Raw genomic sequence first — 143,775 nt, 5'->3', positions numbered from 1 at the left:
CTACATCTCCCCATGTCCTCTGTGTTATTCCTTATGCTCCACAAATAAGTGAAACCATGTGATAATTGACTCTCTCTGCTTGAGTTATTTCACTCAGCATAATCTCTTTCAGTCCCTTCCATGTTGATACAAAAGTTGGGTATTCATCCTTTCTGATGGAGGCTTAATACTCCATAGTATGTATGGACCACATCTTCTTTATCCATTTGTCTGTTGAAGGGCATCTTGGTTCTTTCCAGAGTTTGGCGACTATGGCTATTGCTGCTATAAATATTGGGGTACAGGTGGACCTTTTTTTCAATACATCTGTATCCTTGGGGTAAATACCCTGTAGTGCTATTGCCAGGTCAGAGGGAAGCTCTATTTTTAATTTCTTAAGGAATCTCCACTCTATTTTCCAAAGTGGCTTCACCAACTTATATTCCCACCAAATGTGTAAGAGGGTTCCCTTTTTTCCACATCCTCTGCAGCACACGTTGTTTATTGTCTTGTGAATTTTGGCCATTCTAACTGGTGTAAGGTGGTATCTCAATGTGGTTTTGATTTGAATCTTCCTAATGGCTAGTGATGGTGAACATTTTTTCATGTGTCTGTTATACATTTGCATGTCTTCGTTGGAGAAGTCTGTTCATGTCTTCTGCCCATTTTTTAAAATTAATTAATTTATTTTCAGCATAACAGTATTCATTATTTTTGCACCACACCCAGTGCTCCATGCCCTCTATAATACCCACCACCTGGTACCCCAACCTCCCATACCTCCCCGCCACTTCAACCCCCTCATGATTCACTTCCCCCTTCCAATTTCCCCCAACTCCCTTCTCTCTAACTCCCCATGTCCTCCATGTTATTTGTTATGCGCCACAAATAAGTGAAACCATATGATAATTGACTCTCTCTGCTTGACTTATTTCACTCAGCATAATCTCTTCCATTCCCGTCCATGTTGCTACACAAGTTGGGTATTCATCCTTTCTGATGGAGGCATAATACTCCATAGTGTATATGCACCACATTTTCCTTATTCATTCGTTCATTGACGGGCATCTTGGTTCTTTCCACAGTTTGGTGACCGTGGCCATTGCTGCTATAAACATTGGGGTACAGGTGGCCCTTCTTTTCACTCTATCTGTATCTTTGGGGTAAATACCCAGGAGTGCAATTGCAGGGTCATAGGGAAGTTCTATTTTTAATTTCTTGAGGAATCTCCACACTGTTCTCCAAAGAAGCTGTACCAACTTGCATTCCCACCAACAGTGTAAGAGGGTTCCCCTTTCTCCACATCCCCTCCAACACATGTTGTTTCCTGTCTTGTTAATTTTGGCCATTCTAACTGGTATAAGGTGGTATCTCAATGTGGTTTTAATTTGAATCTCCCTGAGGGCTAGTGATGACGAACATTTTTTCATGTGTCTGATAGCTATTTGTATGTCTTCATTGGAGAAGTGTCTGTTCATATCTTCTGCCCATTTTTTGATATGATTGCCTGTTTTGTGTGTGTTGAGTTTGAGGAGTTCATTATAGATCCTGGATATCAGCCTTTTGTCTGTACTGTCATTTGCAAATATCTTCTCCCATTCTGTGGGTTGCCTCTTTGTTTTTTTGACTGTTTCCTTTGCTGTGCAGAAGCTTTTGATTTTGATGAAGTCCCAAAAGTTTATTTTCACTTTTGTTTCCTTTGCCTTTGGAGACATATCTTGAAAGAAGTTGCTGTGGCTGATATCGAAGAGATTATTGCCTATGTTCTCCTCTAGGATTCTGATGGATTCCTGTCTCACGTTGAGGTCTTTTATCCATTTTGAGTTTATTTTTGTGTACGGTGTAAGAGAATGGTCGAGTTTCATTCTTCTATATAGCTGTCCAGTTTTCCCAGCACCATTTATTGAAGAGACTGTCTTTTTTCCACTGTATATTTTTTTCCTGTTTTGTCGAAGAGTAATTGACCATAGAGTTGAGGGTCCATATCTGTTCTGCCCATTTTTTGACATGATTATCTGTTTTGTGTGTGTTGAGTTTGAGGAGTTCTTTATAGATCTTGGATATCAGCCCTTTGTCTGTACTGTCATTTGCGAATATCTTCTCCCATTCTGTAGGTTGCCTCTTTGTTTTGTCGACTGTTTCCTTTGCTCTGCAGAAGGTTTTGAGCTGAGGAAGTCACAAAAGTTCATTTTTGCTTTTGTTTCCTTTGCCTTTGGAGATATATTGAAAAAAGTTGCTGTAGCCTATGTCAAAGAGGTACTGCCTATGTTCTCCTCTAGGATTCTGATGGTTTCCTGCTTCACGTTGAGGTCTTTTATCCATTTCGAGTTTATCTTTGTGTATGGTGTGAGAGAATAGTCGAGTTTCATTCTTCTACACAAAGCTGTCCAATTTTTCCAGCAGCATTTATTGAAAAAACTTTTTTCCCCCCACTGTATATTTTTCCTGCTTTGTTGAAGATTAGTTGACCATAAAGTTGAGGGTCCATATCTGGGCTCTCTAGTTGGTTCCACTGGTCTATGTATCTGTTTATGTGCCAGTACCATGCTGTCTTGGTGATCACAGCTTTGTAGTAAAGCTTGAAATCAGGCTATGTGATGCCCCCAGTTTTTTCTTTTTCAACATTTCCTTAGCAATCCGGGGTCTCTTCTGATGCCATACAAATTTTAGGATTGTTTTTTCCAGATCTTTGAAAAATGCCAGTGAGATTTTGATCGGAATGGCATTGAAAGTATAGATTGCTCTAGGGAATATAGACATTTTAAGAATGTTTATTCTTGGGCACCTGGGTGGCTCAGTGGGCTAAAGCCTCTGCCTTTGGCTCGGGTCGTGATCTTGGGGTCCTGGGATTGGGCTCTCTGCTCAGAGGGGAGCCTGCTTCTCTCTCTGCCTGCCTCTCGGCCTACTTGTGATTTCTGTCTGTCAAATAAATAAATAAAATCTTTAAAAAAAAAAAAAGAATGTTTATTCTTCCAATCCATGAGAATGGAATAGTCTTCCATCTTTTTGGTCTTCTTCAATTTCTTTCACGAGTGTTCTTTAGTTCCTTGAGTAGAGATCCTTTACCTCTTCGGTTAGGTTTATTCCCAGGCATCTTATGGCTCTTGGTGCTATAGTAAGTGGAATCAATTCTCTAACCTCCATTTTTGTATTTTCCTTGTTAGTTTATGAGAAAGCAACTGATTTCTGTACATTTATTTTGTATTCTGCCACATTACTGAATTGCTTTATGAGTTCTATTCGTTTGGGAGTGGAGCCTTTTGGATTTTCCATATAAATTATCGTGTCATCTGTGAAGAGAGAGAGTTTGACTTCTTCATTGTCAATTTGAATACCTTCTATTTCTCTTTGGTGTCTGATTGCTGTTGCTAGGACTTCTAACACTATTGTGGGACAGGAGTGGTGAGAGTGGCCATCCTTGTCAGGTTCCTGATCTCAAAGGGAAGGCTGTCAGCTTTTTCCCATTGAGGATGATATTTGCCGTGGGTTTTTCATAGGTAGATTTTATGAAGTTCGGGAATGTTCCCTCTATCCCTATACTTTGAAGTGTTTTAATCAGGAATGGATGCTGTATCTTGTCAAATGCTTTTTCTGCATCAATTGAGAGGACCATGTAGTTCTTCTCTCTTTTCTTATTGATTTGTTCTATCACATTGATTGATTTGTGAATGTTGAACCAACCTTGCCACCCATGAATAAATCCCACCTGGTCATGGTGGATAATCTTTTTAATGCACTATTGGATCTTATTAGCTAGTATCTTCTTGAGAATCTTAGCATCCATATTCATCAGGGATATTGGTCTAAAATTCTCCTTTTTGGTGGGGTGTTTGCCTGATTTGGGGATCAGGACAATGCTGGCTTCATAAAAAGAGTCTGAAAGTTTTCCTTCTGCTTCAATTTTTTGAAACAGCTTCGGGAGAATAGGTATTATTTTTTTTCTTTGAAAGTTTGGTAGAATTCCCCAGGGAATCTGTCAGATCCTGGGCTCTTGTTTTTTGGGAGGTTTTTGATCACTGCTTCAATCCATTCCTAGATATTGGTCTATTCAGGTTATCACTTTCTTCCTGATTCAGTTTTGGAAGTTTATAGGTTCCAGGAATGCATCCATTTCATCTAGGTTGCTTAACTTACTGACATATAACTGTTGGTAATAATTTCTGATGATTGTTTCTACTTCCTTGGTGTTAGTTGTGATCTCTCCCTTTTCATTCATAATTTCATTAATTTGGGTCTTATCTCTTTTCTTTTGTATTAGTTTAGCCAGTGGTTTATCGATCTTATTGATTCTTTCAAAAAACCAGCTTCTAGTTTCATTGATGTGTTCTACTGTATCTCTAGTTTCTATCCCATTGATCTCTGCTCTAATCTTGATTATTTCCCTTCTTGTGTGGGGGGTTGGCTTAACTTTTGTTGATTCTCCAGTTCTTTAAGGTTTAAAGACAGATGGTATATTCTGGATTTTTCATTTTTTTTGAGGGAGGCTTGGATGGCTCTGTATTTCCCCCTTAGGACTGCCTTTGCTGTATCCCATAGGTTTTGGACTGAAGTGTCTTCATTCTCATTGGTTTCCATGAATTGCTGAAGTTCTTCTTTGATTTCCTGGTTGATCCAAGCATTCTTAAGCAAGGTGGTCTTTATCTTCCAGGTGTTTTAATTCCTTCCAAACTTTTTCTTGTGGTTGGGTTCCAGTTTCAAAGCATTGTGATCTGAGAATACGTAGGGAATAATCTCAATCTTTTGGTATCAGTTGAGTCCTGATTTGTGACCCAGTATGTGGTCTATTCTGGAGAAAGTTCCATGTGCACTCGAAAAGAATGAGTATTCAGTTGGTTTAGGGTGGAATGTTCTGTTTATATCTATGAGATATAAAGTCCAAAGTATCATTCAATGCTCTTCTTTCTTTATTGATTTTCTGCTTGGATGATCTGTCTATTGTTGAGAGTAGTGTGTTAAGATCCCCCACTATTAGTGTATTCATATCAATATGACTCTAGATTAACAGTTGTCTTATGTAGTTGGCTACTCCCATATTGAAGGCATAAATATTTACCATTGTTAGATCATCTTGGTGAATAGATATTTTAAAAATGATGTAGTATCCTTCTGTATCTCTGACTAAAGTCTTTAGTTTAAAATATAATTTATCTGATATGAGAATCACTACCCCAGCCTTCTTTTGAGGCCCATTGGCATGAAAGATGCTTCTCCATCCCTTCACTTTCAGTCTGGATGTATCCTTCAGTTCAAAATGGGTCTCTTATCGACAACAAATGGATGGGTCCTGTCGTTTTATCCAATCTGCAACCCTGCACCGTTTTATGGGAGTGTTTAGGCCATTCACATTGAGAGTGATTATTGAGAGATATGATTTTATTGACATCATGTTTCCTGTGAAGTCATTGTTTCTATAGATTGTCTCCATATATTTCTGTTCAGTGACACTCTTAGGTTCTTTCTTCTTTTATAGAACCCCGCTTAATATTTCTTGCAGTGCCGGCTTGGTGCTCACATACTCTTTTAAGCCTTGCCAGTCTTGGAAGCTCTTTATCTCGCCATCCATTTTGAATGTCAGTCTTGCTGGATAAAGTATTCTTGGCTGCATATTCTTCTCATTTAGTGCCCTGAATACGTCTTGCCAGCCCTTTCTGGCTTGCCAGGTTTCTGTGGACAGGTCTGACGTTATTCTGATGGGCTTTCCTATATATGTAAGGAATTTCTTCACCCTAGCTGCTTTCAAGAGCTCCTGTCTACAATTATGATTCATCATTTTCATAATCAGGTGTCTCAAGGTCTTTCTAGATTCTATGTTCTTGAGGGGAGACTTTTCTGCCTCTAGGACACGAAGGCTGGTTCCATTCCCCAAACTGGGAAAAATTTCATAGAGAATTTGTTCAACTATATCTTCTAGTCTTCTTTCTTTTTCCTCCCCCTCAGGGATTCCAATAATTCTGACGTTGGAACGTTTCATGGCATCATTTATTTCCCTAATTCTGTTTTCATGGCTCCTAAGTTGTTGTCCCAGGCCTCCTCCTGATCTTTTTTCTCTATCAGTTTGTACTCTAGATCACTAATTCTATCTTCTGCCTCAGTTACCCTAGCTGCTAGAGAACTTAAATTAGATTGGAACTCATTGAGAGCATTGCTAACATCTTCCCTGGTGGCTTTCACTTCTGCCCTAATCAATTCCATTTTGTCATCAAAGGCTTTCTCCAACCTAGCCATTGCCTGGATAACTGTTAGCCTGAATTCCCTTCTCCACATACTGTTTATGTCCATATCCAATAGCTCTGATGGCGAGGGCACAGTTTCTGAATTTTTCCTTTGTTGGGCATTCCTCCTCCTAGTCATTTTGGTGAGAGATGGCTGAACCGATGTGTAGCTGAATGTATCAACCATGATCCAGGCAAAGTGCACCCTGGAACACTTCTGAGCAATCGAGAGTCCCTACTAAAAAGAAAGAAAAAGAAAAAAAGAGAGAGAGAGAGAGAGACGGGGAAAAAAAGGATAAAAGAGAAGGCCCAGCCCAAATGGGCCCCAAAGGTATACTTTATGAAGTATACAAATAAAAACAGACAGAAAGACTGAAAAGTAGATGACAAGAGAAAAAATAAATAAATAAATAAAGAACCCCATCAAAATGAACCCCAAATAGAAGATTTATATACTACCAGAACAAAAACAAATACACAGAAACACTGACAGAAGAAAAAGATGGGAAAGTGGTTACAAATTCTCAGTGTGGGCAAGGAAGGTTATTTTGATTCTTCCTGAATGTATCTTGATGTCTTTGTGAAAGGACTCAACTTTCCTGAGATAAAGGGGGTTTAAAACTGGTTTACCTATAGGGGTAGCATTGATTGGGGAAAGGGGATTACCTTGAAGCTTATCTCTATATGAATATTAAATAAAATAAAATAAAAATAGAAAAGCAAAAGAAAAACATGGGTATATGTATCACAAAAGTTCAGGTTAAAAGGTTATTATGGGGGGCGCCTGGGTGGCTCAGTGGGTTAAGCCGCTGCCTTCAGCTCGGGTCATGATCTCAGGGTCCTGGGATTGAGTCCCGCATCGGGCTCTCTGCTCAGCAGGGAGCCTGCTTCCCTCTCTCTCTCTCTGCCTGCCTCTCCATCTACTTGTGATTTCTCTCTGTCAAATAAATAAATAAAATCTTTTAAAAAAAAGTTATTATGGAATTTGGTGTACTGAACATCTCATTGTGATGGTAAATAGGTTAAAAAGTTATATTAAAAATGAAAAGAACCAGAATAGTGAGAACGAATTAGAAATAAAAGTTGTATCTATGAAGTAGTGATGGTTGTCGTCTTGGTTTTTTTTGTTTGTTTGTTTGTTTGTTTGTTTTGGTTTTTTTTGGGGGGGGGTACTGGCTTTCTGGGGTAGGGGCCTGCCACGTGGTTTTTGAGGTAGTGTTGCTAGAGTTAAGTCCTCCTGCCTCTATCAAGGGGCTGGGCTCTGAGGAAACCGGTTTTTCAGGCTTTTGTTCTGTGGAAGTTTTTTGTTTCTTCATTTGTTTTCTCTCCTCTTGGCTGCTTTTGGCGGTTTTTGGAGGTTTAGAGGAAAGGAAACTGCACCCAGACCTCCCTCTCTGAGAGAAGCCTCAGTTTCTTCCCCTCTGGGTGCTCCAGAGTACATAAATTCCCCTCTGCTGCTGGCAGAGCACATCCCCAGTCGTGGTCTCTGGGGTCACAGAACTCCCGCTTGTGCCCAAAACCACAAGAAATACTAGCTGCGGCTGTCCGGGCAGGCCCAGACCGCCAGTGAGGTCCTAAGCAGAGAGAGCGCACTGAGATTTTCATGCTGGCCCGGGCTGGGAGTGCTCAGACTCACCTGCACGCACCTCTCTCAAGAGAGGGTGTAGGGCCTGACTCGGACTCTGGTGGTGTGGCGCATGTGTGGAGAGTGCAAAAGGCTGTGGTTCTGCCAGCTGGTGAGGCTCCCTCACCTTTACTGGCACCACCACCCAGATGCTCTCCAGGCATGCCGGCGGCTCAGAGACCAAGACCTGGCTTCTTTGCTGCACTTTCTCTGGCTCAGCACCAGTGGTGTCTGTCCTGGGTTGGTAGCCCTTGTCCCTAACGGCCTGATTCCCCCAATTTCCCCCTACGATCCTTTGCTCTTTTTGAGTGCTTTCAACCAGACTCCAAATTAATGCTGGTCCCCAATTACAAGGCACTCTTGTATTGGGCTATTACTTTCCAATGGGTCGCTTCTGGTACCTCCCTCCCCCTTTTGTTTATCTTCTGATATCAGTCTGATCGACGTTCCCACTCCGCTTTACCTACCCACTGGTGTCTTCCGTCCCCATAGAGATCCAGAAGTATATAATTCTAATCTCAGGCTGATTTCATGGGTGATCAGAGTTCTTTGGTAGGTAATTAGCTCACTTTAGGGGACCGGTTGAAACGGCGCCTCCTCCTACTTCTCTGCCATCTTGTCTCCCTCACACCAAAAGTTTTAGACATGAAGTCTGGAGTTTTCATTGTAGGAAGGCTTTTAATAATGGATTTAACTTAATAGATATAAGGTTATTAAGATTTTGATTCTATCAGTTTTGGCGAGTTTAATTTTTTTTTTTTTTAGCAGCAATTTGTTCATTTCATCCAAATTGTCAGATTTATTGGCATAAAATTATTAATAGATTCTCTTGTTGCTATTTTAATGTTTGTAAGAACTGTAATTTCAGGGGTGCCTGGGTGGCTCAGTTAAAAGTCTGTCTTTGGCTCAAGTCATGATCCCAGGGTCCTAGGATCGAGTCCCACATGGGGCTCCTTGCTCAATGGGGAAACTGCTTCTCCCTCTGTGGGCTGCTCCCTCTGCTTGTGTCCTCTACCTCTCTCTCTCTCCCCCTTTCTCTCTGACAAATAAATAAAATCTTTAAAAAAAAATGAATTGTGGGGTGCTTGGGTGGCTCAGTGGGTTAAAGCCTCTGCCTTCGGCTCAGGTTATGATGCCAGGGTCCTGGGAGTGAGCACTGCATTGGGCTCTCTGCTCGGAAGGGAGCCTGCTTCCTCCTCTCTCTCTCTGCCTGCCTCTCAGCCTACTTGTGATCTCTGTCTGTCAAATAAATAAATAAAATCTTTAAAAAAAAAGAATTGTAATTGCATACACTTTTTCATTCCTAATATTGTTTAATATCTTTATTCTCTTTTTTTCCCTTGAAAAGTCTTCCAAAGAGTTTATCAATTTTATTTACCTTTTGAAAACCAGCTTTGGCTTCACTGCTATTCTCAGTTGTGTTGGTTTCCATTCCACTGGCGCACACTCTCCCTTCCTCCAACTTTCCTTTGATTTGATTTCCTTTGATTTCTTTTTTTAGCTATTTGATATGGAAGCTTTTGGGCCTGCCTTCTTTTATAATGTATGCATTTAAAAATATAGGGCGCCTGGGTGACTCAGTGGGTTAAGCCGCTGCCTTCGGCTCAGGTCATGATCTCTGAGTCCTGGGATCGAGTCCTGCATTGGGCTCTCTGCTCAGCGGGGAGCCTGCTTCCCCCTTCTCTCTCTCTCTGCCTGCTTGTGATTTCTCTCTCTGTCTAATAAATAAATAAATAAAATCTTTAAAAAATATATAAATTTCCCACTAAGTATTCCTTTTAGGTACATTGTAAAAATTTTGATATGTCGTATTTTATTAACATTCTGTTGAAAAAATTTTCTATTTGCCTTATGACCCTTCTCTGATTGATAGATTATATAGAAGCATATTAGTTAGTTTCCACATACTTGGGTGATGGGTCTCTCGTTGCCTTGTTGTTAATGATTTCTAGCTTAATTCCACTGGGGTCGGAAAACATACCCTATTTTAAAATTTTGAGATTTTTTTGAGGTTGGTAAATGTTCCATATGAAATGAAAAAGATTGTACATTATATCATTATTAGGCAAAATGTTTTATCTATGTCAATTAGGATATAAATTTTATTAGTCTATCATATCCCATCATTAATTTATGAAAACATTGAATTTCAACTTATATTTCATTGTAAATAAGACTGAGGCTATTTTTCTTTTCTTGTTTTTTTTTTTGTGTGTGTGTGTGTGTGTGTGTGTGTGTGTGTGTGTGTGTAGGCCATAAGCTCTTACCTTTTTTTTTTTTTTTAAGATTTTATTTATTTATTTGAGAGAGACAAGAACATGAGCCTGGGGGAGAGGCAGAGAGAGAGGGAGAATCGGACTCCCTGCTGTACAGGAAGCCTGACGTGGGACTCCATCCCAAGACCCTGAGATCACCACCGGAACTGAAGGCAGACACTTAGCAACCCAGGCACCTCTCTCATGTGTTTTGATATTCAGAAAGAATCATTTCATTTTGAATACTTAAAGTAATTGATCTACCTTTCTAACTTTCCTTCTTCAAAGAATATTTTAGTTTGAGTAGCTCTGTAGGCTTTTATTTATTTAAATCAACTATGTTGTTGTATAATTTGCATAGAATGAAATGCATACATTTTCAATGTAAACCTGGAGTTTTAGAACATTTCTGTCACCCCAGAAGTTTCCTTTTGTTCTTTCCTGGTCAGTCCCTACCCACCCAACTCTGAGCCCATACTGTTCTGCTGATACTGGAGATTATATTTCTCTTTCCTAAGGTCTCAAAAAAATAGAATAATACACGATGCACCCTTTTGTGTCTGATTTCTTTGATTCAGCATTATTGTTTTTATTGTCCCTGCTGCCTTGTGCATTAGTTGTTCATCCTTTTTATTGCTAAGTTAAATACTAAGCATTTTATCTTTTGGAACTACATCACAATTTCCTTTGGCTTCAAACATTACCACATAAAAATTTAAATTTCAACCCCAAGTTTAGAAGGTGTTTCTATCTTCTGGGAAAAGAACTTTATCTGAATTTCACATTATCAGATTAATCCTCAACACAAAAATCCATCAATGCTTAAGCAATACCTCCTTCAAGTTGTGAGAGTTAGGGTCTAAAATACTGCCTGAGTTCTGAGCAACAAATGTTTTCTATCTTGATAAGAAGCTTTATCATCATTTTTAAAACTCCTACAGTAACATTACATATTCTTCTTCCCTTATATAAGCAGTGCATAACATAACTAGTCACTACACTTCCTTAATGTTCTGTAATCAGTTGTGGGAGGATTGTGTCATAACACTATTTTTTCATAAATATGAATACTTATACATGACTATACATCTATATTAATCTTATCTTATCCCAGTGAGGGAATAATATATATAATCGTATCTTATATAATATATTAAATTATTAAGTTATATTTAGTATATAATTATATTAAATTACTATAATGTAATATAATGATATATATGTCTTATCTTATATAATATATATAATTTTATCTTATTCCTTTACTTTTTGGTTCCAATCATACAGGACAAATGTGGTGGGATCAGGTTTGCACATATGTGGGAAAAAATTGCTGGAAGAATATACACCAAATAATTATCAGTGTTGACCTTCAGGTAGCGAAAATGTGATGAGATATTTGAGGACATTTTTCTATTTATAACAGATTTTTCTGTTTCATAAGATTCTGTACTGCCTGAACTTTTACTCTGAACATGCTTTGGAAATTAATTTTAAAAAATCTTTTAAAAAAGAATGCTTGTTAGAGAAAGCTTAGGGAAAATAAGAAAGCTTACATAAACAACAAAATGAAAGTTGGCTATAAATATTTAAAACCAGGGTGCCTGTGTGGCTCAGTTGGTTAATTGTCTGCCTTCAACTCAGGTCATGATCTCAGGTTCCTGGGATTGAGTCCCACATCAGGCTCTCTGCTCAGTGGGAGTCTGTATCTCCCTCTCATTCTCGCTCTGTGTTCTCTCTCTCTCAAATAAATAAAATATTTCAAAAATATTTAATACCATGTACATAAGTTTGTATATGTATGTCTTCTTCACCATTATATTCTTTGGTCTAAGAGTAGTGCTTAACAGATAATGGGAATTTAGTAAATATATATTGAATGAATGAATGGATACTACTGTATACATTTGGATTACAATGTAAATACAGTTTTGCTTTTTAAGATTAATATTGTATTATGAAATTTTTATTCCAAAATAATTTCTGGAAGTCTTGGGATGGTTTTATCATATTCCATCATATAGAAATAATGGTTTGGTAGATGCCAAATAGTTGGATCCTGTTTTCTTTTTTTAAATCCATTCTGCCAATTTAAGTCATTTGATTGGGAATTTAATGCACTTACATTTAAAATAATTACTGATGAGGAAGGACTTACTATTGTTAATTGTTTTCTTGCTATCATAGCTTTTGGTCTCTTATTTCCTCTCTTACTGTCTTTCTTTGTTATTTTATAGTGATATGTTTTGATTCCCTTCTCATTTCCCTTTGTGTTTATTCTGTAGGAAATTTCATATAACATCTTAAAGTTATAACAATCCATTTTAAACTAATAGCAACTTCATTTGCATACAAAACCCCTAATCTTTTCTGGCTCCCTCTTTCCTCCCCATGTTATGTTACCGATGTCACAAATTTATGTGTTTATATATTGTACACTTGTTAACATAGAATTATAATTCATTTTTAGGCTTTTATCTTTTAAATACTGCATAAGAATAAGAGCTGAAGTCCCAAACTAAAATTACAGTGATACTGGTTTTTATATTTGTCCATATTTTTATATTTGTTCAGGTATTTATTATTTATATTTTTGTATTCAAGCTACTCTGTAACATCCCTTTATTTCAACTTGAACTCCTTTCAGCATTTCTTTTTTTCTTAAGATTTTATTTATTTGAGAAAGAGAGAGAGCGCACATGAGTGGGGGGAGGGGCAGAGAAAGAGGGACAAGTAGACTCCTTGCTGACTGAGGAGCCCAATGCAGGCTGATCCCAGAACACTGAGATCATGACCTGAGCCAAAGTCAGACACTTAACCAACTGAGCCACCCAAGTGCTCCTTTTAACATTTCTTATAGAGAATGAATTTATAGACCCTCAATTTTTTTTTAATGAATTCCCTCAATTTTTGTTTATCTGAGACTGGCCTAATTTTCCCCTCGTTTTTGAAGGACAATTTTGCTGAATATAGAATTTCTTGATTGACAGGTTTTCCCCCATCATTTTAAATATACAATTGCACTGTCTTCTGGTCTGTTACCCACTAATAATCTTATCAAGGATTTATACATGATGGGTCACTTTTCTCTTGTTCTTTGAAGAGTCTGTCTTTGGCTTTTGTAGTTTGATTACAGTGTGTCTGTGTGTGGGTCTCTTTGGACTTTCTTATTTGAAATTCATTGAGCCTTTTGTATTTGTATATCCATATACTGAATGAATGAGTGAATTAATGAATGGATGGATGAATGAGTACTACTGTATAAATTAGTGTTTTTTTAAAAAACGTTATTGTGTTATGTTAGTCACCTTACACTACATCATTATTTTTTGACATAGTGTTCCAAGATTCATTGTTTACATGTAACACCCAGTGCTCTATGCAATAAATGCCTTTCTTAATACCCATCACAGGGCCAACCCTAGCCCCCTCCCCTCTAAAACCCTTATTTTGTTTCTCAGAGTCCATAGTCTCTCATTGTTTGTCTCTTCACTTTTCCCTTCCTTCTCCTAATGTCCTCCATGTTATTCCTTATATTCCACAAGTAAGTGAAACCATATGATAATTGACTCTCTCTGCTTGACTTATTTCCCTCAGCATAATCTCCTCCAGTCCCAACCATGCTGATGAAAAGTTGAGTATTCATCCTTTCTAATGGCTGAGTAATATTCCATTGTATATATGGACCACATCTTCTTTATCCATTTGTCTGTTGAAGGTAACCTCAGCTCTTTCCATAGTTTGGTGATTGTGGACATTGCAGCTATGAACATTGGGGTACATATGGCCTTTCTTTTCACTACATCTGTAGCTTTGGGGGTAAATACCCAGTAGTGCAATTGCCAGGTCAGAGGGTAGCTCTATTTTTAATATTTTAAGGAATCTCTACACTGTTTTCCAAAGTGGCTGCACCAACTTGCATTCCCACCAAATACTTAGAAAGGTTCCCTTTTCTCCACATCCTCTTGAACATATGTTCTTTCCTGCCTTGTGAATTTTGGCATTCTAACTGGTGTAAGGTGGTTTCTCAATATGGTTTGGATTTGAATTTCCCTGATGGCTATTTTCCTGATTCCCTGATTGTTGCTAGTTATTTGTATGTCTTCCTTGGAGAAGTGTCTATTCCTGTCTTCTGCCCATTTTTTTGACATGATTATATGTTTTCTAGATGTCGAGTTGGAGAAGTTCTTTATAGATCTTGGGTATCAGCCCTTTGCCTGTACTGTCATTTGCAAATATCTTCTCCCATTCTTTGGGTTGCTTCTTTGTTTTTTTGGCTGTTTCCTCTGCTCTGCAGAAGGTTTTTATCTTGATGAAGTCCCAAAAGTTTATTTTTGCATTTTTTCCCTTGCCTTTGGAGATATGTCTTGAAAGAAGTTTCTGTGGCCTATGTCAAAGAGGTTACTGTCTATGCTCTCCTCTAGGATTTTGATGAATTCCTGTCTCACATTGAGTTCTTTCATCCATATTGAGTTTTCATACCACTTGGTGTAAGTGAATGATTGAATTCCATTCTTCTAAACATAGCTGTCTAATATTCCCAGCACCATATATTGAAGAGACTGTCTTTTTCTCACTGGATATTTTTTCCTGTTTTGTAGAAGTAAATTTGTGTTTAATGCAAATATGGTTTTGCTTTTCCTCAGCCATTATTTCTTCAAATAAGCTTGTCACTCCTTTTTCTCTCTTCTTCTTCTAGGACTCCCATAATGTATATATTGCTCTGATTGTTTGTATACTATGTCCTTTGGATTCTATTCACTTTTCTTCATTATTTTTATCCCTTTGCCCTTCAGACTCCATAATTTAAAATGACTTCTGTTCAAGTTCACTGATTCTTTCTTCTGTCTGACTGAGTCTGTTGTTGAACCCCCCTGGTAAAGTTTTCAGTTCAGTTAATGTATTTTCAAATCTAGAATTTCTGTTTGGTTCTCATTTTGTTCATATATATTTTTTTCTGGTTTGCTTTAGTTCTTTGTTTATTTTCCTTTAGCTTTTCCAACATGTTTAAGACAATCATTTTATTTTTTTAAAGATTTTTATTTATTTATTTGACAGAGATCATAAGTAGCAGAGAGGCAGACAGAGAGAGAGGAGGAAGCAGGCTCCCTGCCGAGCAAAGAGCCCTATGTGGGGCTCGATCCCAGGACCCTGGGATCATGACCTGAGCCAAAGGCAGAAGCTTTAACCCACTGAGCCACCCAGGCTCCCCTAACACAATCATTTTAAAGTTTCTGTCTAATAACTGAAACTTATGTCTCTTTAGAGTCAGCTTCTGGAGCTTTTTTTTTTTTTTTTTTTCCTTCAAATGGGCAACATGGCCTTGTGATCTGTTGTTGAAAATTGGATTATTTGGAAAAAGCAACCAGCCTCTGTTTTTGTAGCTGGTTCCTTGTAGAGAATTGCCTTCAGTAATCTAATCATATGAAAATGTAAGGTCTCAGACACGTGTCTTTTCTAGGCCTATCATGCATGTGCTTTTTTTTTTCTTCTCAATTTTGCCAAATAACATTGTTGCTTTTTCATGTTTTAATTTCCTTCAGACTCTCATACCTGCTTCTTCGTGGGGCCCTAGAAGTTTTATTGCCTTCATCTGTCTTTATTCCCCACCTCCTGCCCTCCCCAACCCCAAGTGGCCAATCTGCAGTTTTCACTCATTGTGGCATCTGCCACTGTTTTCGACACCTCCAACCTGATATTCAAACTATGTCGCCATTCGTATCTGAGCTCCAGGTTGAGTGAGGCAGAAACTAGTCCTGACAACCCAGAATACTGAAAAAAATTCTAGTCTTTTTTTCTGTCCCAAGGGAGGGGTTGGGAATTAGGTGGCTTCCTCCTAACCATATTTCACAACACCAGAGAGGGGATGAGGCAAAGGTAAGCAAAAATAACATAATATTTCTTACCATTTTCATTGTGAATTTCTGTTGTTTGGACATTTGTTGGTTGCTGCATATCTTTGACTGTTTCTAGAGTTCCTACAAACCTATGTTAGTCTGTTGGTTACTTGATGTTTCTGTGAGGGGAAAAGGGTTACCTGGGTGCTTCCAGGTTTGCCTTCTTGCTTATTTCACCTCTAGAAGTAACTTTTAATTTTAATTTTTTAATTTTAAAAATAAATTCTGCCAAATATTCATTAATTAAATTAATCTCCAGGTCTATTGTGATAATAATGATAGTAATTTTATGAGCACTTACTATGTGCCAGGCACTGTCATATACACTTTACCTCTTTAAATAACTAATTTAAACTTTACTACCTTCTGGGAAGTATTGTACCCATTTCATAGATGATAATACTGAGGCACAGAGGAGAACCTACTGTCCATATGTAACTAAGACAGACACATGGGGGAATGAAATTTTAAGGTTTTAACAGGTGACATGAAGGCTATTCATGGTTTTATGTGACTCGGAGGTGGAGACAGTAGACCAGAAGAAGCTGGTTGGATCACACCCTATACCCAACTTTTCATCATTCTATAAATTCTTTAACATTGGATCTCAGTCCTTGAGCAACATTTTCACTTTAATGTGTCTATGGTAATAGATTGGCCAAATGAGTTCCTTTAAAGTTCCTTTAAAGTAGGAAGTAACACATGGTGTATGATCTTTACCAGGAGGGCAAGAGAGGTCCAAACCCAGCCCTGTGGTGGGTGAATAACAAAGGGGATGAACTGAAGTGGAGTTTCAGCGAGTTGACAGACTTAACCCGCCGTACAGCCAATGTCTTCACCCAGATCTGTGGCTTGCAGCAGGGAGACCGTTTGGCCGTGGTCCTGCCTCGAGTGCCTGAGTGGTGGCTGGTGGCCATAGGCTGCATGCGAACAGGTCAGTGACCCAAAGAGACACCAACAGACTTTAGATCTAGCCCAGAGCCAACTGGTCCTGAAATATTAATATTCCCCTATCTTTTTTCATATTCTGCATAGACTTTTTCTTTCTCAAACTCCCTCAAATATTTTTTTTCCTCCTTCTCACTCACTGTCTCTCTCATACTTACACACCCTCAAATACAGTGTCATAACTCTTTAAGTCATCCATGCACACACTTTCCCCTGCACAATCTCATTTTTTGGTTTTAAAGATCTATCAGGTAATGAGCACTGGGTGTTATATAAGACTGACAAATCACTGAATTATACCTCTGTAACTAATAATACACTATATGTCAATTAACTGAATTTAAATTTAAAAAAAAAAAGAAAAAAGAAAAAGAAAAGATCCATCAGTTCTTAACATTTTGCACTCCTCCTACACTGAGTCATTTAAGTATCAGTTGCAGACATTGTGACAACCATAAACACCAGATAAACACCCATAAGCAAGCACTGGAGTATTCATCTGCTATGATCCGAGACATTCTCCACACCTCAGTACAGCAGAGTTATCACACAAGACTCTAACACTGATACACCCATAGCCGAAATTCTTTTTTAGTCCCAATAGTGTCTTCTGTAGTAATTTTTTTTGGTTTGAATCCAAAATCCAATAGAGGATCATGCATCGCATTCAGTTGTCACATCTCAATATCCCTCAAGCTGGGCTTTTCTATATGACCACATTTTGGAAATGTCTAAACCAGTTGTTTTTGGAAGGTCCCACAAAATTTGTGTTTCTGACTCTTTCCTCAGGACTACATTCAGTTAAACATTTTTACCAGGAGTACTACAAAGACAATTTGCCTATCTCAGTGCTTTAATAAGGGGATACATCAAGTTGGTTTGTCTTATCATCAGTGTTATTTACAAACACCTTTGCAAGGCATCTTTTCCCTTTATAATTAGTGGTCTATGTAAGTAATTAGTAATCTATGTTGTAATATTTATGAGACTGGTTGTCTGAATAACCTGTTCTCCAGTTGTCTTTATGTGAATAAAGTGTCTTTATGTTCTGCACTTGCCTTTCACCCTAGGATTTGAGAATCCATTAATGATTCTTGATTGAATTGAATATTATTATGGTCGTTTTATAGAAGAATTTTTTACTTTATACTATTCTCCCTACATTTATTAGTTATCATTCTTTTGTGGAGATTTCCCTTTCCTTTTTAATTGCCTATCTATTTGCCTATATAATTTAGAATTCATGTGGGACTCATGGATTCTCTTTTGATGTGCTTTATAATGCATGTTCATATATTCCCTCACCAGTAAAATACTGGATTAATCCATCCAAGTCATGTGGAATGAAGAATTAATAGCAATGGCAGAGAGAGTATAGAGAAGCCATGTCATCTGTAGACCTAAGAGATGGCCCATGGGAAGTCCAAGATATGAGCTGAGCCCTCTGGTATAAGCAGAATTAAAGAGGGAGAGAAGCAAAGAAAGAGAATACTAAGGATGGGCAAGAGTCAGGAGAAGCCTGTGTGAAGAACAGCCATATTGAAATAGAGAATAAATTTGCAAGAAAGAAAAGTGGTGGGTGGGTAGTGTCTTCAGTGTTGGGTGGAGAGTATGTTGGTTTCCTGGAGAGAGGGTACAGGTGCTGGTGAAGAGAAGAAGAGTGGAGTGGGAAGAATCAGTGTTCTATAGAACCTGAAGTAGGAAGACTCAAGACAAGGCACCTGGTGGAGAGATTAGAACCCAACTCATGAAGACACGAACTAATTGTTGGTGATAGAAGATGGAAGGGAAAGCAGGGAAGTTCAAAGGATAATGTAGTTAAATTTAGATATGCAGAGTGAGTGAGAGGAGATACAAGATGACACAAGGGACTGACAGAGGAGGAGATGAGAGAGGAAAAATCTAGGTAGTGATGCAGCTAATTCTGATGTAAGGGATACTGTCCTACTTACATTCATAGCCCCAGATCCTATGTAAAGTAGGATCCACCGTCTACTGGCTAGATCCATCTAGAGCAGAAGAGGTTAGGGAAGGCTTTTCAACTTTCATTGTGCATAGGAGTCCCTTGGAGATCTTATTAAAGTGAAGATTCCGATTCAGTAGGTTTGGGATGGGGCATGAGATTTTGTGTCTTAGGTGGTGTGGTTGGTGCTGGTCCATGGACCATACTTTGCCCAGCAAGACGCTGGTGGATTTCTATGCAGGTAACCCAAGACTGAAACCCCAAATTTCCTTTATCATTCCCAGGAATAGTCTTCATGCCAGGAACCATGCAACTGACGAGCAAGGACCTTCTCTACCGATTACAAGTTTCTAAAGCCAAGGGCATCATCACCACAGATACCTTTGCCCCAGAGGTGGATTCTTTAGCTTCCAAGTGTCCTACTCTGAAAACAAAGCTCCTGGTGTCTGACCATAGCTGTCAAGGGTGGTTGGACTTACGATCATCAATTAAGTGAGTTTCTGTTCTAATGAATGTGCTATCTAAGGAAGGACAGGAGAAGGCCATTCACTCCCAACCAGTATGGGGAGACTTACCAGGTCTGATGGCCGAAACCTTCTCTTCCTAGTTTTGCTATGGATTTGCTGTGTGACCCCGGACTGGTTCCTTCCCTCCCTTTTTTAAAAAATTAACATATAATATATTATTTATCTCATATAATAATATATTACTATATATATATTAACATATGATGTATTATTTGTGCTTCATCAGTGAAGCACAATGCACAGTATTCACCATAGCACATACCCTCCCCAATCCTTCCCCTTTCTTGGATGCAATTGCTTTATCTGTAAAATAAGGATATTGAACTTCCATGCCTCTATCACTAAAGTATTAGCATCCCTGTGATGTATAAAGTCAGAGGGTTGTTGTGTTACATCTTCCCTGTAGGTAAGGAATCTGAAATATTATGTTTATATTAAAAATATATATATATATGAAGAGGTTGAGTGAAAGATTAAGGGATGAATTTTTTTTTAAAGATTTTATTTATCTATTTGACAGAGAAATTACAAGTACACTGAGAGGCAGGCAGAGAGAGAGAGAAGGAAGCAGGCTCCCTGCCGAGCAGAGAGCCCGATGCAGGACTCGATCCCAGGACCCTGAGATCATGACCTGAGCCAAAGGCAGCGGCTTAACCCACTGAGCCACCCAGGCGCCCCTAAGGGATGAATTTTTAAGGGAAAGCTCGAGATTGCAAGAAAAATTGAGGCTATGGCTGTCAGGTGGCTAAAGGAGCAAACACTTTCCATTTTTTAGGGGTTGCATACCTTTAGGGACACTTTGCAGGAAAAGTTAGGGAAGTGTTTGAGGTAAGTAAGACCACTTCCGCTTCCAAACCTCTGATTCTGTAAACCTTCAGGCATTTTTTTTTGTGTCACCCACACACCATGCTGGGTTTGTTTTCTTGAAGTAACCCCTCAGTTTTTAAAGTCCTTTCCTTTGGCCTCAAAAGACAAATATCACACTGAAGTCACATCTTACACTGGATTTTAAAGTCACACAATTAAACGAAAATGGTGTGAATAAATATTCTCTAAAATGCCCTTAAATGGCCAAAAGTCAATATGGTATCATATTGCACCAAGAGTCAGAGTGTCCTGGGATCATTTGCAGTTTCTCTGATCAAACACCATAGAGAACTTGCATTTATGAGCCCAAGAGACTCTCAGTCTAGGAGAAACCTCCAAGAATCAAGGCACACTGGGGCACCCTAGAGATTGTACTTTCCATCTCAAGCTTACACCAGGGCGAATGTACATGGTTATGGGGTAAAAGTCCTATTAACTTGGTTCATATAAAAAACAAGCTTAGCAGTGTGACTAAGAACACAGTTTGGGGTGTATTTGAATCCTGGCTGGACCACTTGCTGGCTACCGGTCTTCAGGCAAGTTATGAAAGCCTTTCTGAGCCCCAGTTTTCTAATCCACAGAATGGGCACAATAATAACAGTACTTGCCTTTTAGGTTTGGTCTGAAGATTAAATGAGTTGTTACTTGTAAATCACTTAGAGCATTGCCTGGAAGGGCTGTTTCAGTGTTTGTTACATGCTAAACAATCCATTTTGTTTCCCCTCTTTTTAAAATGAAGAAATGTCAGTCAGCTTACTCAACTCACTCTCAAGCTCCATTTGGTTCCTAATACCAGGAGAACTGGTTTCCCCTCCAGTGTTAGATACCTCCATTTTTCTGACTCCAAGCCTCATATTGTTCCTTTTGCTTCTCTGGATGGAAAGAGTAAATATGACTTCTCCCCTTTTGTACTGAATCTCTTTGCAGATCAGCATCCCCAGATCATACCTGTATTAAGTCAAAGACCCTGGACCCAATGGCCATCTTCTTCACCAGTGGGACCACAGGCTTCCCCAAGATGGCAAAACACAGCCATGGATTTGCCTTGCGATCCTCTTTCCCTTCAAGGTAGGAAAGAAGTCATTGACTTATGAGCTGGGCCGCAGATCTGGGGTGGTGTGTGTGTGTGTATGCGTGCATGTGTGGGTTGGGAAAAGAGCTCTAAGCAGAATTGACCTTATCCTGCTTCTCCCTTCTGTGCTCTTTGGTTCAGACTGATGAAAATCTGAGAGGTAAACATTGAGAATCCTAACTATTTGCTGACAGAGGCCTCTGATGACAAAGGAGGCACATTATGTCCTGCCTAAGCACCTTGACAGGAGGTGTGTAGGAGAGCCAGTTTGTCTCTGTCAGTTAACTCAGGGTTTGGTAGGAAAATACAGAATGAACTCACAATGTCACCTAAACAACAGGTCCTTCCTTCTCCCCATTTATGGACAAATGAAACTTGAAATTACCCAGTTATGAGCTGTTAGGAAAAATAATACCTGGGACCAGGCCACATCATGACCCTGTCCCTGATCTAGAACAGTCATAGAGGCTGAAGCTGTAGCCTTGGGTTAACCATTTAATCAATTTATTTTTTGTTAAGATTATTTATTTATTTATTTATTTAACAGAGAGAGGGAACACAAGCAGGGGAAGTGGGGGGGGGCGAGAAGCAGGCCTCCTGCTGAGCAGGGAGCCGGATGCCAGACACTAGGATCCTGACCCAAGTCGAAGGCATACCCTTAATGACTGAGCCACCCAGGCAGCCCCATTTAATCAGTTTTTAAACAGCTTCTTCTCCTTTCCGCCCTTTCTCTAGCTAATAATATTCAGACCAGAACAGATGCTGTATATTTTCTAAATTATTAACCAGATCAGAGGGCACCAAAAGTTTTTTGGTAGGCTGTGGCTAGCTGTGCTGATGAAAAGTTATACAATGATAACTGAATAGCAAAACCCTGGAGTAATGGGGGTGGGAAGAAGGGAAGGGCTTTCTGTGCACTCTGAATAACAGGAGCAAAGGCACAAAGATATAAAAAGTAATGTTTATAAACTACTGAGATTTGAGGGTGGCTGGTGCTCAGAGTGTGGGGTAAGGTATAGTTGGGAGGAGTGAGAAAGTAAGCAGGGCCCAGATCCCATAGGATCTCATGGGCCTTGGTGTAGAGTTTAAAGAGTTTTTTGTTTGTTTACTTGCTTGTTTATTTGTTTTTGTTTTGTTTTGTTTTGAGAGGAAGGGGAGGTGTTGGAGCCATGGGACATATTTTAGCAAGGGAAAGACCTGATCAGGTTTGTGTTTTGAAAAGATCACATGGCAGCACTTGGGTGGCTCAGTCTGTGAAGCATCTGGCTCTTGATTTTGGCTCAGGTCATGTCCCAGGGTCACGAGATTGAGCCCCACATTGGGCGCTGTGCTGAACGTGTAGTCTGTTTGAGATTCTCTCTCTCCCCCTCCCTCTGCTTCTCCCCTCTTACTTCCTATTTCTGCATGTGCACACTCTCTCTCTCAAGAAGAAAGAAAGAAAGAAATAGAGAGAGAAAGGGAAAGAAAGAGAGAGAGAGAGAAGAAAAAAGAAAAGGAAAAAAGATAAAAGATCACTAGCTGCAATATGGAGAATATGTTGGAAAAAATCAGAATAGAGTTAGATCGACTAGCTGGAGGGTCTTAGAATAATCCAAGATGGCAGTGGCTTGGCAAAGGTGTCAGAGACGTGAAGGAAGTTAACATATATGAGATATTAGGAGGTAAAATGGATGGGATCTACTGTCTGTGGGAGTGACGTGGGAGACAAGAGAGGAGCCAGTCAAGTGACTCGGATTTGGGGCTTGGACAGTTGCATGGATAGTAATGACATTCACTGAAATACAGAGAATACTGGAAGAGAAAGAATTAGTTGAAGGGAGTCAGGAGAAATTAGGATCTGGTGGATTTGAGGTGCCTGAGAGACACCCCAGAAGAGATGTTCAGTGGGTAGGGAGTCCGACGCTGAAAAGACAGATTCTCCTAGCTAGTAAATTCTTGCGGGTGAGCCAACCTCCACTCCACCTTTCAGTTATTGCCTATTGTCTGATTGTTTCCAGTCCTTTGCCAAGATAGAATATTAAAAATTAAATCTCTCTCTCTCCCTTTCCTCTCTCTCTCTCCCTTTCTCTTTCTTCATCACAAATGACAGAAAGACCAATCTAAATATCTTTAAGCCAAAAAATGAGTACAGGAATTTAATGGATCCTGAGACAGAGCACTCCAGAGTTTGGCTTCAGACAAAAATAGTTTCCGGATTAGGTTTTCATCTCTCCATCTGTCAGCCCTGTTTCTGCTGAGTTTTGATGGTATTCTCAGAAACACTTATTATTCCTTGTTATCCCCAAATGGCTGCCAGCATTACCTGGGACTGTATCAGTAACAGAGTCAAATCCAAGAAAAGAGCTATAGATTTGTCCCATATTCCCAGTCTTACGGATCATTATAACTAAACCAGTTGAAGGCACACACGACCAGAAAATGGGCTTTGGCATACTCTACGGACGTGCTATGGATGTGTGTCTTGAGCCCCATTTAAAAACATGCACTGAGAATGAGTGGTGGGTCGCCACCTGAAAATCTGAGTCCCCAGCCCTTGATCACATTCTCTCATGGTCAGTCACATAGCTGAGGTCACTGTATTTTGGAGTTAGCAGGAAATTTCTGCAACTGAAGACATCTGATATCTTCTGGTGCCATTCGGACACGGGCTGGATTCTGGCAGTCTTCGGGTGCATTTTGGAACCATGGACAGCAGGGGCTACACTCTTCATCCATCATATGCCCCAGTTTGACCCCAAGGTCGCTGAACAGGTAAGAACACTAACCTTCCAGTACTGAGAAACTCCTAGAAGAAACTAACGTTTCCAACTCAAAAACCGGACCCTGCTGAAAAAAATGTGATTTAGTTGAGGGTCCCCTATGCTGCTTTCCTAATGGCACATGGGAGAAGAATGAGGCACAAACAAGTCAGCTGTTAAGAGAATGGGAGCAGAGGACCACAGCTGGAAGGACTGTCACCCCAAACAGTTCCTCAATCCTGAATTTATTAGATACCTGATAACAAAGGAGAAGAAAAGAAGATTATACATTAGCCATCTGTCTAATAGGTAAACAAGAAAGAGTGTGAGTCACATGTTGGTCACAAGCTTTAGAGGTAAACGAAGTAGACAAGAAGAGAAGTAGGGTGTGTCTGGGCCAGCAGCATGAGATTTGTAATTTTGCAAATGCACTTAAATGGATTACCTTAATATGTGGCTCTCTCTGAGGTAGGGGAGACAAAAAGGGAAGTAGGGCAGTGTTCCATGCTGAGCCGGCCAAGGTTCCTAGCTGTTGGGCTTCAAGGATGTGTATCACCCCCTCCGCCAGAGGCCTGCTGCTTGTACATGTTTTTCTCAAGGTCATCTTTAAGCATGCTTGCAGGACAAGCATAACTTCTCATTAGTTCAAGTTATAGTTTAAGCAATGTATTATCCTTACTCTTCTTGCTTTCACTCAGCAGTGCCTAATGCATGCCATGTACAAAATTTATGCTCAATATAAGGATAGTGAAAGAATTAAATAAATAATGGGCTCTCATTAGAGGGGAGATCAGAATTAAAATGCTAATAATTAACTGATATTTTAAGTCTTTACTATAAAAATGCAATTTCTTCTCTCCCCCTTTTCTAGATGTTGTTCAAATACCCCATCACCCAGTGCCTTGCTGCGTCAAGTATATATCGAATGATTCTACAGCACACTTCTACCAGGTATATTAGAAGTGGTGGTGGCTGGTCATAACAATCTTTGGGAAGGAATTAAAGGGATCCAGTGTACCATGGTCTATTTTTAACTGTGGTTCTTTGACATGTGTGTGCGTGTGTGTGTGTGTGTGTGTGTGTGTGTGTTAGGTAAGTGTTGGTGGTGATAATTAGTTCATTAAAGCAAGACTCCAAGATCCAAATGAAAAACACTCAGTAAGCCTTCCATCATTGTGAGTTTATTCTTTTTTAAACTTTTATCTTATAAAAGGTCAAACATACAGAGTAAGACATAAATGAGTAGAGGCACCTGGGTGTCTCAGTGGGTTAAGCCTCTGCCTTCGGCTCAGGTCATATCTCAGGGTACTGGGATCAAGCCCCACATTGGGCTCTCTGCTTAGTAGGGAGCCTGCTTCCCCCTTTCTCTCTGCCTGCCTCTCTGCCTACTTGTGATTTCTCTCTCTGTCAAGTAAATAAAATCTTTTTAAAAAGACATAAATGTATAAATTAATGAACTGTTGAAAAACACCTGTGTCACCACTCACCTGACTCACAAAAATAGAATATTGCCCATACCCCTGAGATCTCTACATAGCTCTCTTTCTCCTTTAAAGAAATTTACTATCTCAACTTTTATGGTGTTCATTTCCTGTTTTCTCTGATAGTTTATCTCCTAAGGAAATATCCCTAAACAAATTATTATATTTTACTTGCCTTTGATCTTTATGTGTGTAATAATATATTATTCTGTAATACCTGGCTTCTTTTTTCAGCATTAGGTTTTAAGATGTGTCTATGTTGCTACAGGTTGCTATAGTTAATTTTCATTGCTATATAATATCCCATAGTATGAAAACATCATGATTTTTTTTAAAGATTTTATTTATTTATTTGACAGAGAGAGATCACAAGTAGGCAGAGAGGCAGGCAGAGAGAGAGGAGGAAGCAGGCTCCCTGCCGAGCAGAGAGCCTGATGTGGGACTCGATCCCAGGACCTGAGATCATGACCTGAGCTGAAGGCAGCGGTTAACCCACTGAGCCACCCAGGCACCCAACATCATGATTTTTTTAATCTGTTTTACCATTAATGGACAACTTGGATAGTTTTCATTTGGGGACTATTAGTGATTAATGCTGCATTGAATTCTTGTACATGTATGCTGGTACATATAAGCATGCATTTCCGTAGTATTTTTCTGGAAGAGGAATTGCTAGTTTACACTTAATATGACATTTTACCATGTGATTTTCCAAAGATTGAACCAATTTATGCTCCTGCTAGCAAGATAGGAGAATTCCCATTGTTTCATAACATTGGCAATATTTGTTATTGTCAGAATTTTAAAAAATTCTGTCAGTCTGACAGATGCATCATGTTCTCTTACCGTAGACATTTATTTTTTCATTTCCCCATGTTTGCCGGTTAATTTTAGCTAAACTGAAATATGCTCTTTGAAATGTATGGGCATTTATTTATCTTTTAAAGAGTGTGAGATAAAAATGGCTATTCAAAAGTCAGAGTAACATGTCTTAAATATAGAATTAAAAAATTTAAGTGTTCTACGACTACCCTTATGAAACTAACTCTGAAACACAGTTTTGATTTTATTCATGAAGCCTCAAACTAAAACAGAATCCTCAAACAGAATCCAACGATTCTGTTTCCATCTGTATTTAAAAGCTCATATTAAGCTACTTTTTGAAACATTCCTCAGATGATGATCTTTGTCCAAACCCAGTAAAAATATAACCAAAACATAGCTAATCAGAGCATCAGAGAATCTGCTTGTTTTATCTACTTTGGATAAAGCTGCAGAAGGATGAAGAAGACGCCCTCAGTGAACTCAACCCTCCTGCCCTTGACTTGGACGCTGGTGTACCAGGACAAGGGATGAAGATAAGAAGGTGAACCAGATGTCTGCTACCTCTCTCATCCCCAAGAGATTACCTGGCTCAGCCCAGGCCACCCGGTACTCAGACCTCAATCATGTCTCCCTACCTCCTTCAGGGAATCCATCATTATTTTGTGGGTTTTTTTTATTAGCAGAAAATTTTATGGGGAAGAATGAAAAAGAGGATTTACGTCATGCAGTGTACCTACTACTGATGTTCACAGCTGACTTTAATGCTCTCTCTGAAATTCTTTCTCTCACGGCTGCTACTGCAACACTGTTTTCTTTTCTTGAACTCGCCCCAGTCTTTCTCGATGTCCTGGGCAATTCATTTCTACCCTCTAACTTGCATCCTCTGCTCACAAATAAAGCCCTTCAATTCGCATGACCCTACTCTTCAGAGAAGGCAATGCAGTTCTGTTAGCCTCCTAACATGCTCTTAGGATCTTATCCCCCACCACATTATGGTTTATGAAATACCCCCTTATAGCCATAGTGAATGTGAAGACAATGTCTGATCAATACATCTTTGCCACCTTTTTATGTCAGCTTCCAAAGTTGATCCAAACCTTTGATCCAAACCCATTAGCCTCACCACCATCACCTACCCCTTGCCAGGAAATGAGTGACCTCCACTTGGCTTTGACCAAATTGCCCAAACGACAAGTAAGAACATGAGGAAGCAAAAGCATGAGTGATCCAGATGAAGAGACTCTGAGCTCTTAACACTCTGGGCCTGGGGCAGAGCTTCCAAGGCCTGACTGCAAGTTCTCTTGTCACTCTGTCTTCCCTGAAGTCTCAGGTTCCCCACCCTGGAACACTGCACTACTGGCGGGGAGGCTCTGCTGCCGGAGGAGCAAGAGGAGTGGAGAAGAAAGACAGGCCTGCTGCTCCATGAGGCCTATGGACAGTCAGAAACAGTAGGTAGATGTCCTTTCTGGGTCAGTCAGGATGTGCTGAACTGCTGAGCCCAGCAGAAGAGCTGAACAATGAATGTGCGGAGGCCCCATTCTGCTCATAGCATTGCCTGAGGCCAATGGGTGGCTTCAGATTTCTAGGCTAGTTTGCCCCAAATCAATTTGCAAAAAGACAATTCACAACTCATCAGTCTGTCAGGAGGCCAATGTACTGAAAAGTATTGGACGAAACCTTAAAAGGGGTCTAAGGATGTGGTGCCACCGTCCCTGTGATCATGCGCTCTAGGGAGCCCAGAAGGGGTGGCGGGTTGGGAGGTTCTCTCCAGTAACACAGAGGCCCCCATCTGTAAGTCCTGCCCACTTCACCATCGCTTCCTAGGGTGAAAATCACAGGGAGCTAGGAACTGGCCCCAGCAGTTCCTTTCTGGGTGTTTATATGGACAACATACAGGTTTGACTGTGGGACACTAACTGGTGTTGTGGAGGGAGCAGAGACTTTCTGTACGTACCAAACACACACACACACACACACACACACACACACACACACACAGTGTATGACTCCCAAAGGCATCACTGAGCAGCCAGGTGGCAGGGCATTCAGAGTATCATGCATGTCTTGAACCACAAAAACTTTATCAATGATAGTAGGGGAAGGGACAGGTATCTTTCCTCCAACACAATTCTGAAGCCATTTCTGTCATTGGGTAGAAGCACTTTCCCCGACCTCCTTGTTTTCCCTGTATCTGGGAGAGGGATGACTACCATTTCAGGATCTGGAGGCAAATGACTATTTTAGCCTCAATTAACTTACTTTTCTGACTTCTTTGCAAAAAAAAAAAAAAAAAAACATATATGCTTTTAAGTCATCAGTTAATTGATCTTCTTTGAGGCCTAAGAAATACTAAGACTCTAGTTTTGTCCTTGGATGATTCATGTTTCTATTTGGACAAGGAGGAAGGTGGGTTGAGAACTACACTATGCCCACGACCCAGGTCCATTGGCAACAACAGAATACTTCCTAATACCTGGACGGTGCTTAATTTCTGAAAGTGTTTTCATAGCTACTGACTCACTTGTGGAACATTTCCCACACGCCTGCACCATGAGCAGCAGCTTAGCAAAGGGGAAAAGAGCTTTCCTTCTCAGGAATTCAGTCGCTGGTTCAAATCTCAGCTTGCCAATTACAGGCTTCAAGACTACAGGCTGAGCATTGAACCTTCCAGAGTCTCTGCTTCTCTGCCTCCAAATTCGAAATATAACCCAATCTTGCTGAGTTGTGATAAGGGAAATGAAAGGAAGTGTAGAAAACTCTGGGTACAATGTTCAACCCCTTGTAAATGCTGACCTTGTAATTACTCTTGTTTACACTGGATGCTGGGATAGTAGAGATGTTTGGGGCAATCGTGGGAACACCACAATCTGAATATTCTTGACACAGCTCTGAGTCATTGAGACAGGGTTCCTGTCACTGTTTAACAGCCTGAGTCTGTTAAATGATTTTATGGTCTTCCTCTAGCCATCAGACACACGTCTGACATACAGTGGGCATATAACACCTCATATTACATGGCCACAACACCAGGATCTTCACTTGCTTCTTTTTTGGCTCCTCTCACTGGACCTGGTAGCCCCAGGAGCTAGCACAGGCCCAGTCCATGTCAGATGTGGTTAATATCTGCTGACTGGAGTTGGGCCAATGCCTTATGCCTAGAATCTGGGCTTTCTAGCTTCCCTGTAAAGGCTCCACACCAAATGACATGAGTGGGTGGGGATGCTGTGTGTGGTTCTTGATGCTTTATAATGAGCCTGGATCTCTGACCAACCCCATTTTCTTTCTTTTGTGAATAGGGAATATGTTGTAGCACTCTCCGGGGAATGAGGATCAAGCCGGGTTCCATGGGGAAAAGCATGCCCCCCTTCGATGTCCAGGTCTGGTCCTAAAGGCATTTGCTGGGAGCAGTTAGAGCTCAGCTGGAATTGGACAATTGTGTGACACCAGACGACCGAACCAGCTGTGCCCTCTCCACCCCACCCCCAAACCAGTTGCTGTCCTCTCCGCTAGAAGCCTCACACATAACAGATGGCACCAGAGCACCTGAAGAGAGCACTGGCAGCTCTCTCCATCAGCTGGTGCTTCTAGTTTTTCCTGATCTGTGTTTTCTAGCCTGAAGACATATTTGCCGTGTCTGCATATCCATGAGACCAATAGACCCATAACTTGGGTTTCATCATTTCCTGATTTCAAAGAGTCCTGACAGTTGTCATCTATTTTCTGGCGGGGCTCCTCTCCCCATTTATTCTCAGTGGTGTCACACAAATGGGCAAGTACTGTGCGGGTGGGGCAGGCATGCTGGCATGGCCCAGCAGTGTGGGATTCACGACTTCTTTTTCCAGATCATTGATGACAAGGGCAACAGCCTGCCGTTCAACACTGAAGGCAACATTGGCATCAGGATAAAGCCCACCAAGCCCATTGGCATCTTCATGGGCTATGAAGTAAGTGGCGATCCTCACCTGCCCCCTTCCAGGCCCTCAGAATCCCTTCAGGGAGCTGTGTGGGTGCTAAGGTGGTAGATTCAACTCTGCACCATGAAGCTTCTTCATAGCTCCCTTCAGTCACTCCAACTCAATAAAGCCTGTTCTAATTAATCTCTAAGCTCCTAGGGTGTTCTCACATCCCTTCCTGTCCCAGCCAGCTGGCACTTAAGTGCCGAAGGGTAGAAAGTAGCACCCCAGACTTGGGTTCCAATGATCTCTTGAGGAGGCTGAGTATGCAAGAAGCCTTGATTGGCTTCAAATCCTACAGTCCCACTTCCTAACAGGGTGTGCACAAATCTATTATCCTTGCTGAGCCTCCGGAGAGGACAGTGGTGGTCGCATTTCACAGAGGAAGAAACTGCAGATTACAAGCTTTGTATGTCTTCCCTATGTCAAGTAAATGGCAGGTCTAGGAATCAAATCAGCATCTTTTTGGTTCTCAAACCCTACATACGAAATCCAGGGATTACATAAAACTATAATAGGCTCTAAGGAACCCTGAACCTCTTGACCACAGAAATGCTGAGCTTCCAAAACTGGTCAGGGGAGAGTGAACAGACCTTGAAATTGACTTTAGGCCCATCTCCTTTCTCCATAGGAACAGTCACTGGTGTCACTGTTGGCCTCATTCTGTGGCCTCCGGGGGTGGGTGGTGCTGCTCCTTTTATGATGTTATTGCCCCAAAGCAAATATGCAGGCCCTAGGTTTATTTCACAGTAGCACAATTTTAGGCTTGGATAAAAGAAAAAATAAATGGAGTAACATGTATATGGATCAGTAGCTCTCAACGCTGCTTGTATGCTAGAATCAGTTGAGGAGATTTAAAAAAAAAATCAATTCTTGGATCCAACCACAGAGAGTCTGGTTAAATTAAACTGGGATGGTCCAAAGCAACAGCATTTTTTTTTAAATTGGAAAGAACGTATTTTATTTTACACAGACGTCCTCTCCTGGGCCCACACCTATGTACATCTATACCCCGTTCCACTATGATATGTTGCCACTCCTCCACTGAGAGTTGTTTGTTTTCTTTCTTTTCTTTTCCTGAGCTAAAATATAAAGTTTACCCTTTTCACCATTTTTAAGTGTAGAATTCAGTGGCCCTGAGTAAATCCACAACACTGTACAGCAGTTACCACCATGCATCTGCAGAAATTTTTTTCATTCCAAATGGAGACTCTGTTCCCATTAAACAGTAACTCCCCCCTCCTCCTCATATCCCCAGGATTTTAAACTTTAATATACTTTTTGGCTTTAAGAATTTTCCTATTTTAGGTACCTCTACCAAGTGGAATTATACCTTTGCCCTTATACGTCTGGCTTATCTCACCTAGCACATGTTTTCAACGTTCATCCATGTTGTAGAATGTGACCAAATGTCATTTTTTTCAGGCTGAATGGTATTGTCTGGGTATACCATATTTTGTATATCCATCAATTTCTTAATAGATATTGAGGTTATTTCCACCTTTTGGCTACTGTGAATAATGCTCCAATGAGCCCTGGTGTGCAACTATCTGTTTGAGTTCCTGCTTTCACTTCTTTTGGGTGTATACCTGAAAATGGAATTGCTGCATCATACGGTAATTCTATATTTACCTTTTTGAGGAACTGCCAAAATGTTTTCCACAGTGGCTGCACCATTTTATATTTCTATCAGCAGTGCACAAGTGCTCCAATTTCTCCATATTTTGCTAATCCTTGTTATTTTCAGGTTTGTTGTTTATGTGTATAATAGTCATTCTAGTATGAGAGAAGTGGTATCTCATTGTGGTTCTGATTTGTGTCTCTTTAATGACTTAATGTTGAGCATCTTTTCATGTGCTTATTGGCCATTCGTGTACCTTCTCTGGAGAATTGTATATTCAAGTCCTTTGCCTATTTTTAAAATTGGGGTTTTTTTTGGTGGGGGAGGGGGGTTGTTTGTTTTGTTATTGATTTGTAAGAGCTCTTTATATATTCTGGATATGAGGTATATTATAAGGTATATGCTTTGCAAATATTTTCTCCCATTCAGTGCATTGTCTCTTCACTCTTTTGATAGTGTCCTTTCACGTAAAATTTTTAAAATTGACATTTTATCTATCTTTTTCTTTTGTTTCCTGTGCTTTTGGTGTCATAGTCAATAAATAATTGTCAAATCCAAAATCATGAAGACTGCCCCCTATGTTTTCTTCTAAGAGTTTCAGAATTTTAACTTTTATGTCTAGGTTTTTGATCCATTTTGAGTTAATTTGTGTATATTGTATATAAGGTAACTGTATTCATTTGTATCTGAACATCCCAGTTTCTCAGTGCCATTTGTTGAAAAGATTGACTTTTCCCACTGAATGGTCTCAACATTCTTGCCTAAAATTCATGGACAATATATGTGAAGGTTTCTTCCTGGGTTCTCTGTTCTATTCTGATCATTATGCATCTTTTTTATTAATGCCAATATCACACTGTTTTGATTACTGTAGTTTTGCAGTAAATTTAAAAATCCGAAGTGTAAGCCTTCAACTTTCTTCTCCCTTTAAAAGGTTGTCTTGGCTATTTGGGATCCCTCAAGATTTCTTATGAATTTTAGGTTATTTCTATACCACTGAGATTTTGATAGGGAGTGCATTGAATCTGTAGATGGCTTTGGGTAGTACTGTCATCTTAATATTAAGTCTCCAAATAATACAGTATGTCTTCCCATTTATTAATACCTTCTTTCATTTCTTTTGCTAATAATTTTTATTTTTCTTTGACTTCCTTGACTAAATTTATTCTTAGTATTATATTCTTTTTGATGCTATTCTAAATAGAATGGTTTTCTGAATTTCTTTTGTCCATATATAATTTTTTCTGTCTTTTAGTTCTTTGTCCATTTTTTTCTTAGTTTTTTATCACATTTAACAGATTTGACTCATTTTTATTTCTTCCAAGTTTTTACTTAAATCCAGCTAGTCAACCTATAGTACAATATTAGTCTCAGGTATAAAATTTAGTGATTCATCGCTTACATACACAACCCCAGTGCTCATCATAACAAGTACACTCTTTAATCCCCATCACCTATTTCACCCATCCCCCTGTCCCTCCTCTCTGGTAACCATCACTTTGTTGTCTACAGTTAAGAATGCGTTTCTTAGTTTTCCTCTCATTCCCTCCGCCCAACGTTCATTTGTTCTGGTTCTTAAATTCCACATATGAGTGAACTCTAGAAATCAGATTCTCCCACTTCCCTAGAGGTTGAGGTTTTTGGGGTTTCATTGTTTTGTTTTTGATTTTGGACTGTTGAAGGCTATAGTAGTCTTTTGTTGTGGTACTTTTGCAAATTCTTTAAAGTCTGTTGTTTATCATGTGTGATCACTGAGGTCTCTGATCCTTTAGCTCATGTTTAGTTAATGTTTTGACAGAGATTTCCTTGAGTGGCAGGAACTCAAATGAACAAAGAAAAATGTCACCAACCAAAAAAGAGAGAGGACAACCACTGTGCAGATGGGTTCTGTGCTGGGACACGCCTTCACCGCTTAGCTGAACTTGCTCTGAGCCTAAGGATCAGCCAGAGATGAAAGCTTAAAGTCTTCTCAGGACTTTGCTGAGCATGGGTCTTGCTGGGGGAATGTTCATGGCTATCTTAATTTCCCCATGTACATACCTGTCTTGAACATCTGAAATTCAAAAAAACAAACAAGAACAAAAAACATACAAAACTCACCCAGCATCTCCCCCAGACCTTGATGGTCTATTGTATATCTCCACCCATAATCTCTTACCTCGGGTGTCTTCACTTTTGTAGTTTGCCTGGTAACTTCTATGACCAGTGCCTGCTGCTTTTTTTTTCTGAGTTACATAAAATCAGTACCTTGCACCTGTCCTTCAGGCAGCCCCCCAGATAAGTTAGAACAAATGCATGCAATAACCAATATTTTACTTCAAAATATCCATTTTTTGAAAAGTTGATTTAGTATCACAAATGGAAAACAGTAGTATTAGCCAAAAAACAGAAGGCAATTATAACCATAACTGTAATGCAAACAAAGCAATTTTTTTTTCATTCTAGATAAACCCTGTTCCCACTAAAAGCTCTAATCCTGAAACTCACTCTTGGTGGTTCCAGAGATTTTAAAAACATGTCAGAGCATCTCGTTAATACAATCAGAACAATGGGAAGGGAACCTAAAACGGGATGTCATTCAGTGTTTTTTAATTTTTTTTTCCCCTGGAACCTGTTAAAATCATTTTATGTTTCATGACAGGGATGATCTCAACACATTGCTTAGTGGTCGAGTGCATAGGCTGTGGAGCAAGAATTAAATTCAAATACCGACCCTACCTCTGACCAGCTCAGTGACTTTGAAGAAGATATTGGGCTTCTCTAAGCACTCATTTCTTCTATTATGAGTTATGAAAATCTAGCCTCACATAAAACCTGCACATAAATGTTGAGGGCAGCTTTATTCACAATGGCCCAAGCTGGAAACAACCCAGAGGCCCTTCAATGGGTTAACACCCAAACTGTGGTTCATCCATAACATAAACTACCATTTAGTAATAAATAGGATCAAAGTATTGATGAACATAAGATAACTGGATGAATTTCCAGGAAATTATACTGAGTGAAAAAAATAAAAACAAAGCTAGTCCCAAAAAGTAACATACTATAGAATTCCATTTATGTAACATTCTTAAAGTGATAAAATTATAAAACTAGGGAATAGATCAGTCCACTGCCAAGGGCTTAGGGGTTTGGAGGGAGGTGGGAGGGAAAAGAGGAGGGAGATGGGTGTGGATACAAACGAACAAGACAGGAGATCCTCAGGATGAAAGGACTCTTCTGTATCTTCACTCTGGTGGTGGATATACAAACCTGCACATTTGATTCAATTGCATAGTACTAAACACACACAAACACACACAAAAAAGCACAGGTAAACTGCTGGGAGATCTGAGTGAGACTGGTCAATATCCTGGTTGTGATACTGAGCTGTAGTTTTGCAGGATGCTACCATTGAGGAAAACTAAGTAAATGGCCCAAGAATCTCTCTGTGCTATTTCTTTTAACTGCATGCAAATATATATTTATCTTTTTAAAAAAGATTAATTTATTTGAGAGAGAGAGAACATGCATGCATGAGTATGTGCATCAGTTGGGGAAGGGGCTGAGGGAGACAGAGAATCTCAAGCAGGCTTCACGCTGAGTGTAGAGCCCTATGCAGGGCTCAGTCTCAGGACCCTGAGATTATGACCCTGAGCCAAAATCAAGAGTCATCTGCCCAGGGGCGCCTGGGTGGCACAGTGAGTTAAAGCCTTTGCCTTCGGCTCAGGTCATGGTCCCAGGGTCCTGGGATCGAGCCCCACATCGGGCTCTCTGCTCAGCAGGAAGCCTGCTTCCTCCCCTCTCTGCCTGCCTCTCTGGCTACTTATGGTCTCTGTCTGTCAAATAAATAAAAATAAAATCTTAAAAAAGAAAAAGACTCATCTGCCCAGCCAACTGAGCCACGCAGGTGCCCTGCAAATATATAACAATCTTAAAATAAACCATTTAATTGGAAAAATAAAAGCCGAAATCAAGAGTCATCTGCCCAGCCAACTGAGCCACGCAGGTACCCTGCAAATATATAATGATCTTAAAATAAACCATTTAATTGGAAAAATAGAAGCCCAATAGGTTTTCTGGGAGGAACAGATGAGGTAGTATTTTGGGAAGGAATTTCATTTAACAAAAGTTTATTGACACTTGCTCATTTGTCCAGGCACTGTGTGAGTGCTAAGCTGAGACCAATAAATAAAACACAGCATCCATGTTCTAGTGGGAAATTTTTTCTGAGAGTGCCACACAAAAGAGAATTGTTACTTTTTAAAATTAGCCTTAAAATTGGTTCAGTGCTATCCTCTACTTGAGAAGTAGTGTTCATTCAGTACTTGGATATAATGAAAGTAGACTCAGGGAGATTACAAAACTTGCCCAGGTGACAGGTAGAGCAAGGAGCAGGATCCAGACTCAGATCTGAGCAGCAGGTTGTGGCTCATCATCTCTAAACTCATTGCCTTCAACAAAGGAGTTTTGTGGTCTTTGCAGGACAACCCAGAAAAGACAGCTGAAGTGGAGTGTGGGGACTTTTACAACACTGGAGACAGAGCAACTATGGATGAAGAGGGCTACATCTGGTTCCTGGGTAGGAACGATGACATCATCAATGCCTCTGGGTAGGTATGACTGACCTGAGCCAGAGACATCGCCTTCACATGCCTCATGGTTTCTAGCTTGTTTGACATTTATCCAAACTTGGTGACAGGACCCTCAGGCTAACTCTGAACAGAGCTTTGTCTATGGGACCCTTTTCTGGGGATATTAGTACACCTCCCTCAAGCCCTGCATCCAGAAAAGTCAAAATGTAGTTCAGGAAGGTCTGCAAAGGGGAACCATAATAAGACACTATGCAATTTAAAGGATTTAGAAGGAAGACTTTACTTAAGCCTTTATGGGTTGAGGAAGCTTCCTCTATGTCTGACTCCTCTAATGGGACATAACATGTCACTGAAAATTTTAATAATAAATGACAATGAAAACCTTTTTGGAGCACTTACTATGAGGAATCACACTCTATAGTGCCTCATATAACCCATCTCTCAATGCTAGAAGGTAGGTGCAATTGTGCTTATTTTACAGATGAGGCAACTGAGTCACTGCCTAGTCAAGAAAGTTCCTCAAAGAGGGCTATATACAACCCAGACTTACCAAAGTTGTCTGCCTCCAGGTCATTTGTCCCTAACCTAAGTGATTTGGAAAGAAAGAAAAAAAAATGACACATTATGCCAGAATAACAAGTTCTCTTAGATATTTCAGGGAATATTTCAGGGAAATTGAGGAAATTGTTTACTTTTTAAATTTCTGAAACCTGCTAATCTAATGGGGAAGAGTATGCAGAATTTGCGTGAATACTTAAGATAAAGGTTGAGAGTTCCATTACGTTTCAGGCCAAGGGAAGCTGCTAGAGCCAAGGCCCAGAGCTCGGGGAGGGCTAAATATTCACCCTCCTCCCTGAGCAGAGGCAGTGAGGTGAGAAACTCTGGGGAGCGTGCGAGTGTTGTATCTCTCAGCACAGAGTGTGCATTATTCATGTTTGGGGCCCATGACAGAGCCAGGTTCCAGGTATCTGGCTCCCTGTGACAGTTTTCCTGCAGAGCAGAGGTAGATGTGACCCTCCAAAACATGAGCCCTGAGGACCTGGGTCTCCTGACCTGGGCAGCTGCTCAGAAACCAAACAAGAGCCATTGATCCTGCAGGAACCGCATCGGGCCCTCAGAGGTGGAGAACGCCCTGTGCGAACATCCGGCGGTGGCTGAATCAGCTGTGGTCAGCAGCCCGGACCCGATTCGAAGGGAGGTAAGGAGGAAACAGAGGTTGTTGTGTCTGTGTGTGGCCATTAAGGCAGGTGCAGGGGAAGGTTCCTGTCTCCCCTGCCTGGGACCTAGGGTGGAGGGAGGCCCAGGGAACGTGTATGTGCATTTACACTGTGTGGTCAGCAGAGGGCAGTGTGGCCCCCCTCGTGTGTGAGGGATAATGATGCTTGTGAATGTGGCTTGCGGCTGGGTTGCCTCTTTGTTTTGTTGACTGTTTCCTTTGCTGTGCAGAAGCTTTTGATCTTGATGAAGTCCCAAAAGTTCATTTTTGCTTTTGTTTCCTTTGTCTTTGGAGACATATCTTGAAAGAAGTTGCTGTGGCTGATATAGAAGAGGTTTCTGCCTATGCCTCACGTTGAGGCCTTTTATCCGTTTTGAGTTTATCTTTGTGTACGGTGTAAGAGAATGGTTGAGTTTCATTCTTCTACATATAACTGTCCAGTTTTCCCAACACCATTTATTGAAGAGACTGTCTTTTTTCTACTGCATATTTTTTCCTGTTTGGGCTGCTGCTGCCCATGTCCTAGTTACTGTGTCCTTCCTGCCTGCTGGCTTATTTCCCACTCACTGCAACCCCATTAATTAAGGACTCTGAGACCCTCTTTTACAGAGACAGAAACAAGCATAAGGAGATTAAATAAGCTGCCTGGTCACAAAGCTCTAAAGTGGTGGAGCCAGAATGGGAACCTGAGCAGCCTACTCCAGAGCACGCATTCATTGATTCACTGTGTGCTGAGCGCCTATTGTGTACAAGGCCCTGTGCCCTGTAGTAGCGACATAAATAATATCAACAGAGTTCATCACCACCATTTATTTAATGCCCACAGAACTCTATCTACAGTAATAGTGAAAATGGTGATGATAGGAGTACCTGGGTGGCTCCGTCAGTTAAGCATCTGCCTTTAACTCACATCATGATCTCAGGATGCTGGGATCCAGCCCCGAATCGGACTCCCTGCTCAGTGGGGAGCCTGCTTCTCCCTTTCCCCCTGCCTCTGCCCAGGAGTTGTGCTCACTCTCTCTCGAATAAATAAATAAAATCTCCTTTTAAAAATAAATATAAACTTTATTTAGCATAATGTTTAGAAAAATAAGTTCAGTCTTTAAGAAAAAATGCTGATGATAATGATAGGAATAAAAATCAGTTTAACCTAGCTTCATGGTTTATATGACTGATCTTGATGAGTCTTGGCATCCATAGCCTGAGGAATGAAGCTGTGCCTTCCCCACATCACAGAGAAGGACATGGTGGGTAAGAGAGGTGAAGTAATTTTCCAGGCAAAGAGTAGAAATTGGAAGTGTGGAAACTGTCCCTATTCTCTTCCAGAGGCTCAACTGTCAACTTGTTTTTCCATTTCCTTAATAAACATTTACTTTTTAGACTATACATTTAGTTGCCACCCACCCTGAGCCTCCACTCTGGTTCTGCACTGCAGGTGGTGAAGGCGTTTATTGTCCTGACCCCAGAATTCCTTTCCTATGACCGGGATCAGCTCATCAAGGAGCTTCAACAGCATGTGAAGTCAATTACAGCCCCGTATAAGTATCCCAGGAAGGTGAGTCAGGACAAAGGGATAGGATCTGGTCCCCTCCAGTGGGCCCAGGGCTTTGCTGCCCCAAATCTTCTCAGGTGAGCCTTATGTAGCCCATGGAATGAGCATTTTTCTCTACCAAAGAAGCATTCAACTTAAGGGTTTGGGGGAGATCAGAGAAATCTGTATCCTGTGTCACAAAACAAAAAGGCTGACAAGTCAACCCACAGAAGAAAAATCAGACAAGAGCCTAGAAATATCCAAGAAGGTTATTTGTAATCTTTCACAATTTGAAAAAGACATTCAAGTCAACATTGCCACATTTTTAAAAAACATTATTTGTGGTAAGAAATGTATTCTAAATTGAAGCCCAATACATATATAGATACACAACAAACCAAAGTTAGCAAAATAATATTTATTGTAGCATAAAATACATTGAGAGTTTTTACTCTGTTTTGTTTTCAGTGCAATGTGCAAACTATGAAAATGTCCAACAAGAGAAATGATTAAATTATTCGTGGTATTTAATGCTGTCCTGTAATTTAAAAAGATGACACAGATTTTTTATTTGTAATATAAAACATCACAAAAATATCTTAAGAGAAAAAAGCAGGCTGTGAATAAATACCCTTGTTATCTGACTTGTTGAAAAACGTTTGAAAGGACACCTGGGCCAAAAATTTAACATGTCCTTCTTTTGTACTAATATGTTGCTGTGTTTTCTGGATGTTTACCTTCCAAACATAAAGGTAGATAGGTAATATTTATTGAACTCTTAACGTGTGTGCCAGGCTCTGGACTCAAACTTTACATGTATTATTTCATTTAATTCCCCCAAACCTGAGATGGTATAACCATCCACCTTATAGAGTGGAGATGGAGGCTCACAGACTCGCAGTAAATTGCCTGAGGTTGGAGTGAAGAAATGGGCAGAGCTGGAAGTCACACCCATGTGTCTCAGACAACAGAGTTCATGCTTCACCTGTAAGGCTGTGTTGCCTCAGAGAGAGGAGACAGGAGAATGCATGCCAGTTAGGAAGGGGCAGATGTCACTGTGAGTAACCCAAAGCCATGCGTCTTCGCGGCTTCTACTAGGGAAGTATGTTTCTAGCACCTGCCACATGTCCACATGGTCTTCGTGGGGCCAGGATAAAAGAGCGCCCACCATAGGGAACTGCCAGGTGCTATAGGAGATGGACGGAGGGGGAGCCAGACTCAGTCCCAGGTGTTCTGTTCGAGGCAGCACGTCTCACTCCCTGCACATCTCACTGGTCGGAGCTCATTACAGGACTACATCCAACTTCCTGAGTCAGAGGACAGCCTGACATTCTTGGTGGAGCCTCTTGGGGTCACAACATGGTACCAGTCCATCTGGGGGACTGTGCAGGGTCAGAGGAGGGGTGTGGGATATTGGTAGGAAATGACAGCAGGACTAACTCAGGGTGGGTTTGCTTTATCCCTGACCAGGTGGAATTTGTCTCAGAGCTGCCCAAAACCATCAATGGCAAGATTAAAAGAAGTGAACTTCGGAAAAAGGAGTATGGTCAGATGTAATCAGCAAAACCCTCAGAAACCACTGAGCCGTCTTCACCAAATCCCTGGTGCCTCAGTTTCCCCACTGTGGGGAGGATAAGGAAGGGAGTGATTGAGATTGATTTGTAAGAGCATCAGGGGTGCCCACATTCCAGAATTTTTGCTCTTTTATATTAGTTTCAGTCTCTTGTTTCCAAGTCCACCAGTGAGCACTCAGAATGTGGCCAGGGTAATAAACTGACATTAGCATCCAAGGGGGACTTGTGTTGTGCTTTTACTTTGTAAATGAACTGGTGCTAAATTCTGTCCCTCCAGGATTCTCCCCAGACCCCATCAGAGAGGAATCTAGGACCAGATTCTCCCTCCTTGTTCCAGGGACCTGGGTGACTCCTTCTGTCTGTTCAACAGCCAGGACACAGAGGACTGGGGAGGGACCCTTCCTTGGCATCAGGTGTCCACCTCTGCCTGGCTTGCCCACGCCCTGCTGGAGGGTGAGGTCAGGGTCAGAGGTAGTGAGGTGGCTGGGGAAGGAGGAAGAGGCTGAGGGCAGCCCAGCCTGGTGATTCCACTTACCTGCCAGACCATTCTTCCCAGCTCCATCCAGCATCCCATTGATCTGCTGCTGCTGTTGCTGCTGCTGCTTCTAGACCCCCACCAGCTCCAGCAGAGGTGTGGGAGGGATCTGCCCTGTGGGCGCCCAGGAATCCTGTAAGATGCCTCCAGCTCTCTCCACAGTTGCCCAAACCCCAATCTTCCAAGGAGCCCCAGAGCTCTGTTCCCCAGCCCTGTAGGATCCCTCACTCACTCACCTTTCCCAGGGTCAAGGAATCTCTCGGTCTCGCCAGGGGCCCAGGGCTCTCCCCACAGTTCATGGGGTCCTCCTGCCATCTGGAGCCCAAGAAGTGATGTGGGCAAAGGGCAGGGCATATCACAGGCTTGAAACAGGAGGGACCTGTGGTAGTCACCTGGGCTGCCTTTAATAACTGACATGTGAGGCACTGGATCTGGGAAGACTCTTGGCCCATCTGTATGTGCTCAACATGTGGCTTCCTCTCATCTTTTACACAGTTATGGACACTCCCCATTCACTGAAGGAAAATAGCTCAGGGTCACACACCTGGTAAGCAGGACGGTAATCAAACTCTAGATTCCTGGTTTGTCTCCAGGGGCTACAAAGGGTTTCATCGACGGGAGGCTGACACTGGCTTTGGGGACACATCCTCAACTCCATGACTGATCTTACCTGTTTGAGGCCCCCAAACTCTGTTCCCTGCTTCTTCTTTCCCTGCTCCCAGTTCCAGTTCTAGTCAAGGTGACTCAGGCCATCGTTCATGGAATCCCCTGGTCCGCCTTATAGGCTGGGCCTCTCTTCCGTTCACTTTTGGGCTAGTCTGATGCACCCCTTCCATAGCTGCTCTCTCCTTCTACAACAAGGACAGCCCAACTCTGGGGCTCTTGAGGTGGACAGCAGCATCTAAACAGAATTTAACACTATTGTTTTGTTATACTTGTTGGCTTGTTTTTTATGGTTTCTTCATCTTTATGTTAAAGATGTTCTCCTAAGTGAGGGTGGTTGGAGTGGAGGCAGGGTGGGAGGTATGGATTGTCTGGGGGATGGACATTGGGTGGGGGGTATGTGCTATGGTGAGTGCTTGAATTGTGTAAGGCTGATGAATCACAGACCTCTATCCCTGAAACAAAAAATATATATGTTAATAAGAGAAAAAAGCTATTGTTTTATTTTAGCAGTGCTAGAATGGTTCCTGTTTTAAAGAAATTTACATAACAATAAAGTGGTGGTGTGTAGAGCACTGATTTTCAGCTGCCTTAGGCCTTAAGGAGTTGAGGAAACACTGTGTGAGTCCTAGGGAGACACTGTTCAAGAAGTTCAGCTCAGGACAGGGCCCAGGAGAGAGGATAACATGGGGTTTGTCTAGTCTCCTGGGTCCCTGGCGCTGCCAACATGCTTGGCTGTCCCCATCCAGCACATCTGGAGCTCCCAACTCTCTGGGTGTTGTCCTGCATCCCCCAGGGGAGAAGCTGGTGAAAGTCTTCTCTTAAAATGCTCTCATTCCTGGAGGTCCCAGGAGATGACATGAGAGTCCGATTGGATTGTTTCCCTCTGAGCTTCATCATATAAAGCCGAAGCTAGTGGGTAGGAGGGTCACAAAAGAGAAGTGACAGATCTACTTTGTTCAAATGTCTCAGCCAATTAGGGATGATTTTGAGACCATACAGTCTTCTCACACTAATACTGGAGGATATTCCAGCCCAGAAGACATATTTGATTACAACTGTGTCATGCTCGTATCATTCAGTTCCAATGTTGCTCTTTTTCTTTTCTTTTTCTTTACTTCTGTTTCATTGATAGAGGTACTTCTCAGTTTCTAAACATACGTAAATTTCTAGTTAGCTTTTAATCAGTGATTTCTAGCACGTTATGTTACCACAAAATGCTCTATTGTCTGTGATTTCATGCGTCTGAAAAAAATTGAAATTTCCCTTATGGCCAAAGCAAATCAGGAGCATTTTTGTAACGGTCTCCTATGTGCCCAAAATCTGTGTGTCCTCCACAGTGGATATGGATATGGACAGATGTATGGAGACAGCTGTGGGATTCAGATGGTTTGCCATCAAGATCGATATCTTGTGGATGTTCTGTCTGCGTTGAGTTGCTGGGAGAGGGCTGGAACCTCCTACTCTGGTTGTGTATTTGATTGTTGTTGCAGTTTGGTCCTCCTTTGCTTTCTCTGTTGTTCAGCCAGAGGCTCTCAGACGGTAGTTTGGAAAGGGAGAGCGCACCCAGAAGAGGGAAGAGGGACCTGGGTTGGAGGGAGCAAACAAGGAGAGCCAAAGTTCCAGAGAGGACCTGTCGTTGCGATGGCACGTGGTGGGGTATCAGGTGGGAAGGGGCTTTGTACCAATGAGGTCACCTGTTGCATCCATGTTGAGCTACTAGGGGCAAAGGCAGCTGGTTGGTGGAGAAATTAGAAAGGTTCTAGGTTGCTAAGGAAACGTTCAAACCTGGGAAGGCTTGGTGGAAGATGGATTCTCCACACCAACTGCTCCTGAGAGTTCACTTTACCTGCTAATGTGTCCTGCTGACCTTGTACTTTACTAACCTGCTGACCTCCTAACCTTTCTGAACCATGCTCCTTCCCTTCAAGTACTTATTCTCACTCTGACACTGTCCCTGACTCCTTCTTCTCCTGACCAACACTTCCCCATCCTACCCTCTATTTCCTCCCTATTCCCATCCCTAATTACCACCCTGTCCCCTCCCCAACCTCCCCTAACCCCCCCACCCTTCCCTCTCCTGCCCCCCCAACCATCTCCACCTCCTCCCTGGGGCCACAGTGCGCCTTAAAAGGATGAGGACATGATGCTGCAAAGGCTTCTCTCCTGGTTCCTCCTGCTCCCATGTCCCAGTTCCTCAAACCCAAATGTGAGTAAACAGGACACTTCAGTGGTGTCTTCCTCCTAATTTTTTTTTGGATATTATTTATTTGAGCAATGGAGAAAAGGGTCACAGGTGTAGGGGGAAGAGCAGAGAGGGTGGGAAAGAGAGAATCCCAAACCAGCTGTGCAGTGAGCCCAGAGCCCAAAGAGGGGCTCTATCTCAGGACCATGAGATCATGATTTGATCCAAACCAAGACTTGGTCACTTAACTGATTGAACTACTTGGGTGCCCATGAAAAAGTAAAACCTGTACTCCCAGAGAGAGAGAGTCAGACAACAGTTAGGGAACACCCCTGGAAATAAGTAGACTTCTTTAGATCTGCTTGTACCAGATTATGAAAGAGGGTTCTGGAAGTGTGAGTAGTCAGGAAGGACCCTTGTATTGAGTCAGACTCATCCCACATGATGACCTCTAATCAAAATAGACTTCATTCTGTTTCATTTGAGTCTTCAGAAGAGGGAGTTTCTTGGTCATCTGGATTGGAATTATACCTCTCTACCTAGGCTGCATCTCATGGATCAGTTCACCTTTCTCATTCTACCCCATCTCTGAACTCTTGCCTAAACGAACTGGTCTTGCGTTTCCCACCTCCACCTGCTCATGGCCACTATCGGAGAATCGAGTGTTTTTGGCCCCACTGGCTGTCATCTAGTGCAGAGTCAGCTACTCGTTTCAGCATCCAGACAGCTGCCAGATGTCTTGAGTGCCCACGACTGGGCGTGTTTGATATTTATGACAAGGTGGCCTTATTTCTTTTGTACATTTGATACCCATGATCAACCATTGTGCTGACAGCTACTGCTCTCTTTCAGACAGTGGCTATTCGAAGACAGTGTACTTTTCCCGCTAGCACACATTTTCCTGACTTCAGCTGTGAGGGATGAAGAGGAAAATGTTATAGATTTCAGGAGCTCCTTTCTAGAGAGGTGTGTTTGCACAAAATTCAACCCTGATGTGAATTAGTATGAATTGCATTGTGTCTTTTCCTGAAATACTTCTAAATGTAGTTTTTGTTAAATGATGTGTTCCTTACCTTGGTGTTCATATCTAGGAATTCTGTATTCTTTTAGAATTCCTGGGCACCTGGGTGGTTCAGGCAGTTAAGTGTGTGCCTTAGGCTTGGGCCATGATCCTAGGGTCCTGGGATTGAGCCCTGGTTGGGCTCCCTGCTCTGCTGGCAATCTGCTGCTCAGTCTCCCTCTGCCCTTCCCCCTCTCTCTTTCAAATAAATAAATACATTCTTTAATATTTTCTCTCATTAAAAAGTTAAATTTTATAGATGTTATTGCCTGATTTAATTACAATACTAAGAAATAGGAACAGCTTTTTAGAGATACAAAACTTCATGGATATCCTTAGGGCGTACATGATCACCTGTTATGCAAATCCTTATGTACTTCAGAAATTTGACATCTTGGACTATGATTCAGAAGCAAAGTGAGCGTTGAAAAAACAACATTAATGTTTTCAGAAACTAAGCCATAACTCGAATTTATTTTTATGGGAAAGTAATTACATATCATATTAATGAGCAGCCTCCCATCTCTCTCACTTATGTCCTAATCTATAAACATCTGTCCATATAACATGTTCATTTGTATCTCTAGTACATTATATTCATGCTTTCTCTCATTCTTCCAAAATTTTGGGTTTAGTTTTGGAAATGTTCCAAATAAGTTTATCCAGCTCCTTCATGGATGTACAAAAGAAGTCACTGACTTCTTACCTACTCTAAGTTTACATTGACTTGTGTATTTTATGTTGGCTTATAAATTCTCAAGTTCTGTTAGCTATAGAAAAAAATTTGCAATCTGCTTGTAGGTAAAGTAAAATCTCTTTTAAACCTAATAAGATCTATTAGGTTTTGCCTACAGCTTCAGTGTGTTATAATATATATGTGATCACAACATCTTTTCAAACAATACTGTTTGTTGATATTGGACAGAGGTAAGCAACAAGGAGACCATCACCATGGTAAGATGATAAACACACTCATCACTCCACAAAGTTTGCCCCAGCTCCTTGGCCATCCCTCTGTGCTCCTTCTCCTCCAGGAGGAGGTAGTTGAGAGGTATGCTTGCCTCCTGGAGGCCGGTTGAGGGTTTGTAAAGTTGATTCTCTGTGACAGATACACAGTAAATGTCTTTGAGATTCCTCATTGTCTCAAATGGTATTTCAGCTTGTCCTTTCCTTGCCTGACCATTTCTGTGTTGGCCCTGATGTGATTGAAGTTCTGTGGAAGCTTCTCATTTTAACTGCCTCCTTGGGAACCTGTGCCTTTCTCATTTACCTCTGGAGAACCATCCTCGCTGTAAGTATACTAATGTACCTTCTATACTTTAATTCATAAATAAGCAGAAAATTTTATAGTCACTTGAAATTTTTACGTCCATTCAGTACTACAGATTTCCCTCTAATATGTCAATTTTGATGCTCACCTAGATTGATGTAATTTTAAATTTCTATTGAAGTGCCTTCTTGATCCATGTTTGTTTGTTTTTTAAGTTCAAGCACAATTGGCAAACAGTGTAATGTGAGTTTCAGGTGTACAATATGACTCAGCAATTTTGTACATTTCTCAGTGCTCGCCACAAGAAGTGGACACTTATTCCCCTTCACCTCTTTCCCCCGTCCCTCCATCCACCTACCCTCCCACCCTTGTCTTCTTTAGAAATGTACTGTTGAATATGCATTTTTGGGGTGTTCTCCAGGTATCCTTCTGTTCTCTATCTCTAGTTTGAATCATCTGTGGTCTGAGAACATACTTCCTGTGGTTTCGATTCCTTTGGTGGTTCAGATATGTTGTGTGGCCCCAAATATGGCCTCTTCTTATTTTTTAAATTTCTTTTCAGCATAACAGTATTCATTGTTTTTGGACCATATCCAGTGCTCCATGTAATCCATGCCCTCTCTAATACCCACCACCTGGTTCCCCCAGCCTCCAACTCCCTGCCCCTTCAAAACCCTCAGATTGTTTTTCAGAGTCCATAGTCTCTCATGGTTCACCTCCCCTTCCAATTTCCCTCAACTCCCTTCTCCTCTCCATCTCCCCTTGTCCTCCATGCTATTTGTTATGCTCCACAAATAAGTGAAACCATATGATAATTGACTCTCTGCTTGACTTATTTCACTCAGGAAAGCCAAACAGCAATTAGCTGGAGTAGAAGTCAAGACCAGCAATTCCAAGGGACTCATGGATGCCCCTCCAGGTTTCCCCCATGGTGCCGACCAAGCTTCCCTGTTTTATACAGATCACCTTATACCTTCCTTCCAACACAGCGTATGCTCCAATCTGAAGGTTCTCCCAGACCATTCTGTTGGCCACAAAATAGTCCCTTTAGGGTGCTACCAAGACCCTAACATCTACTTCCTTTTTCCCATTATGGAATCTCAAATTCTTCCCACAAGTTTCACTGCTAGTTCTCTTGGTTCTTCATCTCCAAAGAACTTAATGAGTGAAGCCAGACACAAAAGGTCACACATAATGATTCATGATGATCCCCCTCTGAGAGATTTGAGATCCACGCAACATGGATGCATCCCAGAAACATGCCCCATGAAAGACACTCAAGCACCCTTAGGATAGAATTCAGTGGAAAGAGGCACTCAACAAACTGATAGTTATGGGAATGTTTTGTGTTGTAATTAGGATGGTAGGAACCTGCACTAAATTCATCTGAAGACACAATACTCTTATTACATACAGCAATACTCTTATTACATACACACAAAAAGCAACCATGGGGCAGGCTGAAGGATCAGCCATGGTGGTAATCTTTTGATCTATAAATGTATCAAATCAATGCACTTTACACCTTATACTTGTATCTCAGTAAAGCTGGGGACAATGATTAAATTCTATCTCAATAAATATATACAATGAAAAAACAACTAATGACAAACTGAATGTTACTAACATAAAAAAAAACCTAGGGAAATGGTGAAATAATATCTTGTAAATGTCTGCATGATCCCTTGTCAACACTGAATAGGTTGAACATTAATTGAATAGAATTTGAATAGATTTAGGGGTCAAAAAGATGTCATACACACTTGTGCTCTTTATCAGAAATGGATTGTGAACTATGATGACTTAATCAGGAAATTCTAATTTTGTCTTTTTTTTTTTTTTTAAGATTTTTATTTATTTGTTAGAGAGAGAGAGAGATACAGAGCACAAGCACAGGCAGACAGAGTGGCAGGCTAGAGGCAGAGGGAGAAGTAGGCTCCCTGCCGAGCAAGGAGCCCGATGTGGGACTCGATCCCAGGACGCTGGGATCATGACCTGAGCCGAAGGCAGCCGCTTAACCAACTGAGCCACCCAGGCGTCCCATTGTCTTCTTTTTTAATCCTGTGAATTAATTCTGTTAAGCAAATGTTTTTGTAATATCTTTAGATTACAATTTCGGTATTTATGTGTACTATAGATTTTTACTCATATGTTTTGACATCCAGCTTACCCTTGTTTATTCCTCTCTTAGGTAAAGCCTCGACAATATGAAGATAAGATATTCGGCTTCAGTTTTCTTTGCCAAAAATTCTCAGTATGGGTGTATGATGTGGGTATAATCTGACAAGGAATAACTATGGTGACTTCTGTGAGTTCTTGCTTTCTTCAGGCACAGTGGGAATGCTAACAAGTTACTGACACCCACGTGTCAGAGAATGTGTCCCTGGTAGGATTATTCAATCCCCCTGGGATTATTCAGTGTCGCTGGTTTTGCTAATTATCTTAAAATTCTTTTTTCTCCTTTCAGTTACTTTAGACCAAATAAAAAAGAATATTGATGAGCTGCAAAAGGAATAAAGGGATATTGAAACATAGCCAGTTGGGAGGAGAAGGTATGTGTGCCCTTTCAAATATTTTTTGTGATTTCATTTTGGTTCCTTCCTCCTCATCTAGTTCATTCTATTGATCTATTTCATGGGATCCAAGGTGGTTTTTGAGTAAAAGAAGCTTCACAAATGTAGAGCACTGCCTCTCTCTTTGAGAAAGGAGTTACACATTGTTCGATAGGATTCTCTAACATGATGCTATTTTGGGATTCTGATTCCTTTTTCCTGTGCTTTACAGATCAGGGAAGCAAAGAAAGAAGCTTAAAGGAAGAGAGAACATAAGGTTTTCCTTGCCGAAATAAATAAATGCAAAGTAAGAATCCTTTCTTTGCCCAAATTGTGTTCTAACAATGGAAATAAAAATAATGAATTACTCTCATTATTTCTAAGATTGATTGATTTGAGAGAAGGAAAGAGTGAGGGGAGGGGGCATGAAGGAGAGAGAGAAAGAGAGAATCCCAAGCAGACTCCATGTTGAGTGTGTAGCCTGATGCAGGGATCAATCCCATGACCCTGAGATGAGGACTTGAGGCCAATGAAAGCAGGAGTCAGACACTCCACAGTTGCCACCCAAGCCCCATGGAATGAATCCTTGTGACTCATTCAATACATATATATATTTCCATATATTTTCTTGAAGGAGAACACAAAAAACGTGGAGGTCATCAATAAAAATTTGAAGGACACCCTTCGTCTTAAACAGGCTCTCTCAGAAGTTGTGAGAGCCAGAGATATCCAGACTGTGGATGTGGTAAGAGGTCGATGTTCGTTGTCCTAGAATGCTGCTCAGGAGGCTTTTGACTCAGTGGGGGAGGTGAGTGCAGTGTACCCGTGAGCTGTTTACACAGTAGATAGTGGGCGTCTGGGCACTGCACCTTCTACTGAACAGTGAGCTGCGATTTCACTTAGGACCACCATGATGAGGTTTGCCACTTCAAGGTCTAGGAAGTATGGTTTATTTCACAGTTGGGTAATCTTCACATCATTCAGCGCTGCCCTCCATGTTATGTAGAAAATCGCACAAAATACGTGAGCGCTGAAGGGTGACAGCAAGTCCAATTATATAGTAGAAGAGTTTTTTTTATATCTGTTCCACTGAGAAAGCCATTTGTGCGTTTTCTGAAATGAACCAGTTTCCTTATCTCCTTATTTCATTTCCCCTTATTCTATTTATGCCTCAAGGGATTTCTTTATTGCCTCTATGATGCTGCCCTCATAGGTCTTTTCTTAAATCTGTCTTAAAGGTCCAAGATGAATTGGAGGACGACGAGCTGAGAGCCTTGACATGCAAAAACCAAGAACTGAAAGGTATGTTTTTTGGGGGGAGGAAATCTCCATAGGGTGGCAATGAGTTTGCCTCAGGCAGGGAAAGAATCCCTTCCTGCCTTCATGATCTTGCCCTTCTCCTTCCCCATCAAAACCAAGTTCTCAGGTCATGGCACAAACACACAAAAGGAAACTTATCCTTTACAGAAAGCGAAAAGTTCCTGGAAGACAGGTATAATGCCCTGAGTTATCAGAAAACAGCTAAAGAAGCCGAATTGAACCTGCTAAGGAAGAAAGTGAATATGGTAGTGGAGTTCACTGAACAACAATAACGGACTGCAGAAGACTAAGCTCTTGCTGTGTTGTCCTAAATACGTTTGTATAAATTTATGTGGCGGCAAGTCTAGATAACTGTATTTGGAACTTCCGGAATTGGATCTTAGAGTACTTTTACCAAATGCATTTTATAGAATTGTGCCTGCCCTTCTATTTTGATATGTGTAACCTGCATTTTCCTTTCTGTTCTAAGGACTTGCCACACGTTGTTGTGTGATTCACTGAGGTAGAAGGGGGTAGGTAGCATCATTAATCACTTGGATACCTGGATCCCCTCTGGGTCAGTTTACACTGTCCTTTCAGGTTCACTCACATCACGTGATCTTACCACTCCTGCATTAGGTCCAATTCTTGTTCAGCATGAGACTTGGGTTCAGAATGTGGACAGAAAAATGGAATTCTCTTCCTGCAGAAACCAGGAAAGTTTCTTTGTGGAAAGACCCAATACTGGGTCCCTTCATCTGTATCTGAGATCATTCGGTACAGCCCAGTCGCTAAGAAGGTCAGGGTATTTCCTGTCCACGTGATTTACTTTTTTTTAGAAAGGACTGTACATTTACCTATTTGACAGAGACACAGTGAGAGAGAGAACACAAGCAGGGGGAGTGGGAGAGGCAGAAGCAGGCTTCCCGCCGAACAGGGAGTCCAATGTGGGGCTCGATCCCAGGGCTCTGGGATCATGACCTGAATCAAATACTTCTAAGCAGATACTTAAAGACCAGGCCACCCTTGTGCCCCTCCACATGATTTTCTAGGTGGAACTCTCCCGGATCCCATCCAAATCCTGCAGTCTTACTAAGTCTCATCTTTGCTGGCTGAACCGGAACTTTGCTTGTTGCATTCCAACCTGTCCCCAAAAGGTTGCTTGTTCATTTACTTTGTATTCCCTCGCCTGTTCCAGAATTCACTGATGTGTCTTGGAGAGATTGGCTCCCACTGCCAGGCTGGCTTTCTCCTAGGCTTCCTAGTTCTCCATCTGTTTCTCATGTTTCCTCATGTGCTCTAGAAATTTCACAAGTTTGCTCTCTTGTCCAGTGTTTCCTTTTGTTTCTCAGGAGGAGATCAGGACGGTGGAGGCCCTCATTCCTGTTGAAAAGCAAAACTGTTCCCTGCCTTCCTTGGAGACTCAGCTTTGTGTTATTTCTTCCCTCTCCAGGGGTAGGGGCTGCTCTCTCTCACAGGCACCTGAGTTCTGTTCATTGGTAAGTTCTTCTTGGGGCGGGTCTAGTGTCCTCACCAACTTTCTCTCTTCAACACCATATGCCTGAGCCAGACATTGACTGTGGGTCCAGAAGACATTTGCTGAAAGTTAACATTTTCTGAAGGATAGTTGAGAGGCCAGAAGCAGATGCTCATGTCCTTCTCTTTCTAGAGGTTTTGTCTCAGTTTCTAAAGTCTTTCTGCACGTGATTCTTGACATGTGTCCTGTTGAAACCTTTGAATCAACACCATGAACAAGAGTCTGAGGCAGCCCAGCAAACCAACCTTGCTAACATCACCGTTTGCTGCCTTCACCATCCATGAACTTGGTCTTGTATTCGAGGTTGACTCAATGGAGTTGACAGTTTTCCATCTGAAGTCTGGTCCCTGGACAAAAGACCCTGAGTATGTGACAGTTCACATGGATTATCTGAGGACCTATTTTTGGCAGTACGGTTGGCCTTTTCCTACACCAGGATCTTTCAAGAGGGGGCAGGCATTGTACTTCTCAAGCCTAGAGATGTGTGGGAGTGAGTTTCCATGCTAGTGAAGCCCTATTCTAGAAGGTTCCTTTTGGGCTGTGTTGCCCAACCTTGGTCTGAGGATCAGGGCTCCCCATGGAGGTATGAGACTAATGATGGGCCACTGCTTCATCCTAATGGGTGTGGCTGGTCAGGCTTGGCTTTTCACTTTGGACTGAAATGGGCCTTCACCGTCTCAACCTGAAGACCAACTCTGAGAGGGCACAGAGTGCAATGTTATTTGGTGACATGGTGAATGAATTGAAGTAGGGAAGTATAAAGACAGTCCCGACTGGAGGGAACTTGGCAGCAGCCAGAGTTTGATTGTCGTTGAACCCTAAATGGGGCCTCCATTCATCTCCCTGTTGTGTTGTCAGTCTATGCTGTTAGCGGGGACATTCCAACCTAGGCCATCAATTATGATTGGGAGGGTAAATGGCAGAAATTCAGGACCTTGTCTCCTGGACAATGTACATAACTTTCCCATCTTAGGAATTTAGAAGAGACCATTAACGAACTGAATGCAACCAGGAATGGGCTGTCAGCTGCCGAAGATAATCTGAAGGAGACCAAAGAAGAAATGGAGAACTATAGGTAAGTCCAGACACTACCTACTTCTGGCTCCTGAAATCCCTGTTCCCTTTGGATTTTTCATCTTGTACATTACTAGTACCCAGGATATATACACAAAAATTCAGAGGATATATCCAGAGAGAATTAACAGCCACAGAAAGATAAGGAACAAAACAATTACTTTACTAAACATGTCCTGATCCCCAGAGCTGGCGTGACTCTGTGGAAACTGACTCCACACCAGTGTCCTTGGTGTCAGTTGTCCTAATCTTGAGGAGAGCAGTTTGTCCTAGGATGAATCTTACCTATAAACGTTGTAGTGCCATCTGATGGTGATGGTTTTTGCAACCCTGGGAACCATGGCGAGGATAGAAGTTCAAGGAGAAATAGAGCTTCATGACCAAAGACACTTGTCATGTGATAACTGAGGGAAGGATTGAAAATGGGTAAGGAAATTATTCAATTCTGAACCTGCAGGCCTAGGAAAACGATTAAGAAAGGCTGTAACAATAGCTTTGATCCTACTGTCCAGTTATAATCAGGTGAAAGTGGTTCCTGTGCCAGGACCCGTTGTATGAGGGGACTGATAGAGGAGGTTGGTCACTTGGGTAGATGATGGAAAAATCACACCCCATGTTGGGTTTTGTCTGATGAAAACACTTGTCCCTCAGACAACAAGTGGAAGACATGCAACATCAGCTTTCAGAGGCGGAGTTCACCTTCCAAGGCCAGGTAACCTGAGTTGTGCCCAACACACTGACCCCTTGGCGCCCCCTGCAGGTGACGGTAGTGGCCCTTAGAGCCCTGAACATGGGCTTTTGGTGTGTTGGCTTTTTTCAGATGGCAGTGCAGGAGAGGAATGCTGTGGCTAACTGGGTAAGTGTTTTCCTTTTCCTCGTCTTCTCTTGGGGCACAGTCTGGCACAACCGGTGATGGGTGTGTTTTTCTCCCACAGATGAGGGCTCAGGATTGGGAGAGGAGGAGAGTGCAGCAGAGCAGGGAGAACGCCTACCTGAAACACAGGTGTGAGAGTTTGACGTGTGTTTTTACGGTTTGGAGGGGTGACGGCTCTGCTGTTTAGCGCCTAGGAGAGGACGTGGTGTTTTAATTCTTAAGAAATGTCCGTTCTTTTTCTGTGTTCAAGACTGCGCATGATGGAAAGGGAGATGCTGCCTGTGGGACCCACGCAGTGCAGACTGATGCCGGGAAGGCCTGAGTTCCAGAAGCCTCTGTGGCAAGGTAGGAAGCACGATGTGAAATGCAGCAGCCTGATTTCTGCCGTGAAACCACACGGTGCCTTTCCCATTCCTGGACACTTGCCCCTGTGACAGGTGGAGCTCACGCCCCTCCACACCTTCCCCCCCGGCCACCCCCTTCTGAAGAGCTGCGCCTGAGAAGGTGGGAGCCGAGCTCCCTTCCCACCTGGACTCAGGAGTCAAGCCTTGGGGGAAAAAAGACTATTTGTGAAAAAGGACATTTATTTGCTTGTTATGGAGGTTCCTATATTTTTGTTTTATTGGTAATCTATAGGACCATATTCATCAATGAAATGTATTTTATTCCTCTCATGCTGTCGGTGTCATGCCATAGCTTTATTGCTCCATCTGCCTATGCTTTCATTGTTTGTGACTCTACAACCTTCAGAGTCTGTTTCTTCTCTGAAATGCTTACTTGTTGGTCAGTCACGCGTGCTAGGTCTCATCCGCAGGCTGGACAAACGAACCATCCCTTGTGTCCGGGGAAGAGAAAGTGGGCCGTTCACGGTGGGGGTTTGTGGATGTCACCCACCCAAGGCTCTTCTCACTTAGATGTTTAATCTATGAAGAAAAAGTGACTTGCCTGATGTGTGTTGAGCACCCCAATTTTAGTGTTGATTTCCAGACAGTTGTACCCCGACCTGTCCACACGGGATGCATTACTTATGGAAACACTGGAACCGGGGTCCTGGAGTGTCTCCCGCAAGAGTCAGGGGACTGGTGTCTCTCCTAGCAAAGGAGTCACTTGAGTCACGTGGGAAACCCTCTGATAAGGGACACGTGTGTGGGAAAGAGTGCAAGATGGGAGAGGAAGGCATGGAGGGCGTGCAAACCACAATAAACCTCTGTCCTTTGTCTGATCCAGCACCTAGACCGGTTCCCAGGATGAACAGCCACACCGGCCCTCAAAAGGGCCCAGAGATGCCTACGGTAAGTGGTGTGGGCGTTTTGAGTTGTGTCCGTTTCTGAAATGTTTTGCAGTGTGGACAGCACCCTGTCCTGGCCTTTTGGTGTTGCGTGTGATCTGCGATCATCCCTTTCAGAGTGCACGCCGCTCACCCAGGAGCCTCCGGGTGCTGCGGTAGAGATCCTCAACTTCCCCCTTCCTTCCAAAGCGCAGATGCTTAGAGACATGTGGTGGTAGGATGCTCACCTCGTGTGTGTGTGTGTGTGTGTGTGTGTGTGTGCGCGCGCGCGCGCGCACACGCACGGATGTGTGTAAATAATTCGAGGAGGAAGACGTCTCACTCCATAGTGAAGTCAGCTAGTCCGGCTGGGTTTGTGGTTTACTTTCCTGCGGGAGCAGGAGCATTTTTGGTTTTCGGGTCAGGAGACTAACCCGGGAGGAGGTTTGCAGAGGTCCTAACAGAGGGAAAAATGGGAAAAGCCAGGACTGCCTCCCACTTGTGCCACATGCTTTGGGCAGCTTGAGTGTTGCTGGAGAAGGTGAGTTGTGAGACCTCCTCTGCTTTCCAATTGTGTGGACAAAGACGTGAGCTGGAATCCCTCCAGTTGGCGCCTGGGAGAGATGATGGGGCTCGCTGCCAGGGGCAGTTGTGTCTCAGAAACGCCCCCTGGAGCAGCAGCCCTGAAGAGGGAATCCCGGTGACTCCCCTCAGGGCCCACCCCTCACAGGTGTTTCAGTTGTGCTCCCGTGAGCGGGTTCAGATGGGGTCTGGTGGCTGTGCCAGCTCATCGTGTCTCTCCCGACCCATCCTGGGAGCGTCACATGTGCTCTCCAGACACACTGGTTTGCATTTGGGGTTGGTGAATCGGCCCCTCAGTGCTTCTCAGCACCAAGGACTACGCATTTGCTCTGCGCCTGAGCTAAGGAGTGTCCAAAAGTCAAGGACGCGGGTCCACAGAGCTGGTCTCGCTCACTCGTAGGGGTCCTGCTTCTCTCAGAAATCACTCTTCCAGGTCCCCTGTAGGACTCCAGACACTCCTATCTCCTGGTGGTGTCTGTTGCCATGGACAGTCCTTGTGGAGAGTAGAAGACCCCTTTGTCAGGGAGGGAAGCAGAGCCGCTCAGTCGGGGGCTGGTGGGCCGCCGGTTGACCCACGAGCGGCTGCACTTCCACGCGTGGACACCGGGCTTCCCATAGCCTCTCATTGTGTTTGTTCTCAATGTACAGAAGGAGATGCTGTGCTTGCCATGATGGGGCAGTGTGATCCTGGACGTAGATCCCGGCCTGTCCGGAATGGAGTTTTTTCCTTAGTGGATTATCCTTGGCGGTAGACTCCTTGTCTGTGTCGAGGTGCAGACGTATATTAATATGTGGTGACAGCAGTTGTCCCCACCGCCTCTGTTCACCCTAGGCTGTAGGTGAGACGCAGGGGGCGGGTAGCCGTTCTGGCATGGGTGCTACCGTCTTGCAACTTGGTGTTGCGGATGATGCGTGTGCATGTGTGTGCACCCCTGCCTGCCCACAGTGCACCCCTGGGAAGTAACTGGGGGAGGAGGGCCGCTCCCTCCCCAGTGAAGTCCTTTGGCCGGCCCGACTCCCTTTAGGTTACGTTTAGATGCAACTGGTGTTGTGCTCATGCTGGTGTTGGATGGGTCCGGGAATCCTCACAAATGGAGCCTGGGGAAAATCTCTCTGAATTTTATACTATCTCCTTTGCTGTGTAGAATGTTCTCAGGTCAAGTTTCACGAGTTATCCCTGTTTTACCTCTCTGGAAAACATGCTGTGCAGAACCACCTACTCACACTCTTTCTACAAGTATTTTGAAGTATCCGAGCTCTCAGGCGCACTGTCGGAGTCGCAACCCACGCACCCGTTCTACTGGGGGACGTCAGTGATGACCTGCACTGACCACTGCCTCCCCGCCCTTGAACAGGGCTTCCAGGAGCAGGTCCTTTGGTCCTAACTTTCCTAAGAGCTGGTTTCTGTTCTCATCATACGTGTGGAGTTTTCCGTCGGGAAGCATACACATTTCTGTGAATTCTCTTATTTGGCCCTCCCATCTTCATTTCCCGTTGGACAAAATGACTCTGGAACTCAGTGGGTTGAAATTTCCAAATGAAATTTAAGACAAACACAGCTGCTGAGTGTAAAGAAGGGTTATTGGTATCATGTTCCTCGGAAGATGCTTTTCCAGGGCCTCTGTCAGACCACAAGCCCCTAATTCCTCAAGGGTCTTTGTCCATGGCCAGAAGCTGTAGAGAGTAGAGAACCCTTTGTCAGGAGGCGAGGCAGCGTGGGGAGAGTTGGGGACTCTCAAGCGCACGATTCCCCTTGAAAGGCTCAGGAACTTTGTGGAGAAAGGGCAATCAGTTTCATCCCATTACCTCTTCTGACCTAACCAGAATCTTCTCTGGGAACCGAGGAGGAAAGACGAAGTGTTGTCCTGGATGCCGATGCCCCCGTGTCTGGAATGTGCTGCTTGACTAGTTTTCAGTGACCCTTTTTCATCTTTAAGACACGACTACTTGCTGGTGTACTTGGGCAGACATGGGCAGTGATGTTTGGTGACAGCCTATTCCTGTGACAGCCACTGCCCTCTCCCCCGTCTTTATACTGGCACCAGCTGGGAGGGGCTTGTCAGTTTTGCAGCAGATGCAGCTCTCCGGAAGAAGCCGGGTGCTGAGAGCTCTTTACTTTGGTTTCTTCCCTTAGTGTTGCAACTTTTGTCTGTTTTACTAAGACATTTTCTTGTCTGTTCTGCAGGTCGGTACAGGTGTGGGAGTGCTTCCTCATAGCCCAGGGCCCCTCCGTATGCCCTACCACGTGGGGCGGAATATACCAGGCTTTCCTCCTCCTCCTCCACCTCCACACTGGGGGACCTGGGGGCCTCAGCCCCACCTCGTTCCTCCACCACACGGTGAGATGATCTGAATTGATGTGAGTCATAAAGCACATTCACAGTTTAGCCACTTCTGTCAGTGGAGAGGATGGAGAGGTGGTACCACAAGGCTTTGCAAAGCAAAGATAAGCCCGAGTGAGGACATGGTCACATTCCTCCACTTTGTGTGGACGTCCATCTCATGGACTGTCTGGTCCACCGCCCAGAACTGGGCAGCAGGTGTCTGCCATGGAGAAGAAAGGTGACATTTCGCAGAGGACAGACACAGATGCGTTGCCCAGGGGCACTGCGCAGACACGAGGTTTTGGGCTGGGCTGCATGAAGCACAACCTTCCCATCACCCTCATTTGTGGAGGCCCCAGTTGTCCAGCGTAATAGATTAGTTCTGGAAACATCTGTTCCCAGGCAGAGTGGTCATACGTGTGAGGGTGAGGGACTGTTCCCTCCTTCATCCACAGGGGTCAGGGGAGTCCCATGAGAAACAGGAAGAGGGACAGCATGGAATAGGCTGGCGCAGGGGGAGAGGGTTGGCTTGAATCCTGCGTGGCCCTCGCCCTTCTGAATCCACCTCCGTCCCTTCTAGGGCTTCCTTTCCACTCAGAAGCCTGTGGAGCTCCATGGGACAATAGCAGCGCTGTGCCCAAGAAGGTCCCAGAGGAGAACCAAGTAAGTACAGGGGTGTTTTCAGTTGTACCCATTTCTGGAGACCTGTTCCTCTCTGGGCCTCACAGTGTCCTGACCTGTGTGTGTTGGGAATATCCTGGGGTCTGTGGGTGGTGTCCTTTCCTGTTCAAAGTGGCAAGTCTTCATGCGGAGAGTACAGGCGTCTCTGTTTCCAGATCATCACCTTGCAGTTGTGTCGGTGGGGGAAAGGCAGAGTTTGTGCTCAGGGCTTGACATTCAAGGGGAAATCGGGCTGGGGGCGCTTTTAAATTCCTCAGCACACACATGCGTGTGCCTGGCTCTTTGCACACACTGAGCAGTGGGCAGGTGCCATTGTTGGGAAGAAGTGTCTCTGTTGTACAATGGAAGACGTCTGTCTCTTACCATCGTGCGTGTCCAGCATCCGCCTTTGTTGTTCTGGGAGCGATGAAACACCTCTCGCTTCATCTGTGGCATATAGTGTTTGAGAAAAAGGGAAGACGGGAGCGAGACCTGGCGAAGGTTGGCGGCCCTCGACTCGTCAGCCAGAGTCAGACTGTTCGTGGGGGAGTCAGGGCTGACCAGGAGCCACCCTAGCTGGAGCCCTGTCACCAGGCCTCTGTATCTATGTCACCACCCTGCTTGCAGCTGTGCACCTCCCCTGGGACTTCAGTCCCAGTGTCCTGCAGATTTGCCCGTGTTCCAGATTTCTCAGCCCAAAATCCAACTCTCAGTGTGGTCTTCTCAGGACCTCAGCTTTTTTTTTTTTTTTTTAATCTGTGAAAGGGGGAGCATCATGGATTCTGAGGTCACTAGAGCAATAGGAGTTAAGTCCATAAAGAACCTGCAGGGGCCCCTGGGCAGCTCAGTCAGTGAAGCAGCAGAATCTTGAATCCTGCTCAGGGCATGATCTCGAGGTTCTGAGATTGAGCCCCCAGCCGGCCGGGTGCTGAGTGTGGAGCCTCTCTGGGATCCTCTGTCTCCCTCACCATCTCCCCTTTCCCTCTTGGCTCACATGTCGCCCTTTCTCCCTCTAATCCTTTCCCTAGAGCAAGTAATATGCATAATACATGGGCTCTGACCATTCACTGTTCTGTTTAAATGAAAATCACTCCATGCAGAAGAGCATCAAAAGATGTTCACTTAAGTCCACAAAATGCACTGAGTGTATCACCTCAGCCCAGGTAGTGGCCATTCTCATTTCAAAGACAAGGCAAAGGGCCCCCTTTTCTATTAAATGTCAGGTCACAGCCACAATGAAGTAAACGGTAGTTAGGAGAACGGGTACAATCAGAGCTTTATATGTGAGATGCGAAGACAATTATTGTCTATTACAAATAGACTCACAGAGGCGGCCACACATGCAAGTGTTCATCCAAGGCCTCAGATACACTATGGGAGGCAAAGAGCATTTGGGAAAATCTAAGGTCCTAGTGTACTAACCCAAATCCTTTTGCCTTACAGGCTAATCATTTTGTAAATTGAAGACTTCCTTGACCTCCAACAACCAGGCTCCAATGATTTTTTATTTAGTAAAAATATGAATGCTTTCTTCCTGGTGGTCTGAGTGCTTTCCCTGCCCATCCTCTCCCCTGTGCTTCGTCTCTCCTGGTATCGCCCCCAATAAACCGTTCACGGTCCTGTCTCTGTGTCAGCGTCTGCCTTCAGGAGGACTTACAGTCCCTCTCCTTCGAGTGCACAGGGTGACGCCTTCACGCACAGATTACACCCTGGCAGCAGTGCTGGTGACAGAGGATAGAGCAAGACTACGCTTCGTGGTACCTCTACTGCAAGGGACCCCAGGAATCCTCCTAGGGAGGGGCCCAGCTTGAATTTAGATCCACTGGTGCTTGTCTTAACTCTGGTGACAGATCCCCTTGAGCACATGGCACCTGCTAGTTTGGGAGGAGGTAGTGATCGGCAAGACAGCTGCCTGTCCCCAGGGCTTGGTCTGCTGTGACAGTGAGCAGAGAATGAGGTGTCTGGAGAGGCCCTGAGAGCCTGGTGAGGAGGCCCAGCATTAATCCGGGTTTTGTGCAGTGATTTCACCTTCTCAGCTGCTCCCCAACCACAGGGGTGCTTTAGGGGAGCTGATGGTGGCAGTTTTCTTGGTGAGACCCATGATGCCCCACAATGCTCCCACAGTTTCCCTGTGGAGGGATGGGCAGGGCAGAGGTCACTGACAAGAGACCCATTCCTTCCTCAGCAGCAGGAGGAGCTGGGGGTATGCTTCTGTCCCCTTTTAGGCCCTTTTTGCCAATCCCTTCGGCCGCAGAGCTGCTGGATTCTGCAAAGCCCTCCTTCTTCCCAGGTCATGGACGCAGCCATCCTCCAGCAGCTTTGGGGTCATGGCAGGGCCACCGAAGGATCAAGTTCAGTCTGTTCACATGCTGCCCAGGAGGGGCTGGTAACTGCACTGCGGCAGTCAGGGTCAGCCTGAGCAGCCTTCGTCAATGGGATTGTCACATCCTGTGACAGGGCCTAGGCCGAAGGACGGCAGGAGAGAGGGGTTGACAGGAGAGGTGGTTCCCTGTGGTGTTCCCAGACAGAGCTGCACAGAGGGGGAGGCCTGAGGGTCTGAGGAGTGATCAAGAGACTGTCAGGAGGGCGCCTGGGTGGCTCACTGGGTTAAGCCTCTGCTTTCAGCTCAGGTCATGGTCCCAGGGTCCTGGGATCAAGCCCCGCATCAGGCTCTGTGCTTGGCAGGGAGCCTGCTTCCTCCTCTCTCTGCCTGCCTCTGTGCCTGCTTGTGCTCTCTGTCTGTCAAATAAGTAAATAAAATATTTTTTTAAAAAAAGACTGTCAGGATGAGACACTGAGTGAATGGTAGGGGGAATTGTGCAAGTGCTAGCAAGGGAGAGGAAGCAAGGAGATAGGGTAGACAGAAGCAGAGACAAAGAAGAGTTTCAAGGTTGAACAGCGGTTGGTGGCCTAGTTGTGTGGAGGTGGAGAAAGGACCTGGGTGGAGGAGGTGTAGGTAGGTGCTCTGAGCATTAGGGCCAGAGAAGGCGGGAATCCCGGGCATCAGATTTCCCTGAGCCCACAGCTCCGACCTCTCAGTGGCTGAGCTCTGCAGAGGCCTTTTCACTTGGGAAGATGAGCGCACCTCCTTTTGCATGGAGTTGTGGGGCCGAGCCTCAGGATCTGTCAGGGGAGAGACAGCACCCTCTGTCCCTCCTACTGAAATGCCATAATTGGAGCACTGCAGGGATTCCTAGGGTGGCCAGCAGAGGGAGCCCGCGCACCTCCAACAGGAAGGGGGCGGTTTCTCTGTGTGCGCAGCCATGGCCAGCAGAGGGCGCGCCATCGGCTTCTCTGACCCAAGGGGCCTCTGCAGGAAGGGCTTCTGTAGCCACCCAGGGATCCAGCTCCACTCTCACTGCCCCAGGATAGAGAGTCAGAGCTGTATTTCCAGCCAGTTCCCCCGACCCCTGGGGAGACCTGGGGGCTTTGCAGCAACTTGTTGCCTCCTGAGGTGTGACAGAGAAACTGCCTTGTTGGCTGAGTGCTGAGGAGGGGGCTCTGGGAGCTTCCCCAGGACGTGCTGGTAGCTGAGAAATACCGGCCCGTCCATACTGGGGCTCTTCCCATGGTTTGGTCCTCCTTTTCCCTGAGGGCATTTGAACAAGCCCTATTTTACTCAGGGATCTCTGGTTTGAGTAGTCAGGGGACACCACATCAGAAATGCTGGGGTTGCTTTGTTACCGATCCTGACTTGTTTCTGGGAAGAAGCCGTGACTCAGCTTCAGAGGAACTGGAGCTACATTGCGTTGGGACAGGAATGCAGGAATGTGTCGTTTGCTTTCGGCAGCATAGATATTTTCACAATATTTATTCCTCCAATCCAGGAGCATGGAACATTCTTCCATTTCTTTGTGTCTTCCTCAATTTCTTTTGTGAGTACTTTATAGGTTTTATAGCTGACTTTCAGGACGTTGGAGAAGGAGGAGCTGGCGTTCCCCTCTCTGAGTTCTGCTAGAACCAGTGCCCCAGGTAAAAGCACAGACTTTCCTCCACTGGAACATGCTTTTGTTACTTTTCAGTGTTTATTTTTTCCAACATTGTTACAGTAGTTGGAAACCAAGGGTTAACTTGACAGGTCCCTGATACCATAAACCTTTTATTCTTTTAGAGTTAAATTTACAAGGACAACAGGAATTGTTTTATTTATCCTTTCCAGTCTTCATTGGAAGGAAACTCATCAATAATATCTTCAAAACGTACCTTTCACCCATCTCCTTTTCTGTTTTTTAACGATTTTAAGCAACTACAGTGGTGAGGACGGAGAGGCAGAGTGACAAGGTAGGTGACTGAACACTGAGGGGACCCCAACGTGGGACTCGATCCCAGGATCCTGAGATCAAGACCTGATCCACCCAGGTGCCCCTGCTTATCTCCTTCTTTTCTTTTTCTTTTTTCTTTTTTAAGTTTTTAAAAAATTTTAATAAACATACATTTTTATCCCCAGGGGTACAGGTCTGGGAATCACAGGGTTTACACACTTCACAGCACTCACCATAGCACATACCCTCCCCAATGTCCATAACCCCACCCCCTTCTCCTAACCCGCTTCCCCCCAGCAACCTTCAGTTTGTTTTTTGAGATTAAGAGTCACTTAGGGCTTGTCTCCCTCCCAATCCCATCTTGTTTCATTCATTCTTCTCCTACCCCTTTAAGCCCCCATGTTGCATCTCAACCTCCTCATATCAGGGAGATCATAAGGTAGTTGTCTTTCTCCGCTTGACTTATTTCGCTAAGCATGAAACCCTCTAGTTCCATCCACGTCGTCGCAAATGACAAGGTTTCATTTCTTTTGATGGCTGCATAGTATTCCATTGTGTATATATACCACATCTTCTTTATCCATTCATCTGTTGATGGACATCTAAATTCTTTCCGTAGCTTGGCTATTGTAGACATTGCTGCTATAAACATTTGGGTGCACGTGACCCTTCGGATCACTACATTTGTATCTTTAGGGTAAATACCCAGTAGTGCAATTGCTGGGTCTTAGAGTAGTTCTATTTTCAACACTTTGAGGAACCTCCATGCTGTTTTCCAGAGTGGTTGCACCAGCTTTCATTCCCACTAACAGTGTAGGAGGGTTCCCTTTTCTCCACACCCTCGACAGCATCTGTCATTTCCTGACTTGTTAATTTTAGCCATTCTGACTGGTGTGAGGTGATATCTCATTGTGGTTTTGATTTGTATTTCCCTGATGCCGAGTGATATGGAGCACTTTTTCAAGTGTCTTGTTGGCCGTCTGGATGGCCATCTGGTGGTTGGCCATCTGGATGTTGTCTTTGCAGAAATGTGTGTTCATGTCTTCTGCCTATTTCTTTTTTTTAATAAACTTTTTTTAAAGATTTTATTTATTTATTTGAGAGAGAGACAGTGAGAGAGAGCATGAGAGGCGAGAAGGTCAGAGGGAGAAGCAGACTCCCCATGGAGCTGGGAGCCTGAGGCGTGACCCGAGCCGAAGGCAGTTGCTCAACCAACTGAGCCACCCAGGCACCCTCCTGCCCATTTCTTGATTGGATTATTTGTTCTTTGGGTGTTGAGTTTGCTACGTTCTTTATAGATTTTGCACACTAGTCCTTTATCTGTCATTTGCAAATCTCTTCTCCCATTCTGTCAGTTGTCTTTTGATTTAGTTAACTGTTTCCTTTGCTGTGCAAAAGCTTTTGATCTTGATCAAATCCCAATAGTTCCTTTTGCCCTTGCTTCCCTTGCCTTTGGCAATGTTCCTAGGAAGATGTTTTGCAGCTGAGGTCCAAGAGCTTCCTGCCTGTGTTCTCCTCAAGGATTTTGATGGAGTCCTTTCTCACATTGAGGTCCTTCATCCACTTTGAGTCTATTTTCGTGTGTGGTGTAAGGATTGGTCCAATTTCATTTTTCTGCATGTGGCTGTCCAATGTTCCTGACACCGTTTATTGAAGAGGCTGTCTTTTTTCCATTGGACATTCTTTCCTGCTTTGTCGAAGATTAGTGGACCGTAGAGTTGAGGGTCTGTTTCTGGGCTTTCTATTCTGTTCCATCGATCTATGTGTCTGTTTTTGTACCAGTACCATGCTGTTTTTGTACCAGTACCATGATGACAGCTTTGTAATAGGGCTTGAAGTCCGGAATTATGATGCCACCAACTTTGGCTTTCTTTTTCAATATTCCTTTGGATATTCGAGGCCTTTTCTGGTTCCTCATAAATTTTAGGATTATTTGTTCCATTTCTTTGAAATAAAATGGGTGGTATTTTGATAGGAATTGCATTAAATGTGTAGTTTGCTTTCGGTAGCATAGATATTTTCACAATATTTATTCCTCCAATGCAGGAGCATGGAACATTTTTCCATTTCTTTGTGTCTTCCTCAGTTTCTTTCGTGAGTACGTTACAGTTTTCTGAGTATAGATTCTTAGCCTCTTTATTAGGTTTATTCCTAGGTATCTTAAGGTTTTGGGTGCAACTGTAAATGGGATTGCCTCCTTAATTTCTCTTTCTTCTGTCTTGTTGTTGGTGTAGAGAAATGCAACTGATTTCTGTGCATTGTTTTTATATCCTGACACTTTACTGAATTCCTGTACAAGTTCTAGCAGTTTTGGAGTGGAGTCTTTTGCGTTTTCCACATATAGTATCAGATCATCTGCAAAGAGTGATAGTTTTATTTCTTCTTTGCTGGTTTGGATGCCTTTAATTTCCTTTCATTGTCTTGATTGCTGAGGGTAGGCCTTCTAGTACTATGTTGAATAGCAGTGGTGACAGTGGCTATCCCTGCCGTGCTCCTAACCTTAGCGGAAAAGCTTTTCATTTTTCTCCATTGAGAATGATATTTGCGGTGGGTTTTTCATAGATGGCTTTGAGAATATTGAGGTATGTACCCTCTATCCCTACACTTTGAAGAGTTTTGATCAGGAAGGTATGGTTCTTGTTCTTTCTTTTATTAATGTGTTGTATCACGTTGATTGATTCGCGGATGTTGAACCAACCTTGCAGCCCTGGAATAAATCCCACTTGTTCATGGTGAATAATCCTTTTAATGTACTGTTGGATCCTATTGGCTATATTTTGGTGAGAATTTTCCCATCTGTGTTCATCAAGCATATTGGTGTGTGTTTCTCTTTTTTGATGGGATCCTTGTCTGGTTTTGGAATCAAGGTGATGCTGACCTCATAAAATGAGTTTGGAAGTTTTCCTTCCATTTCTATTTTTTGGAACAGTTTCAGGAGAATAGGAGTTAGTTCTTCTTTAAACGTTTGGTAGAATTCCCGCGGGAAGCCGTCTGGCCCTGGGCTTTCGTTTGTTTGGAGATTTTTGATGAATGTTTCAATCTCCTTACTGGTTATGGGTCTGTTCAGGCTTTCTATTTCTTCCTGGTTCTGTTATGGTTGTTTATATGTCTCGAGGAATGCATCCATTTCTTCCAGATTGTCAAATTTGTTGGCGTAGAGTTGCTCATAGTATGTTCTTATAATTGTCTGTATTTCTTTGGTGTTAGTTGTGATCTCTCCTCTTTAATTCATGATTTTATGAATTGGGTCCTTTCTCTTTTCTTTGTGATGTCTGGCCAGGGGTTTATCAATCTTATTAATTCTTTCAAAGAACAAGCTCCTAGTTTCGTTGATTTGTTCCATTGATTTTTCGGTTTCTATTTCATTGATTTCTGCTCTGATCTTTATGATTTCTCTTCTCCTGCTGGGTTTAGGCTTTCTTTCTTGTTCTTTCTCCAGATGCTTTAGGTGTAGGGTTAGGTTGTGTACCTGAGACCTTTCTTGTTTCCTGAGAAAGGCTTGTACCACTATATATTTCCTCTTAGGACTGCCTTTGTTGTGTCCCACAGATTTTGAACGGTTGTGTTTTCATTATCATTTGTTTCCATGAATTTTTTCAATTCTTCTTTAATTTCCTGGTCGACCCATTCATTCTGTAGAAGGATGCTGTTTAGTCTCCATGTATTTGAGTTCCTTCCAACTTTCCTTTTTTGATTGAGTTCTAGCTTCAAAGCATTGTGGTCTGAAAATATGCAGGGAATGATCCCAATCTTTTGATACCGGTTGAGACCTGATTTAGAACCCAGGATGTGATCTATTCTGGAGAATGCTCCATGTACACTAGAGAAGAATGTGTATTCTGTTGCTTTGGGATGAAATGTTCTGAATTTATTTGTGATGTCCATCTGGTCCAGTGTGTCATTTAAGGCCTTTATTTCCTTGTTGATCTTTTGCTTGGATGATCTGTCTACTTCAGTGAGGGGAGTGTTAAAGTAAATATTCTTTCCTTTAAAAAAATTTTTTTCACTTGCTACAAAGCACAATCAAATGAATTAAGAGTTTGAATACTTTTTGAATTTTTGTTTGGAAAGAAAACCTTCATGATAAAATATATTACATCTTCATGGTGACAGATTCTGTTTCTGTTCTGTGATATCAGTGAGCCAGAGATGGCCCCTGTGTACTGGCAGCTGCAACCCATGAGTTAAAGACCTCTTGCTGGTGCCTAAGACTGATTTGTTTTCTACACATCCAGTCTTTTAAGAACATAACCCTGGAGAGCAGATGTTTAAGTATTGACTGCCTGCCTGAATTCCATAGGTCGTGAAACTGACCAACATTTTCTTATCATAAATAAAGTCAGTGAGTCAATTAAGTAATCAAGATGACCTCTTCAGCTCTAAAAGTCCCTGAACAGCTGTTAGATTTCTAAATCCTTGGTGCAGAGTCCGCCGCCCCCTCCCCCCGCCCCCAGTCAGGCTGCAGAAAGGCATTACTTAGGCACATGCGAACCCTGTTCAATGTCCCCAGTCTTGAAAGGATTAATACTGTGATGGGTTCCCCCTCTTGCAAACCCGTCAGTCCCCCAGGAAAGGGGATTTCAAGTTACTGCCACCTCATGGTCATATCTTTTTCCTCCAGCCTGAAACTCATTGAACTCCCTCTGCATTCTTCCAGTCTTGGAATGTCTTTCTAAATTTGAAATATTTGATTGTCCTATTAGTTCTGAAGAAGTTGAAGGGGGAGAAGGGAAAAACAAGGGGTCCTGAGAACAAGTGAGCCAGCCACAATGAATCCCTTGGCCACATGTAATTTTTGGAACAGGTTCAGCTCTGGTGTGAAATATCTTACCCTCTATTTTTCATTTTTTGAGGAACGTCTACACTGTTTTCCACAGTGGCTGCACCAACTTGCATTCCCACCAACAGTGTGAGAGGGCTCTCCTTTCTCCCAACTTCTCCACCACTGGTTGTTTTTTGCCTTGTCAATTTTTGCCATTCTACCTGGTAGAAGGTGGTATCTCAATGTGGTTTGATTTGACTCTCCCTGATGGCTAATGATGATGAACATTTTTCCATGTGTCTGTTGGTGATTTTTCTGTCTTTTTTGCAGAGGTGTCTGGTCACATCTTCTGCCATTCTTTGACTCGATTATTTGTCTTTTGGGTGTTGAGCTTGAGAAGTTCTTTGTAGACCTCGGACTTCAGCCCTTTGTCTGTAGTGTCATTTGCAAATAGCTTCTCCCATTCTGTGGGTTGCCCTTTGTTTTGTTGATGGTTTCCTTTGCTGTGCAGAAGCTTTTGATCTTGAGAAAGTCCCAAAAGTTCATTTTCACTTTTGTTTCCCTTGCCTTTGGATTGTGTCTAGCAAGGAGTTGCTGTGGCTGAGGTCAAAGAGGTTGCTGCCTCTATTCTCCTCTAGGATTTAGATGGATTCCTGCCTCAGTGTGAGGTCTTTTATCCAGACTGTTCATGACAGACAACAAAGTGATGGTTGGCAGCATGGGAGAAATAGGTGATGGGGATGAAGGAACTGCTTGTCCTGATGAGCCCTGGACAATGCATGGAAGTGTTGAATCCCTCTGTTGTATTCCAGAAACTATTATATGTGAACTCTAGTGGCATTAAAGAATTGTAAGAAAGGAAAGTAGTTGGCAAACTGTTTGTATGTATGGAAATGTTCAGCCCTGTCTTTCCTATTTCATTTTGTTGGTAAGTCTAAACCTATTATACACTGAAAAGTTTATTAGTAATCATTGCTTTTTGTTTTTTAATGCATAATGTTGCATAATTAGTCCTACCATTACTTACTAGTAATTGACACCTATTCTCTCCTATTGTTTTATTTAAATGATAGCATTTATGTATGTTACAGATATTGAGTAATACACAACCATATAGAAATCACAGAAAGCTATTACAGCTGTTTTATGTTAAGGCAAAACATATATAACATTATGGATTCTATCATAATGTAGTTTTCTAATCTAGAATGTGTGTGTGTCATCACGTGGCTCTCCGTGAAGTTGGTGCCTGCCATTCTAGGGGCTAATTACTCATGGAGAGAAAAATCATGGTTGTAATACTAGAACGATTAATAACAAAAAGTCTATTTAGAGTGTTCTGGAGGGGATCAGACAGAGTTGATATGGGGGTACCGCCTTGTTGGCTCAGTTGGTGAAGCATCAGAGTCTTGATTTTGTCTCAGGTCATGATGTCAGGGTCATGAGACTAATCCCAAATCAGGCTGCACACTTAGCATGGAGTCTGCTGAAGATTGTCCTTCTCAGCCACCTGGGTGGCTGAGTGGGTTAAGCCTCTGCCTTCAGCTCAGGTCATGATCCCAGGGTCCTGGGATCTAGCCCTACATCATGTTCTCTGCTTGGTGGGGAGCCTGCTTCTCCCTTCTCTCTGTCTACTTGTGATCTCTCTCTCTCTCTCTGTCCAAAAAATTAATAAAATCTTTTAATAAAAGATTCTTCCTCTTTCTCTAGCTCACCCCTCCCATTCAGTCTTCTTTCTCTCACTCTTTCTCAAAAAAAAAAAAAAAAATGTGTGTGTGTGTGTGTATGGTTGATTTCAAGATACACAGTTAAGTTGTTAATGTGTATAGGAAGGGAACATGATTAGATTTTTTATTTTGTCACTACTTCAATATACTGTCAATTGCTGCTCAGATTGTAAAGCTGCACTTCTTAATACTGATTTCAAGGATAGGGAGGATCTTAAGCCTAAGACCCATGCCTTCTGAGACTCTAAGGAATGGGAATTTTTTCCTGGAGGACAAAATTGTTCACTGTTCTTGGCACAAGGTATACACTGTTGATAATCCTGCATCCCTTGGTAAAGGTTCATATCTTTGTCTTTGGCAAGATTTGAAGAGTGCTTGGAAGAAGAGTTGCTTCAGTTGAAACTTCTGGAGTGAAAGAGTGGGGTTGGAGTAGTCATAGGACAGAAGTTACTTGTTATGTAAGAAGTATCAGTGTTGGGACTGTAAACAATAATGAAAGTAAGGCATCCTGGCAGTCATTTGGTGTGTGATGTGCAGTACTACACTAATTTCTCAGTATTTCAGATACCGTTGGTCGTGCTAGGGAATACACCCATGAGAGGAGAGGGTTGGTGCCCTCTGGGGTCTTCACTGGCAAGTTCTGTCTTGTCCACACAGTGGCTGCCTCCCGCAGTTGCCTGCAGCTCTTTGCCTGAAGGTGTCCATTGGCTTCCTTGGCTTCTTTGGCCACAGCAGTGAGCTCATCAGCCGGGTAATTAATGTCCATAAGAGCAACACTCATCCCGTGAGGGTCTTTTCGCACTTGGATGGGATGACTCAGGGCTGTTCTGCACATCTCTTGGAAGTTCGCTGTGGATAGAGACAGAGTTGCCCAAGCAGTGACCTCTAAGCTCACACCCTGTCTTGTGTGTTGGCTGCACTCCTCCTTCACGTCTTAGCTCCCATTATTTCTTCCCACCAAAGACCCTTCCAGAGAAACTACTTATACTCACATCCTTGTCTCAGAGTCACTTTGTGAGGCACCCAACCCCTCCTAACTCCTGGTGCTGCCAAGAATGGTGGGTGTTGTCCCTCTGTGCCCCAGGAGAGGATCTGCCTTTTAAAAGACACACATTCTTGGGAGATCTCAAAGCTCAGTCGTGAGAATCAACCTCCACTTTCCCTTGTGTAGGAGAACTGAAAATCCACACATGCAGGGCAGTAGAATGACCTAGAGAATAGCGAGATTATTCAGCTTGTCACTCAAAGTGGAACACTCAGGCTGGAAGGAGACATTTATTGTAATATTGTTATCAGTGGTACTGTTATTGAATTCAAATATCCTACCCCTTGAAGGTTCTTCTTTGACTCCCATTTTGTCCATAAGGGTACTTATTGACTATATGCTCACCCTCAACTCATGCCCAGTCCTTATCTTTGTATCCAGTCCTAGACTCACTGGCATCCAACCCTGCCTCCCCTGTTCCCACTTTCTGTGTCCCTTCCTCTTTTTCTGCTCCCCAAGGTTTCCCAAGATCCATCATGGCTCCAGACTCCCACCCTTCAGGTGTCTGAGGTTCCTTGGGTCCACCATCTCTCCTGATCCCCTCTGGTTAGTAGGAGGTGGTGTGAGTATAAACGAAGGTCTTGCTCTACCTTCCCTTATGTCCTGGCCCTCCGAGGGCCATGGGCCCCATTCTGGAGTCCTGGATTGCCTGGATATTAGTCTATAGCAATGAAGGAATTGAATTTAAATATAACTATAAATTGGGAATAAAGGAAGTCTCAATATGTTTCAGAAGAATGAAACCCACAATGTTTGTCCTTTGATCATCATTGCAAATGTGCTAGATTAATCAAGAAAGGATAAGTAGGGTTTCCACATATATTTGCAAATTGAATAGCTTTTTGAACACAACTCTAAAAGGGAATCTCAAAGAAAAATTGGTCTGATCTGTATGAAAATGATACTGTATATGTGGCATTAAAATATTCTTCAGTCCTGGGTATTCACCTTTGGATAGAAAGATTTGTGGTTTTCAAATCATCCCATATTAATGGAGAAGGTATGAGACCTAAAACATCTCTAGAAAGGCCACTTATCTCTGTAACCTCACTGGGTGTCAGTGTGGGGCTTACATTATATACATAAATGGGAAGATGTCCAACTGATTCTCACGCTTGATCTGTGTGGGAAGTCCATGAAACTTATTAATTTCAGTCATCGGTTCATCAGCTTCTCTCTCAAGGACTCCTGGACAACACCCAGACAGTGTGGCAGCACCAGGAGTCTGAGAGTGGGAGAGGAAGCGCCAGAGGTGACAGGGATAGAGAGAGGAAGGGACAAGGGGGAATTGCAAGGAAGATAGGTGGGACGTGGCCCCGGAGTGCGGAAGGAGAATCATGGCCCACGGAGGAGGGGCTTTGAGTCTTGGGGCAAGAAAAGGCAGGAGTCTTGGGCATCAGAGTTCTCTGAGTCCAGGGCTCTGATCTCCCTCTGAGGGCCATTGCACTTGGGAAGATGAGTCCCCGTCATTCGGCCTGGGGATGTGGGGCCCAGCCTCAGGATCTGTCAGGGAGAGATCAGGCTTGAGGGAGAGGATGCTGCTCTTTGGCAGGTAGTTTCTAGTGCTTGCCCTGTGGGGAAGTGACCCTGAGCCATCTCCCTCCCTGCCCTATCCCTGCTGCGTTCCTCCTGCACCAGCAGGGCCTAGCTCATGTTCCAAAACCAGGCCCCAGTCCTGCAGTCTGGAACTGGCACAGAGGCACAGCTGATCTCAGCCCAGGGTATTTGAGAATAAGGTCCATGTTCTCCGTCTGGAGCTGGCAATGTGCAGCAGGATGTGGGGTTGCTATTGTCAGGTTGCCTGCCCAACCTGACGTGGGATGTGAGGGGGACAGTTTCAACCCGTGCAGCCTTCTCTTGCATCCAAGCAGAAACTTCTACTTCACCAAGCCTCCTCCTGCTTGTGAAGAGATGGCAGTTAGTAGTCGAGGTAAAATTGGTTCCTTACCACACTGGTGGAAAGGATTTCATCCATCTACCATGTCTAAAGTCTCTTTCATTGAAAATAGGATCTAAGGAGATATGCAGAAAATTCATAACACATCTGTAGGTTCCCCTAGGATTGCATTTTGACTCTGTCACCTATGTGTCACCAAACATTTTATTGGCATGGTCGAAAATAAACTCTCGCAATCAAGATCTTGGTGCTAAATGATGTCTTGTATCAGTGGACTTTCATATATCGTGACCCGAGCGGAAATTATTCCTGAAAGGAAGAAGGAAAGAAAAGTTCAACGAGTGTAACGGGTGTCAGTGACTTATGTCGTAGGAACATTTTGGTGGGTAAACACAGGTGTCTGTTCCTTTACATTTGTACTTCCATAGTGTGTATTTTGATTTGTTTTCAAGGCTTGACTCATTTATTTGAGAGAGAGTGAGAGCATGAGAGGGGAGAAGATCAGAGGTAGAAGGCGACGTCCCTCGGAGCTCGGAGCTGGGAGCCCGATGCGGGACTTGATCCCGGGACTCCAGGATCATGACCTGAGCTGAAGGCATTTGCCCAATCAACTGAGCTACCCAGGTGCCCTGCATTCTGTGTTTTTGAAGGGAGCAGGGCAAGCACTCCAATTTATGTAATGACATTGTCAAATTTGGCTCCACTCATCACTCAGACAGAGAGGAGAAGGAATCGATTTTTGGACCTGAGGTGCTGTCGTAAAGGCCTGTCCCAGTGTAGGGACAGGCTTCCTGGGACCAGAGCAGCCTCAGTGCCTCCCCCAGAGCAGCGCCACACCCCCGCACCCCATTAGTCCCCCAGCGCCCCCAGTCCCCTTAACCCCCTCATCGTCCCCTTAGAGCATTGCGGAGATTCCCAGGGCAGCCGGCAGAGGGCGCCCGCATGCCTCCAGCCAGCGGGGCTGTTTGCTCCCGTGCTCAGCAGCCTTAGGGGTAGGCGGCGCGCCATGACGTCATCTGACGCTGGGTTTCAGGGCAGGAAGGGTTTGTGCCGCCAGCTGAGGACCCTCAGACCCTCAGACCCTCAGGGCTGCGTTTACAGCAAGTTCTGACGCTGCCCCGGAGAGACCCTCGGGACTTTGCAGCAGCTTGGTGCCTCCTGTGGTGCGATGGCTGGAGTGCCCTTGTGGGCTGAGAGCTGAGGAGGGGGCTCTGGGCGGCTTCCCGAGACAGGCTGGTAGGTGAGCCGCCTCCTTGTTGCATTTTTGGTGTCGTTCCCACAGTTTGGTCCTCGTTTTCCTCGAGGGTGTTTGAATAAGACCTATTTGACTCAGGCTTGACCCTGGCTAGAGGGGTCGTGCGACGCCATTCCGCAGATGCCGCGGTTGGTTTGTTACAGATGCAGGCTTGTTTCTGGGGAGAAATCCGGACTCGAATTAAGAGGAACGGGAGCAGCATGTGGTTGTGAGTGAAAACCCCAAATGCTGACTCTCGGGGCGCCCTAGAAGAATGCACTTGGGACCCATTGCCGATTACTGCTGGAATCAGAGCCCCAGGTAAAAACAATGTGCCGTCCAGTTTCTAACCTTCAAGGTTAGAGTTACCAGCAAATGTTGGGTTTGTGGAGAAGGAAGGAAAACTGAATGTAGGCCAAAGAAGCTGCGACTAAACCTTTGGCACATTGGGGGACTTGGGAGAGGTTCACTGTTGTCAGAGAAAGGAAAATTAGAAAGGCTGTTAAGAACCAGAAGTGCGTTGGAGGCATCTGGTAGTTCAAATCATTATGGCTTCTCCGGGGTGAGTCCTGTTGGAGGAGGTGGGGGGCTGGATAGAGAGATGAGAATAGAGTTCTGCTGGCTAGAATAGTGTAGTACCCATGTGCAGGGTCAAGTCCATGTCCTGCTTTTGGTTCCCCCGTTTATATGGAGTGGTAGTGTGTCAGAACACCCCCTACCAAAGCCTCTTCCCTCTGCTGTGACGTTCCCCTTATGACTTTGCTCGTTCTGACCAAGATTTGCCTTGATGAACGAAATAAGTCAGCCAGAGAAAGACAGGTACTATACGATTTCACTCATTTGTGGAATTTATGGTATGAAACATGGGAGTTGCACTGTGAAAAGTCTGCTCTACTGCAGTGTGGTTAGGTTGAACAGAGGCAACTCGATCTTTGCTTTATATGATATAAAACATAAAAGAGAAGGAAAAAGAGGCAAACCAAGAAACAACTCTTAGCTAGAGAAGAACTTGCTGGTAATCAGAGGGGTGGTGTTTGGGGGCATGGGTTCAACAGGTGATGGGGATTGAGCCTTACTCTTGTTCTGGGCGCCAGGTGTTGCATGGAAGTGCTGAGTCACACCTGAAATGAATAGAACAGTGTATGTGAGTTCATAGTAATGTAAATTAAAACGTTAGGGAAATGTCCCTGGAAGAATTTTAAGTCAACAGTCAAGTTTTTTGTATTTAGTGGTATTGTGTTTCAGTGCTAGCAAAGCCTTCTCTGGTTTGCCTGTCTCATGTTGGAGGGTATGTGCATGACAGCTCTAAACTACTCAGGTGACCGCTGAGGAGCAGGGAGGGTTAGAAGGGAGAAAGTCTCACCAGCTCCCCATGTGAAGTCTGTATCTGCTCCAGATTGAGACAGTGAGCCCGCATCCCCTCACTGGTTCTTGGGATTTGAGAGACAGCAAGTGCAGAACCAAAGCAAGGTGACAATTCCAAACCATATGTTGGTTCTATACCAGGACCCTATATATGAAAGGAGCCAGCTGAAAATATTTATTGGCACTCGTTTGGGCTGAAGGAGGAAGGTTTTCTCCCTATGAAGGCCCACCCAGAGTCCTGTATGTCTCCTGGAAGTGTCCTCCATGCGTGGCTATGAGCGAAATAGTGAAATACTGGGAAAGCGCACTGACTGAAATCAGGGAGCACGTTTGGGGACATAGAGTACACTGAAAAACGTGAAGCATTCATTGGAGAACATGTTGCAAGAATAGGAATTCTTCCAGGACATTTCCAAACAGTATTGATTTTTCAAAAGAACTGTTTAGAACTCTATGTGTTATCAAAAGTGATCTGTTATGTTGTAACTTCAGAAACCATGCATTTGGATTCGAATCAGGATTCAGTTAGTAGTAGAGGTAAAGGAACGACTTTTGAACTCTGAACCTTCTAAACATCTAGAAATGCTCACAAGATCAAAGTGAGTTTTTTCTGGAAAGGTGATAATCCAAAGAAGTTTCCTCCTTTTGGAAGAGACTGGGAGATGCAGAAAGTGGCATATTCTTTGCACAGAATATGGAGAAGGAGCAATAGTGAGAAGAGGAATGCAGGCCTTGTTGGACATGTGGGGAAAGGGGTCTCCCCAGATGTTTTGTATTTCAGTTGGTGCAGTAATAACCTTCTTGTGACCAGATGATGTACAGGTCAAGTCAGGCTTTGGTGCCTTCTTTAAAGGTGTCCTGGGGACCCAAGAATCCATTCCCTGGGGTTTGGCAGTGCAGGGTTTAATTAGCAGTATTGGAGAGGGGCCTCTCAGGGGAGGTTGGAGAGAATCTTTGTGTTGGTGTCTTTCCCAACAGAATGTCCAGGTTGCAAGGTGTGACGGTCACGGTTAGTGTCCCTGGGAGTGCACTGGGAAAAGTCTGCTCTACTGCAGCATGGTTAGGTTGAAGAGAGGCAACTCGATCTTTGCTTTATTGAAATATATCCCCTTTTCCAACTGTGGGTCCAAAGAGGCAGAGGTCGGATGCACAGTGTCCAGTTTCTATCTCCCAGGGGGAGAGACTGGTTTCCAAAAAGGGGTGGGCTTGAGATTTAGGAGGGACGGCAATCCCTTTGACCCAGGTAGTTGTTTTTTCCAGGTGAGTCCCCAGTAGTGTGGTCATTGTGTGAGACTAACTTTGAAGACAGAGGACAGTAATGTACAATGAAATTGTTGTAAAACTAGGGAAACATCACAAACTGGCGAAACGCCTGCATGGTAGAATGGGTTTTCTGGTCACTGTGTATAGTTTAAGAGGGTTTCCCTGGGAAGGGTAATTTTTTCTAACAGGATTTTAGCTGCAAAAGAGTCATTGGCCTTTCTCCAAGGGGAAGCTTTTGTCCAGTGAGAAGACCTATAGGCACATTGACTAACACCTACTTATATCCATGAGATGAGGAAATTGCATGAAATCCAGTTGCCAAATGTCTGATGGTTCATTGAGTGGTTTAAAATGCCCAGGGGAGGTATGGACTTGTTTCCCAGGATTGTATTTTGGACATGTGAGACAAGCAAGGTATGCCATTTTTGCAGGCGTTGTAACATTTCCCCGTCCATAGTGATTCATGAATGCTCTCAAGTTGTCAGCAGAGCAATTGTTTGCTGCTGGCACAGTTGTCAGGGGTGGGAATTTTAGAACATTGGGCAGGGCCAGATTGTTCTTTGCTCCAAGCCTAAAATCTCTCTTTTTATCCAGGTGTCATTAGATTTGCAACATTGTTTCTCCTTGTCTGGGCCCCATTGTTGGCCATGTCTGGTCAATTATTCCAACTTCTCTGTTGGTCGGACATCCCTCCTGAACATGACCGAGGTCTGGATATTGATCTCCTTTTGAGAAGCTTTTTTGGACAGAATATCAGCGAGGGGGTTTCCTTTGGCTTCCCGGGATCCAAGTGCAGAATATCCCTGGAACCTTAATAATGACCAGATCTGCAGGCAGAAGTGTGGCATCTGATGCGTTTTGAACATGGGCACCATTTTCCATCTCATCCTCCTTGTAGGGAAGGAAACCGCATTGCTTCCATAATATTCCAGAACCATGAGCGAGCTGCCCAAAGCACATACCAAGTATCGGCATCCATGTTTGTGGTCGTGCTGCTGGCTAAAGTAGAAGCTGGAGTAAGGGCGTGTAACTCATCCTGCTGGCCTGAAGCAGCCAGAGGGAAAGGTGCTGCCTCAGTGTGTTCAAAGTGAGTTGCAGTAGCATACTTGTCATGATATTTGTCATTTTGCTCCTTTAAAGAGGAATCATCAGAAGAGCATGGAAAGTCTGCATCGGTTAGAGCAGTTTGCTGCAGGTTGTCACGGAGTCAGCAGGTGATCTGTCAGTGCGAAGCAGCTGTGAGGGGTTTCATACGTGAAGGGGGGCAGAAGGGTGGCAGGGGTGAGGCTGTTGGAACCAGAAAGAGTTCTGTTGGAGTGGTAAGCAGGAGGATTTCATAGGAGGTGAGGCGACCGGCTGGAAAATGCTGAGTGTGAGGCGAATTCAGAAGGGCTTCTACTACATGGGCATGGGATGGTGAAAGGGGATGCTGTGACCAGGTCTTCAGTGGCCTCATCCCAGAGGGTGGGGGCAGGGTGGCTCTGAGGTCGGGGGCGTATCCCCCAGCCACGGCATCTACCTGTTGACGCCAATAGCCTACGGGGTGATGGTGCTCCCTGTGTCCTGGGGTGAGCACTCCAAGGGCATTCCCTTCCCTGTCACACAGAGAGAGGGAAAAGGGAAGTTGATAGTGAGGAAGCCCGAGGGAAGGGGCTGTTGGTCGACTTCTGTTTCAGGTTTCAAAGGCTGTGTCATCCCCCTTTTTCTGATTAATAGAGTTTGGTTTCTCAGTGTTTGGTAAAGCCTGTCATGGCTGAGAAGTTTGGAATCCACTGTTGACAGTAGCCGGTTAGTCTAGGAAAGCCTGGGTATAGGCATTTCGTTTTAGGTTGTGAGAAGTTGAGGATGCCTTGAGTCTACTTGGATCCAGATGTGGTCCTTGTTCTGAGATCAGGTGACGTAAATACCTAACGCGAGTTTGAGCAAACTGCGGTTTTTCTTCGGAGCCGTTATGTCCCTTTTAAGGCCAGAAGTTATCCCAGGTGGATGCTTTTTTCTCAGGAGGGAAGCAGAGATGCCAATCATTTACAAATTGTAACAAAGGAGAGCCCACAGCCCACTTCCTGTCATGTGGTGGGCAACATGTGCCAAGGGAAGAGGGAGATCTAGGCCTCCAGCCCTGAAATGAGTAAGTCCCAGGAACATAAAGCAGAGAGCAAGGAATACAGTCAGTAATCGTTGTGATGGAATGGCATAGATGGTAGGTCTGCTTGTGAACATAGCATAACATTTAAACGTTTAAACTTCCATAATCACTAATTGTGAGCCTGAAACGAATGTAATATTGGGTGTGAACTGTAGTAAGAGAAAGAAAAAGAGACAACTTGGAAATCTGGAGTCTCTTTAGATCCTCAGACGTCTTAACTCCAAAGGGGCCGATTTCAACAGGTTTGGGAAAGGAGGGAGCAGAGGGAGCTTCAGAGAAAAAGCAGGGCTAGTGAAGGGATCAGAGGGTAGGATCAGGGGAGATGAGAGGGCGCAGAGAGAGCAGAGGGAGATGGTGCCAGATGGGGCCTGATGGTGTGGCCTGAGCACAAGGTTGTTCCCTCTGCTGTGTAGACAAAGAAGGTGAGGGAGGGGACGAAGAGGACTCAGAAGCTGTTTTGTCTCTCTAGGTGTATGATTATCTCATTTAGTTTACAAATTGTATACAGAGAGATGCGTTTTTAGTTTTGATAGCATTTGGAAGCTTCAAAATACTGATTGAAATAGGCATCCCATTTTAGAGCCATGGTTGTCCAATTCAGCTTTGAGAAAATTAAGGTTGGGATGATCAAAACTTCCCCATCATGGCCATTGAAGTTCTACATTATTTCTGGTTAAGCCAGACCATTTATTTGTCAATGTGCATGCAGAGGGACCATTTAAAAAAAATTTTTTAGTTTTTTGAATCTTATTTTTTTAACATATAATTTATTATTTGCCCCAGATGTGCAGGTCTGTGACTCATCAGGCTTACACATTTTACAGCATTCACTATTGCCCATGCCCTCCCCAGTGTCCATAACCCAACCACTCTTTGCCTACCCCCCTGCCTCCCAGGAACCCTCAGTTTGTTTTCTGAGATTGAATCTCTTATGGTTTGTCTCCCTCCTGATCCCATCTTATTTCATTGTTTTCTTCACTACTCCCCAACCCCACCATTATCTCTCAAATTGCTCATATTAGAGAGATTGTATGATAATTGTCTTTCTCTAGATTGACTTAATTAGCTTAGCATTTAACCTTAGTCTAGTTCCATCCACATCATTGCAAATGGCAAGATTTCATTTTTTTGGTAGCTGCATAGTATTCCATTGTGTACATCTTCTTTATCCCTTCATCTGTTGATGGACATCTAGGTTCTTTCCATGGTTTGGCTATTGTGGACATTGCTGCTATAAACATTTGGGTGCACGTGCCCCTTCGGATCACTACATTTGTATCTGTAGGGTAAATACCCAGTAGTGCGATTGCTGGGTCATAGCGTAGCTCTATTTTCAACTTTTTGAGAAAGCTACATACTGTTTTCCAGAGTGTCTACACCAGCTTGCATTCCCAGAAGCAGTGTAGGAGGGTTCCCCTTTTTCCACATGCTCGCCAACACCTGTCATGTCTTGACTTGTTCATTTTAGCCATTCTGACTGGTGTGAGGTGGTATCTCATTGTGGTTTTGATTTATATTTCACTGATGCTGAGTGATGCTGGAAGTCTTCTTTGCAGAAATGTCTGTTCATGTCTTCTGCCCATTTAATGATTGGATTATTTGCTCTTTGGGTGTTCAGTTTGATAAGATCTTTATAGATTTTGGATACAAGCCCTTTATCTCTTCTGTTATTTGAGAATATCTTCTCCCATTCTGTCTGTTGTCTTTTGGTTTTGTTGACATTTTCCTTTGCTGTCCAAAAGCTTTGCTCTTGATGAAGTCCCAATAGTTCATTTTTACCCTTGCCTCCCTTGCCTTTGGCGATGTTTCTAGGAAGAAGTTGCTGTGGCTGAGGTCAAAGAGGGTGCTGTCCATGTTCTCCTTAAGGATTTTGATGGGTTCCTGTCTCACATTAAGGTCTTTCATCCATTTTGAGTCTATTTTTGTGTGTGGTGTAAGGAAATGGTCCAGTTTCATTTTTCTGTGTTGGTTGTCCAATTTTCCCAACACCATTTGTTGAAGAGACTGTCATTTTCACATTGGACATTTTATCGTGCTTTGTTGGAGATTACTTGACCATAGAGTTGAGGGTCTATTTCTGGGCTGTCTCTTCTGTTCCATTGATCTTCATGTCTGTTTTTGTGCCAGTACCGTACTGTCTTTATGAGGACAGCTTTGTAATAGAGCTTGACATCTGGAATGGTGATGCCACCAAGTTTAGTTTTCTTTTTCAGCATTCCTCTGGCTATTTGGTGTCTTTTCTGGTTCCATATAAATTTTAGGATTACTTGTTCCATTTCTTTGAAAAAAATGGATGGTATTTTGATAGGGATTGCATTAAATGTGTAGATTGCTTTAGGTAGCATAGACTCTTTCACAATATTTGTTCTTCCAATCCATGACCATGGAACGTCTTTCCATTTCTTTGTGTCTTCCTCAACTCTTTTCTTGAGTAGTGTATAGTTTTCCAAGGAAAGGTTCTTTAACCTCTTTGGTTAGGTTTATTCATAGGTATCTTATGGTTTTGGGTGTAATTATATATGGGATTGACTCCTTAAGTTCTCTTTCTTCTGTTTTGCTGTTGGTGTCTAGAAATGCAACTGATTTCTGAGCATTGATCTTATATCCTGACACTTGTCTGAATTCCTATATGGGTTCTAGCAGTTTTGGAGTGGAGTGTTTTGGGTTTTCCACATCACGTATCATATCATCTGCAAAGAGTGGGAGTTGGACTTCTTTGCCTATTCGGATGTCTTTTATCTCCTTTATTGTCTGATTGCTGAGGCTAGGACTTCTAGTACTATGTTGAATAGCAGTGGTCATAGTGCACATCCTTGCTGTGTTCCTAACCTTTGGGGAAAAGCTCTCATTTTTCCCTATTGAGAATGATATTTGCTGTGGGTATTTCATGTATGACTTTGATGGTATTTCAGGATATACCCTCTGTCCCTACATTGTGAAGGGTTTTGATCAGAAAACGTTGCTGTCAGTTGTCAAAAGATTGTTCAGAATCTATTTAGATTATCATATGGTTCTTCTTCTTTTATTAATGTATTGTATCACATGGATTGATTTGCGGATGTTGAACCATCCTTGCAGCCCAGGAATAAATCCCACTTGGTCATGGTGAATAATCCTTTTAACATACTGTTGGATCCAATGGCTAGTATTTTGGTGAGAATTTTTGCATCCATGTTCATCAAGGATATTGGTCTGTAATTCTCCTCTTTGATGGGGTCTTTGTTTGGTTTTGGGATCAAGGTAATGCTGTACCTTATATAATGAGTTTGATAGTTTTCCTTCCATTTCTATTTTTTGGGACAGTTTTAGGAGAATAGGTATTAATTCTTCTTTAAATGCTTGATAGAATTCCCCTGGGAAGCCGTCTGGGCTCTTGTTTTTTGGGAGATTTTTGATGACTGCTTCAACCTCCTGACTGGATATGGGTCTATGCAGGTTTTATATTTCTTCCTGGTTCAGTTTTGTTAGTTTATACGTCTCTAGGAATGCATTCATTTCTTCCAGATTTTCAAGTTTGCTGGCATAGAGTTACTCGTAATATGTTCTTATAGTTGTTTGTATTTCCTGGGTGTTGGTTGTGATCTCTCCTTTTCCATTCATGTTTTTATTAATGTGGGTCATTTCTCTTTTCTTTTTCATAAGTCTGGCCAGGCGTTTATCAATCTTACTAATTCTTTCAAAGAACCAGCTCCCAGTTTTGTCGTTTTGTTTTACTCTTCTTTTGGCTTCTATTTCACTGATTTCTACTCTGATATTTATAATTTCTCTTCTTCTGCTGGATTTAGGCTTTCTTTGCTGTTCTTTCTCCAGCTCTTTTAGGTGAAGTGTTAGGCTGTGTACTTGAGACCCTTATTGTTTCTTCTGAAAGGCTTGTATCACTATATACATTCCTCTCAGGGCTGCCTTTTTGTGTCCCAAAGATTTTGAACAGTTTTGTTTTCGTTTGCATTTGTTTCCATGAAGGTTTTCAATTCTTCTTTAATTTCCTGGTTGACCCATTCATTCTTTAGTTGGATGCTCTTTCATTTCCATGTATTTGAGTTCCTTCCAACTTTCCTCTTGTAATTGAGTTCTAGCTTCAGAGCATTGTGGTGTGAAAATATGCAGGGAATGATCCCAGTCTTTTGGTACCAGTGGAGATGTGATTTGTGACCCAGGATGTGATCTATTCTGGAGAATGTTCCATGTACACTAGAGAAGAAAGTAGATTCTGTTGCTTTGGGATGGAATGTTCTGAATGTATCTGTGATGTCCATCTGGTGCAGTGTGTCATTTAAAGACTTTATTTCCTTGTTCATCTTTTGCTTAGATGATGTGTCCATTTCATTCAGGGGTTTGTTAAAGTCCCCTACTATTATTGTGTTATTGTTGATACGTTTCTTTGCTTTTGTCATTAATTGGTTTATATAATTGGCTGCTTCCATGTTAGAGGCATAGATCCTTAAAATTGTTAGATCTTCTTGTTGAATAGGCCCTTTATGTATCATATAGTTTCCTTCCTCATGTCCTATTGTACTCTTTGGTGCAAGGATTGCCACCCCAGCTTTCTTTTGATGTCCATTAGCATGGTAAATTGTTTTCCACCCCCTCACTTTAAATCTCGATGTGTCTTTATGCCAAAAATGAGTTTCTTGTAAACAGCACATCAATGGGTCTTGTTTTTTTAATCCATTCTGGTACCCTGTGTGTTTTCCCTGAGGCATTTAACCCTTTTATATTCAGGCTAGCTATTGAAAGATAAGAATTTAGTGCCATTGTATTGCCAGTAAGGTGACTGTTACTGTATATTGTCTCTGTTCCTTTCTGGTCTATTACTTTTAAGCTCTGTCTTTGCTTTGAGGACCCCTTTCAGTATTTCCTGTAGGGCTAGTTTGGTGTTTGCCAGTTCTGTTAGTTTTTGTTTGTCCTGGAAGCTTTTTCTCTCTCCTTCTATTTTCAATGACAGCCTAGCTGGATATAGTATTCTTGGCTCCTATGTTTCTAGTTTAGTGCTCTGAATATATCATGCCAGTCCTTTCTGGCCTGCCAGGTCTCTGTGGATAAGTCCGCTGTCAATCTACTATTTCTACCATTGTATGTTACAGTCATCTTGTCCTGAGCTGCTTTCAGGATTTTACTCTTTGTCATGAAGACTTGGAAGTTTTACTGTTAGATGATGTAGACCTGTATTTTATTGATTTTGAGGGGTATTCTCTGTGCCTCCTTGGTTTTGATGCTTGCTTCCTTTGCCATATTAGGGAAATTCTTTACTATATTTCAGTCCGATATACCTTCTGCCCTCTCTCTGTATCTTCCTCTGGGAACCCAGTTATTCTAGTATTGTTTCATGTTATGGTATCACTTATCTCTTGAATTCTCCCCTCATGGTCCAGTAGTTGTTTGTCTCCCTTTTGCTCAGCTTCTTTATTCTCTGTCATGTGGTCCTCTATATCACTAATTCACTCTTCTGCCTCAGTTATCCTAGAAGTAAGACATTCCTTTTTTCTAAAGATTTTATTTATTTATTTATTTGACAGACAGAGATTCCAAGTAGGCAGAGAGGCAGGCAGAGAGAGGGGGGAAACAGGCTCCCTGCTAAGTAGAGAGGCCGATGCAGGGCTTGGTCTCAGAACCCTGAGAATGTGACCTGAGCCAAAGGCAGAGGCTTAACTCACTGATCCACCCAGGTGCCCCAAGAGGTTCCATTTTTTATTGCACCTCATTAATAGCTGTTGAAATTTCAACTTCATTAAATTTATTTTATTTTAATTATTTTATTTTATTTTAATTTTATTTCTCCAGAAAGGGATTTCTTTTATTTTAATTTATTTTTTATTTATTTTCAGCATAACAGTATTCTTTATTTTTGCACCACACCCAGTACTCCATGCAATCGGTGCCCTCTATAATACCTACCACCTGGTACCCTGACCTCCTACCCCCTGCCCCTTCAAAACCCTCAGATTGTTTTTCAGAGTCCATAGTCTCTCATGGTTCGCCTCCCTTTCCAATTTCCTCCAACTCCCTTCTCCTCTCTATCTCCCCATGTCCTCCATGCTATTTGTTATGCTTCACAAATAAGTGAAACCATATGATAATTGACTCTCTCTTCTTGACTTATTTCACTCAGCATAATCTCTTCCAGTCCCTTCCATGTTGCTACAAAAGTTGGGTATTCATCCTTTCTGATGGAGGCATAATACTCCATAGTGTATATGCACCACATCTTCCTTTTCCATTCGTCCATTGAAGGGCATCTTGATTCTTCCCACAGTTAGGCAACTGTGGCCATTGCTGCTATAAACATTGGGGTACAGATGGCCCTTCTTTTCACTACATCTGTATCTTTGGGGTAAATACCCGGGAGTGAAATGGCAGGGTCATAGGGAAGTTCTATTTTTAATTTCTTGAGGAATCTCCACACTCTTCTCCAAAGAGGCTGCACCAACTTATATTCACACCAACAGTGTTAAGAGGGTTACCCTTTCTCAATATCCCCTCCAACACATGTTGTTTCCTGTCTTGCTAATTTTGGCCTTTCTAATTGGTGTAAGGTGATATCTCAATGTGGTTTTGATTTGAAACTCCCTGATGGCTAGTGATGATGAACATTTTTTCATGTGTCTGATAGACATTTGTATGTCTTCATTGGAGAAGTGTCTGTCCATATCTTCTGCCCATTTTTTGATATGATTGTCTGTTTTGTGTGTGTTAAGTTTGAGGAGTTCTTTATAGATCCTGGATATCAACCTTTTGTCTGTACTGTCATTTGCAAATATCTTCTCCCATTCCGTGGGTTGCCTCTTTGTTTTCTTGACTGTTTCCTTTGCTGTACAGAAGCTTTTGATTTTGTTGAAGTCCCAAAAGTTGATCTTCGCTTTTGTTTCCTTTGCCTTTGGAGACATATCTTGAAAGAAGTTGCTGTGGCTGATATTGAAGAGATTACTGCCTATGTACTCTTCTAGGCTTCTGATGGATTCCTGTCTCACGTTGAGGTCTTTTATCCATTTTGAGTTTATCTTTGTGTGTGGTGTAAGAGAACAGTCAAGTTTCATTCTTCTACATATAGCTGCCTTGTTTTCCCAGCACCATTTATTGAAGAGACTGTCTTTTTTCCACTGTATATTTTTTCCTGTTTTGTCGAAGATTATTTGACCATAGAGTTGAGGGTCCATATCTGGGCTCTCTACTCTGTTCTACTGGTCTATGTGTCTGTTTTTATGCCAGTACCATGCTGTATTGGTGATCACAGCTTTGTAGTAAAGCTTCAAATCAGGTAACGTGACGACCCCCATTTTATTTTTGTTTTTCAACATTTCCTTAGCGATTCGGGGTCTCTTCTGATTCCATACAAATTTTAGGATTATTTGCTCCAGCTCTTTGAAGAATACCGGTGGAATTTTGATCAGAATAGCATTAAAAGTATAGATTGCTCTAGGCAGTATAGACATTTTAACGTTTATTCTTCCGATTCAAGAGCATGGAATGGTCTTCCATCTTTTTGTGTCTTCTTCAATTTCTTTCATGAGTGTTCTGTAGTTCCTTGAGTACAGATCCTTTACCTCTTTGGTTAGGTTTATTTCCAGGTATCTTATGGTTCTTGGTGCTATAGTAAATGGAATTGATTCTCTAATTTCCCTTTCTGTATTTTCATTGTTAGTGTATAAGAAAGCCACTGATTTCTGTACATTGACTTTGTATCCTGCCACGTTGCTGAATTGTTGTATGAGTTCTAGTAGTTTGGGTTTTCCTTATAAAGAATCATGTCATCTGCAAAGAGAGTGTGTTTCACTTCTTCATTACCAATTTGGATACCTTTTATTTCTCTTTGTTGTCTGATTGCTGTTGATAGGACTTCTAGTACTATGTTGAACAAGAGTGGTGAGAGTGGGCATCCTTGTCGTGTTCCTGATCTCAACGGGAAGGCTACAAGCTTTTTCCCATTGAGGATGATATTTGCTGTGGGTCTTTCATAGATAGATTTGATGAAGTTCAGGAATGTTCCCTCTATCCCTATACTTTGAAGCATTTTAATCAGGAACAGATGCTGGATTTTGTCAAATGCTTTTTCTGCATGGATTGAGAGGACCATGTGGTTCTTCTCTCTTCTCTTATTAATTTGTTCTATCACATTGATTGATTTGCCAATGTTGAACCATCCTTGAAGCCCAGGTATGAGTCCCACCTGGTCATGGTGGATAATCTTTTTAATGTGCTGTTGGGTCCTGTTTGCTAGGATCTTGTTGAGAATCTTAGTATCCATATTCATCAGTGATATTGGTCTAAAATTCTCCTTTTTGGTAGGGTCTTTGCCTGGTTTGGGGATCATGGTAATGCTTGCTTCATAGAGTCTGGACGTTTTCCTTCTGCTTCAATTTTTTGGAAACAGCTTCAGGAGAATACGTGTTATTTCTTCTTTGAAAGTTTGGTAGAATTCCCCAGGGAATCCATCAGGTCCTGGGCTCTTGTTTTTTGGGAGGTCTTTGATCAGTGCTTCAGTCTCATTACTAGATATTGGTCTATTCAGGTTGTCAACTTCTTCCTGGTTCAATTTTGGGAGTTTATAGTTTTCCAGGAATCCATTTCATCCATGCATCCATTTCATCTAGGTTGCTTAGCTTATTGGCATATAACTGTTGATAATAACTTCTGATGGTTGTTTCTGCTTCCTTGGTGTTCATTGTGATCTCTCCCTTTTCACTCATAATTTTATGAATTTGAGCTTTCTCTATCTTTTTTTGGATTAGTGTGGCCAGTGGTTTATCGATCTTATTCTTTCAAAAAAACAGCTTCTAGTTTCATTGATAGGTTCTACTGTATCTCTGGTTTCTACCTCATTGATCTCAGCTCTAATCTTGATTATTTCTCTTCTTATGCATAGAGTTGGTTTGATTTGTTGTTGATTCTCCAGTTCTTTAATGTGTAGAGACAGCTGGTGTGTGCTGGATTTTTCAATTTTTTTGAGGGATGCTTGGATGGCTATGTATTTCCCCCATAGGACTGTCTTTGCTGTATCCCGAAGTGTCTTTGGACCGAAGTGTCTTCATTCTCATTGGTTTCTGTGAATTGTTTCAGTTCTTTGATCTCCTGCTTGATGCAAAAATTCTTAAGCAAGGTGGTCTTTAGCTTCCAGGTGTTTGAGTTCCTTTTGAACTTTTCCTTGTGATTGAGCTCCAGTTTCAAAGCATTGTGATCTGAGAATGTGCAGGGAATAATCTCAATCTTTTGGTATCAGTTGAGTCCTTATTTGTGACCCAGTATGTGGTCTATTCTGGAGAAGGTTCTGTGTGCACTTGAGAAGAATGAGTATTCTGTTGTTGTAGGGTGGAATGTTCTGTATATATCTATGATGTCCATCTGGTCCAATGTGTCATTCAATGCTCTTGTTTCTTTATTGATTTTCTGCTTCGATCTGTTTCTGAGGGAGGCGTGTTAAGGTCTCCAACGATTAGTGTATTCATATCAATATGACTCTTTATCTTGATTAACAGTTTTCTTATGTAATTGGCTGCTCTCATATTGGGGGCATAGATATTTACAATTGTTAGATCATCTTGGTGGATAGTCCCTTTAAGAATGATGTAGTGTCCTTCTGTATCTCTGACTACAGTCTTTAGTTTAAAATCTAATTTGTCTGATATGAGAATTGCTGCCCCAGCCTTCTGTTGAGGCCCATTGGCATAAAAGATGCTTCTCCATCCCTTCACTTTCAGTCTGGGTGTATCTTTAGGTTCAAAATTGGTCTCTTGGAGACAACATATGGATGGGTCCTATTGTTTTATCCAATCTGCAACCCTGTGCCATTTTATGGGCTCATTTAGGCCATTCACATTGAGGATGATTATTGATAGATATGTTTTTAATTGACATTGTGTTACCTTTGAAGTCTTTCTTTCTGTAGATTGTCTCTATATTTCTGTTAAGTGCTATTCTTGGACTTTTTCCTGTTTTATAGAACCCCCCTTAATATTTCCTGCAGTGTCGGCTTGGTGGTTGCATAGTCTTTTAAGCCTTGCCGGTCTTGGAAACTCTTTATCTCTCCATCCATTTTGAATGTCAGTCTTGCTGGATAAAGTATTCTTGGCTGCATGTTCTTCTCATTCAGTGCCCTGAATATATCTTGCCAGCCCTTTCTGGCTTGCTAGGTCTCTGTGGACAGGTCTGATGTTATTCTGATGGGCTTTCCTCTGTACGTAAGGATCTTCTTTGTCCTAGCTGCTTTCAGGAGGTTCTGCCTACAATTATAATTCTTCATTCTTACTATTAGGTGTCTCGAGGACTTTTGAGAATCTGTAATCTTGGGGGGAAACCGTTCGGCCTCTAGTACATGAACACTGGTTCCATTCACGAGATTCGGAAAATTTTCATGAAGAACTTGTTCCACTATATCTTCTAGACTTCTTTCTTTCCCTCCCCTTCAGGGATTCCAATAATTCTGACGTTGGAAGTTTTCATGGCATCATTTATTTCCCTGATTCTGTTTTTGTGGCTTCCAAGCTGTTTGTTCCAGGCTTCCTCCTGATCCTTTCTATCTGTTTGTCCTCCAGATCACTAATTCTATCTTCTGTCTCAGTTAGTCTAGCATTGAGAGAATTTAGATTAGATTGGAACTCATTGAGAGCATTGTGAAGCGCATCCCTCATAGCTTTCAGCTCTTCCCTAACATTGAAAACATGATCTCTGGTCGTTTTCAGTTCAGCCCTAATCAATTCCTTTTGGTCACCCATGGCTTTCTCCAACCTAGCTATTGCTTGGATAATTGTTAGCCTGAATTCTCTTTCCGACATATTGTCTATGTTGATAGCCGTTAGCTCTGTTGCAGAAGGTTCATCCTCTGTATTTTTCTTCTCTTGGGCATTCCTCCTCCTAGTCATTTTGGTGAGAGAAGACTGAACGGGTGTCCTGGATGTATCGACCGTGGTACAGTCAAGGTGCACCCTGGAATGCTTCTGAGAAATCAGGGTTCCCCACCCAAATGAGAGGAAAAAGAAAAGGAAAAGAAAAAGAGAGAGGAATGAAAGGTGAGATAAAAGAGAAGGTTCAGCCCAAATAGGCCCCAAGGTAAGATTTATGAAGTATACAAACAAACACAGACGAACAAAAAGACAAGAGGGGACTCAGGATTTTTTGCTTGTACCCAAAACCACGTCAGTGGCGGCTGTCTGGGAAGCTCCAGGCCGCCAGAGAGGTTCCAAGCAGCGATGGCACACTGAGATTTTCCCCCTGGCCCGGGCTGGGAGTGCCTGGTCTTTCCGGTCCGAGAGCACCAGGCTGGCGCCTGTGTGCACCTCTCTCAGGGGAGGGCGCGGGGCACGACTCGGACTCTGATGGCATGGCAGGGCACTCGCGTGGGGACTGCAAAAAGGCTGTGTTTCTGTTGGCTGGTGAGGCTCCCAGCCCCTCACGGGAGCCGGGCGCCACGCACTCTCAGGCGCACTGGTGGTTCAGGGACGAGACCTGGTTTCTCTGCTGCAGTCTCTCTGGCTCTGCATCAAGGGTGGCTGTCCTGGCTCTGGGACAGCCCTGACCCTAATACCCCGATTCCCCGCAATTTCCCCCCAGTGATCCTTTGCTCTTTTTGAGTGCTTTCTACCAGACTCCCGAGTTAATGCTGGTCCCAGGCGCAGGGCACTCTCCTATGGGGATATTACTTTCCATCGGGTCGCCTCTGGTGGCTCCCTCCCCCTTTTGTTTATCTTTCGATCTCAGTCCGACTTTCCCACTCCGCTTTACCTGCCCACTGGCGTCTTCTGCTCCGGTAGAGATCCAGATGTGTATAATTCTGATCTCAGGCTGATTTCGTGGGTGATCAGAGTTCTTTGGAAGGTAATCAGCTCACTTTAGGGTACAGGTTGAAAGGGCGCCTCCTCCTGCTTCCCCGCCATCTTGTCTCCCCCTCAGAAAGGGACTTTCTGATATCGTCCATGCCTTGTTTGAGCCCAGCTAGCCCCTTGATAATCATCATTCTGAACTCTAGATCTGACATATTACCAATGTCTGTATAGATTAGTTCCCTGGCCGTGCGTACTGCCTCTTGTCTTTTTTTGTAGTGAGTTTTTCCACCTTGTCATTTTATCCAGTTAAGAATATATGAATGAGAGAATAAAATACTTACAGGGTGGCAAAGACCCCAGAAAAATATACGCTAACTATTTCAGAAGAGACGTGAAAGTGGAGGAGGTAAAAGGGGGGGGGATATCTATATACCTATATATCTATATCTATGTCTATCTATCTATCTATCTATATGTTAGACTGGTGAATAGAACAGAGTCACTCACTTTATTTTTGGTGTATTCTATTCTCTTAGAAAAAACTACCTCTCAAAATTTTATCATTATTTTTTAAAATTTAATTTTTTTAATTTAAAAAATATATTTTTAAAATATTTTTATTCATTTATTTGAGAGGGAGAGAGAGACAGAATTAGAGAGCACAAGAAGGAGATCAGAGGGAGAAGTAGACTCCCCATGGAACCAGGAGCCTGATGAGGGCCTCGAGCCCAGGATTCTGGGATCACAACCTGAGCGGAAGGCAGTCACTTAACCAAATGAGCCACCCAGGCACCCAGCCTCTCAAATTTTAAAGAAATAGAAATGCATTTATACAAAAATAAAGGTAAACATGATGAAGGGCTGCAATATGACTTTAAAGATGAAAATTAGAAAAGATTCTAAAAAAGGAATTGATTACTTGGTTGGAAAAAAAAAGGAGGGAATGTGATCAGGCTGGAGCTAGATTTAGGGTATATGTTGATCTATTACAAGAAATTATATCCCCAAATTTCAAAGATAAATATGTATACAAAAAATAAGGTTAAATATAATGAAGGGATAAAATATGACTATGACAATGAAAATTAAAAGATTTAAAAAAAGGTGTGATAAGATAAAATAGTTCAAAAACATTAAAAGAATAAAGAGGAAGTTTAGGGGCGCCTGGGTGGCTCAGTGGGTTAAGCCGCTGCCTTCGGCTCAGGTCATGATCTCAGGGTCCTGTGATCGAGTCCCGCATCGGGCTCTCTGCTCAGCAGGGAGCCTGCTTCCTCCTCTCTCTCTGCCTGCCTCTCTGCCTACTTGTGATCTCTGTCTGTCAAATAAATAAAATCTTAAAAGAAAAAAAAAAGAAGGGAATCAGCTCTAATTAAAAAAAAAAAAGAGGAAGTTTAAAAATAGAATAAGAAAAAAGAAAATTTTAAAAAATTAATTTTTCAAGTCTAAAAGATCATGGAAAAAAGCCATGAATTCTGTGTGTTGCTTTCCCCTAGCTCTGGAGTGCCACAGTTCTCGATGAATAGGGGAACTTGGTCTAAGCTGGAAGTTTTTGCTGATCTTCTGGGGGAGGGGCATGTTGCAGTGATTTTCAAATGTGTTTGCCCAAGTCAGATTTGCACAGCCCTTACCAGGGGCAGACAAAGTAATCTACTTGAGTTCCCTCTCGGTAGCTTTTCTTCCCTGAACACTTTCTGCAGAGCTCTGGAAAATGGGAATGAAAATGGAAGGCTACCAGCCTCCATCCTGGAGGTGCTGGGAGCTTGGGGCCCCAACCTCAGTTCGCCCTCAGAGAAGAGCAGTCAATCCCTCCCCTCACTGGTCTCCCTCTGCACCCCACACTCACACGGCCTTTGACCGAACGGTTCTATCTCTGGTGCACAGCCCCTTTGGAGTCTCCAAATCCATCAGATTCCTGCAAAATACTCCTGTGCTGCTCCTCCTGGAGGAGAAAGGGGGAGGGTCTCTCCAGATCTGCCACTTATGGGGTCCCTGCTCCAAGAGCAGTGTCTGACTGTGCCTAGAATCGCTGTTTAAGGTAACCCTGAGCTGAGAGCCCCCACCTCAGCTCCATCTCTGTAGATGCCTTCCCCGCTTGGATACCTGGCAGCTCTGCCACACTCAGAAAACCCCAGTCTTTCTGTGACCCCACAGGTCTGACACCACACTGTCCCCATAAGGGCTCTAGCCTCACTAGCCTCTGGCACGATGTCCCTCAGGGGGGCAGACTTCTAAAAGTTCTGTTTTTGTGCTCTGCTGCCTGCTGAGAGCTCCCTCCCCCGCCGCCGTTTATCTTCCCGTCCCATCGGATTCACTGCTCTGCACGTCCTACCTTCCAGAAAGTGGCCAATGTTCTGTTCCCAGAATTGCTCCTCTTCTCTCTTCTGTCGAGTTTGTAGGTGTTTGATAACTATCTAGCTGAACTCCTGGGGCCTAATGCTATTTCAGTTTCCTACTCCTCCACCATCTTGCTTCCTTTCTCTCTTTTGCTTCTTCTCTTATATTTGTTTTTTTTTATTTCATTTTCTTTTATTTAAATTTTATTTATTTATTTGACAGAGAGTGATCACAGGTAGGCAGAGAGGCAGGCAGAGAGAGCCTGCTTCCCCCCACTGAGCAGAGAGCCCAATGTGGGGCTCAGTCACTGGACCCTGAGACCATGACCTGAGCCAAAGGGAGAGGCATAACCCACTGAGCCACCCAGGCGCCGCTGAGTTTAATTTTCTTATATTTAAATTCAATTAATAAATATATAGTGTGTTCTTAGTTTCAGAAGTAGAGTTCACTGATGAATCAGTTGCATGTAACACCCCATGCTCTTTACATCCTGTGGCCCCTTAATGCCCATCACCCAGGTACCCCTGCCTCCATCCATCTCCCCTCCAGCAACCCTCAGTTCGTTTCCTGTAGTTAAGAGCCTCTTGTGGTTTATACCGCTCTCTGATTTCATCTTATTTTATCTTTTCCTCCTTTCCCCATGATCCTGTTTTGTTAGATTCCACAAATGAGTGAAAATCATATGGAAATTCATTTTCTGATTGATTTATTTTGCTTAGCATAATACCGTTTAGTTCCCTCCAGATTGTTGCAAATGGTAAGATTTCAATTTTTGATGGTGAGTTAATATTCGTGTGTGTGTGTTTGTGTGTGCGTGTGTGTGTGCGTGTGTGCGCACACATATATTGTAGTTTTGCCCTCCGGATGGTGCTCTCAAAAGCACTTTGATGACTGGGATTCCATTCCTTAGGAGTGTTTCAGGGACAGCCTGTGTCCAGAAGGAATCACACCAAAGGCCAGGCCAGTTTCAGAGAGAACAGTTCAGTCCCAACAAACCAGAGACTGAAGGCTAGTGCGGCTGCATCAGGCAGAGTCCCAAAGGGAAGAGTTCAGTTGCAAGGGTGAATAGGACCAGAGCCTACACCATTCTAGCTGGCACAGATCCCACTAGAAATGTCTGCCTTTCAAAGAACTGAGATTGGGGCCTAGTCCAGTTCCATTAGGGGCAGTCGCATTCCAAGTAGGAATTAGACCACTGGCATAGTTCCTTCAGGAAGAGTCTGAATCACACCTGAAGGCCAAATGAGGACACTCAGAGATGATTTAATTAAAAAAAAAAAAAGGGGCCTTTAATAGATCCCAAGTAAAGCCTGCAGAGCTTAGACACAGGCTGTGGAGCTTGAAATCTAGAATACTTGCCTTCAAAATCCCAAGTAGGGGTGGGGGTGCCCCTACTGCCTTGGTGAATGAAGCATCTGACTCTTAATTTTAGCTCAGATTTTGATCTGAGGGTCCTGGGATTGAGCCCTGTATCAGGCCCCCACCCAATGGGAGCCCCAATGCTTGTGCTCCCCCAGCTTGTGCTCTATTTCTGTCTCTCTCTAAAATAAGAAAATAAACAAATCTGTTTTAAAAAATTTATTGGGACACCTGGGAGGCTCAGTAAGTTAAGCAGCTGCCTTCTACTCGGGTCAGGATCCCAGGGTCGTGGGATTGCATCCCGCATCGGGCTCCTTGCTCAGCGGGGAGCCTGCTTCTCCCTCTGCCTGCTCTGCCTGCTCCTCTGTTGCTTGTGCGCTCTCTCTCTCCCTCTCTGAGAGATAAATAAAATCTTTAAAAAATAAAAAAGGAAATTATCAAGATGGGTTCCAAATATGGAGAAGATTATACTAAACAAAGTTTTTAAATCTCAGAAGAAAAGACATCATGGTATTTTTTAGTTTGTTAAAAATGATGCTAATGTCCATTGATTCATACATTTCCAATTTCTTCACTTTTCTGTTTTGCTTATTTTCGAATTCACATAATATATTCATATATCGTCCTAAGTCTTAATACTGTCAAGGCTCCTTTCTGTGGCTTGCTGTAAGAAAGACGATAGGCCCTCTAAGGAGAAAGCGGCTTTCTGTAACAGCGGCATTTGTTGTTGTAGGTCATGACTAACTGTCCCCACACAGGCGAACATTTCTTCCCACATTGACTCGTCATATAAAAAAGGAATCTGTATCAATATGATTTCATTTCATCAGAGTGTATTTCACTTTATTTGTATGTGTGTAGTTACTATAGGTATGTTTTAGACACAAGACTATCTCCTCAGTTCACTGATTTTGAGAAGAGGTACTTCCTAGTTGTACAGTTTTAAGGTTTGCACAATTGAATTCATACATAGAGAACTTTGCATGTGGAATTAAGGTAATTCGCTGAAGAAGGTGCAAGGGGGCATAATCACTTGGCGGGAGGAGAAATAGCGGCATAATCCGCACAAGCCTGCTATAGTTACTCAAATATAAATCTGGATAGGAGCAATTTTATGACAATACTGCCATTTTTCCAATTGATTCATGACTTCAGAAACTTGATATATCATATTGTCATTCCGAGGTAGCAAAATCAACAAATCTGTTGTCGTGACCGTATTCTTTTTGAAATATTTTAATTCATGTCTAAGTACCAAAGTGTTATATTAGTGTCAGGTGTGGGATATAATGATTCATCCGTCGTATACACGAGTCTTGAGCCCATCACCATCGGTGTCCTAATCCCCTTCACCTTTGTCACCCATTCCCCTTCCCACCTCTCCTCGGTCAACCCTCAGCTGGTTCTCTGTATTGAAGAGTCTGTTTTGATTCATCTTTTTTCTTTATTAAATTCCACATATGAGTGAAATCATATGTTATGTCTTTCTCGGAGTGACTTCTTTCAGTTAGCCTTATATCTTCTAGATCTATCCATGTTGCCAATGGCAAGATCGCATACATTTTTTATGGCTGAGTATTTATCCATTGATATATAGATAGATACTTGGGTTGCTTCCATATCTTGGCTGTGGTAATAATGCTTCATTTAAGGTAGGGGTGTATTTCTCTTCTCAAATGAGCATTTTCAGTGACCTCAGGTAGATTACTGGATCCTGTGGTATTTGTAAATTTTGTGAGGATCCCACATCGTGTTTTCCGCAGTGGCTGCACCAGTTTGGACTCAACAGTGCATGAGGGTACCTTGTGCTCCAGTCTTTGACACTTGTTATTTCTTATGGTTTTTCTTCTTTCTGTTACAAAATGGGTGAGATGCTATCTCATTGTTACTTTGCTTTTAATTTCCCCCATGATTAGTGATAGTAATCACCTTTTCATGTGTCTGTTGCCCATCTTTATTTCTTTGTAGAGAAATGTCTCTTCATGTCCTCTGTTTATTTTTCAATTGGATCATTTGGGTTAGTTTGTTTGTTTTTGGTGTGGCATTGTTAAGTTCTTTATATATTTTGGATATTAACTTATCAGACACATCATTTGCAAACATCTTCTCACATTCTGCATGTTGTCTTTGTTTTTTGTTGGTAGTTTTCTAGCATAAGTTTATATTTCATTGTAATCCCAGTGTATTAATTTTGCTTTTGTGTCCCTTGCCAGAGGAGGCCTTCCTAGAAAACTGTTTCCATGGCTGATGTTAAAGAAATGACAGCCTGTATTCTTTCAGGAATTTTATGGCTTCAGGTCTCACATGTAAGTCTTTAGTCCATTTTGAATCTTTCTTGTGCCTGGTGTAAGGAAGTAGTGCGATTTCATTGTTTGTGGTGGCTGTCCAGTTTTCCCACATTATTTGTTGAAGAGACAGATCTTTACCCCATTGTGCATTTTTTTTAAAGATTTTATTTATTTATTTGACAGAGATCACAAGCAGGCAGAGAGAGAGGAGGAAGTAGGCTCCCCGCTGAGCCAATAGCCCAATGTGGGGCTGGATCCCAGACTCCTGGGATCATGAACTGAGCCAAAGGCAGAGGCTTTAACCCACTGAGCCACCCAGGCGCCCATGCATTTCTGATCTCCTTTTTCATGGATGAATTCACCATACAAGAATGGGATTATTTCTGGACTGTTTTATTCATTGATCTGTGTGTTCATTTTTGTGCCAGACCATATTGTTTTGATTACTACAGTGCTCTAATATATCTTGAAATCTGGAATTTTGTTACCTTCAGTTTTGTTCTTCTTTTTCAAGATTGCTTTGGCCACTCAGGATCTTTTCTGTTCCATAGAAATTTTAGGATTCTTTGTTCTGATTTAGTGAAAACTGGTATTGATATTTTGATAGGAATTGCATTAAAACAGTTAGTTTTTTTAGGTAGTATGGACATTTTAATATTGGTTCTCCCAGCTGATGAACATGGAATTTGCTCATGAATTTGTTTCTCTCATCTTCAATTTCTTTCACCAGTGTTGGATGGCTTTCAGAGTACAGGTGTTTCACCTCCTTGGTTAGGTTTATTGCTAGGTGTTTTAAACTTTTTGGGGTAATTGTAAACAGAATTTTTTTCTTAATTTTCTTTCTACAGTTTCATTAGGAGTGTATACAAATGCAACAGATCTCTGTATACAATTTTGTATCGTGAAACTTTACTGAATTCATTAATCACCCTAGTACTTACTTGGTAGAGTCTTAAGTGTTTTGATGATTTTGGCTGTTTTTTCATGAAGTATATTTTTTAAAGATTTTTATTTACTTGACAGATCAAAAGTAGGCAGAGAAGCAGGCAGAGAGAGAGAGAGAGGAGGAGGCAGACTCCCTGCTGAGCAGAGAGCCTGATTCAAGGCTCGATCCTAGGACCCTGGGATCATGACCTGAGCTGAAGGCAGAGGCTTTAACCACTGAGCCACCCAGGCACCCTCATGAAGTATATTTTTAATTAAAAATATACTTTCCATCAAGTTCTACTTTGTTTCTCCCTCTTTTCAGTAAAGATTCAAGTATTTGAAGGCAAGATTTCAGTGTTCTGTTTTCCTGATAATCTTTTCTTAATACAGCTGTTTGATGTGGTTTCTAATCCAGCAAGAATTAAATGCATTGGCTTATTTCGTCTCATTAGCCCCTTAACTCTTCCCAGTTGCTTTTTCTGGTTTGTAGCCCTGGTGACAACACAGGTTGAGTTGCTACCAATTGAGACAGGTGACCAGGTGGAGGAACAGACTGTACAATTAGGGAAAATCAGATGAATTTACCTCTGGTTTGAAATGTTTAAGAAGCCAGTGATGATGTGATGTGAGTATCAAGTCTGGCAGGAGTACGTTGGCATGGCTTGGCTGGTGGGGGAAAGGTACAGGCTTACCCTCTGAGCCTGTCAGGAAGCTTGAGGCTTAGAGAAGCAGCCAAATATTGCCAGGCAAAGTGTGTGTCACAAGGGTGGTTTTAAAAGCCTGTATTATGCGTCTTGAGGGGAGAGAGACTAAAGCCAGTAGGGAGTAAGTGGAAGTGGACAGGATGAAAATGGGGGTAATGAACACTTTATGGGCTTCGAGGACTATGATGATGAAGGAGCTGGTACATAGTATGTCCTCAAATGCTGATGTTGAAATGATGAATACAGCATTGGTGGTATAGTAAAGGGGACCTCTGGACAGTAGAGCTCTCCCACTGCACAGATTAAGGATCAGTTTGCCATTTGGAGTGGAATAATAGAATTAAATGCATGTGAGAAGATTCTGGAGTCCTGGGCCCTATTCTGGGTATTTTACATGTGCTATCCACTTATAAGTTGAATATTTCCTGGGTGGTGGTTACCAGTAATGCAGGTGGTGACATTTGCATTTTGGCCCTTCAACATCTTGTGACTTAGGCAGATGAGGAATTAGCCAGGGCCTCTGGCCACTATGTGGTAAAGCAGAGATTGTTCCCCAAGTGTGTTTGATTCCAAGACCATGTCCACCTGAGTGTCCCACTCTGGTTCTCATGGAGGGGACTCCGGTGGACAGCAGAAAGACACTGGAGGTCTCTGAGTATCAAAGAGGTGACATTTAGAATAATTAATTTCTCAGTATTTTTCAAGGTGTTTAGGAGGGTGGAGGTGGGGGGAAAACTGGAAGAACTTATGTTATTTTGGGGTTTTGACCTTCGTTTTTAAATTAATTGCATTGATTTATTTGATAATGGAGGACAGAATATAAGGAAATAGAATACTTGATTTTTTTCCATTTCTCCACTGGTGGTGACAGCAATTTGAACTCTTCATATTTTCTATGAAGAGTGTTGCTTAGTGATAGGATATTAGGCTAAGAGCTTTTACTGTGTTTTCCCCAAAAGATTGATCTCAATGAAATGTTCTTATTTTCACATTTGTTTCCAACACTTAACGCTGCTAATTAAAACATGCTTTCTTCAGGGACCACAGTAATGCTCAAGTGCTATATGCACTCAAGGTGCCAGATCACACACCTTTGCTGTTGAGGCAGTGGGTAATTTGATTTTATTGGTTTTGGTAAGAAACTTAGAGATTGCCTTTTTTGTCTTTTTGGTTAATTTAGATCAAATTTCTGAGACAATTAAGAATTTCATCAAGGTAAATGCAGAATTTGCTAAAAAATATCCAATTTTGAACAGAAGGTAAAATCACCCCACCCCCCGCTTTATTTTCATGGTTTCACCTAGAATGGGGTCCACTTCCGGTTCACTGGTTTTGCCATCTCCTCTTTGATCTCGGTGTTCCCGTTCATTCCCTTCTGTACCAGGCTGAATTCAAAGCATCACAGTACTGCTTCCTTTATTTCGATGACTTAGTATGGGAGATAGGTTTTGCTGTCACCATAATTAATTTTTTGAATTCTGAATCCTTCATTACATATTTGTGTAGATCAGTGAAGCAAAGAAAAGGTGTTCAAGAAACTGTGTGGCCAAATAAGCTTCCCTCTTATGAAGCCCATAGATTAAGGTAAAAAAAAGTCCTGCCTTTGTCCTGCATTACACTCTAAAGACAGAGATAAAAGTCATGAGTATGTAGTCCTAATGTCTGTTACATCCTGTTGAAGAATGACATGGAGACACTGTAGAGCACTAATGAAATCCTTAATGACGTCATTCAAAGTGCGCATGCTCAGTTGCAGTCTGGGAGAGATGGGAATGTCATAGCATCATGACTGCCATGTGTCTGCTGTTGTGTGTTAGACTCCACATACTGGGTAGGGAGTATCTGAAGAAAAACTGAGGTGTTTTATGATGGTATCTTGCTGAAGACCAGATGGAAGTTTACGGTTGGCCGGCGATTGGGTGTGCCAGTAGTCCCAAGTCCTGTGAACTCACTTTTCCTTTCTGGTCCCCCTTCCCTTCCCTCCCTCCTTCCTCCCCACCTCCCAGCTGAAGTCCTTTTCCAGGAGACAATATCCTGACAGTGGGGCAATTCAGATCATTGTTTTTGTTGTTCAGTGTGGCTTGTGTTCTTCTCCACTAGTACACGGCAGGAGTTCCCTCGGGAACTATAGGAAATGCCCTGCAGCTAAAGGCAGCGCCGTGTTAATGATATCATGTCCGGGAAAGAGGTCTCTATGGCAGTGGCCTGGCCCAGGCTTGAACTGAAAATTAATTCAGGGCTCTCAAGAGAAACTAGACACATCAGGGAGCCCTGCTTCATCCGTAGGTGTTTTGTAGTGATGAGTTGGTCAGGCCTGGTTTTTTTCTAAGATTTTATTTATTTATTTGACAGACAGAGATCACAAGTAGGCAGAGAGGCAGGCAGAGAGAGAGAGAGGGAGAAGCAGGCTCCCTGCTGAGCAGAGAGCCCAATGCAGGGCTCGATCCCAGGGCTCTGGGATCATGACCTGAGCCGAAGGCAGAGGCTTTAACTCACTGAGCCACCCGGGCCCGGTTTTCTACTGTAATGTAATGGTCTTATGCCATCTCAATCACCAGAGCCTGGATGGACACATAGTGCATCTCGTATGTGCTTTTTATATTTATTTGATGTATTGATGAGTAGGAATAGAGACCTGTGAAGAGAAGAGGCCTTCAGAGTTGCTGAAGACTTGCCTGCAGGCTGAAGTTTGACTGTTTTTAGTTGCTTGCGGTTGGGGGGGGGGGGGCATCAATTCATCCCTGTGATTGGGTTTGTGGCTGTTGCATTTATAGGGAAGGTGAATGGGAACAGCTGAGTCCTGCCTTCAGATAACTGGGAAGAAGAAAGAATTTCATATGGGCTACCAGGTAATAAATACTTCCTTCCCCTCTTAGGAATCTGGGACTGAAAGAATGAGTAAGCAGAAGTGGGGGAAGCAGCTCTCCGGGGCAGGGGACAAACTGAAATTGGCTGCAGAAGACAGAGGGAACTACACGCGAGTTCAGCTCTTAACACCAGTGGCTTACACAGACCTTGCTGGATTGTTTTGTAACTGTGCAATGTTCAGACCCAGCTCACACACAGTTATACACCATTGTTTAGAAGACACATGTTTTATATACATATTTTCCAGATGGTCAGTTGAAATTTTTTTTAAAGATTTTATTTATTTATTTGACAGAGAGAGACAGATTACAAGTAAGCAGGCTCCCCACTGAGCAAAGAGCCCAATGTGGGGCTCGATCCCAGGACCCTGAGACCATGACCTGAGCTGAAGGCAGAGGCCCAACCCACTGAACCACCCAGGTGCCCCTGAAAATATTTTTTAGAAATTTGTTACTGAAGATTTCCTGATCCCCAGACTGGTCAGACATTGTGGAAATGTGGTTCCCAGACATGCTTCACTTGTAGCCCTGCAAAACCAGTTAAGGATATAAGGAAAAGGAGAATCAGATATTATGATGAAAGATACTCCTTGCAGCATGAATCAGGGAGCTGTCAGGCCTGGTAAGGCGATCTTCTCAGCTCAGACCCCCACGGGCATTACATCATGACCACAGACTGATGTAGCAATAGCTACGAGCCCAGAGTATCTTGATAATCATAGGAAATATGTCCTCTATGACTGCAAAATGTATATGAGAGTTCACTTCTCCTGGCAGGAACGTGGGCAGATGAAAGCCCTACTGCACATTGTGCTCCACTTGCCGGAAGCAGCTGTCGCTCCCAGGAACAGAACGCAAGAGACGCAGGAACAGCCACAGCAGCCAGAGCTCCCCTCAGACAGCACCTTCTGAGAGCGGGAGCCTGCCTTCTGCCCGGTGTTTCCTGAATCCTTCCGCACCTCATGCAGACGATCCACGGCTCACTGCGTCTCCGAGCATGGGTTCTTGACTGATGTGCCGGCTCCTTGAGACCGCTCTTCAGGAAGGTGGCCCAGGACAACTGGGTAAGAATGTTTTTCTCTCCTCGTCTTGTGCACACTGTGCCACAGCTGAACATGGGTGTGTTTCTCTCCCACATCTCGGCTCCTGATCTGGAGGGGGTGGTGGCGGGCCGCGCAGAGCAAGGAGGTTGCCTGCTTGAAACACAACTATAGGATTTTAACATACTTCTTCTAAGGGCGGGTGAGGTTTTTGTTTGTTTGTTTGTTTTGTTTTTTTTTTTTTTTATAAACATAGAATATATTTTTATCCCCGGGGTCGGTGTGAGATTTTTAAGGTGAAGCTGTTTGTTCAGTAGAGGCCTAGGTGTGGTAATTCTTAGTGAAACTGATTCATCTACATCTTCTGAGACTGGAAGAAATCCAAAGACAGAGGCCACCAGAGGCATCCAGGAGGACCTGACAAGGAGATCCCTCTGTGGGGAGGTAAGGAGCACATGGTGAAGTTTCTGCTGCAACATCCACAAGATCAGCGGCTTCTTCCACTGGGTCATCGCCCTCTCCTGGAGACAATTAGAAGAGGTTACTAGAGGGAACGGGTTGTCTCACAGAGGTGACAGGACCCTTCCCTCAGATGCCCCCAGATAGCAGGGCTCTTTCGGTCTGTCCCTTGTGAGTGGCGGAGCTCAGGCCCTCTGCTGACTGTGCCCACGACCCCACCGCCACCTCTTTTTTACACTTAACTGGAGAGAGGGCCTGAGAACAGCAGGAGGCAGGGCCCTTTCCACCCTGACACAACGCTGAAGGCTGTTTTTCTTGGCAAGTTTTTCCTGGTAAGCTTTCGCGATTTGTCTTTGCAGCTAAATATTCCATAGAAAATCTGCTTTAACACGCAGACATTTGGAGACCCCAATTTTTCTTTTCCAAAAAGTTTTTGTATCGTGAACTCTAGTACCCCATTAGGGAAGTGAATTCTTGTGTAATTTCACTCCTCTGGTGTTACTTTATTAGGTAGTATCATGAGAAAACTTTACAAGTAATACCACATAGTCTCTTTAAGGTAATTTCTGTTCATGAATACTTACATATTCCTGTCAGACACATAAAGCAGATGATATACAGTAAAACATTTGAATGCTTGTAAGACAGGACAGATGCTGATACTGAGGCATTCTAAATTTTTAATCTGTCCTGTGATGTTTATTAGGAAACCCTTGTTTTATTGTTGATTTCCAAGTATTTGATCTCTGACCTCTCCCACAGCTGGTTATCAAATACTTAACCAAGGCCTTCTAGAGCCTTCCTTCAGACTGAGGGGACAGGTCTCCCCCTAGTCCAGAGGGACCACCTGAGGCAAGTGGGAAACCTTCTGTCTCTCACCAGGGAACTGAGGTAGGAAGCCGTGGAAGAGGGTGGAAGACCCGGAGCGTTTTGTTGGGTTTTTTCCCCACCCAGTCCCTGCAAGTGAGACTCAACTGCCATCCTTCTCTGGCCTCTATCAAATGCAGGACCTGGTGCAGCTTCCATGAGAAAGCTTAACTGTCACTAGTATGGACACAAAGACGGTCAAGGTAAATGCTGTGACCATTTACAGTGCTCTCTCCTGGCCTTGTCTATAGTTTGTGTGTTCTGGGATGGATCTACTGTATTACTTACAAAAAGAAATTTTTACAGTGATATTTTGATGGACTAATGACTAATCAGCTGATTATCACACATAAATTTGGTATCTTTTCATTGTTGGGGGGTAAAAGTGGTATCACTTAGCTAGGACCATAAGGTTTTATGTAGTCACATACTTGTAGGCAGACTTGAATTGAACATTACTTACCACCATCATGTAACCATAGGTGTAATTCAGTCAATAGTCACAAGATACTGTAGAATTTTAGAGTAGCCTGCATATGTGCATGTAACCATACACAACAGATAAATACAGCTTAACCAAATCCCCCTCACCTGTAACCTTAAAACGTATATAAATACTTAGTGTTGTCCTGCCAAAGCCCTAAAACAGAGCTAAATATATGCAACAGATGTAAGGCTAAACATCTAATTCTGTGTAATCAACTGCATAATCCCAACCAATCACTTATAACACATTTTAATCTCTCTGTAGAAACTCTAACTCCCCCTATTGAATAATTTTACCATGATAGGCCTAAACAACCAATACTTAAATTTCACAATATAAATTAATATTATAAGACATGACAGATCTTCACAAGTGACACTTGTTAACGTAGCTTAATAAATAAAGCAAGACACTGAAAATGCCTACCTGAGTCATTATGGTCCTGGCCTTGCCATCAATTCTTAAGAAGATTACACACACAAGCCTCCACATCCCAGTGAAAATGCTCTCCAAATCACAAAAGATTACACTACTTGTATACACTATACAAGTAGCTTACAAGCCTTCCTCAAGCAACCCCCACAGGATACAGCAGTGATAAACTAGGCCATAAGTGAAAGTTCAACTAAGCTATGTTAAGACGGGGCTGGTGGATTTTGTGCCAGCCACTGCAGGCTTCTGATTAACCCAGATGAATAGGCTATAGCGTAAAATGTGTTAGATATTTCCATACAAAAGGTAAGACTCAACTAAGCCCTAAGAAACTACAATTACCATGAAAATAAGGAACGAAAGTGACTCTAATAATTCGGACTACACAGAAACTAAAACCCAAACTAGGATCAGATCCCCCACTATGCTTAGCCTTATGCATAAGTAATTCACTCAAAAAAAATCATTCACCAGAGAATTACTAGCAACAGCTGAAGACTCAATGGACTTGGCAGTGCTTTATACCCCTTTAGAGGAGCCCATTTTATAATTGATAAAGCTCTATAAACCTCACCACCCCTTGCTAATTCAGTCTATATACTGCCATCTCCAGAAAACCCTTATAAAGGAAAAGCAGCAAGCACAAACTTTACACAGAAAACAGGTCACGATATAAACCCATGGGATGGGAAGAAATGGGCTACCGTCTCTATGTAAGAACGCAACACCCACGGAAATTTTTATGAAACTAAAAACCAAGGGAGGATTTAGTAGTAAATTAAGAATAAAGAGCTTAATTGAAGGGGGCCACGAAGCACACACACACACTGCCCATAACCCTCCTCAAGTCACAGAACCTAAATGTCACCTGTTAAAAGCACTAAAAACACAAGAGGAGACAAGTTATAACAGGTGAGTATACTGGAAACTGTGCTTGGATAAACCGAAGTGTAGCTTAAATAAAGCATCTGGCTTACACCCCAAAGAGTTCCTATAAAGATGACCACTTTGAACCAAAGGTCGCCCAAACAACTATAAATTACCACAACACAGTCAAACATTATATTATAAAAATATAAGAGACACAAATTTTAATTGGAGCTATAAGAAAGGACCATAAGGGAATGATGAAAGAAAAAATAAAGTACTAAAGAGCAAAGATTAATCCTTTTACATTTTGCATAATGAATTAGCTAGATTAACTTAGAGCTTGAGCTAAGTCCCCTGAAACCAGAGGATATACATGTGAAGAATCCACTGGGATGAACTCATCTATGTTGCAAAATAGTGAGATTTGTAGGTAGAGGTGAAAAGCCTAACGAGCCTGGTGATAGCTGGTTACCCAGAATAGAATATTAATTCAGCTTTAAATTTATGTAAAAAACCTAAAAACTCTGAAATGTAATCTAAAAAGGTAAAACTTTTTATTTTTTTGGTGACTAACATAAAAAAGAAAGGAAAAAAGGATACAACCATCATAGGCTTAAAAGCAGTTATCAATTAAGAATTCAAACTAAATAAAATATCAAAAATATTTAACTTCTAATATAACACAATCTGTTAATAGGAGAAGCAATAACACTAACATGAGTAATGAGAATTATTTCTCCTTGCATAAGCTTATATCAGAGCAGATAGCAGGCTAATAAAATAAAACTAATCTAAAAATAAATCATTTAAGACTATTAATCTGACACAGGCATGCAATTAAGGAAAGGTTAAAAGAAAAGAACTCGGCAAACACAAACCATGCCTGTTTACCAAAACATCACCTCTAGCATTTCCAGTACTGGAGGTACTGCCTGCCCACTGCCACTCACCAAACGGCCGCAGGACCCTGACCTTGCAGAGGAAGCCTACTCATTTGTTCTCTAAGTAAGGCATCGAATGAACGGCCACATGAGGAGTGAACTGTCTCTTCCTTCCAATCCTCTTGAGTTCCAATCAGTGCAACTCCCCTTCTCATGAAGAGGTGAGGATAAAAAAAAACAGTAAGCCCAGAAGACCCTTTGGAACTTAAGTAGCCCAGACAATTCCTCAATCTAACTGACCAGGGATAACAAACTTTTATATGGGTTAGCAGTTTAGGTTGGGGTGACCTTGGAGAACAAAATAAAGTCCAAGTGATATAAACCTAGACTCGCCAGTCAAAATACCTTATTTGTTGATCAAAAAAATTTTGATCAGTGGAACAAGTTACCCTGTGGATGAGAGCACAGTCTCCTTTGGGAGGTCATATTGATGTTCGATCAGGACAGCCTAATGGTGCAGCAGCTGTTAAGGGCTCGTTTGTTCAACAACTGTTGGCCTGTGGGATCTGAGTTCAGACTGGACTCATGCAGGTCACTTTCTAGCTACTAAAATTATTTCTTCCATTTTGAAATGACAAAAGAAAGATTCTAGTGCCTTAGACTAATAGATGCGATTACCTTAATCTCACCAGCTGACTTTAAATCCCACCAAAGAGAAGGGCTTGTTAGGGGGGACGGAGCCTGGTAGTTACATAAAACTTAACCCTTTATTCCCAGAGGTTCAATTCAACTCCCTAACATTATGTATACAATCAACATTCTCTCACGAATCATTCCTATCCTTCTCACTGTGGCCTTCTTAACCCTAGTAGACTGAAAAGCATGAGGGTATATACAACTCTGTGAAGGACCAAATATTGGAGGCCTGTGGGGAGATACCAGGAGAGGCAAAGCACAGGGGACAGGATGGGCAGGGAAAGCATTCAGTCCACCAGGCAGAAAACATTCAGACCTTTACTAAATATAAACTCTAAGGAGCCTGGTTGTTAATGTTTAGGGAGGTCTTCAGATTACAAAATAATTGTCATGTAAGGCAAATAGATTTTGGGATGGTACAATGTGACCTTCCATTTTCCCAAATGCTTTTTGACTCCTATAGTGTATCTGAGGCCTTGGATGAATATTTGAGTGTGTGGCTGCCTCTGCGAGTCTATATGTAATAGAAAATAATTGTCTTCACATCTCACATATAAAGCTCTGATTGCACAGTTCTCATAACTATCTTTTACTTCATTGCACCTAGAACCTGAAATTTAATAGAAAAGGGGGGGGGGGGGGCTTTGCCTGGTCTTTGAAATGAGAATGGCCACTACCTGGGCTGAGGTGATACACTCTTAGTGCATTTTGTGGACTTAAGTGAACATCTTTTGACGCTCTTCTGCATGGAGCGATTTTCATTTAAACAGAACAGTGAATGGTCAGAGCCCATGTATTATGCATATTACTTGCTTTAGGGAAAGGATTAGAGGGAGAAAGGGGAGAAGGTGAGGGAGACAGAGAATCCCAGAGAGGCTCCACACTCAGCACCCGGCCGGCTGGGGGCTCAATCTCAGAACCTCGAGATCATGCCCTGAGCAGGATTCAAGATTCTACTGCTTCACCAACTGAGCTGCCCAGGGGCCCCTGCAGGTTCTTTATGGACTTCAACTCCTATTGCTCTAGTGACCTCAGAATCCAGTATGCTCCCCCTTCCACAGATTAAAAAAAAAGCGTCCTGAGAAGGCCACACTGAGATTTGGTTTTGGGGCTGAGAAATCTGGAACACGGGCAAATCTGCAGGACACTGGGACTGAAGTCCCGGGGGAGGTGCACAGCTGCAGGCAGGGTGGTGACATAGATACAGAGGCCTGGTGACAGGGCTCCAGCTAGGGTGGCTCCTGGTCAGCCCTGACTCCCCCACGAATAGTCTGACTCTGGCTGAGGCCAAGGCAGCCCCTCTGCTGACCTTGGTCCCATGTTCAGTTTTTCTCACTGGGGGCCATAAACTCTGACCCACGCCATAGAAAAGACAAGCTTCTCCCCCGGAAGTGACTGAGCAACATTCCAACGAACCCTCTACACCTGCCTCCGGCATCTGCCACTGTTTCTCATTCTCACCTCCCTGACCACACAAGAGTGTTTCCCACAAGTTTCCAGACTGCAGAGGACAAGGGCAGACCCCACCCTAATGATCCATGTCGGGACCACAGCCCTGTGTCAGGCGTTTATACAACTAATGAACTGACAGCTCAAACCCTACACGCCGCAGATGAAGCGAGAGGTGTTTCATCCCTCCCGGAACAACAAAGGCTGATGCTGGACATGCATGACGGTAAGAGACAGACGTTTGCCATTGTGCAACAGAGACACTTCCTTCCCAACAATGGCACCTGCCCGTGCTCAGTGTGTGCAAAGAGCCAGGCACACGCATGTGTCCCCTGAGGAATTTCCAACGTTACAATGGCCCCAGCCCAGTTTCCCCTTGAATGTCAAGCCCTGAGTACAAACTCTGCCTTTGCTCCACTGACTCACTAAGAAAGCAGAAGACAATTCTGGTTTGTTTATATGTCAACTTGTATGGTTAATATCATCTTACCTGTGGTGTAGGTGCAGGGCCACGATCCAGAGACCCCTGGGTGGGTGGAGCGGTACGTGCCCACGGGCCTCACAATGGTCATGAAGGGAGATCCATGGAGCTCAGTGTCTGCAGTGCACTTGGTGTAGGAGATCTTCTCACATCCATAGATTCTGAGGAACAGAAGTCAAAGGTGTTGCTACGGCAGACGGAAGGAGAACACGCACCAACCTGAACCCCAGAGAAGCAGGTGTCAGCACCCAGCCCCTCGCTCACCCTGAACATCTGGGAGAGTGGAAAACCAGCGCCGCAAAACTTGCCCCCGACTTGGTGCCACCACACAGCTGGGGAACAGGGAAGGAAAAAACATAGCGTCGCAACACATCACCATCCATCTCTGAGAAGGCGGGATGTCAAGTCATCTTCTACCAGTTGACCAGACGCCACAAGAAAGGACCCATAAGCAGAGTATTCCAGACAGGCAGGTATCTGTGTTCGGGAGCATTCTGCCCCCTTCGTCCAGCACGGCTCAAGTGGCTTGTCATGTCTACTCAGTGAGAACAAACACCACGAGAAGTGCTAGGAAGCCCAGTGCCCACACGTGGAATCGCAGCCCCTCATGAGTCAAAATTCTGCCCACCAGCCCCTGCCGCACTGTCTGCTTCCCTCCCTGGCAAGGGGGTCTTCTAGTCTCCACAAGGCTGTCCACGGCCAAAGACACAACTGAGGAGAGGGGAATTACTGGATCCCGCAGCGGACCTGGAAGAGTGATTTCTGAGAGAAGCACAACCCCTACGAGTGAGCGAGACCAGCTCTGTGGACCCGCGTCCCCGACTTTCGGACTCTCCTCAGCTCAGGCCCAGAGCAAATGCGTAGTCCTTGGTGCTGAGAACCACGGAGGGGCCTATTCACCAACCCCAAATGCAAACCAGTGTGTCTGGAGAGCACATGCGATGCTCCCAGGATGGGTCGGGAGAGACACGATGAGCTGGCACAGCCACCAGACCCCATCTGAACCCGCTCACGGGAGCACAACTGAAACACGTGTGAGGGGTGGGCCCTGAGGGGAGTCACCGGGATTCCCTCTGCAGGGCTGCTGCTCCAGGGGGTGTTTCTGAGACACACCTGCCCCTGGCAGCGAGCCCCATCATCTCACCCAGGCGTCAACTGGAGGGATTCCAGCTCACGTCTTTGTCCGCACAATTGGAAAGCACAGGAGGTCACAACTCACCTTCTCCACCAACACCTAAGGCTGCCCAAAGCATCTGGCACAAAGTGCAAGGCACAGCATGGTTTTTCCCATTTTCTGTCTGTGAGGATTACCACAGGCATCCCCCCAGGTTCGTCTCCTGACCCCAAAACCAACAATGCTCCTGCTCCCGTGGGAAAACAAACTTTTAAGGAGTCAGCCAGACTGTGGAGACCAGTCTGGCTGACTTCACTGTGGAGTGAGATGTCACCTGCCTCAAGTTATTTACACACACACACACACACACGGCCAATGCCCTCTGTCCTTCACCTCTAAGCACCTGGGGCTTCAGGAGGCTCCAACTAAGGTGATGATCTGGAAACAGAGAAGCCTGTAAGCTCTGCATGAAGGATTGGGTATATCATAGGATCTGTGTGTGATGGTGTTTACCTTCAAAATGCCAATAGACACAAGGTGAGAAGATGGTGCTGCCCAGAGAGGAACAGGACTCCAGAAATGGGTACAACTGAAAACACCCCTGTACTTACTTGGTTCTCCTCTGGGACCTTCTTGGGCACAGCGCTGCTATTGTCCCGTGGAGCTCCACAGGCTTCTGAGTGGAAAGGAAGCCCTAGAAGGGACGGAGGTGGATTCAGAAGGGCGAGGGCCACACAGGATTCAAGCCAACCCTCTCCCCCTGCGCCAGCCTATTCCGTGCTGTCCCTCTGGAAGGTCCTTCCTGTTTCTCACGGGACTCCCCTGACCCTTGTGGATGAAGGAGGGAACAGCCCCTCACCCTCACACGTACGACCACTCTGCCTGGGAACAGATGTTTCCAGAACTAATCTATTACGCTGGACAACTGGGGCCTCCACAAATGAGGGTGATGGGAAGGTTGTGCTTCATGCAGCCCAGCCCAAAACCTCGTGTCTGCGCAGTGCCCCTGGGCAACGCATCTGTGTCTGTCCTCTGCGAAATGTCACCTTTCTTCTCCATGGCAGACACCTGCTGCCCAGTTCTGGGCGGTGGACCAGACAGTCCATGAGATGGACGTCCACACAAAGTGGAGGAATGTGACCATGTCCTCACTCGGGCTTATCTTTGCTTTGCAAAGCCTTGTGGTACCACCTCTCCATCCTCTCCACTGACAGAAGTGGCTAAACTGTGAATGTGCTTTATGACTCACATCAATTCAGATCATCTCACCGTGTGGTGGAGGAACGAGGTGGGGCTGAGGCCCCCAGGTCCCCCAGTGTGGAGGTGGAGGAGGAGGAGGAAAGCCTGGTATATTCCGCCCCACGTGGTAGGGCATACGGAGGGGCCCTGGGCTATGAGGAAGCACTCCCACACCTGTACCGACCTGCAGAACAGACAAGAAAATGTCTTAGTAAAACAGACAAAAGTTGCAACACCAAGGGAAGAAACCAAAGCAAAGAGCTCTCAGCACCCGGCTTCTTCCGGAGAGCTGCATCTGCTGCAAAACTGACAAGCCCCTCCCAGCTGGTGCCAGTATAAAGACGGGGGAGAGGGCAGTGGCTGTCACAGGAATAGGCTGTCACCAAACATCACTGCCCATGTCTGCCCACGTTCACCAGCAAGAAGTCGTGTCTGAAAGATGAAAAAGGGTCACTGCAAACTAGTCAAGCAGCACATTCCAGACACGGGGGCATCGGCATCCAGGTCAACATGCCACCTTCCTCATCAGCCACCAGGCCAGCCAGAAGGCTTCACTGGGGAGTTAGGGTCCTTCTTCCATGAGTGGCTTCCCCTGGTGTGCACTGTGGGCAGGCAGGGGTGCGCACATGCACACAGGCACATCCATGCACAATGCATGTGGTACGCGCCCGGCCATCCTTCTTTGAGCACCCATGGCTTCGGGAGGGATCTGTTATGGAGAAGCCTGTCGGGCTCCAGGTGAAGAGCTTGTATTTTGGAAGGTGAACAAAGCCACAGAGAAACTGCAGGACCCACCCAATGAATCAAGGCCAGAACAGGTGTGCTGCTCAGAAAGGGACATTTTCCAGAACATCTGGAAAAGGCCACCGTGGTTACCTTGCCCATCTCCGGGTCTCTGTTACTCTCAGTGCCATCATTCCCAATGGGAGCCCCGCCAGCTTCAGCATCAGACCAAGAATGGATGCAGGTGGATTCAGACGGGCACTGACTGTGCGGAATTCACACCAGCCCTCCAAACCCACCCCCGCCACGTTCCTCTCTCCCCTTCCCGGGTCCCTTCTCAGACGGAGCATTTCCCACAAGTCTCTGTTGACCCTGAGGAAAGGGAGAGACTCACCCCTCCCCCTCAAGGAAGGGACCACTGTCCCCAAACTTGCTTCAGGTGTTTTCATAGCTAAGGGAACAGTAGTAGAGGGCTTCCAGCTCAACCTGTAACATGAGAGGAGTAAAATGCAAAAATTTCATTGATGAATGTAGTACTGTAGATTATAAATAAAACAAAAATAAAGGAACCATTATAAAGAATAAATGTGTTTTTTTCTCAAATAGTTCTTTTTTCTCCCAAAAGGCTTGGCCACTGAGTCAAAGTGGGAATGGAGCTCGGGCTTCCAACTTGTCCAGGCTCAGCTCTTCTGGAGGTGGTGCAGGGGTTGGCAGGGTCTGTAGTTGGGGAGGGGTGTGAGCTCCACCTGTCACTGGTTGTGTCCTGCTGCCTGGGGACGTCTGAGGAAAGCACCCTCCTGTCACCCCTTCGGACAACCTGCAGGCCTTAGTGCCTGTGATTCTCTCCAGGACACACAGCGATCACCCACAGGAAGGGGAAGGACACCGTGTGGTTTCACAGCAGAAATCAGGCTGCTGCATTTCACCTCGTGCTCCCTACCTTGCCACAGAGGCTTTTGCAACCCAGGCCTTCCTGGGATCTGTTCCTGCCTCATGGATCTCTCAGGCAGCCTCTCCCCATTCATCATGCACAGTCTTGAATACAGAAAAAGAATGGACATCTCTAAGGATCACAGCACCATGTCCCCTCCTAGACAGCATAGGGATCACCCCTCCAAACACCTGTAAAAACACACGTCAAACTCTCACACCTGTGTTTCAGGTAGGCGTTCTCCCTGCTCTGCTGCACTCTCCTCCTCTCCCAATCCCGAGCCCTCATCTGTGGGAGAAAAACACACCCATCATCGGTTGTGCCAGACTGTGCCCCAAGAGAAGACGAGGAAAAGGAAAACACTTACCCAGTTAGCCACAGCATTCCTCTCCTGCACTGCCATCTGAAAAAAGCCAACACACCAAAAGCCCATGTTCAGGGCTCTAAGGGCCACTACCGTCACCTGCAGGGGGCGCCAAGGGGTCAGTGTGTTGGGCACAATTTAGGTTACTTGGTGATTGAAGGTGAACTTTAGACTTCTGCAGCTGATCTTGCATGTATTCCACTTGTCTGTGAGGGACAATTGTTTTCATCAGACAAAACCAACACTGGGTGTGATTTTCAATCATCTGCCCCAAGTGACCAACATCCTCTTATCTGACCCCTCATACAATTGATCCTGACACAGGAAACACTTTCACCTGATTATAAGTGGACAGTAGGATCAAAGCTATTGTTACAGCCTTTCCTTAATCGTTCTTCTTCACCTGCAGGATCAGAATTGACATAATTTTCTTACCCGTTTTCAGTCTTTTCCTCAGTTAATCACATGACAAGTGTCTTTTGTCATGAAGCTCTATTCTCCTTTAACCTCTATCCTTGCCATGGTTCCCAGGGTTGCAAAGACCAGCGCCATCAGATGGCACTACCATGTTTATGGGTAGGACTCATCCTAGGACCAACAGCTTTCCTCAAGATTAGGACAACTGACACCACCCCAAGGGCACTGGTGTGGAGCCAGTTTCCACAGAGTCACACCAACGCTGGGGATCAGGACATGTTTAGTAATGTAACTGTTTTGTTCCTTATCTTTCCATGTCTGATAATTCTCTCTGGATACATCCTATGAATTTTTGTGTATATTACTTGAGTCCTAACAATGTACAAAGATGAAAAATCCAAAGAGAACAGGAATTTCAGCAGCCATTAGTATGTAGTGTCTGAACTTACTTATACTTGTACATTTCTTCTTTGGTCACCTTCAGATTATCTTCGGCAGCTGACAGCTCATTCTTGGTTGCATCCAGTTCATAAAGTGCCTCTTCTAGCTTCCGAAGATGGGAAAGGTATGTACATTGTCCAGGAGACAAGGTCCTGAATTTCTACCATTTTCCTCCCAGCACACTTGATAGCCTAGATTTGAATGTCTCCCCTAAAAGTACAGATGGAGAACACAAGAGAGAAGTGAATGAATGCCCCATTTAGGGCTAAAGAAATATCAAACTCTGGCTGCTGCCATGTTCCCTGCAATTGGGTCTTCTCTACTTCAATTCATTCATCATTCATCATACACCAAATAACATTGCACTTTGTGCCCTCTTGGAGTTGGTCTTTGGTGAAGGCTCACTTCAGGGCAAAGTGAAAAACCAAGCTTGACCAACTACAGCCATTAGGATGAAGCAGGGGCCCATGATTAGTCTCACACCTCAGTGGGGAGCCCTGATCCTCAGACCCAGTTTGTGCCTGACAGAGACAGTCAGCCCGAAAGGAACCTTCAAGAATATGGCTTCACTGACATGGAAACTCACTCCCACACATCTCCAGGCTTTAGAAGTACAATCCACACCTCCACCTTTGAGGATCCTGGTGCAGGAAAAGGCAATCTTAGTGCCGACAATATGCCCTGAAGTCTAAAATGATGTGAACTGTCACATACTCATGCTGTTATCTCCAGGAAACATATTTCAGATGGAAGACTACCAACTGCATTGAGTCAACCTACTTGAACTAGACCAAGTTCATTGATAATGAAGGCAGCGAACAGCATTGCTTAGAAAGGATTGGTTTGCTGTGCTGCCCTCAGACTCCTTTGTTCATGGTGCTGATATAAAGAGTTTCAACATGACACTGTCAAGAATCACATGCAAAAAGTTCCTTTAAAACAGACAAAGTTCTAGAAAAAGAACACAAGCATTTGCATCTGGTCTCTCAGGCAAATCTTCTGTTTTCTGCAGCAGCTGTAATATAGTGGTTTGGTTGTAAGGTGCTAAAGAGAGAAAGGTGGTCAGGTCACTCTACCCACCCCAAGAAGAACTTAACAACAGAACCCAGGTACCTGTGAGAGAGAGTGGACCCTCCCCCCAGAGTGGGAAGGAATAACACAAAGCTGAGTCTTCAGGGGACAGTTTTGCTTTTCAACATGAATGAGGGAGGCTAAGGTCCTGATCTTCTCCTGAGAAAAAAAAAGCAGCAGTGGACAAGGGAGGAAACTTGTGAGTGAGTGCACCCAATTTCTAAGGAGCACATGAAGAAACACGAGAACCAGATGGAGAAGGAGGAAGCCTAGGAGAAAGGCAGCCTGGCAGTGGGAGCCAATCTCCCCAGGACACATCAGTGAATTCTGAAACAGGCAAGTGAAGTTCAAAAACTGAACGAGTTTATGAGTACAGGCTTAGAAGGAAACAAGTGAAGTTCAGCCCTAGTGAAACTGCAGGCTTTGGTTCAGAACTGGGAGAGTTACAGCTAAAAAAAAATCAGGTAGACATGAAATATCTAACTTACTTAGGATTTGGGCTTCAGTGAGTGATCTCAGTTATACACTGGATGAAGGGACCTAGTATTGCTGAAGCCCCAATGCATTTTCCACAAAGAAACTCTCATTGTTTCTGCAAGAGAATTCAGTGTTTGTACCCACATTCTCGACCCACGTCTCATACTGAACAAGAAATGGACCTGATTCAGGGGCATAAGAACATGGGATGAGACTAAAACTGAAAGGACAATGTAGACCCAGGGAGGCTCCAAGTATCAAAGTGATTAATGCTGGTACCTTTCCTTTTCTACCCCAATGAATCACACAACAATGTGTGACAAGTAGTTAGAATAGAAAGGAAAATGAGGCTTACTCAAACCAGGTAGGAAGTCTAATTCTATAGAATGCATTTGGCAAAAATACTCTAGGACCCAATTCTAAAAGAAATACAATTATCTAGACTGGCTGCCATATACATTCAAACAACAGTATTTGTGACAATTGACACAGGAATAGCTACTCTTCTGCAGCCATTTTTCTTTGTTCACAGAAATCCATTGAATCCATTACCGTCTGTGGAATACTTCATCCAACAATGGAAGAATATACATTCTTCTCAAGCTCACATGGAAGATTCACTGACATAGGTCACATTGGGGGCCATAAGATACATCTGAACAACCAAGGGAACAGAAATCTCAGAGAGCATGTTCTCAGACCAGAAATGACTCAAAGTAGACTCAAGAACAGAAAGCTGGAGAATGAGAAAAATAAATGGAAACTAACACACTTCTAAGAAAACACGATGTTGTGAAAAGAAGGGCCATCTGTACCCCAATGTTTATAGCAGCAATGGCCATGGTCGCCAAACTATGGAAAGAACCAAGATGCCCTTCAACAAATGAATGGATAAGGAAGATGTGGTTCATATACACTATGGAGTATTCTGCCTCCATCAGAAAGGATGAATACCCTACTTTTGTAGCAACATGGACGGGACTGGAAGAGATTATGCGGAGTGAAATAAGTCAAGCAAAGAGAGTCAATTATCATATGGTTTCACTTATTTGTGGAGCATAACAAATAGCATGGAGGACATGGGGAGTTAGAGAGGAGAAGGGAGTTGGGGGAAATTGGAAGGGGAGGTGAACCATGAGAGACTATGAACTCTAAAAAACAATCTGAGGGGTTTGAAGTGGTGGGGGGGTGGGAGGTTGGGGTACCAGGTGGTGGGTATTATAGAGGGCACGGATTGCATGGAGCACTGGGTGTGGTGCAAAAATAATGAATACTGTTTTTCTGAAAATAAATAAATTGAAAAAATTAAAAAAAAAAACTGAAAACACGGTTGGAGGGAGGTGGGTGGATGGATGGGTGAAAGAGGCGAAGGGCACTAAGTGTACACTTACTGTGATGAGCACTGAGAAGTATATAGAACTGCTGAGTCATGTTGTACACATGGAACTAATATACTGTTGGTCAGTTGTGCTTGAACTTCAAAAAAAAAAAAAAAAAAAGGAACATGCATCACAGGAGGCCCAAAGACAGAAACTTAAGCTATTTCCATATACGTGATAATTGAAAATATTAAAGGAAAATGTGTAGTACTGAATACCTATAAAAGGTTCAGTGACTATAAATTTTTCTGCTTATTTGTGAATAAAAGTACATAAGGTACTTTAGTATACTTACAGCAAGGATGGTTCTCCTGCTGTAAAATGAAAGACACAAATTCTCAAGGAGGTAGTAATAACGGAAAGGTTCTGCAGAACTCCAGTCCCCATCAGGGCCAAGAGGGAAATGGTCAGGCATGAAAAGGACAAGATAAAATACCATTTGAGATAATGAGGAATGTTGAAGACATTTACTATGTCACAAAGAATCCACTTTACAAACCCTCAACCGGCCTCCAGGAGGTAAGCATACCTCTCAACTCTCCCTCTTCCTGGAGGAGAAGGAGCACAGAGGGATGACCAAGGAGCTGGGGCAAACTTTGGGGAGTGATATGTGTGTTTATCATCTTACCATGGTGATGGTTTTCTTGTTGCTTACCTATGTTCAATATCAGCAAACAGTATCCTTTGAAAAAGATGTTGTGATCACATATACATTATAACACACTGAAGCTGTAGGCAAAATCTAATAGACAAATCCTAAGAGATTTTATTTTGCCTGTAAGCACATTGCAAATATTTTCATATAGCTAACAGAACTTAAAAATTTATAAGCCAACTTGAAATAGACAAATCAATGTAAACTTAGAGTAGGTAAGAAGTCAGTGACTTCTATTGTACATCCAAGAAGAACCTGGAAAAACTCCTTTGGAACACTTCCAAAAATACACCCAAAATTTATGGAAGAATGAGAGAAAGCATAAATAAAAAATTTATAAGAGATACAAATGAGCATGTTCTATGGACAGATGTTTAAAGATAAGGACAAAGTACTATGGACAGATGTTTAAAGATAAGGACAAAGTGAGAGAGATAAAGAGGCTGCTATTAGAAAAATATGAGATTATTATTCCAACAAAAATAAATTCTAATTATTGTTTACTTTCTGAAAACAGATTTTTCTTCAGTGCTCACTTTACTTGTGAATTACAGTTCAAAATATCAGATACCTGAAGTACACAAAGATTTGCATAATCAGGCGATTTTGAATATTTTGATGATATATATGAGATTTTTAGTTACTTGAACAGCTATCTCCAAATAGCAAATAGAAGAAATTTATGTTCCTGGGGCACCTGGGTGGCTCAGTGGGTTAAGAAATTTATGTTCCTAGGTTGTACTATTGTACCTAAATCAAGGAATAGCAACTCTGAAATTTGACTTCTAAAAGAATACAAAATTCTTGGATATGGACACCAAAACAACATATCATTTTAAAAATGCTAGAATTAGAAGTATTTCAGGAGAAAAGGCCCTCACAATGCAATTCATACTGATTCACACCAAGCTTGAATTTTGTGCAAACACACCTCTCTAGAAAGGAGCTCCTGAAATCTATAACATTTTCCTCTTCAGCCCTCACAGCTGAGGTCAGGAAAATGTGTGCTAGCGGGAAACGTACACTGCCTTTGAATGGCCACTGTCTGAAAGAGAGCAGTAGCTGTCAGCACAATGGTTGATCATGGGTATCAAATGCACAAGAGAAAGAGGCCATCTTGTCACGAAAGTAAAACATGCCCAGTTGTGGGCACTTGGTACATCTGGCAGCTGTCTGGATGCTGATACCAGTAGCTGATTCTTAATTAGATCCTATCCAATGGGTCCAAAACCACTAGGTTCTCACAGACTGTGGCCATGAGCAGGTGGAGGTGAGAAATCCAAGACTCGTTCGTTTGTACCAGAGACCAGGGATGACAGGGTGAGAAAGCTGAACGGATGCATGAGACGCAGCCCAGGTAGACGGGAATGATTCCAATCCAGACGACCAAGAAATTCCCTCTGCTGAAGACTCAAAAGAAACAGAATTGAGTCTATTTTGACTGGAGGTATTCATGTGGGATGACTCTGCCTCAATTCAAGGATCCTTCCGGACTAATGGCACTTTCTAGATCCCTAAGAATCTGGTGCCAGCCAATCTAAAGAATTCTACTTAATTCTAGGGGTGTTCCCTATCTGTCTATCAGTGTGGCTCGCTCTCTCTCCTGGGGATATGGTGTTTCACTTTTTAATGACAAAATAAGATATTCATACTGGAAACCATTAATTTCTTTATATTTGGACAGTTAAGGACATTCAGGACCTTTTTACTTTGGGGAAATCAACACTCTGCACATACGTGGCCAAAGAAAGTACAGCAACTCATTCATTTCCTGATCACATGACTCCTAGGTGTTCTCCTGTGACAAATGTCCCAGCAGGATGTGGTCACTTAGTGTCTACTGGGCTTCTCAGGTCTCCCATGGACCTGGTGGGATACAGACACACAGTCCTTTGGGACAGCCTCCAAGACCAGAAGAAAAGGGCTGACTCAGAAGTTGTTAAAAGTCAACAAACTAGGAAGCATAGAGCACAAAGGACATTACACATTTTAACACTCTACTCCCAGCACCAAGGCTTAAGCTAGCACTGTTCCCAGGGCCACCAAACTTTACTAGTATGAACAATGTGCTGATCGCTCAAACTACACATAAGAGGATCCTAAACTTACAAGGCTTCAAGCAGGAGCTTGACCAGGCTTTCAGGAGCCACTCTAATACCCAGAGCTCCTATAAGTTAGAGCTCCTGACATTAAAAAAAATATTTTATTTATACATATGACAGACTGAGAGAGCACAAGCAGAGGCAACAGTAGAGGGAGAAGGAGGAGGAGGCTCCTTGCCAAGCAGAGAGCCCAAGACAGGGCTTGGTCCCAGGAGCCTGGGATCATGACCTGAGCCAAAGGCAGATGCTTAAATCATCTGAGCCAGGGGCCTTGAGTTCCTGACATTTTTAAAGATAATTTTAATGAGATATAAGGTACATATCATTCAAGCCCCCTCTTTAGAACAAAGAGTTCAATGGCTTTTTGTATCTTCACAAATCCTTCCTTCTTGACACTCTAAACCTAGGATATTCAGGTTTCCATCCTAGCAAAACTGCTCTTCCTGGACCAAGTAGCACAGACAGAGGTGGATGGCTGCAGCCACAACCTCTTCAGACCGACCGAGAAACCTGCCCTGTGGTGCCCGGTCTTCAGGAAGATCTGAATTTCCCATCAAGAAACCCATGAAAAAGCTGTTATTTAACTACCATGTGAAAGAATCCAGTGGGAAGGAAGATACCACCAGCAGCGCATGGGCACTCCGGTGGCTCAGTCAGTGAAGTGACGTAGTCTTGGTTTGGATCAAGTCTTGAACTCCTGGTCCACAGCCTGAGCCCCTCTTTGGGCTCAAGGCTCACTACATAACTGGCTTGGGATTTTCTCTCTCCAACCCCCTCTGCTCTTCCCCCGCACCTGTACCCTTTCTCTAAGAATAAAACCAAAAAAAGACAAAGAAAAAGGAAGGAAAACAGCACTGCAGTGCCATGTCTAATCACATTTCGGTTTGGGGAACTGGGACACAGGAGCAAGAGAAGCCAGAGGAGCAGCCTCTGCACCTTCATGTCCCGGTCCTTTCAAGGGGCACTGAGGCCCCAGGGAGGAGGTGGAGAGGGTTGGAGGAAGAGGAGGGGTGGCAGGGGTGAGGAGGGTGGGAAAGGAGATGGGGCTGAGAGCAGTGTGGAAACAGAGGCACTTGCCAGGAGAGGAAGGATCAGGGACAGTATCGAGGTCAGATTAAGTACTCAACGGAAGGAGCACAGTTCAGAAAGGTTAGGAGGTCAGCAGGTTAGTAAAGCACGAGCTCACAGGACACAGTGGCAGCCAGTGGACTCTAAGGAGCAGTTGGTGTGAAGGAGAATCCATCTTCTTCCAAGCCTTCCCCTGGTCCAGTGTTTCCTCAGCAACCCAGAGGCTTTACATGCTTTCCCAATAAATCAGCTGCCTTTGCCCCTAGTACTCAGCATGGATGCCACAGGTGACCTTGTTGATACAAAGCCCCCCCCCCCCCCCCCGATAGCCCAGCACGGGCCATCCCAACGACAGGTCCTCTCTGGAACTCTGGCCATCCCACCTGTTTGCTCCCTCCAACCCAGGCCCCTCTTCCCTCTTCTGGGTGCTCTCTCCTTCCTCTCCACACTCCCGGCCCAGAGCCACTGGCTGAACAACGGAGGAAGCAAAGGAGGACCGAACCGCAACAACAATCACATACACAACCAGAGTAGGAGGTTCCAGCCTTCTCACAGCAACTCACCGCAGTCTACAGAGCGTACATAAGATACAGATCTTGTTGGCAAACCATCAGGCGCGTGCGCGCACACAAACGCACACGCAAACACACACACACACACACACACACGTGTGAGGCACCACTGCCCTCTGCTGACCACACGGTGTAAATGCGCATGCATGTCCCCTGGGCCTCCCTCCAAGGCATCCCCATACCTGCATCAGTGCCCACGGACAGACACAAGGACCGCTGTGTCCTCCTTGCCTCCTTCGAATCAGGTCCTGGCTGCTCCTCGCAGCTGATCCTGCCACGCCAGGTGTTCGCTCAGGGCGTTCTCCACCTCCGTGCGCCCGATGCGGTTCCTGCAGGAGCAGTGGCTCTTGTTTGGTTTCTGAGCAGCTGCCCAGGTCAAGAGACCCAGGCCCTCAGGTCTCCTGTTTTGGAGGGTCCCACCTACCCCTGGCCTGCAGGAAAACTGTCACAGGGAGCCAGATACCTGGGGCCTGGCTCTGTCACGGGCCCCAAACATGAAGAATGTGCACTCCTGCTGAGACATACAACACTCGCACGCTCCCCAGAGTTTCTCACCTCACTGCCTCTGCTCAGGGAGGAGGGTGAATATTTAGCCTTGCCCTAGCTCTGGGGCGTGACTCAAGCAGCTTCCTTTGGCCTGAAGCCTAATGGAACTCTCAACATTTATCTTGAAAATTTATGCGAATCCTGCATACTTGTCCCCATTAGATCAGCATGTTTCCATCTGACCCTGCATTTACCCCATCCAAGTGTGAGCCTTTCAGGGACTCCTGTGGTGTCGTTGGTCAGAGGGAGGATCTTGCCACACTCGCCAGCCAGTCCTGGAAAGTGGTTGCAGGACCACGGGATGCTTCACGTGGTTTAGAGCAGAACGCTGACATCAAGGCACTGCTCTCATCCAGGAAAGAGGACGCATGACACGCCATTAGAACTTTCATAGGAATTGCATTGAATCCATAGACTGTTTTGGGTAGTAGGGACATTTTAGCCATGGTAATTCTTCCAAGCCATGAGCATGGACTATGTTTCCATTTGTTTGGGTCTTCTTTGATTTCTTGTAGCAGTGTCTGGTAGTTTTCAGTATACAGGTCTTTTACCTCCTTGGTTGATAGATTCCTAGGCGTTTTATTCTTTTTGATCCAATTGTAAGTGGGATTGTTTTCTTACTTTCTCTTTCTGGTAGTTCATTTGACTTTCCCTCTAACGGGTCTAAGTTTTACCTTTTCATCTCTTGCCATCAGCAACCATTATTCTGACTTCTAAAACCATAGATCGATTTTGCCTGCTCACTGAGACAAATGGAGTCATTCAGTCTGTACGCCTTTGTGTCTGACTTCTTTCTCTCCAAATAATGCCTGCGAGATTTACACATGTCATTGTCTGTATCAATAGTTCATTCTTCATCATTATGTAGAATCCCATTCTATGAACATACCTAAAATGTACTTCTCCACTCTACTTCTGGGGAGAGAATGCAATTGTTTCCAATCTGGGATAACGTGAATAAAGTTGCTATAAACAGTATTGTACATGTCTGTTGCTGAATACTTGTAGGGATTTTATGACTGATAAATATCTAGGAGTAGAGATGCGGAATCATAAGGTGTGCGTAGTTTAAGCTTCATTAAGTTATTACCACACAGTTTTCTAATTCCTAACTTATACTCGTACCACAGTGGAAGCTGAATAAAAGCTCCAACTGCATAGTTATGCTGAGCAAAATAAGTCAGTCAGAAAGACAAATATCATATGATTTCACTCATGTGGAATTTAAGAAACAAAACAAATGCACATAAAGAAAAAAGGGAAAGAGACAGGGTGGGGCGACAAACCAGGAAAAGACGTCTAACTGCAGGAACAAACTGGAGGTCTCCAGAAGGGAGGTGGGGACATGGGTGAAATAGGTGATGGACATTGAGGAGGGCACTTGAGGAGCACTGGAGTTTGTACTGTTTGCTGAATCACTAAATCCTACAGTTGAAACTTATAGTATACTGTATGTTAGCTAACTGGAATTTAAAATAAAATAAAATTAATTAAAAAGTTCTATTTGCTCCATACCTTCCACAACACTTGTTATTATGAAACTTTCAAACTTTATATCCCTATAAGCATGCAGTATTATTTCATCAAAGATTTGATATCATTTTAAGGGCCATGTAGTAGTTCCTTCTGTCAAGATGATAAAGTTTTATAGTTTACTAATCTTTAATTGTTGGAGGCTTTTGTTTTATTTTTTAATTCTTTACAAAACACTTGGATGATCATCCTTTAATATAAAATTTTTGTGTGCCAATATCAGAAATTAAAAGAGTTATCACTACAGATCTTACACACATAAAAATGTTAGGGGCGCCTGGGTGGCTCAGTTGATTAAGTGTTTGCCTCAGCAGTTTTGGCTTAGGTCATGATCTCAGGGTCCTGGGACTGAACCCAGATCGTGCTCTCTCCTTCCCCCTCCTCCTCTACCTGCCAGTCTACTTGTGATCTCGTGATCTCTCTCTCTCTCTCTCTCTCTCTCTCTGTCAAATAAGTAAAATCTTTTTTTTTTAAAGAAAAATATATAACACAAAATAAAACAAAAATCTGAATGATTCAATATCTATTTTAATAATTGAAATAATTATTAACAAACTTACCAGAAAGAAAGTCCTAGATCCAAGTAGTTTTACTGGCAAATCCTATCAAACATTTATGGAAGAAATAACATGAAAATTACAAAAACCCTTTCAGACAGTAAAGGAGCAAGTAACACTGGATGTTATCAGGTTTTAAGCCTTTACCAATGTGAAAAGTGAAAAATCTTCCATGTTAATCTTATTTTTCCTTTGGTTAGTAGTAAGATTGGAGTGTTTCTTTTTAAAGTTTGTTTGCTTTTGTTTGTTTGTTTGTTTTACAGAGAGAGACAGTGAGAGAGGGAACACAAGCAGGGGCAGTGGGAAAGGGAGAAGCAGGCTTCCCACTGAGCAGGGAATCCAACACGGGGTGCGATCCCAGGACCCTGGGACCATGACATGAGCCAAAGGCAGATGCTTAACAACTGAACCACCCAGGCACACTAAAGTGTTTTCTTTTTAATGTAATTATTTGACAGAGAGAGAGAGAGAGAGAGATCACAAGCAGACAGAGAGGCAGGCAGGGAGAGAGAGAGAGAGGGAAGCAGGCTCCCTGCTGAGCAAATGCCTGATGTGGGTCTGGATCCCAGGACCCTGAGATCATGACCAAGCTGAAGGCAGAGGCTTAACCCACTGAGCCATGAAGATGCCCCAGATTGAAGGTTTTTGTATATTTACAGTCCTTTTCCCATTTTAAAGTCTGAATGTTTGTCTTTTTCTGACTGGTTCTTTAAGGTTTCTTTATTTATTTGAGAGAGGGAGGGAGAACAAGAGAGAGAGAACACGAGGTCAGAGGGGAGGACAGAGCAAGAGACAGAAACAGAGAGGAGAGAATCTCAGGCAGGCTCCCCACTGCACAGGGAGCCCGGCACTGACATGGGGCTCAGTCTGACAACTAAAAGATCATGACCTGAGCCAAACTCAATCAAGAGTTGGACACCTAATTGAGGGAGACTCAGCAGAGGGTGGCGTGCTCATTTTGAAAGTAAAGGTCCTCAGTTCACAGTCCCTCTACCGACACACGGTGGTCTAAAATACCTGCTTGTTGGGGTGCCTGGGTGGCTCAGCGGGTTAAAGCCTCTGCCTTCATCCCAGGTCATGATTCCAGGGTCCTGGGATCGAGCCCCGCATTGGGATCCCTGCTCAGTGCAGAGCCTGCTTCTCTCTCTCTCTCTGCCTGCCTGTCTGCCTACTTGTTTTCTCTGTCAAATAAATAAATAAAATCTTTAAAAAATAAAATAAAATAAAATAAAATACCTGCTTGTCATTAGAGCACTTTTGACCTAAGGTATCACTCAAAGACCAGAACTGTGGGAGAGATGGATCACGAATCCAGTCACTCCTCACTTACTAGATTTTCAGTAGCACGCTAGGGCACAAGAAGACAAGATAGTTTGGTTTTGATGGAGAAAGGAGATAGGTCATGAAAAACCAGAATATAAAAACCATACAACTGGGATGCCTGGGTGGCTCAGTTGGTTGGACGACTGCCTTCGGCTCAGGTCATGATCCTGGAGTCCTGGGATCGAGTCCCGCATCGGACTCCCAGCTCCATGGGGAGTCCGCTTCTCTCTCTGACCTTCTCCTCTCTCACCTTCTCACTCTCTCTCTCTCAAGTAAATAAAAAAATTAAAAAATCTTTAAAAAAAAAAACAAAACCATACAACTTCAGAGTCCCAAAGGAGGTCCTATGCACCCAGGTAAGTGGAGATAATGAAGCAAAACAAGCCCTTCTGGCACAATATTTCATTACACACCAGGGCCTGTACCATATTTGTCTGGGGAATAATCCTTCCAGGGAGCCAGAAAAATAATAAGACAAAGAAATGTGCAGTATTATCATACTTCTCAGAGAGACTGAGTGTGTGTGGCTGGGAGGAATTTGGGATAGTGTCTAAGAATCGCATAGAAGCCCCAGCAGTGAAAGGAGGAAGTCGCTCCCCACCTCCCTAAGCAAAGTAGATCAGACCGGCTGCAGGGCTTTGCTTCTGACTGGGAGGGACACGGGAGTTTGGGGCCAGAGCTGCTTGGCTTGGCACTCTGGGGATGAGGCTGCACGCTGTCACCTAGGCCTTTCTTTGCATCCTTCCCCATGCAGGAAACAGCTTTTCCTCCAAACAGATGCTGAACAAGTGAATAAAGGATGTTGGTTAAGTATTCGCTATGAAGAATGTTGGGCTCCCCGCGGGGCTGCACATCTCCGTCTCCCCGTGGCTGCGGGAAGGTGCAGAGGAGAGGAGAGAAGCCGCGCTGTTCCTGGTGCTCACTTGAGTCCTCACGCTCTCCAGCGTGCTCCCTCCTCCCTTCCTTACAAAACAGAGAGAAAAAGAAGAAAAGCGTGAAAGTCAGAGGATGTATTTGGTTAAAAAACACCAGAACTCCTTTCCCCGGCCTATGACATAAGGGTGAGAGAGCTCCAACATCTCCTATCCCCCATTCCAAAATCAGAGAAGCTCTGAAAAATAAAACTGCTTCTCCTATCTCATTTGATGCAAACCCTGACCTATCAGGAAGTGAAACTCTCTGCGGTCTTTATCCTAATCACTTGGCAGAGTCCTATGTTTCAATGCAGAAATACTTATTGGTATGATTTCAAGATGCAGCTCCATAAAAGCTGGGAAACAATGAATTCTAAAACACATTACCCATATGGCTTTCAGGTAAGAAAGAATACAGAAAGATATTTCATCAGCGGCGACGGAGAAAATGTTCACAAAGCTCCCCGAACAGTGCCTGGCACCCAAGAAACAGGAATTCCATTTTCTCCTGCCCATGTTTTGCTTGTATGGAGAAGGAGCCCTTCTTCAGAAATTAGCTCCAGGCTGGCTAATGGGGATCACATATTACGGATGAGGTACTGAGTGAAAATATTTGCAACTTATGCAACAGACAAAGAGCTAATATCTCGAAGATATCCAGAATTCTTAAAGCAGAAAAAGACCAAACTTGGTAGGAAAATAGGCAAACTACATGAATAGACAGTTTACAGAAAGAGATAAGTAAATGTTCCTTAAACATTAAAAAAATAACAGACGGTTACAGAAGGGAAGGGATGGAGTGATGGGGAATCCGGTGATGGGTCCTGAGGAGGGCAGGTGTGGTGATGAGCACCGGGTGTTACACGCAACTAAGGAATCATTGAACACTACATCAGAGACCGATGAGGTACTATATGTTGGCTAATGGGACATAATAAATAAATGAATTATAATAAGAATAATGATAAATAAGCCACCTTTGGGAGCCTGGGTGGCTCAGCTGGTTAAGTATCCGACTCTTGATTTGGTTCAGGGATGATCTCAGGGTCCTAAGAGCCCCACAATCTGCTCTGTGTTCACTAGGAGTGTGCTTAGGATTCTCTCTCTCTCTCTCTCTCTCTCTCACTGACTTTGCCTCTCCTTCCACTCTCTCTCTCTCCCTCTCTCTCTCTAAATTAAATAAATAAATCTGAAAAAAAACCTGCCTGATAAGTTTGATTTGGAAATTGTTTTTCCCAGTTCTGTGTACTTAAAATGTCCTCAAAGCAATGGCATCTAATAGCAATGAATCAATATAGCCCAGATCATGACTTCTAAATATCATTGCCCATTCAAGGAGCTCCTACGAGAAACTGATGTTTCCAGGTATGGAGCAGAGCAAATACCAGGTAAGTCTAGGACCTCTTTTAGATCAGAAAGTAAAGAAGTAATCGAACAATGGTGGGGGCACATCAAAGCCACACAAAAGTCCACCGAAGGGTCCTCTGCCTCAGAAAGTTGGATGCAGTCCTGTGATGAGCTCTGACCAGTGAGACGTGTGAGGGAGTGAGACGTGCCACCTCAAACAGAACATCTGGGACTGACTGAGTCTGGCTCCCCTTCCATCCATCTCATATAGCACCTGGCAGTTCCCTATGGTGGGTGCTCTTTGATGCTGGTCCCACCAAGACCATGTAGATAGAAGGCAGGTGCTAGAAACATACTTCCCTAGTAGAAGCTGCTAAGACACAGGGCTACAGGTTACTCACAGTAACATCTGGCCCTTCCTAACTGGCATGCATCCTCCTGTCTCCTCTCTATGAGGCAGCACAGCCTTACAGGTGAAGCATGAACTCTGTTGTCTGAGACACATGGGTGTGACTTCCAGCTCTGCCCATTCCTTCACTCCAACCTCAGGCAATTTACTGCGAGTCTGTGAGCCTCCACTTCTACTCTATAAGGTGGGTGGTTATACCATCTCAGGTTTGGGGGGATTAAATGAAGTAATAAGACATGTCAAGTTTGAGTCAGCACCTGGTGCACACACAGTAAATGTTCAATAAATTTTAGCTGTATACCTTTGTATCTCAAGTGTAAATATTCCGAAAGCTCAGAAACGTATTATGACAAAAGAAGGACTTGTTCAATTTCTCGCTTGGGTTTCCTTCTGAACAGTGCTTTTCAACAAATCCTGTGATATTTACATTCATTGACAGTATTTTTTCCTCTTAACAAGATACTGTGCTCTTTTTAAGTTACGAATGATAGCTCTGCATCAGCTTTTTAAATTATGTAGTATTAAATATTGTCAATAATTTGATCATTTCTCTATTGTTGGGCATTTTCAGAGGCTGCACATGGCATCAAAAACAAATGAAATAGATGAAAGTCTACCACCATGTATTGTAGGCTAGAATAAATTGTTAACTTTTGTTTGTCATGTATCTACATATGTATATATGTATAAAATTGAAAATGTACTCCCAGGGGCACCTGGGTAGTTCAGTGGGTTAAGCCTCTGCCTTCAGCTCAGGTCATGATCCCACAATCCTGGGATCCAGCCCTGCATCAGGGTCTCTGCTCGGCAGGGAGCCTGCTTCCCCCTCTCCCTCTGCCTGCTTATCTGTCTACCTGTGATTTGTCTCTCGCTGCCAAATAAATAAAATCTTTTTAAAAAAATTCTTCACTCTATCTGATTAAAAATATAATGATAAAAATAAATAAGATGTACTCCCAGAGACTCTAAGATGGTGGAGAAATAGGAAACCTTAATTTCATCTGGTTGCAGGAATTCAGTCAGTTATCGAATCATTCTGAACACCCGTGAACTCACCCAGAGATGTAAGGAAAGAGTAGCTGCAACTCTAGAAATATAAAAACGACCAGCAAGGCTCTCATTCAGAATAGAAGGCTAAAGAAACAGCTTCTAGGAGAAACAGAAACTAAAAGAAGTTGTGATCACTAAATCAGTCCTGCAAGAAATACTAAAGGGGATCCTTTAAGCAAAGAGAGAGCCCAAATGTAACACGGACCAGAAAGCAACAGACACTATATACAGAAAGAGTGCCTTTAGAGGTAATACAATGGCACGAAATTCCCATCTTCTAATAGTTACTCTGAATGTAAATGGAATAAATGTACCATCAAAGGCATGGGGTTTAGGATTGGATGAAAAGGCCAAGACCCATCTGGATTTCATCTAAAGAATTGTTTTAGACCCAAAGACACCTCCAGATTGAAAGTGAGGGGGTAGAAAATATTTATCATGCTAATGGACATCAAAAGAAAACTGGGGTAGCAAAACTTAACAGACAAATTAGGTTTTATTTTTTTAAAGATTTATTAATTTGGCAGAGAGAGAGAGATCACAAGTAGGCAGAGAGGCAGGCAGTGAGAGATGGGGAAGCAGGCACCCTGCTGAGCAGACAGACTGATGTGGGACTCGATCCCTGGACCCTGAGATCATAACCTGAGCCAAAGGCAGAGGCTTAACCCACTGAGCCACCCAGGCGCACCCAGACAAATTAGATTTTAAACCAAAGATGTCATAAGAGATGAGGAAGCCTATTATATCATACTTAAAGGTTCTATCAAACAAGATCTAACAATTGTAAATATTTATATTGTTAACACAGGAGCAGCCAATTATATAAGCCAATTAATAGCAAAATTAAAGAAACACAGCAACAATGATACAATAATAGTAGGGGACTTGAACACCCCACTCCCAGGAATGGACCTATCATCTAAGCAGAAGATCAACAAGGAAACAAGTGTTTTGATTGACACAGGGCACCAGGTGGACTTCACATATATATTCAGAACATTCCATCCTAAGGCAAAAAAAAAAAAAAAAAAAGGTATTTTTCTTGAGTAAACATAGAACATTCTCCAGAATAGATTAAATACGATGTCACAAATCACATCTCAACTGGTACCAAAAGTTTGGGATTATTCCTCACATATTCTTAGACCCTAGTGCTGTGAATCTGGAACTCAATCACAAGAGGAAATTTGGAAAGAACCCAAATACATGGAAGCTAAAGAGCATCCTAGGAAAGAATTTCTCTCTTATGAGATGATATGCTACTCTACAGAGAAAACACTAAAGAATCTACCAAGTAACTACTAGAGTGATTAATGAATTCAGTAAAATTTGAGGATACAAAATTAGTATTAGAGATCTGTTGCATTTCTATACACTCCTAGTGAAACTGTAGAAAGAGAAATTAAGAAAGCAATCCTGTTTACAATTACCCCAGAAAGTTAAAAACACCTAGCTATAAACTTAACCAGTGAGGTGAAACACCTGTACTCTGAATGCTATCCAACACTGGTGAAGGAAACTGAAGATGACAGAAACAAATTCATGAGCAAATGCCATGTTCATCAACTGGAACAACCAAGATTAAAATATCCATACTACCTACAGGAACCCACAGTTTTAATGCAATCCCTATGAAAATATCAACACCAGTTTTCATTCAACCAGAACAAAGAATCTTATGGAACAGAAAAGACCCTGAGTGGCCAAAGAAATCTTGAAAAAGAAGAACAAAACTGGAGGTACCAAAATTCCAGATTTCAAGATATACTACAACACGGTAGTAATCAAAACAATACAGCCTGGCACAAAAATGAACACAGAGATCAATGAACAGAACAGACAATCCAGAAATGACCCCACTCTTGTATGGCCAAATCATTCATGACAATGGGAATCAGAAATTCACAATGGGGAAAAGATCTATCTCTTCAACCAATGATGTGGAAAAACTGGACAGCCACTCACAAACAATGAAATCACACTACTTAATTACACCAAGCACAAGAAAGACTCAGAATGGACTAAAGACTTCCATGTGAGACCTGAAGCAATAAAATTCCTGAAAGAATATAGGCTGTCATTTCTTTAACATCAACCATGGAAACAGTTTTCTAGGAAGTCCTCCTCTGGCAAGGGACACAAAAGCAAAATGAAGACACTGGCATTACAATGAAATCTAAACTTCTATTCAGTGAAGAAAACTACCAATAAAACTCAAAGAGGACATATGGAATGTGAGAAGATGTTTGCAAATGATGTGTCTAATAAGTAGTTAATATCCAAAATATATAATGAACTTATAAAATGCCAAACCAAACAACAACAACAAACCCAAATGATTCAATTTGATACAACTGAAAAGCAAATGGAGAGCATGAAGAGACAGTTCTGTATAAGTAAATAAAGATGGGCAGTGGACACATGAAAGGGTGCTCACTATCACGAACCATGGGAGAAATTCAAAGCAAAGTAACAATGAGATAGCATCTCTCCCATGCCATAATGGGTAGAAGAAAAACCATAAAAAAGAACAAGTATTGAGTACTAGAACAAAAGGTACCCTCATGCATTGTTGGTGAGAGTCCAAACTGGTGGAGCCACTGTGAAAAACACAATGTGGGTTCCTCACAAAATTTATAAATACCATAGGATCCAGTAAGCTACCTGAGGTCAGTGAAAATGCTCATTTGAGAAGAGAGATACATCCTCCTTTAAATGAAGTATTACTACCACAGCCAAGATAGGGAAGCAGCCTATCTTGCATATATTCATGGATAAATACTCGGACATAAAAAATGTATGTGAACTTGCCATTTGCAACAACATGGATAGATCTAGAAGATATAATGCTAACTGAAAGAAGTCATTCAGAGAGAGACAAATAAAATATGATTTCACTCATATCTGGAATTGAATAAACAAAGAAAAAAGATGAATCAAAACAGACTCTTCAATACAGAGAACAGACTGAGGGCTGACAGAGGAGAGGTGGGAATGGAGATGGGTGACAAAGGTGAAGGGGATTCAGAGGACATCGATGGTGATGGGCACAAGAGTCATGTGTACAATGGATGAATCATTATACCCCACACCTGACACTAACATAACACTCTGGTACTGAGACGTGAATAAAAACATTTCAAAAAGAATACTGGCACAGCAACAGATTTCTTGATTTCATTATCTTGGAATGAAAATGTGATATATCAAGTTTCTGAAATCATTATTAAGTTGGGAAAATGGCAGTGTGGTCATAAAGTTGCTCCTACCCAGATATATAATTGAGTAACTATAGCAGGTCTATGTGATATATGCTGTTACTTCTCCCCCCAACATGATTATGCCCCCTTGCATCTTCTTCAGCACATAACCTTAATCCCACAGGCAAAAGTTCTCTGTGTATGAATTCAAATGTGCAAATCTTAAACCTGTATACCTAGGAAATATCTCTTCTCAAAATCAGTGAATGAGGCAATGGCCTTGTGTCTAAAATATACCTATATTAACTACACACATACAAATAAACTATCAAATGAAATACACTAAGATGGAATGAAATCATATTGATACAGATACACTCCTTTTTTATAGGACTAGTCAATGTGGGAAGAAATTTTCACCTGTGTGGGAAAAGTTAGTCATAATCTACAGCAGCAAATGCTGCTGTTATACCAAGCTGCATTCTCCTTAGATGGCCTATCTTCTTTCTTACAATAAGCCACAGAAAGGAGCCTTGGCAATATTAAGACTTAGGAAGATATATGAATATATTATGTGAATTCGAAAATAAGAAAAACAGAAAAGTGAAGAAATTGGAAATGTATGAATCAGTGGACACTAGCATCCTTTTTAACATACTAAACAATACCATCACGTTTCTTCTTCTGAAAGAGATTTTAAAACTCTGCTTAGTACAATCTTCTCCATATTTAGAGCTTGTCTTCCTAATTTCTTTTATTATTTTTTAAAGATTTTATTTATTTGTCAGAAGGAGAGAGAGCACAAGCAGACAGAGTGGCAGGCAGAGCAGGCAGGGGGAGAAGCAGGCTACCTACTGAGCAATGAGCCTGATGCGGGAGGCAATCCCAGGACCCTGGGTTCACGAGCCAAGCAGATGGCAACTGCTTAACTGACTGAGCCACCCAGGCCTCCCAATAATTCTTTTTAAAATTTTATTTATTTTCTTATTTTAGAGAGTGGTATCGATGGCCAAATGATGGAGAATCAAGAAGCTGAGCAGAAGAGAGACAAACAACTACTGGACCACAAGAGGAGAACTGGGGAGAGAAGTGATACCATAAGAGGAAACAATATTAGGGACGCCTGGGTGGCTCAGTTGGTTAAGCAGCTGCCTTCGGCTCAGGTCATGATCCCAGCATCCTGGGATCAAGTCCCACAGTGGGCTCCTTGCTCAGCGGGGAGCCTGCTTCTCCCTCTGCCTCTGCCTGCCATTCTTTCTGCCTGTGCTCCCTCTCTCCCTCTCTCTCTCTGATAAATAAATAAAATCTTTAAAAAAAAAAAAAGAGGAAACAATATTAGAATAATTGGGATCCCAGAAGAAGGGAGGGCAGAAGGTGTATTGGAGTAAATTATAGTACAGAATTTCCGTAATATGTCAAAGGGAACAAGCCACAAAACCAAGGAGGCTCAGAGAACACCCCTCAAAATCAATAAAATAGAGGTCCACATCCTGTATTCTAACAGGAAATATTACAAGTCTTACTGACGAAGAGAAAAGTCCTGAGAGCAGTTCAGGACAAGAGGACTGTAACATACAATGGTAGAAATATTAGATAGCAGACTTATCCACAGACACCTGGCAGGCCAGAAAGTACCAGCATGATATATTCAGAGCACTACACTAGAAAAATATGCAACCAAGAATACTATATCCAGCTAGGTTGTCATTGAAAATAGAAGGAGAGATAAAAAGCTTCCAGGACAAACAAAACTTAAAAGAATTGGTAAACACCAAATCAGCCCTACATCAAATAGTGAAAGGGGTCCTCAAAGCAAAGAGAGGGCCTAAAAGTAATAGACCAGAAAAGAACAGAGACCGTGTACAGTGACAGTCACCAATACAACAGCATTAAATTCATATCTTTCAATAGTTAGCCTGAATGTAAATGGGCTAAATGCACCAGTGAAAACACACAGGGTACCAGAATGGATTAAAAACAAACAAACAAACAAACAAACACCCATGATATGCTTTCTACAAGAAACTCATTTTAGACCCAAAGACACATCCAGATTTAAAGTGAGGGGTTAGAAAACAATGTACCATGCTAATGGACATCAAAAGAAAGATGGGTGGCAATCCTTACATCAGATCAAGTAGATTTTAAGTCAAAGACTATAATAAGACATGAGAAGGACACAATATCATTTGTAAAGGGTCTATCCAACAAGAAGATCTAACCATTTTAAATATTTATACCCATAACATGAGAGCAGCCAATTAGATAAACCAATTAATAACAAAATCAAAGAAACACATCAACAATAATACAGTAATACTAGGGGGCTTTAACAATCCCTGCACTGAAATGGACACATCATCTAAGCAAAAGATTAACAAGGAAATAAAGGCTTTAAGTGACACACTGGACCAGATGGACATCCCAGATATATTCAGAACACTCCATCCCAAAGCAGCAGAATACACTTTCTTCCCTAGTACACATGGAACATTCTCCAAAATGAAACACATCTTAGGTCATAAATCACATCTCCACTGGTACCAAAAGTGAGGGATCATTCCCTGCATATTATCAGACCACAAAGCTCTGAAGCTAGAACTCAATCACAAAAGGAAAGTTGGAAGGAACTCAAATACATGGAGGCTAAAGAGCATCCTACTAAAGAATGAATGGGTCAACCAGGAAAGTAGAGAAGAACTGAGAAAATTCATGGAAACAAATGAAAATGGAAACAAAACTGTTCCAAATCTTTGGGACACAGCAAAGGCAGCCCTGAGAGGAAAGGATATAGCGATACAAGGCTTTCTCAAGAAACAAGAAAGGTCTCAAACACACAATCCAACCCTACACCTAAAGGACCTGGAGAAAGAAGAGCAAAGAAAGCCTAAACCCAGCAGGAGAAGAGAAACCATAAAGATCAGAGTAGGAATCAGTGAAATAGACACCAAAGGAACAGTAGAACAAATCAACAAAACTGGGAGATGGTTCTTTGAAAGAATTAGTAACATTGATAAACTCCTGGCCAGAATAATCAAAAAGAAAAGAGAAAGAACCCACATTAATAAAATCATGAATGAAGGAGGAGAGATCACAACCAACACCAAGGATATACAAACAATTATAAGAACATATTATGAGCAACTATACACCAGCAAATCTGACAATCTGGCAGAAATGGATGCATTCCGAGAGATGTATCAACTACCAAACTGGAACCAGGAAGAAAGAGAAAACCTGAACAGACCCATAACCAGTCAGGAGATTGAAGCATCCATCAAAAAATCTCCCAAAAAACAAGAGCCCAGGGCCAGATGGCTTCCCAAGGAAATCCTACAAAGCATTGAAAGAAGTATTAACACCTATGCTCCTGAAACTGTTCCAAAAAATAGAATGGAAGGAAAACTTCCAGACTCATTTTATAAGACCAGCATTACCTTGATCCCAAAACCAAACAAAGATCCCCATCAAAAAGGAGAATTACAGGCCAATATCCTTGATGATCATAGACGCAAAAAATCTCGCCAAAATACTAGCCAATTGGCGTCAACAGTACATTAAAAGGATTATTCACCACGACCAAGTGGGATTTATTCCTGGGCTGCAAGGATGGTTCCACATCAGCAAATCAATCAATGTGATACAATACACTAATAAAAGAAAGAACAAGAACCACATGATTCTGTCAATAGATGCTGAAAAAGTTTTTGACAAAGTACAGCATCCTTTTTTGATCAAAACTCTTCACATTGTAGGGATAGAGGGGATATACTGCAATACCATCACAGCCATCTATGAAAAACCCACAGCAAATATTCTCATTAGGGAAAAACTGAGTTTTTCCCCTAAGGTCAGGAACACAGCTATTCAACACTATTGAGCCCTATTCAACAGCTATCACCACTGCTATTCCACATAGTACTAGAAGTCCTAGCTTTGGCAATCAGACAACACCAAGAGATAAAAGCCATCTGAATAGGAAAAGAAATCCAACTCCCATTCTTTGCCATGACACTTTGTGGAAAAAGCCAAAAGACACCACTCCAAAACTGTTAGAACTCATACAGGAATTCAGTCAAGTGTCAGAATGTAAAATCAATGCTCACATATCATTTGCATTTCTATACACCAACAGCAAGACAAAAGACAGTGAAATTAAGGAGCAAACCTATTTACAATTGCACCCAAAACCATAGGATACCTACAAATAAACCTACCCGAAGATGCAAAGAAACTATACTCAGAAAACTATAAAGTACTCACAAAAGAAGTTGAGGAAGACACAAAGAAATGGAAAGGCATTCCATGTTCATGGACTGGAAGAACAGATATTGGGAAAAAGTCTATGCTACCCTAAGCAATCTACACATTTAATGCAATCCTTGTCAAAATACCATCCATTTTTTCAATGAAATGGAACAAATAATCCTAAAATTTATATGGAACCAGAAAAGACTCCAAAGAGCCAGAAGAATGGTGAACAAGAAAACTAAACTTGGTGGCATCCCAACTCCAGACTTCAAGCTCTATTACAAAGCTGTCATCATCAAGACAGTATGGTACAGGCACAAAAACAGACACCTAGATCAATAGAACAGAAGACAGAGCCCAGAACTAGATCCTCAACACTATGGTCAGCGAATCTTCAACAAAGCAGGATAGAATGTCCAATGGGAAAAAGGAAAGTCTCTTCAACAAATGGAAAATTGGACAGCCACATACAGAAAAATGAAACTGGACCATTTCCTTACAGCACGCACAAAAATAGACTCAAAATGGATGAAAGACCTCAATGTGAGACAGGAACTCATCAAAATCATTAAGGAGAACATGGGCAGCACCCTCTTCGACCTCAGCCACAGCAACTTCTTCCTAGAAACATCGCCAAAGGCAAGGGAGGCAAGGGTGAAAATGAACTATTGGAATTCATCAAGATCCAAAGCTGATGGACAGCACAGGAAGTGTCAACAGAACCAAAAGACTACTGACAGAATGGGAGAAGATATTCGCAAATGACATATCAGATAAAGGGTTAGTATGCAAAGTCTGTAAAGAATTATCAAACTCAACACCCAAAGAGCAAATAATCCAATCAAGAAATGGGCAGAAGACATAAACAGACATTTCTGCAAAGAAGACATCCAGATGGCCAACAGACACATGAAAAAAATCACTCAGCATCAGGGAAATACAAATCATAACCACAATGAGATACCACCTCACACCAGTCAGAATGGCTAAAATGAGCAAGTCAGGACATGACAGATGTTGGCGAGGATGCAGAGAAAGGGGAAACCTCCTACACTGCTGCTGGGAATGCAAGCTGGTGCAGCCACTCTGGAAAATAGCATGCAGGTTCCTCAAAAAGCTAAAAATAGAGCTACCCTATCACCCAGCAATCAAACTACTGGGTATTTACCCTACAGATACAAATGTAGCGATCTGAAGGGGAACGTGCCCCTGAATGTTTGTAGCAGCAATGTCCACAATAGCCAAACCATGGAAAGAACTTAGATGTCCATCAACAGATGAAGGGATAAAGAAGATGTGCTATATACATACATATACATATATATATATATATACACATATGTATATGTATATATATATATACATACATACATACACACACACACCGGAATACTATGCAGTCATTAAAAGAAACCCAATCTTGCCATTTGCAATGATGTGGATGGAACTAGAGGGTATAATGCTGAGTGAAATCAGTCAATCAGAGAAAGACAATTATCATATGATCTCTCTGATATGAGGAATTTGAACAAGGCAAAGCAGGAGGTCTGGGGGGTAGGGAAGAAAATAATGAAACAAGATGGGATCGGGAGGGAGACAAACCATAAGAGACTCTTCATCTCACAAAACAAACTAAGGGTTGCTGGGGGTAGGGAAAGGGTGGTTGGGTTATGGACACTGGGGAAGGTATGGGCAATGGTGAGTGCTGTGAAATGTGTAATCCTGATGATTCACAGACCTGTATGCCTGGGGCAAATAATACATGATATGTTAATAAAAATAAGTTTTGAAAAAAATTTTAAAATGGTCCCTCTGCATGCACATTGACAAATAAATGGTCTGGCTTAACCAGAAATAATGTAGAACTTCAATGGCCATGATGGGGAAGTTTTGATCATCCCAACCTTAATTTTCTCAAAGCTGAATTGGACAACCATGGCTCTAAAATGGGATGCCTATTTCAATCAGTATTTTGAAGCTTCCAAATGCTATCAAAACTAAAAACGCATCTCTCTGTATACAATTTGTAAACTAAATGAGATAATCATACACCTAGAGAGACAAAACAGCTTCTGAGTCCTCTTCGTCCCCTCCCTCACCTTCTTTGTCTACACAGCAGAGGGAACAACCTTGTGCTCAGGCCACACCATCAGGCCCCATCTGGCACCATCTCCCTCTGCTCTCTCTGCGCCCTCTCATCTCCCCTGATCCTACCCTCTGATCCCTTCACTAGCCCTGCTTTTTCTCTGAAGCTCCCTCTGCTCCCTCCTTTCCCAAACCTGTTGAAATCGGCCCCTTTGGAGTTAAGACGTCTGAGGATCTAAAGAGACTCCAGATTTCCAAGTTGTCTCTTTTTCTTTCTCTTACTACAGTTCACACCCAATATTACATTCGTTTCAGGCTCACAATTAGTGATTATGGAAGTTTAAACGTTTAAATGTTATGCTATGTTCACAAGCAGACCTACCATCTATGCCATTCCATCACAACGATTACTGACTGTATTCCTTGCTCTCTGCTTTATGTTCCTGGGACTTACTCATTTCAGGGCTGGAGGCCTAGATCTCCCTCTTCCCTTGGCACATGTTGCCCACCACATGACAGGAAGTGGGCTGTGGGCTCTCCTTTGTTACAATTTGTAAATGATTGGCATCTCTGCTTCCCTCCTGAGAAAAAAGCATCCACCTGGGATAACTTCTGGCCTTAAAAGGGACATAACGGCTCCGAAGAAAAACCGCAGTTTGCTCAAACTCGCGTTAGGTATTTACGTCACCTGATCTCAGAACAAGGACCACATCTGGATCCAAGTAGACTCAAGGCATCCTCAACTTCTCACAACCTAAAACGAAATGCCTATACCCAGGCTTTCCTAGACTAACCGGCTACTGTCAACAGTGGATTCCAAACTTCTCAGCCATGACAGGCTTTACCAAACACTGAGAAACCAAACTCTATTAATCAGAAAAAGGGGGATGACACAGCCTTTGAAACCTGAAACAGAAGTCGACCAACAGCCCCTTCCCTCGGGCTTCCTCACTATCAACTTCCCTTTTCCCTCTCTCTGTGTGACAGGGAAGGGAATGCCCTTGGAGTGCTCACCCCAGGACACAGGGAGCACCATCACCCCGTAGGCTATTGGCGTCAACAGGTAGATGCCGTGGCTGGGGGATACGCCCCCGACCTCAGAGCCACCCTGCCCCCACCCTCTGGGATGAGGCCACTGAAGACCTGGTCACAGCATCCCCTTTCACCATCCCATGCCCATGTAGTAGAAGCCCTTCTGAATTCGCCTCACACTCAGCATTTTCCAGCCGGTCGCCTCACCTCCTATGAAATCCTCCTGCTTACCACTCCAACAGAACTCTTTCTGGTTCCAACAGCCTCACCCCTGCCACCCTTCTGCCCCCCTTCACGTATGAAACCCCTCACAGCTGCTTCGCACTGACAGATCACCTGCTGACTCCGTGACAACCTGCAGCAAACTGCTCTAACCGATGCAGACTTTCCATGCTCTTCTGATGATTCCTCTTTAAAGGAGCAAAATGACAAATATCATGACAAGTATGCTACTGCAACTCACTTTGAACACACTGAGGCAGCACCTTTCCCTCTGGCTGCTTCAGGCCAGCAGGATGAGTTACACGCCCTTACTCCAGCTTCTACTTTAGCCAGCAGCACGACCACAAACATGGATGCCGATACTTGGTATGTGCTTTGGGCAGCTCGCTCATGGTTCTGGAATATTATGGAAGCAATGCGGTTTCCTTCCCTACAAGGAGGATGAGATGGAAAATGGTGCCCATGTTCAAAACGCATCAGATGCCACACTTCTGCCTGCAGATCTGGTCATTATTAAGGTTCCAGGGATATTCTGCACTTGGATCCCGGGAAGCCAAAGGAAACCCCCTCGCTGATATTCTGTCCAAAAAAGCTTCTCAAAAGGAGATCAATATCCAGACCTCGGTCATGTTCAGGAGGGATGTCCGACCAACAGAGAAGTTGGAATAATTGACCAGACATGGCCAACAATGGGGCCCAGACAAGGAGAAACAATGTTGCAAATCTAATGACACCTGGATAAAAAGAGAGATTTTAGGCTTGGAGCAAAGAACAATCTGGCCCTGCCCAATGTTCTAAAATTCCCACCCCTGACAACTGTGCCAGCAGCAAACAATTGCTCTGCTGACAACTTGAGAGCATTCATGAATCACTATGGACGGGGAAATGTTACAACGCCTGCAAAAATGGCATACCTTGCTTGTCTCACATGTCCAAAATACAATCCTGGGAAACAAGTCCATACCTCCCCTGGGCATTTTAAACCACTCAATGAACCGTCAGACATTTGGCAACTGGATTTCATGCAATTTCCTCATCTCATGGATATAAGTAGGTGTTAGTCAATGTGCCTATAGGTCTTCTCACTGGACAAAAGCTTCCCCTTGGAGAAAGGCCAATGACTCTTTTGCAGCTAAAATCCTGTTAGAAAAAATTACCCTTCCCAGGGAAACCCTCTTAAACTATACACAGTGACCAGAAAACCCATTCTACCATGCAGGCGTTTCGCCAGTTTGTGATGTTTCCCTAGTTTTACAACAATTTCATTGTACATTACTGTCCTCTGTCTTCAAAGTTAGTCTCACACAATGACCACACTACTGGGGACTCACCTGGAAAAAACAACTACCTGGGTCAAAGGGATTGCCGTCCCTCCTAAATCTCAAGCCCACCCCTTTTTGGAAACCAGTCTCTCCCCCTGGGAGATAGAAACTGGACACTGTGCATCCGACCTCTGCCTCTTTGGACCCACAGTTGGAAAAGGGGATATATTTCAATAAAGCAAAGATCGAGTTGCCTCTCTTCAACCTAACCATGCTGCAGTAGAGCAGACTTTTCCCAGTGCACTCCCAGGGACACTAACCGTGACCGTCACACCTTGCAACCTGGACATTCTGTTGGGAAAGACACCAACACAAAGATTCTCTCCAACCTCCCCTGAGAGGCCCCTCTCCAATACTGCTAATTAAACCCTGCACTGCCAAACCCCAGGGAATGGATTCTTGGGTCCCCAGGACACCTTTAAAGAAGGCACCAAAGCCTGACTTGACCTGTACATCATCTGGTCACAAGAAGGTTATTACTGCACCAACTGAAATACAAAACATCTGGGGAGACCCCTTTCCCCACATGTCCAACAAGGCCTGCATTCCTCTTCTCACTATTGCTCCTTCTCCATATTCTGTGCAAAGAATATGCCACTTTCTGCATCTCCCAGTCTCTTCCAAAAGGAGGAAACTTCTTTGGATTATCACCTTTCCAGAAAAAACTCACTTTGATCTTGTGAGCATTTCTAGATGTTTAGAAGGTTCAGAGTTCAAAAGTCGTTCCTTTACCTCTACTACTAACTGAATCCTGATTCGAATCCAAATGCATGGTTTCTGAAGTTACAACATAACAGATCACTTTTGATAACACATAGAGTTCTAAACAGTTCTTTTGAAAAATCAATACTGTTTGGAAATGTCCTGGAAGAATTCCTATTCTTGCAACATGTTCTCCAATGAATGCTTCACGTTTTTCAGTGTACTCTATGTCCCCAAACGTGCTCCCTGATTTCAGTCAGTGCGCTTTCCCAGTATTTCACTATTTCGCTCATAGCCACGCATGGAGGACACTTCCAGGAGACATACAGGACTCTGGGTGGGCCTTCATAGGGAGAAAACCTTCCTCCTTCAGCCCAAACGAGTGCCAATAAATATTTTCAGCTGGCTCCTTTCATATATAGGGTCCTGGTATAGAACCAACATATGGTTTGGAATTGTCACCTTGCTTTGGTTCTGCACTTGCTGTCTCTCAAATCCCAAGAACCAGTGAGGGGATGCGGGCTCACTGTCTCAATCTGGAGCAGATACAGACTTCACATGGGGAGCTGGTGAGACTTTCTCCCTTCTAACCCTCCCTGCTCCTCAGCGGTCACCTGAGTAGTTTAGAGCTGTCATGCACATACCCTCCAACATGAGACAGGCAAACCAGAGAAGGCTTTGCTAGCACTGAAACACAATACCACTAAATACAAAAAACTTGACTGTTGACTTAAAATTCTTCCAGGGACATTTCCCTAACGTTTTAATTTACATTACTATGAACTCACATACACTGTTCTATTCATTTCAGGTGTGACTCAGCACTTCCATGCAACACCTGGCGCCCAGAACAAGAGTAAGGCTCAATCCCCATCACCTGTTGAACCCATGCCCCCAAACACCACCCCTCTGATTACCAGCAAGTTCTTCTCTAGCTAAGAGTTGTTTCTTGGTTTGCCTCTTTTTCCTTCTCTTTTATGTTTTATATCATATAAAGCAAAGATCGAGTTGCCTCTGTTCAACCTAACCACACTGCAGTAGAGCAGACTTTTCACAGTGCAACTCCCATGTTTCATACCATAAATTCCACAAATGAGTGAAATCGTATAGTACCTGTCTTTCTCTGGCTGACTTATTTCGTTCATCAAGGCAAATCTTGGTCAGAACGAGCAAAGTCATAAGGGGAACGTCACAGCAGAGGGAAGAGGCTTTGGTAGGGGGTGTTCTGACACACTACCACTCCATATAAACGGGGGAACCAAAAGCAGGACATGGACTTGACCCTGCACATGGGTACTACACTATTCTAGCCAGCAGAACTCTATTCTCATCTCTCTATCCAGCCCCCCACCTCCTCCAACAGGACTCACCCCGGAGAAGCCATAATGATTTGAACTACCAGATGCCTCCAACGCACTTCTGGTTCTTAACAGCCTTTCTAATTTTCCTTTCTCTGACAACAGTGAACCTCTCCCAAGTCCCCCAATGTGCCAAAGGTTTAGTCGCAGCTTCTTTGGCCTACATTCAGTTTTCCTTCCTTCTCCACAAACCCAACATTTGCTGGTAACTCTAACCTTGAAGGTTAGAAACTGGACGGCACATTGTTTTTACCTGGGGCTCTGATTCCAGCAGTAATCGGCAATGGGTCCCAAGTGCATTCTTCTAGGGCGCCCCGAGAGTCAGCATTTGGGGTTTTCACTCACAACCACATGCTGCTCCCGTTCCTCTTAATTCGAGTCCGGATTTCTCCCCAGAAACAAGCCTGCATCTGTAACAAACCAACCGCGGCATCTGCGGAATGGCGTCGCACGACCCCTCTAGCCAGGGTCAAGCCTGAGTCAAATAGGTCTTATTCAAACACCCTCGAGGAAAACGAGGACCAAACTGTGGGAACGACACCAAAAATGCAACAAGGAGGCGGCTCACCTACCAGCCTGTCTCGGGAAGCCGCCCAGAGCCCCCTCCTCAGCTCTCAGCCCACAAGGGCACTCCAGCCATCGCACCACAGGAGGCACCAAGCTGCTGCAAAGTCCCGAGGGTCTCTCCGGGGCAGCGTCAGAACTTGCTGTAAACGCAGCCCTGAGGGTCTGAGGGTCTGAGGGTCCTCAGCTGGCGGCACAAACCCTTCCTGCCCTGAAACCCAGCGTCAGATGACGTCATGGCGCGCCGCCTACCCCTAAGGCTGCTGAGCACGGGAGCAAACAGCCCCGCTGGCTGGAGGCATGCGGGCGCCCTCTGCCGGCTGCCCTGGGAATCTCCGCAATGCTCTAAGGGGACGATGAGGGGGTTAAGGGGACTGGGGGCGCTGGGGGACTAATGGGGTGCGGGGGTGTGGCGCTGCTCTGGGGGAGGCACTGAGGCTGCTCTGGTCCCAGGAAGCCTGTCCCTACACTGG

The 143,775-nt window shown here is 43.2% G+C and overlaps 3 protein-coding genes and 2 long non-coding RNA genes across 10 annotated transcripts in view; 4 read left to right on the top strand and 1 right to left on the bottom strand.

Annotated features, from left to right (window-relative positions):
- ACSM1 (acyl-CoA synthetase medium chain family member 1) overlaps positions 1 to 41,073 on the top strand; it is a 48,062-nt gene extending 6,989 nt beyond the window's left edge. Inside the window, exons 3-14 of the mRNA XM_059155100.1 lie at positions 16,691 to 16,901; positions 19,163 to 19,370; positions 21,200 to 21,340; positions 23,936 to 24,095; positions 24,954 to 25,033; positions 27,713 to 27,836; positions 29,685 to 29,765; positions 30,231 to 30,332; positions 36,427 to 36,554; positions 37,635 to 37,734; positions 39,188 to 39,307; positions 40,754 to 41,073. Of these exons, the coding sequence (XP_059011083.1) occupies positions 16,691 to 16,901; positions 19,163 to 19,370; positions 21,200 to 21,340; positions 23,936 to 24,095; positions 24,954 to 25,033; positions 27,713 to 27,836; positions 29,685 to 29,765; positions 30,231 to 30,332; positions 36,427 to 36,554; positions 37,635 to 37,734; positions 39,188 to 39,307; positions 40,754 to 40,840 (1,542 nt within the window). The 3' untranslated portion in view covers positions 40,841 to 41,073. The remainder of the gene's footprint in view (positions 1 to 16,690; positions 16,902 to 19,162; positions 19,371 to 21,199; positions 21,341 to 23,935; positions 24,096 to 24,953; positions 25,034 to 27,712; positions 27,837 to 29,684; positions 29,766 to 30,230; positions 30,333 to 36,426; positions 36,555 to 37,634; positions 37,735 to 39,187; positions 39,308 to 40,753) is intronic.
- An 11,095-nt stretch (positions 41,074 to 52,168) lies between these two features.
- Positions 52,169 to 60,362, top strand: LOC131820032 (transport and Golgi organization protein 1 homolog). The gene is made up of 10 exons (XM_059155514.1): positions 52,169 to 52,368; positions 52,932 to 53,033; positions 53,684 to 53,744; positions 53,853 to 53,888; positions 53,968 to 54,035; positions 54,157 to 54,251; positions 55,134 to 55,198; positions 57,941 to 58,094; positions 58,660 to 58,742; positions 60,183 to 60,362. The coding sequence occupies exons 1-10, from the start codon at positions 52,169 to 52,171 to the stop codon at positions 60,201 to 60,203; spliced, it is 885 nt and encodes a 294-aa protein (XP_059011497.1). The 3' UTR covers positions 60,204 to 60,362.
- A 12,693-nt stretch (positions 60,363 to 73,055) lies between these two features.
- On the top strand, positions 73,056 to 101,593 carry LOC131819675 (uncharacterized). Its single transcript, XR_009349282.1, has 4 exons — positions 73,056 to 73,668; positions 73,831 to 73,987; positions 100,580 to 100,654; positions 101,450 to 101,593. It is a non-coding gene; the product is annotated as an uncharacterized LOC131819675 (long non-coding RNA).
- Positions 101,594 to 102,030: 437 nt separating this feature from the next.
- Positions 102,031 to 116,274, top strand: LOC131819488 (uncharacterized). Of its 2 annotated transcripts, XR_009349202.1 has the most exons (5): positions 102,031 to 102,156; positions 102,934 to 103,062; positions 103,179 to 103,241; positions 111,596 to 113,687; positions 114,092 to 116,274. It is a non-coding gene; the product is annotated as an uncharacterized LOC131819488 (long non-coding RNA). The 2 variants fall into 2 exon arrangements; XR_009349201.1 differs by having other exon boundaries at positions 113,607 to 116,274.
- LOC131819487 (uncharacterized) lies at positions 102,064 to 143,553 on the bottom strand. Of its 5 annotated transcripts, none has more exons than XM_059154640.1 (7): positions 143,307 to 143,553; positions 121,070 to 121,216; positions 110,718 to 110,871; positions 110,060 to 110,142; positions 108,599 to 108,666; positions 108,344 to 108,495; positions 102,064 to 102,233 (listed from the first exon to the last, which is right to left on the bottom strand). In XM_059154640.1, exons 2-7 carry the CDS (start codon positions 121,073 to 121,075, stop codon positions 102,064 to 102,066), a joined length of 633 nt encoding a protein of 210 aa, XP_059010623.1. In that variant the 5' UTR covers positions 121,076 to 121,216; positions 143,307 to 143,553. The 5 variants fall into 5 exon arrangements, with proteins under 5 accessions (XP_059010623.1, XP_059010622.1, XP_059010624.1 ...); XM_059154639.1 differs by having other exon boundaries at positions 143,311 to 143,553; XM_059154641.1 differs by lacking the exon at positions 143,307 to 143,553 and adding an exon at positions 121,628 to 122,204.
- Between the last annotated feature and the right edge of the window lie 222 nt (positions 143,554 to 143,775).

Source organism: Mustela lutreola, chromosome 17 (genome assembly GCF_030435805.1).
Source record: "Mustela lutreola isolate mMusLut2 chromosome 17, mMusLut2.pri, whole genome shotgun sequence".
In the NCBI taxonomy this organism is placed as follows: Eukaryota; Metazoa; Chordata; class Mammalia; order Carnivora; family Mustelidae; genus Mustela; species Mustela lutreola.
Note: the sequence above shows the minus strand (reverse complement) of the source record. Positions and strands in the feature narration are given on the sequence as shown.

What these genes read in the sequence shown, in the direction of transcription:
- LOC131820032 (XM_059155514.1), top strand. Translation starts at nt 52,169, where the DNA reads ATGAACAAGAGTCTGAGGCAGCCCAGCAAACCAACCTTGCTAACATCA. An exon ending in GAAGAAATGGAGAACTATAG is followed by an intron (nt 53,034 to 53,683) that starts GTAAGTCCAGAC and finishes CTTGTCCCTCAG; the next exon opens with ACAACAAGTGGAAGACATGC. An exon ending in AGGTCCCAGAGGAGAACCAA is followed by an intron (nt 58,743 to 60,182) that starts GTAAGTACAGGG and finishes TTTGCCTTACAG; the next exon opens with GCTAATCATTTTGTAAATTG.
- LOC131819487 (XM_059154637.1), bottom strand. Translation starts at nt 121,410, where the DNA reads ATGTCTCAGCAGGAGTGCACATTCTTCATGTTTGGGGCCCGTGACAGA. An exon ending in GTGACAGAGCCAGGCCCCAG is followed by an intron (nt 121,217 to 121,350) that starts GTATCTGGCTCC and finishes CTGCTCCTGCAG; the next exon opens with GAACCGCATCGGGCGCACGG. An exon ending in GTCCGTGGGCACTGATGCAG is followed by an intron (nt 110,872 to 121,069) that starts GTATGGGGATGC and finishes TCTGTTCTGCAG; the next exon opens with GTCGGTACAGGTGTGGGAGT.